General features: G+C 43.4%; 1 protein-coding gene across 1 annotated transcript; it reads left to right on the forward strand.

Annotated features, from left to right (window-relative positions):
* The first annotated feature begins 9,262 nt into the window (after positions 1 to 9,262).
* Positions 9,263 to 113,526, forward strand: SFMBT2 (Scm like with four mbt domains 2). The gene is made up of 20 exons (XM_061989471.1): positions 9,263 to 9,368; positions 15,932 to 16,026; positions 19,506 to 19,746; positions 47,725 to 47,813; positions 50,917 to 51,163; positions 57,408 to 57,505; positions 70,155 to 70,256; positions 70,870 to 71,017; positions 76,000 to 76,082; positions 80,160 to 80,286; positions 86,059 to 86,172; positions 87,466 to 87,508; positions 88,481 to 88,551; positions 89,600 to 89,739; positions 97,049 to 97,158; positions 105,158 to 105,333; positions 107,255 to 107,427; positions 109,928 to 110,176; positions 110,850 to 110,978; positions 113,014 to 113,526. The coding sequence occupies exons 1-20, from the start codon at positions 9,263 to 9,265 to the stop codon at positions 113,152 to 113,154; spliced, it is 2,682 nt and encodes an 893-aa protein (XP_061845455.1). The 3' UTR covers positions 113,155 to 113,526.
* The last annotated feature ends 30,653 nt before the right edge of the window (positions 113,527 to 144,179 follow it).

Here is a 144,179-nt window from a genome sequence, read left to right on the forward strand (position 1 = left end):
TGTGCTATGCCGAGCATGGTGCTGGCCCATGAAATATGTACGTGTGTTTTGAGTCAGTGTTTCTGGTCTTTCACAGCCATGGGGATGATGGCCTGATGTGGCAGCATCAGTGAAAGAACATGGCATTACCTTGCTGAAGGACAGGGCATGGCAGAGAAGGTGCTGTCTTGCTTCTTCAAGGACTTTTTGTTGGTTAAATGCATCATGGTGTGGGTTAAGGGGAGGAATGGAGAGCAGTCAGAGAGGTTTTCAAAGGTGATGGTGGTGGTTGAAAGAGATGACTGGTCCCTGATGGTGTCCAAGTGACAAAGTAAGGAGTTATCCAAAAGCTGGGACAAGTAACCAGAACTTGAAGCAAAGGAGCCAGAGGTGTGTTTCTGAAGGTGTACAGAGGAAATTAATGTGGCAACCACAGGGCCATGTTTTACATGACCTGAAGGTGATGGAGTTGTCAGAGGTGTTTTATGACTGTGAATATTGACACATGCAGAGTATATTAACTAGTGCAACAGGGTCCTCAGTGCTGACAGGGAAATGCTGTCACTTAGTGATGCTATTTGCAAATACCGAGTTTGTTTTATCATTGTAATGTCCTGATCCCTGGGAGCAAGGGGTGTTTTTTGAAATCAGAGTAGCCAATGGTACCTTGTAGGCATTTAAACCCCATCACTTGAAACTGTTGATCTTTGCATGACAGTAATTTCTGATGAAACCAGTGAAACCCATCCTAGGGGTTTTCTGCCAGAAGATTTCTCTTTATTTTCTGTATCTCAAGTGTGACTCCTAAAGTGATTAAAAATGTTTGGGTTGCAAACCAGAGGAATGCAGAAATGTGAACAGAATCTCTGTTGCTGACATTTAAAAAAACCTCTCAAAAAGTTTTATTTTGAGATTGGCCTTTTGCAAGACCTAAACAAAGCATTCTTGAGAGGGCTGGTTTGGCAAATGTGTTCACAGTCACACCATTTTTATGAATCAGAAGCATTTGCTCTAAAATTAAATAGTAATAAAAAGAAAGGAAGAAAAAAAAGCCCCAGTCTCCAAGCAGTTTTTCATAGCTGACTGAGAGATCATTTCTAAGTAGGCTTAAAAAAAGAGATATGCACTGAATCTTTGCTATTTTTATTCTCACTCATGATTTTTACTTTTCTGATTAATTCTCTTCCCATCACTGGATGGCTTGTGCAAGACTCATGTTTTCTTGGGTAAAATCCTGAGGCTCTGTTTGAATAAAAGTTATTGGAAAGGTTTGTGTTTATTTGCTTAGCAAGGAAGATGAATGCCCTCCACTAATGTCCAGGAAGTGACATTTTTCTTGCCCCTGCAGTGTAGGAGATAAGACAAGATGGCCATGGCTGAGAATCCTTAAAGTGTAAGGAGCAACAAGTTAGAATCATAGAATCATTTTGGTTAGAAAAGACCTTTAAAATCATCCAGCCCAACCAGTAACCTCACACTGCCAAGCCCACCACTGCCAATCATGCCTCATGGCCCTCAGCACCTCAGCTCCACGGCTTTGCAGTCTCTCCAGGGATGGGGACTCCCTCACCTCCCTGGGCAGCCTGGGACAGTGTCTAACAACCCTCTCAGGGAAAAGGTTCTTCCCCATCTCCAATATAACACAACTTGAGGCTGTTTCCTCTTGTCCTGTCACTTATTACTTCAGACAACTGACCCTTGCTGAGACTTTTGAGTGGAAAGCAACAGCTTTCCTGAATGCATTAAAAATATCCGTTTAATGAATATGAGAAAGCAATATTAAGTATTTCTGGAAAGGTATTTTAAGCAAGGTCCAGGATGGGAGCTTAGTGGAGGTGTAAGACCAGACTCCATGATGCACTATTTTATGGGTGATGGTGGAGTGTTAAACCTGGACGTCATGGAGCATCTCACATGTTCACCGTAACAATCTCTTAGAGGCCACTTGTGGATTGAAAGGGAATCCAGTTTGTCTTTTATTAGAGAGATGGGGTGGAATTAGCCCTGTAAATGTGATGGAGTTAAAATGTCTTGAGGAATTTGATTCTGGGTAAACCTTGACAGGGGCTTTCTGGCTGCCCTCACATGCCCTTGGCAAAGGGAAGGTTCCTCTTCTTCCCACTGTTGTATGATGGGTGGCAGGAGATGGCTGCAAGGGCTGGATCTTATTTTTGGCAAATCCTGCCAGTCAGTGAAGCTGCTTCTGGATGCAGAGCACTGAAAGGAATGTAAGTGCATGTAGAACTAAGCCCAAATGCTGATCAGCTGTGCTGTTTAAATGAACCAAACGCTGCCAAGACCTAAAATGTCATTTTTCCTAAAAAGTGTTGGAATCAGATGGCAGATGTTTCCTGGATCCTGGTTTGCATCTTGTATTTTTTTTGGAAAATGGCTCTGACTGCTGCAAAGCACCACAACATTGAAGGCAGAACTGATTGCCCCAGGCAGTGGGAGTTTTGGGTGATGAGGAACTTATTGGGCCCTAAATTAAATCCACGAGAACAGTGTTTTTTGTGTTTCCTCCGGTGACTTCTGTTGCTTGGCTGATTGATCCTGTTCAGGGAGTCTGACTGGTGCTTAGTTTTGATCTCCATCTCCATGGCTGGTGTTTTGAGATGATAAGCATCAGGTGAGATGTTTCAGGATTATACATAGCTGTGTGTGTCCAAACTACCCATCTAAAAGGCTTCCTTGATTCAGCTCTGCTTTAAACACAGAGGCAGGAGAAGATGGGACGTTGCAGAATGGTAGGAGTTGGAAGGGACCTCAAGAGCTCCTCCAGCTCAACCCCCTGATAAAGCAAGTAAATGGGTTTTGAAAACCTCCTGAGAAGAAGCCTCCACACCCTCCCTGGGCAGCCTCAGCCAGGGCTCCCTCACCCTTACAGTAAAATAGTTTTATGTCTTTGCTCCAGCACACCTCCACCTCTCTTCCCTCACAGACCTTTGGGTCTGCATGGCCACTTCTCCCTCATCCAACTCATTTCACCACCTCCCAGATAGGAATAACCCTCTTCTTGGGCTTCTCCTTCTTAAAAAGTGATTGTGGAGGTACTCAGTTGGCTCAGCCCCAGAGGTAGGTCTGATTCAGAGCTGGGGAAAGTTTTGGGCAACTTCTTACAGGAGCCACTATTACAACCCCTTCCCCCTTACCAGATACAGCTCCACACTACCCCATGGCAGGCAGCTAAAAGTGGGATTCAGACCTAAGCCTGTGTGCTTGCCTGTCATCTGTTGACTTTTTTTTCCCTATTCTTCATAATGCTTCAGGGCTTTTTGCTGTAAACAACTTAGTTCCTCTAATGAGGTTCATTTTATTTGTTGCTACCTTATCTTACTGCTATTTATGTGTATCCTGGACTCTGGGGTGTGCCAGGTAGGGAGGATGAGAAGATTGCTTTGTAAAGTAGGTTTGTCTCTGTTGACACAAAGAATATGAGGCATTTGGCACCAATTCAAGAAGAGAGAAGAGCAAGGACCTGCTGGGTCACAGTGGGCTGTCACTGCTTCACACAGTCCCTTCTCCGCCATATGTCTTCAGAGAAGTTTGATTCCTGTCCTTGTTCCCCTTCAGGATGGACTGTCCAGACTGTCTCTGCTCTGATGGCTCCTCTGGTTTCCCATTTTTTGTATGTTTTCCCAGCTGACTTGGTAAGTTATTTTCTGTACTGCTGCACAAATGATACTTGTGCTTGACTTGAGCAGAAAGGTCGGCTCTATTGAGTGGCTGCAGCAGGAGGCTTGGAAGGAACCTCTGTAGTCTGTACAGACTATCTCTTACCACAGGACAGAATTAACCATACCAAGATCTATTTCTGGACAGAGCAGCATCCTAACCCTTCCAAAAAGCAAGGCCCTTTCCACAGTCTATCTCACTTCTTCACCAGATTCGGTGTTAGCAATTTATTCTCAAGCCCAAATCAAATGACCCATCTTGCAGTTTAAACTCAAGCCTTCCTCCTGATCCTACCAAGAACACAGAGAACAGGTTATACTCTTTCCCCATTCATCTGTTTTTTGTATATTTGAATATTGCAAACATTCCTAGTTCTCCAGATTAGGTGGGATTTGCTTCTTCCACCCTAGACTACATCTGAACCAACTCAGTCCCGTTCAAAGCACTAATTTACCCCTAGTAAAATCCTGTAGGGTGTTCAATATGAAAGAGAAATTGTCTCTTGACACAATTGACAACATTTGGCAAGAGAAGCTCTCAAATGAATAATTAAAAGAAAAGGACAGGAATTTGGAAGAAGTGATCCTTAAAAGGTTTCCAACTGGTGCTTTGTCTGAGAAGAGAGACAGGCTCTATTTCTAGAAGGTGAAAGCTGTTCCTTGATGTGTTCAATAGCCCTTCCAAATGAGCCTCCATTTGCATTGTGCAAATGCTCAGGGGGTGTAAATGGTGTGGCAGGCTGCCACTAGCAATCCTGCCTCAAGTAAGGTTTTATTTAGGGACTTCTGCCTTGAGGAATCAACTCTCAGCCACCCTGTTTGTCCTGTGTGTCCTCATGTTAAATGTAATGGAGTGATTTGCAGAATTGCCCATGAACTAGCTTTTTGGAGGAGCTGGAGTCTGCATTTATTGCCTTGTGGCTACTGGAAGGACTGATCTCAGTGTTTACTGGGGCTGGAAACCACTGGGACGTGGGTCTGTCCAGGATGACAGGAAGTGAAGGCAACCAGAAGGGCTGCAGAACGGCAGTGTTGGGTCAGAGTCCCAAAGGGGAAGGGAGATGCTCTGGAGAAGAGTGATCTGAGAGTAGACTGATATTTCTTGCCAACTGAGGTGGGTAGGACTGGTGTAGTGCCATTTCATGGGGACTTACTGTGCTGGAAAACCCTAAGGTGAAGTCAGCAGTGGAGTCAGGATCTGGTCTGGTATCACTTGCTTTTGCTCCGTCTGCTCAGGCCTAAGTGCCACCATTTTAGCCGATCTGAAGCCACTTGCCCACCTGGGAGATGGTAGTGGGGACATAATGGTGTATTCTGGAAGAGCAGACAACTGGAGTGACTGTCTTAGCTCTGGGATTGGATTGAGGCAGGGCAAGTCTCAGCACAGGTCCTGCATCCTTGAAAACCTCATCACCAACTGCTGCAGGTTCCTAGTTTTTCATGTAGGTGGATCTGGTCTCATCAAAATTATTTCCTTGATCTCCTTACAGGGGCTTTTTCACTTGTGGTCCTGCAGAAGGCCTGAAGAAGGTAAAAGGGCTGCATGAAATTACACATGGTAGTGCCTGGTTTTGAGGGAGCTGGGTGAAATAAGCAGATACATTCAGGAAGGTCTGCTGGGACCACACTGTGTTCAGCTTCCCTCCAACTTGACTAGAAAAAGAAATGTGGATCCCTTTTATCCCAACATACCTAGGGTTGAACTCTAGAAAAACAGTGAGCCCTTGAGCTGCACATTGGCCCAACCTCCCACCAGCCATGTTCCTGGTAGAGGCTTTTCACCAAGGACAGGGGGTCATGCTGCACTTATCAAATGACTCCTTATCGAGACATAGGACCATCTCCAATCAAGGAATGTTACTGAATTTTGGAGGTAGGGGCCAGATATTGGGAAAGCAGCGGGATTTTGACTTCTCCATCCCTCAGCACTCAGTGGTACGTTGGCACAACTGATGCACTATCCAGACAGGAGGTTTCAAGGATGTAGGATCTTTTTCTTGCATCCTCTGTTCCCATGGCCTGCTTCCCAATTAACCAGCGTACACTGGAGGGAGAAAGGTTTTTCAGGAAGAACTCTAAGGGAAATCTGTAGAGTGCTGGATTTATCTGTATGTATAAGGGACCTCATCCTTCAGGGGCTTACTGCAGAGGGAGGAAAACCAGGATAGAGGCAACAGGAGATGAGAAATGTGAAGTTGTGCAGGGAAGCCGACGCCGGTGCTTGTACAAAGAGCCAATATTGATACAGATGACAAGGCAGCGTGTTTGGGATAATGGTGTGGCTGAGACTGACAGCTGTGGGAAGAAGGCAATAAAAGAGATTCTCTCTCTCTTTTTTTTTTTTTTTTTTTGTATTGACTGGCTTTTTCTGCCCCTGAATTAAAAACCTGGATCTGAATTAAATGCCAGAGGAATGGGAGCTGTGCAGACTTGGTTTGACTTACCACTGAGCAGAAACAATGAACAAGGGATGTGAAACCAGGAGATTACCCCCTCCCTGCTCTTTCAAATGCATTTAATAATATTTTCCTTTGTGTTCCTGCCTGGTGTAGTGTCACTTTAAGTCTTTTTTTTTTGCTGCTGTTTCCCATCACGTTTACAGGCTGGCAGTGTCGCTTGTGATCTTTATTTTGGTTTCCAGTGTGCGTAAGTTTCTTCAGACTGACAGAGAAATCTGAGTACAGCGGTGAGTGCTGCTTGTTCAGCATTGATGGTTGCAGACCAGTCAGTGTACTACTGTTAGCAGCATGGCTGGGGACTCTGTTTGAAGTGTTAATTAGCAGCAATTAATAAGAAGTGAAAAATTAATACCCTATGTCAGCTTTCTTTGCTAGTTAGTTATATCAACATCAGGGCTCAGAGCTATCTTGAAGCTTCTGTTTGCATGAGAGTTTGGTCTTGTTGCCACATAGTATTGGGAAAATACTTAAATGCTCTCCTACTATAAATGGTAAAGTAGTTATTCCCCAAATAAGCAGATAAAGTATATCCTCTGACAGGTATAGTTTTCTTGAGATGGGGATACTGCCAGCATGGCATTTCAAAAACAGCAAGTTACCCATAGCTTAAGAAAAAATATATTAAATTAGAGTTAAGCAAACAAAAATATTGATGAAATCGAGGAACCTGAGGAAAAGATTTTGCATTGCCCCATTTTAATCCAAGTGGGCTCAGGCCCAGCCTCAGTCATGGCTGAAGATGGATCCCAGCAACGTTGCACACACCTGAGGTTCTTATTGGTCTCATCCATTTTCCTTTTCTGATGGGAAATTCCCTGATCCAGGGAAACAGGCTTTCCTCATGGGTCTGGTGGCAGATTTGAGGCTTAACTATGTAAGAAGCAGCAAGTACTGTCATTGTCTGATTGGACACCTTCAGCCTCTCCTCTCCTCTCCTCTCCTCTCCTCTCCTCTCCTCTCCTCTCCTCTCCTCTCCTCTCCTCTCCTCTCCTCTCCTCTCCTCTCCTCTCTTCTCTCCTCTCCTCTCCCATTTAACAAGCTTCATGTGAAATCCTGATACTTAACCAATTTGTTATTAATGATATTTACAGAAGTATTGTCTACCAAAGAAGTAATTTTTGACTTTCAGTAGACTGATTACTTCTAATTTTGTAGTTAATTGAAAGTTAATAGATACTGGGGATGAATGATATATATGTTCTGAGGTTAGCTGCACTCAAAATACTCATATAATACACTTAATTCATTAGCAAGTCTCATGTCAACAAAGAATAAAGATGAAGTGCTGTAGTGACCATTGCATTGGGAAGTGATCATTATTATTTATGGGGTGCTCCAGCTGTACTAAGTGTTTTGCAAAGAGACCAACAAGCACGTTGCTCTGGATTGGTTTAGGATCTCCTTTTTCAAAACAGACTTTTCATTAGCAGATTCCTTTGGGTTGAGGAACACAAATTGCTGATGGGGGTCTAACTTTGCCCAGACAGCCTTCAGTTAGGGGTTGTTATGACCTGCCTTGGTAATTTGCTTCTACCAGTGATGCTTTGTGAAACACCCATGGTATTAGCATGCAGTTGCTGGGATGCTGTTGTGATGACTCCAGCAGACACTCCCACCACGGTTAAGTTAATGGACATCACACTTTACACTTGACATGCTCCTCATCTTTTTCAGTTCCTCCTGTAAGTGCTCACACATGTTTTCTTTCCTTGTAGTTTTCATTGGAACAGCCCTAAAAACTGTGAACAAAAAAATCTGACAGAACACTCTCCCTGTTTCTGTTTTATAGCCACAATATCTGATCTTCCTGAATATGCTTCCTGAGTAGTAAAAGTTGAAGAAAATCCCATAATATTTTTACAGTCTTATTACCTCTTACTTTGCCTGGCTTCTGGCAGTAAACTTTTTTTTCTTACTTTTAGTCATGCTACTCACAGGACATTTGGTGCTGGTGCTGACAGCATAGTCCTCTCTGTCATGCACGTCTTGGATTCATCTGTTCATAAGTGAGACCAGTCCTCCACATTGTATATTCTGGACACACACCTTCCCTACTATCTGTCTTTGCTTTAGCATATCTTGTGTGAATAGCTGGTTCCCTCTGTGCCCATAACCTGAGCTCTTGGTTTCTCTTTTTTAGTCCCCCTTTGACACCTCGTAATTCATCACCATCTTGGAGAGTTTTACTGAAAAGCTCACTTTGGAGTTCTTTTTAATCTGCTCCTAAGGGTGTATCTCTGGGTATTGCTTACCTGGTTGCTTGCTGTAGCTAGGAATATAGTTTACATTTAGCATGGTGTCTGTATTCTCTTTGTCACATGATTTTTCATCTCTGCATGTTTTCATTCCACTTTGTATTTACTATGGTCATTCCTTCTGGAAGAATCTCCTCTGCCAACATTACCCAATCAACACTGGAGTTAATATTTGCTACCCTACTAACTGCTGCAGTTACCTTAGGTCAGTCTTCATTGGAAAAACATCTGCAGCCAGCACTATTTCATTAGGGTATCAGCATTTTACACGCTGAACTGCATTTTATAGAGTTGTTCCAGTCTCTCCCAACTATTCTCCCTTCAGTATTTCCTGTGTTTCGTTATCACAAATATCTCCCTTTGGAAGTTTGAGTATTTATGGAGAGAGAGATATCTGACACAGTGTTAGCCATCAGAAAGTTGGGTGTCAGGAGTGGAAAGATGACTGAGTTGACCTTTCTTAGGTGCCTTTTTTTGTCATGAGTTGTGCCACCTTATAGGCTTGTCTGTCTCTCTCTGTTGATGACAAAGGGAGTTGGACAGCACCTTGAGATTGGAATCCTTCGTGTTGAATACTTTGGATATAGTTTATTACCTCATTATCTTGCATATTGTTATTGTTGTTATTGCTGCTTTGATACTACTGCCAGTAAGGGAAGATATGTATCATTGTGGTTCCTCACTGAACGGTAGCTTCACGTTGGAGGAAAGAGCAGGAACAAAGGGTTACAATCAACATGGGGTAATTTGAAAACCATTGGGAAAGGCTGAGGGAATGGGTTGGTGTGGGGTAAACCAAATTACTCATTGGTTTTCTTTTTTCTGTTTTAGTTTGTTCTCTAGGCACTCTCTGCTGCAGGATGAATTAGGAAGGCAAAGCCTCTTCCTATGAACCATGGAGACAAGGGCGTCTTTCATTGCCACCATCCAAGAGACCCAACATCTCTCTCCAGAGAAGGGTCAGAGCCCAGTTAATGGCAGCATGGAGCAGTTTGATTCAGGTGAGCTCTCCTTTACCTCCCCATGTTTTGTTTTCACTGGTACTGGTCAGGGTGAGGACAGCCATGTCCCCAGGGGAGCACGGGGAATGGTTTTTACAGCTCAAAGGCCTTTATTGGATCTTATGTAATAGATTATGTCTCATGAGTTGGGCAATTTGAGCTTCTTTATCTCTTCTACAATATGTGGCAGCTATTCAAGTTCAAACAAAAAACAAGGGAAAACCTTTCTCAGGCCATGATAGTGTTCTATTTCCCTGTCCTTTTCTTAGAAATGTTGTTGGTGTTTTGTGGTTAAAGAGAGGAAATGAACATTACAGCATTTCTCCCTTGTTTTGACACTTGGCCCTAGTTTCCTCCAGAATTTTTTTGAGTGCTTCAGGTAAGAGGGCTTAGAGCAGATAGTGGAGAGCTGGTTGTGTCTTGTCTTTGTGCTTGTGGTGTGATTGGGTGCTCTCTCATGCTCTGGGATGGGCACCTAAAGGCAAGGAGTGTTAAATTTGGTTGTTGTCATGGTAGGTGCATGAAAGTGATAGTTTCTGAAGATTTCTTCTGGAATTAGGTGCTTTAACTTCCCATATTTAGCCTTAAAAGGAGACTGCATCTTATGGTAAAGCTGCACATTGTGGCTAGGACCATTCTGCTTGCTTTCTGATGCCAAAATGGGAGACTTCTCTTTACACCAACTCTTCTTTTGCACCACCTCTGCTGCCCATCACACCCTGGGCAAGAAAGATATAATCCAGAAAAACCCCAAAAGTCAGTAACTTTCTGCCAGCTTTGTGAGCTGAATTGATTGGCGGGAGAGGAGGGGACAGGGTTTGATTTTGCATTGTGGCACTTGTATCAGTGCTCCTATGCTTGAATGCTTTTCTAGAACTTGCTTGTGTTTCTCTGGGAGCACTTTCTGAGAAAAGGGTCCTAAGATATAAATGGCACGTGAGTCTGTGCTTACAGGTGGCCCTCCCAAAGGGATACCTTAAGTCTGCTTCCATGGAAGTAGTTGACAGTGGTGAGTCACTGATTCACTACTCCTCAAATGCAACAATAGCAGTGTTGGGATGACCACTTTGAAACTCCCTATGCTTTGCCTTCAATGTCTTCTGCATTTTCCCCTCTAGAGGTGCTTTATTACTCAACACTTTGCTATAGCCTCTTGCAAAGTCATATTTGGTCTGCTTTTCACCATTTCTCCCTTCAACACCTTCAAAGTTTGGCCACCCAGCCTTTAGTTTCTTTACTTGTTGTAGTGATTCAGTGATTTTTCTGTTTCACTGGATGATGACCTGTTGGAAGGCTGTGACTGGTCTTTGAATCTTTGCCATGTTCAGTAATGAGTTGAGGAATACACACAGCAATGTGAAACCATCCCAGCTAAACTATGAGCTGTGATCCTTGAGGTTACTCTGTGAGCTTTTTAGGGTGAGGATGAGCTGTCTTGCACAGCCCCTTGTGCAATGCAACCATCTTCTGCAACTCTTACTGTGAAAATAATGAACTATTACTAAGTGGGACATTTGGTCTGTAGGTTACCATTGACCACCTGGAGAAATCTTAGCAGGCTACTGCATTATGCTCGTGCAGCAGAGGTGGAGATGTAGGTTGGCTTTCAAGAGGTCTGTAGGGGTAGGCAAAAATGAGAGGGCTGTCCAACAAAAAGTACAAACTGTCTGTGTTGCACTGCAAATGTGTTTGAAATGTGAAGTTGTCCAGGTGGTCTTGCTATGATGCTTGTAGATTAAACTGATCTCTTTAATTCTGCATGTTAGATGGGACATAGAGAGTTGAAAACTTACTTGTGCTATGGGGTTGTTAGTCCAGCCAAAGTTCTGCAGTTGTTTTTTCCATGGTAGGTGCAGTGCAGTGATTCGGATTGTTTCAGATGACTTCAAAGGCAAATTGGAAATGCTTCTGGAAGAAAGATGCAGTGTATTAACTGCTTAGAAATCAGGTTTGTCTTAAGGAAACCCCTGAACCAGAGATAGCTGGATGATGGTAACTTAACCTGATGGGGAATTGCAGATGATTGTTGCCCTCATGTAATAGATGTCTTTAGACATCCAGGAAGAGACAAAGCACCCAGGACAAGTGCACTGTCTCTGTGTGAAGGGGAGGATGTGTGTGTATGGAGATTGTGGTGAGAAATATGGATTCAACCCACCTAAAGAAAGCAGGACATTCTCATGTTACCTTAGGGAAGAACATAAATATTACTCTGGATTTTCCTACAGATATGAAGGAGAAAGAGCCTCCCTTCTATAGTGCAACTCATAGAGGTGACTACAGAGGTTCATCTAGAGCTAACACCTGAATCTGAGCTGAGATATCTTAAAACATCTTACAGAACCTAGTCATCTACATAGCTCCCTGTAGCACTAGAATTGCCATCTATAGCAGCCTGTTTCTCCCCACTGAGGATGAAGAAAGCTAACCCTGTCTGGAGCAGAGGGGAGCATCTTGATCCTTGTTGCTCATGTGATGCAGACCCCTCTCTGAGAGGGAAGCATCTCAATCCCTGTTCCTCATGTAATGTAGACCCCTCTATGAGGGCTTCAAATTTTCTAGCTCAGACGTTTCCAGAGTAGATACCTGCAGCCTGATCTAGTCACCACTGGATCCATTTATATCTGTGGGAGAGAGGTAGGAGCCTCTAGTATGAGAGTCAGTTGGCCAACCATAGACATCGGTTTTGGAATGAGATGAACTGGCCTGTGGTAGCTAGATTTCTCTTGGGATACAAACTCTCTCAAGGCCATGCCAAAAGTTTGTGATTGATCAAGTGTTATGTCTCACCCCTCACTTTGCCTTGATTGATGTGTTAAGCACTAGAGCGTTTCAGTTTTCTCTTCACTCAAACACTCATGAATGTACCTATGTGCTGTAGTAAGATGTCAGAGCAATTTGCCACAAATACATGATCCTTTAGTGAAGCCTGGAGAAAAAAAAATCTCTTTCTGGAGCCAGAGGTTTTGTGTCTTTTATCCCTTTTATTTCCCATAGTCAAACATCGGGGGAGGCTGCTAACAGCTGGAACAGTTGCATTTTTATAGTGTCAATGCACAAGCACTTTAAAGCCATTGAGAGTCTCACAGATAATGACTTGTTGATTTTATTTGCCATCCTGGGCTTGTTTATACATCACCATATTGTAGGCTAGCCAGCCTTGACTCTTTCATTAAGAAAAAGCACTCGGCCTAAGTACCAATAATTGGAAAGGGAGCTGATACGTAAAATAGGCCTAATGCCAAATTTATCATCTTTCAGGGTGCTCTGTGAAATGTTGGCACCTGTAGTCTTGCAGCTTTCCAGCACAGACAGGACTTTGTTCTTGGAACCCGTGACTTGAGGAGCTACGAACAGATTGGCTTTGTGATAACCGCTTCTCAAGTGGGCACAGTCTCCCCTGTTGTGTATTCAGACACTTTGCATTTCTCTGTCTGCCTTTTAATTGGGGGATCTCCAGGCAAATTGAGAGAGATTGGGAAGAGGTGTTATCTGGTCCTCTGCAGTGGGGCTTTTCTGTTGAATGAGGAAATCTGTGTACAGTCTCATTGTGTGGGTAGAGTTGGGTCCCCTGGGCTGGTCTCATCCCTGAGCTGTCTCTGCTCTGGATACCCCCCTGCCAGATTTCTAGAAGGGAACAAAATCCATTAAAAGAACATTTTGGAAACTTACAGTCCCTTCAAAATCCTTTGTGATACACCGAAGCAAAGTGAACCACTAATGCTGAGATAAATTAGTACTCTGACATGATTTTTACAGACCTTGTAGAAGTAATTTCCTGATTTGAAGGTCCCTTCCAACTCTTAAGGTTCTCTGATTCTGTGATAAAGTCTGCAGATAAAACACAATAGAGAAGTCAGACTTGTGATGTGTCAGAGAGAAATGAACTGACAGGGAGGGAAGGCCTGCAGCTCTCATACTGCCTTCTCCCAGGGTCTTGAAGCTTCTCTGTTTGGGCTTAGAAAGGTGAGATCTGGGTAATATGTTTATAAACAGGTACTTTTATGAGTTTTGTAGAACTACATATGAGTGAACCTGTGGGTGAGGCTGTGGGAACAGTGGGGTCAATGAGTCTCTCTGTGTTGCCATGTGGCAGAATAGGTCACAAGTGATAAGACTATGAAGTACAGGAGGACTTATTACATCCATGACTAGCATCTGTAATGTTAACATCGTTAACATGCCGTTGCTGAATTCTGGAGAAGGTTTTGCCACAGTGGAGACATTGCTCCCTGCAAGGGCTGGAGGTTATATACTGAACTGCCTAAAAATCTCTGCTTCCATTGTGAAATGACTCCTTCTCATAAGATGGCTGAGGAGTGGTGGAGAAAGGGAGATACTTGCCTGGATGCACGCAGCAAGTTAGAGCAAAAAGCAGGAATAAAACCAGAATGTACAGAGAACATCATGGGATAAGGGAAATGCCTCATGCTCTGGAATGGAAGTATCTGAGCAGAAGAGAGCCCAGAGCCAACCTGGAAATGTCCTGTCCACGTCAGATGTCCTGAAGTGAAGATATCTTTGGGCTTTTTGAGGAGCCCATCCCAACACCACAAATGCAGACAGATGCAGAAGCAGAGGGGATGATGAACTGTTAGCTTTTCATGTCACATGCTTCTGACTTTTAGTGGGGTGGGTTGTGCTAAGGGTAAAATGTTGCTTAAGCATTGGAGTAATTTTAAGGCTGAGATGGATAACCATAACTGCCTGTCTGCCTACAGACTCACATACTTTGTTTTAAAGACTCGGCCTTCAAAACTTCTGGATGTAGCTCTTCTCTATAACATTAACTCCACAGGGTTGCAGACATTGAAGCTGAAAAATTTTCCTGATCATTTAAGTTGCCTGTTTACATGATATATGAGTTACATTCTTAGGAGGAGCCTGGTGCAAAAATTGCTTTGTGATTAAACCATGGCTTATTTTTCAGTCAAGAATGATCAGACTCCTAAATTTGGGTCAAATGTCTCAGGTAGACCCAGCTTCTGTGCCTGGAGGTTTTTGCAGTGATTGCAAGAAAGAAAACAAGGCCCTTCTCTTATTTTACATGGAATTTGTCTATTTTCAGGTTGTAATCCTAGAGCTGGGTTATTTCTCGTCTTGCTGAGTTGAAAAGTTGTCTGATAACTACTTCATCACAGGAGTAAATGTTGATTTACATCTTCGTGTTTAAGCAGGTTGAGTTGAAGGCAAGGAATCAGACCTTAGGCTTGATGCAGCAGTGTGCAAAGTGTTTAACAGGCTTGACAGCTCAGTACTCCTCTTTGAACTCCCGGGTGGATCTTTACCCTCCACCAGCGCTGTCTCAAAAACCCTCCTCTGATCCACCTTTTTCCCCTCACCTATATATCTTGGGCTCCATAGGCAGCAAATAAAACCTGTGTCTTCCTCTTTTAATAACAAGAGATTCCCATTGCACAACATAATTTTCTGGTCCTGAAAAATGGAGACCTGTAGCAATAATTGCAATAAATTAACCCCACCGTTTTCTTCATAAAACTGTCTGGGGAGGTTTCTTAATTCAGTTTGTCATGAGTCACTTTAATTACATCATGACCACACTGATGAATGTTTGGGCAGGTAAGGGTCTTGCAGAGTTTGCCTGATAAATGCTTATTGCAAAGAGCTCATTGCTAGACTGTAAATATTTTTGCTCTGGGGGTGAAACTGGGTTTGTGAAATTGCTTGGAAACAAAATGAAAACAATCAGATTTGGCTGATTTCCTGTAAGTGAAAGAAGATTTATTTTTAATTATTGCTCTGTGTGTTTCAGTAGTGGTTTGAGGCCTCAGCTCTGCTCTACTCAGCACAGTTATAAAATAAAATAGAAGAGTAGTGCTGTTGAGTCCTTCACCATGAGGAAGGATCATGTGGGGCAGTGGTGCAGAGCCCCAAATCTGAAATGAGGCAAGTGCAGGGAGCAGGAAGGTAATAGTGGTCTGGGAAAGGGTGCTGAGGGATTTGTGGGAAAGCAGCTATAGTGTCAGGGGAAGAAGGAGACATGGAGGCCTCAGATGAGATTTCTGGGTGGAGGGGTGCTGAGGAAGAAGAGGAAGAGTGGCAGGACTGAACCTGCAGCTCCTTAGCCCCAAGAGCTGGGATATTTGCTCTACACATTGCTTGAACAACAGAAGCATCTTCTAATACCACCAGGGCACTGCTGGGTGACCTGGTTGTGAGGCATGAGCAAGGCCATTGCGCCCTCATGATAGTGAACAGGCAATCAGCTCCCTTGCAACAAGAGAGCCATCAAATACAAAATAAAAGAGCAGCAAGTACCTGTTGGGTATGATGAGTTTATTCTCCCACTGCCATGAAAGCAGAGTCATTTCTGGTTTCAAAGTGTTTGCTGCTGAAGTCCCAAAAGTCTCCTGAAAGTATAGTAAGAGTTAATGGAACTAGATAAGTATAGACCTTTTAAAGTAGCTTTTTGTTTTCCCTTGTGTTGATATTTATACTGGTTGGTATTGTCACTCTGAACTCCTTGATACAACTTTTGCTTTCTTTGGCTGTGTTTTAGGCTGCTTTTCTTTCTTTCTTTTTTTTTTTCCCCTTTTGAACAGATGAGGGCTCCAGTATTGAGGACACAGACTTCAACTGGGATGAGTTCCTGGAGGAAACAGGAGCCAGCGCAGCTCCCCACACCTCCTTCAAACACGTATGTGCTTCGCCTGAGCTTTGCTGGTGTTGGTGCACGTTCTCTCTTCTCGTTTGCAGGGAGTCTCTGGAGAACTGAAGTGGGATCTGACCACTTTGGGTAGAAATTGTACCTCTCTGCATGCAGCAAGCTGTGTAGGAATGGCTTGCAGCTGGTGCTAGGCGAACTTGGTGTGTTTGCATCATGTGCAACCACAACTTGAAGCACTGTCTATGCCTCTGCCTTATCCTCTGCCTTGGGTTCAAACTTTCCATTTTTGAGGGCTTCTGTTACTCTAATTTTGCTTCTAATGCACTGATTTATTTCCTCTTCATCTATTTTGTGTTCTCTATTCATTGCTGTCCATCACAACCTGTAAAGATTCATCTCACAAGAGTGCTTTATGTCTCCAGAGCTGTACTCTTAATGCAGAGTTACTGACTAGCAAGTCTTACTGACTCAGCACTGGAGTCCAACATGGCCTGTAGAAAAACATCTGTCAGCCTCCTGCATGGAGATGCTGTCTCAGGAGCATGAGAACCAAGTACTTGGGTAAACGTGGCTCTCAGAGACAGTCCTGGTAGTTACAAGCATGGTCTTTGGCTCTGATCCATGTTAGCACAAGTAGCATTTGAAGTCTGGACTGATGAAGAAAGTCAGAGAATGCTTTGAAGAAAGGACTCTGTCTCCAAGCAGAGCTCATCAGAGTAAAAAAATGTTGTTTGGATCAACTTCTCAACCCACCACTAGTTGTTTAACCTCTTCTATTCAGCTTCACGTGTGATGTCACATGAAGACACAGGACAGAAATTAAGGTGATGTATGAGTTTTTCATCACAGAAGATTTTTTCCAAGACATCTTTGTCATTCAGCTGAAGACTCTGCTGCCAGAGATGTTGAGGCCTAGTGGGAAAGTGTTGTGGTGTCTTCATCTGAGTAAAGCCAAGACAAGTCATAGTGATTCTCTGTCCTCAACTGCAAAATCCCAGGTGCTGCTCACTTAAACGTCTTCAGCAGGAAGAGAGGGGTTTTAGCTGAGGTGCTCTAGGTTGCCTTACACTGCGTCTGTTTGCTGGCAGAGATGAGCATTGAGAACAGTGTATTTATGCTGCAGTAAGAGGGAAGCTTCTGAAAGAAGTCTCTAATTGAGTAATGTCATCCATGCCATTAAACCACCTTCATCTCCAGTGGTTCCTTGACATGTTTTGAAGGAATAAGGAGTTGCAATGATGAAAAATCTCTCTTCCATCTACATCTGGAAGAAAACATTACAACTCTCTGTCCCTTGTTTTGCTTCAGTTTTAACAACAGTAGACTATTGCAGGACGAAGGACCATAGAGAGAATACCAAAGTTTTATTGTAGAGTTTATAGAATCATAAAATCATTTAGATTGGAAAAGACTTTTAAGATCATTGAGTTTATCCTTGGTCCAGCAGCTGTTTGGAGAGAACATCTTGTTCCAGGTTTCTGGGGCCCTAACCCAATGCCAGGTCCAAGTGAAAGTTCTATGCTTTGTGAAGCCCTTAAAGGTGTCTTTAGGTGCATGGAGATGTCCACCTCATCCTGCTGATCCTACTGCATCACAGGACCTATATCCTGTGACTGTTGATGCTGGAGTGTCAGCTTAGTGCTGAGAACAGCAGAGAACACTGAGAAGTGACTATGCTTCGCAGTCTAAAACTTGATCCTTGAAAAACTCTGGGTTGGCCTGGAACCTGAAAGCCATCAGAGAACATGGTATTATGTGTCTGTTTCTCCTGTTTGGGTGATTTTAAGTCACAAGTCCCTTGTCTTCAGAATACTACTTTGGTCTTTACTTAAGGTGAGCGCAAGGAGCAAAACTAAAATTGAACATGTATCTCAGGTTATTTACGAGGAACCTTAGCATCACAACAGGCAAGATCCTGCTTTACAATTAAGTAGTAAATAGCACAGACCTTCTTCATTCTTAGACTATCTCCAAAAGTATCTTCCAACCTCAGCTGGTCTGAGACTCCAGGCACTGACGGTGAGGAAAGTACCCACACATGGAAAGACATGTGGAATGTTGTTAACTGCAAGTAAGAGTGGCTTTGGCTGTGCAGCATTCATGTCATGAGCTGGAGTGAGATGATTGGGGGAATACTGCTTACATCCCAGAGGAGCAAAGTCCAAGTCTGAGAAGCCCTCAGGTGGCCAAGTAGATCATATTATAATCTTTGTGAACAGAAGACACATTTTATCCTGTCATTTAAGTGAGATATTAGAGGCAGGCCCAAAACAGACTTTACCATCTTTCTGGTTTCAGTAGGACATAAGATACTAAGAAATCTGTAAGAAGCTGCCCTTAAGCATCTCATAGGGAGTAATAACAGGCTATGTTTTGGATGGTCTTCTGAAGACAAAGCTGGCACCAGAACCAGTGGACTGGCATCCACATCTTTATCAACAACAGAGAACAAAATCAACAAAGTTTTGTATGAACTTCTCGCAAAAAGTTCGTCTTAAACTTAAGGGTGAGGGAGCCCTGGCCCAGGCTGCCCTGGGAGGTTGTGGAATCTCCTCTGGAGGTTTTCAAAACCCATCTGGACACATTCCTGTGTGACCCAATCTAGGTGGACCTGCTTTGGCAGGGGGGATGGGCTAGATGATCTCTAGAAGTCCCTTCCAACTCCCACCATTCTGTGATTCTGTGAACAGCTAGAGATTATCCTGCTGCCCTTTTGAAGATCCATTAGGATGTACCTACTGCAGGCCCTAGCGTTTAACAGCAGCCCCTGCAGTGTCGCAGAAGAGATGCACTGGCATCTCCAGTGTCCTAGGGCAAGCTACACGTGACCTGTCACTGGCGAGATAAATGGAAGTGACATTTTGATCAGATGCCAAGACAATGACCCAAACCATTTCTTTCTTTCAGCAACAGGTCATGCCTTCTTGACTGGGCTGCTGAGAGAATGAATGGGTTCAGGCTTGAGCTGCTGGGGATGGATTTAGTGGAAACACTCTTTTTGGTCTGTCTGGTACAACATTCAGCTCTTGACACTTGTCAGGCCTCAAGAAGTGCTTCAGTATTGTTATATGACCAATTATTATAGCTGGACCTAACTCTTAGAGATACTGAGTACCTACTCTTCTACCTTGCATTTGTCCAGTGATTTGTCTGACAGAGCTGTACAGTGGGAAATGCAGCTTTGAGTTATACTGCCTTTTTCCCAGGCATTAGTGAGATTTATGATGCAAGGATGAGTACCAGTCCTCTCTCAGATGTAGTGCACCTGAGGTTACCGCTGCTGGAGGGCCTTGTCAGAGCTTGTGGGACTTTGCATGATGGGGTGTATGTTGGAATGGTCCTGCCCAGACAGATTGTGAAGGAGGTGATTGGATGAAGGAGCACAATCAACTCGTGTCCTATCTCAGAGAGTGGCTTTTCAAGGGCAGCACTGTCTTGCTGAGCTGGGAAGGGGGGAGGTCTTCCTGCAGAGAAGAAAAGGTAACACCATAACTTTCTCCTTTTGTAAGGTTGAAATCAGCCTTCAAAGTAGTTTCCAACCAGGGATGAAATTAGAAGTGGCCAACAAGAGCAATCCAGACACGTATTGGGTGGCTACCATCATTACAACATGTGGACAGCTCTTACTGCTTCGTTACTGTGGCTATGGAGATGACCGCCGGGCAGATTTCTGGTGTGACGTGATGACAGCAGATCTGCACCCTGTTGGATGGTGTACACAGAATAACAAGGTCCTGATGCCTCCAGATGGTGAGTTCATGCTCTGCTATTGGGCTGCTGGTTCATCTCCAGACTTGCAGTCAATCTGTAATGAGTGCTCGAGATCCTCAACTGGTGCTAGGCAATGTGGTCGGGGTCAGGTCCACATGGGTCAATGGGTGATTCAGTTTGCCAGTCAGCCTCTAGAAAAGCTATGTTTGCTCTAGTTGGTAATGACAGAAGGCCTTTCTTTAGGAAGCTGTCTTAACAAGGAAACTTACTGCTCAGTTGCAAAGCCATTATTTCCTGTTAGGGGAGAAAAAAATGTCCTATTCTTATAGGAAAGAGAGATGAAATTCAGAGTGAGAATAAACACAAATAAACAAGATCAGTTTGGGTGCAAACAAAACTAGATGTTGACTGTGCCCTGAAAGTTGAAAACCTTCCACTGACATGTTCTTGCAGCTTTTAATGCCCATAGTAGATACACACCATTAAAAGTAGCAAAATTTGGTCACTGTAGGTTACAGCATGTTCTGGTGATCACCTCTTAGGCCCACAAAAATTGAATGCGAGAGCTGTGGATTACTGAGTGACCTGTGTGGAACAATTTGTTAGTAATACATTTTGGTCCCTATTGTTAAGGAGAATGTGGGGCTTTTTGGCTGCTTACAGCAACAGAACAGCTGTGGATCCTTAGCATTACATAGCTCCAAGCAGAGACATACTTGTTGGTGTTACTCATACGTATTCCTGCCATATATCTCATTTGTTCTGGATCAGGGAAAGAAGAGATGAATATTCAGCCTCTAGCTTGGTGTGTGCATTTAAGAAAAGTCACATGTAGAGATTCTGCTGCTGAAGTGACTCTTTTACCTTCTGTTGTATGTGACAATTGAAAGAAATACCGGTGCCATTTGTGTGCCATATATGATTTCTCCTGGTGTTAAGTGTTGCCTGTTTCTCACTGAAGTGAGTTGTAGACATAGTCTTTGAATCAGAGATGAAGTGAGCTTGTTCCTGCCTTGAGTGTGCTGAACTCTGAGCTAAACTTATCTTTCTGTTCTGGTCTGTGTCGTTTGAGTAAACAGAGGATTGAAGTCTTCAAGGCATATATGCCTGAGAAATCTGTTGGCTTAGCACTAGTAAATCAAACTGATGTGAGAAGGGTTAGGTATTTTATTTTATTGGTCTCTTAAACTACCTTGTATTATGTGGATTGTAATCAGTGTTACCAGAAGGGTGTACAGTGCTGTAAACTAAAACTGAGAATGCCAGGGTCAAGGGGTAAGAGATGTTATCGACTGCTGTAATAGAAAATTATGATTGTTCTGTTACTGGAGGCAACTACTTTTCATGGAAGTGTTGGAATGTGCTCCTTGGGTTGTGGCTACTTCGCGTGAGTTTTCTTACTTGAATGACTGCAAATATGCAGTGCGTCATACCTCCTTTCTCCTCAGGCTGGGTGTTGTAATTGTATACCAGCATCTTCAGTTTGGGTAGCTGCCCTGTTTGGTGGGTTTTGGTTTTGTTTTATTTTTCCTTTCAACCATTCTCAATGAGTAAACTCTATTGAATATGTCTTAGTATAGTTTTCAGAGAGAATAAATTAAATGCGTAGGTTGTAATTTCAAAAGAGGTTCAAGTGTTTAAGAGCTTGAGTTGTATTTTGGAGTGAGACATTTAAAATGCCAAGACGGATTTGAACCTTCAGTACTTGTCTTGCTGGGGAGAGAGCTTCTCTGGGTGTTTGCCTGCACAATTCAAAGATGAGTTTTCAAAAGATCCTAACTCCCATTGGGAAGAAGCTGAATTTTCAAGACTGCCCCTTATCTTCTATAGGGAGAATTGAGCTCTGACCAGCTTTTAAAAGTAACTTGTGAATACTAGTCTTGCTGTACACAGATACCTGGAGTTTGTCCTTAACTGACTTGCCGATCAGTGGTTGGATCTTAATGAGCCAAGCTTCTTTCCAGTGCTGGGAGTTTGAGTGGGTGAAGCCTGCAGGATCAGGCTTTACATTGGTCATAGAAAAGTGATGTTCTGTATGAACTCCCTGGAGGACTTTTTTGCCATTTTACCATTAAACACAATTTTGTTGTCAGACCTTTGGAAGAAGTGAAAGCCAGCTTCAAATTGCATAAACTCATTTTCTGAAGGCCTGATTCTGCACATCTTGGTTACAATGAGGTTATCTGTTGGCAAGACCACTGAAACAGTAGAGCCAGGACCAGTTATCTGTTGTTAGGATCTGATTTTAATCAGGAGATGAAGGCTTTGATTAAAAAGCAGATCTGTCAAGAAGGATGTGTTTAATGGGCAGAATACCAGCACTGGGACAACACTTTGTTTCTGCTTATGAATCAGCTCAGACTGATCGGTGCTTGTCTAATAAATGTGATGCCAGACAAGAATGGTACAGAGTGATAGGATGAAGGATTTCATTAGATGGGATGTGAAAAAGCAGTCCAGTTCAGTTTAGCAAATCAGTAGAGTTTGATTTAATGTTCAGCACACACACAGAGCTTTTAAAGGGCAGCTGCCAAATAGTTTTTGTTTATGATCCCAATAGAAAGAAGTCATTTAATTTACAGACTGTTACGTGGTTATTTATTGGGTGATGTTAGGATTGCATCATGGGGTCTGTGAGTATAATGTCAAGTCATGTTACATCTTCCCATGGCATTATGGTGTGGTACACTACAATAGAATTGCTCAAGCCAAATACTCAAGTTTGCAATTAAATGTATTGGCTTATGAAAGGTTGGTCTGTGTGTGTTTGTGCCCATGAGCTTCACCCTCCACTCCCCCCTTCCCTGCAGCAAATCAAAGGAGTAAAATTGTAGTTACTTCAAGCTCTGCCATTAATTATATTTTTTCTCGTTACAAATCGGTGTGTAATTTGAATTGCAAACTCCACTATCCTGGCAGAATAGATCTGTTTACCATTCAAAGCAAAATGAAAATTATTTAAATTAGTTAATATAGAACTCATTTGAATGAATTGGATGTTTATTCATGAACTAGCTGAGGCAAGTGTGAAGCTGTCCTTATGGTCTGTAGCTTTTGGCACTGCTCAGCTCTAAAGTCACGTCCTGGGACAGAGATTTCTGTTTTATTGCTTATTAACTGTGGTGTAGACCAGTGGACAGCTATTGCCTGATAGAGCTTTGAGTGTGAAATTTTTATCCTTTCTGACAAGGCCCCTCAGCAATTGTAATTCACATGAGGAAGAACAACCTGCTTCAAAGTTCTTTGGCAGCAGTGAGGCTGTAGTGGTGTAATAGGATTTGTTTTCTGTGCTGTAGGAGTAACATAGACTTTCCACTACTTAGTTAAACTTTCCCCATTATGTTAGACTGCATGGAAGCAGAGATGGCCTTTATCCCCTCCCATGTCTTACCCAAGTGCTGTGCTCCTCCTCAGCACAGTTGGCTTTCAACATCCTCCATCCCTTGGGATATTTTACCCGTCGAGCATTAAAAATTAAAGTCTGACTAAACTTTCCCTTTAAATGTGAAAGGAAGAGGTCTCTCGTCTCCTTTAGCCTGTTATTTCCATGTGCTGTTTTCCTTTGTTGATGACAGTTAGGTTCATGAGCACATTTACCATTGAGTAGAAGAGCAGCGTGGAGAACCTGACAAGCCTAGTAGCTAAATTATGCATTGTGAACCACGCAGAGAGCAGGAACATCTTTTGATTGACACTTGGGTGTTTTTGTACAGATTGCAGATTTACAGCTGAGCCAACAGAGCTGAATCTCTCCTGGCACTATCTTAATGCATTCTGGGATGCGCTAAAGACACTGGACGACAAGATTATTGTGTACACTTGTAATTGCCACAGTGGTTCTGCTTTAATGTTATTGACAGATGGAAATTCAAATAGGGCATTTGTGTGTGCAGATCTGTGTGGTAAGCTCAAGCCTGCTTGCCGTGTAAACCGGGAGATGGAGGAGACTGGAGAAGGAAACACAACAGGGACCAAACCAGGTCTGTATTTTGATTTTACACTGAAGCGGTACAGATGGGAAAACCTCTGAACACCGTCTATCCTTGGGTTTAGTGATCAAGATGATCAGTGGTACTGTGATTGTGTGTAGGAAAGCCGCCTTTTCTTCTCTGTTACCCCAGTATAAGGAGGATTAATGCTGAAAAGCCTGATCCTGGGGTGAAGTGAGTCCCTCTTGAGTGGTGCTTAAGTTCATCAAGTGAAATGTAATTAAAACTAGTGGACATAAAACATTTTGCTTTCCCAGACTGTGAAGGAAAACATCACAATTTGGTCACTATTTGAAACCTATTTGAAGTAGGTTTTTGTGTTCTGTTCAGATCAGGGTTTTTTTTAGCCTAGACCCAGGCTAGAGGAACAGTTTTCACTCAACTTCAAAGCACTGAATCTGTTTCTGGGCAGGATATGGATGGGAAAGAAGATAAAACTTTTGCCACAGCAAACTGGATTGTCTGCGAATCCATCTTGTTGTGGTTTGGGGCTTTTTGTTTGGTGTTTTTTATTGCTGTTTTTTAATATCATTATCTGAATCTATCACAGGGCCAAATCCTTCTCTTCAAGGTCTCTGGTGTAAAGGAGGGGAGAAGTGAGTCTGATTGGCCACATCAAAACTTACAGCATCAGAACTTGCCAGATTCTGCATAGTCAAAAGATGGCTGTCTGTGTTGCATGGCCTATTTGTGTGCAAAATGTCAGATAGATTAATAGATAGATGGAAGAAATAGGTCAACTTGGAGTCAGTTTTGCCGTTTTGTCAGTGCTCAAGTGAAATCATCAGTGGATGTAGTAATTAGAATAGGTGTATGGCAAAAAGTAGTGGGACTGACTGAAGATGGGGCACAGGAGATGGGAACAGGAGCAGTAGGAAGGGGATGTTGAGACAGGTGCAAAGAGAAGAGCAAAGCTGTGTGCAGTCACTTTCTGCTCGAGGTGTGGGTTTGGTGTCATTCAAGACTCCCTGGGCACACAGGAGGCTGTTTTGAGGGGCACAGCTGAGGCTAGTAGGGGAGATGCAGCCCATGAACATGCCTTTCAGCATCATTGTTGAAGGTCACTTGTGTCTGCAGAGCTTGTCCCCAGATTCTTCAGAGAATGATACAGATAATGTGTCTGAAAAGAGATAAAATGCTCCAGAGCTTCTCTCTCAGAAAATGCAATCATGGCTTTATTTTTTTTTAACCAAAGCCAACTTTCCCCTGGTAATCTCATTCCAGAGAAAATAAAACTATGCCTGCAGGTCTGTAGTTACAGTGTGGGTACAAGGATCAGATAGGCAGGGTGGACTTCTTTTATCTTTGTGAGGAATTGGCTCACCTCCACTGACTTGAGAGCAGACATGGCCCTAGTTTAGCTCTTTCATGGAAGGCTCACCTGAAATACTACCTGGTAAGAGCTTGAGGCTGGAGAAAATCAGTAGGCATTCACTGAGCTTCTGCTGGTTTACATCAGCTAAGAACTGGGCCCTGGAGCCAAGTAAAATGAAACTCGGAAATCTTCTTTGGCAGGCTCTACTGTCAAAGACTGTGGATATTTCTAAAGTAGTATATAGATTTCTTTTTTAATATATATGTCTTCTTTGCACAATCCTTCTCCTCTTATCCATCAAAACCAGATTTAGACTAACCTAATGTAAATAGATTGCAGGATATCTTTATTTTCAATTCTGCAAATGACTCCCAGTACAGTGTTATATGTGTGCTTTTCAAGGCGACTTTAGCAGAGTATTAACTATGCAGGGGTGACGTTAGCATAAATAACTAGTCAGCAAATAAATGTCAATTAAATATTCTATTAGCATAGTAGGCAGCTTTATGCATTGGCATAGAACATTTAGCAGATTACACTTAATGAGCATATGAAAAATACCGGGTTTTTTTTCTTTGCTTTCCTAATGAGGGGAAGAGAGAAGGGGAGGTAAACATAATGCCAGCTTTGGCTGAAGAGCTGGGGGTGTTTGAACTGAAATTTGACCTAGTAGGGAGCCCTGGCCCGGGCTGCCCAGGGAGGTTGTGGAGGCTCCTTCCTTGGAGATCTTCAAGACTTGCCTGGACACATTCCTGTGTGACCTGATCTAGGTGGACCTGCTTCTGCAAGGGGATTGGACTGGATGATCTCTAAAGGTCCCTTCCAACCCCTTCCATGCTACAATTCTATGATTCTGTGTCTCCTGGGAGCTTACAGCAGCTGGAAATCACTAGAGCATATCATGGCTTGACATCTCCCCACCGGGCCCAAGTGGCCTCTTGTAGATTTGCTCTCAAGAAGGACATATTTTTATTACAGAACCCACTATAGTTTTTCATTCCCTTTCTTGTCATGGCTCAGATTGTTCATTCTGGATTGTGAAGATTCAAGGATTAGCCCATTGCCTGTTCATCATCAGGGTAAAGTCTTGACAAGGAAATGGGTCTTGCTGCTGCTGCATGAAACTGGAAGTCTTTGGCATGTCTTGTTGGCTTTAGTTACTTTCTAAAGACTTAATACTGCCAAATGAAGCCCTTTTGTGGTAACGTGAGAGTAACAGGTCTCCACATACCTTTTGGGAATGTGAGTAATTATTGAGCTACTCAGCACAGCCAGGCCAGTTGGACTGGTCTTGCAAAATGTTTGAGTTGTAGACTTTATCAAGTGCAGAGTTTCTGAGTGTCTCCAGGTCTATTGAGCTTGAGGTGAGCCTTTCCCGTTCTTGTTTTCCTTATAATTTTCCAGATCTAAAGGCATAGTTGCAGAGAGCCTTGTAGGGATGAGCTGCTGACAGGTTTATAAAGTGGACTTGGGAGGAAATGATTTATTCTGATGTTTCTCTTGTGAAACTCAGACAAAGAAACACTGTGTGAGCAGGCAATGTGAGATGTGTGCTGCTCTGGCTTAAGCTGGGCCCTGTGTGAGTAATGGAAGCTTTTGAGGGGAAAAAATCAGTACTTGGTTAAACATAGGTTCTTTTGTTGTCAAGTTTTTTGGGAGGGCAGTGGAGAACATACTTGCCATGAGATGTCTAGCATTGGCTTTGCAGTGACCCTGTGGCTGAGGTAAATGGCAATGGAGTACTGTCTGGCTCTGCTAATGCGAAGGTTTGTCTTGGGATGAAGCCTCATCAGTTGGGGTTACAGCTTCTCTATTGACATTTTGGTGGAACTGACTTAGAAAAGGTGTTTTTCCCCTTTAGAAAAAAACCCATAAATGCAAAGCCTCTGCTTTGTTCTTAACAATATTGTCCTTTGGAAAAAAAAAACAACTCACATTGTTTTTCCTCTCTAAAATGTCAGAACAGTTGTTTCTGGGATTAAACACCCAAAATGTTGTCTTGAGTTTCAGCAGTGCTTTGGGGGATTAATATGTGGATGCTGGTCCCTCTTTGCACTTTTGCCCGGGTTAGACTTTCTCATGAGGGTCTGATCTGTCCTTGGGGAGTCATCCTGAGATGTCTTCTCCTCAATGTCTCACAAGGTGCTCTTGTGCCTGGGGAACACAGCCCGTGCTGAGGATCAGGCATCTGAGAAACCAAAGACATACAGGATATTTTAGGTTTCCAGTAAAAAAGAAAAAGCCCAGAGCTTGCACGTGAAATGGGCTCTGTTTATTAAAAGCAAAAGAAGAAGATACTTTAATCAAAACCTAATTTTCCAGGAAGAAGCCGTTTCAGCAGAAATGTATCCAGCAAGCCTAGTTTCCAGGGACAACAACATCTGTTTATGCCATATTTGTATTTATTTATTCCCACAAATAAATGGAGTAAGGGAAACAGGAGCAGGCCCAACCAGACAGCATGTAGCCCAACAAGGAAGGGATGCACACAGTGGCTGCGGCCACCAAAAACTGTGTGGGGACCTTGCAGTGCACCTAAAGTGCCTGCTCAGCATCTGGTTGGGGGTGCTTTTGTTATTGCTCAGAATTTGTGTTTAGGAGATGAGATTTGGCCCACATCCAGGTTAAGTAGCAGTGCCACTTCTTAGAGAGATGACGGTTTCACTGATGCAGTTGTCCCTGCACAATCTTCCTGCAAATCCTGGATGTTTAGTCACTTGTGAGTAGAAATGCATTTCATTGATAGGTATGATCTGTCCTCATTCCTGAACTGGACTGAGCTGTATAGTCAGTAAAACGGTATTAGGTAGTTTTACAGATAACACTGAGGATAATGTAGCACTGTTTACACTAGTATGTTATTAACCCAGTTTGGAGCATGGGTTTAATCTACAGGTTGGCTGACAGCCAAGGAAGGATTTGAGAAGGGTTTCACTGGTGGAGTGAGGTTTGATAACAAGTGACTCACACTGATAACTAAATGAATGTACTTTCTGACTGTTTTTCCCCTGCTTGGGTGGACTGTCTCTTCTGACTTTCAATGTGTTGCTGCTGATGTGTGATGCCTTCCTCTGTAAATGAATGATGTTGCCATTCCCATAGCAGGAACACTGTAAAGCAGCAGTGTGCTTCACAACACTGCAACAGTCCATTTTGGGTGGTAGAGAGATGGCTGACCTCTTTTAACTACAACTATCCTGTTATGATTAAAGAAGCAGCACCTTATGTACAAGCAATGGTGAAGCTGAGGATCAGGCTTATTGCAATGAAAACTGAAAGCCTAATCCTTTTATAAACAGTCTGTAAGGGGATGGAGGTGGGGGAAAGAAAAGCAGTGATTTTCGTGGACTTTGACAAGTTATAAATATATCCTGAGTGAAACCAATAGTGTGGAGCTTTATGAAAGATTTAATGAATAAATATTTCATGCCCACATGGTGCTTCTTCAGTAACGCATGCTGTCGGTAAAAAGCAATAAACAAAGAACCTCCTTCAGGGTTTGTTTGGGCTTTTAAATTAAACTAATTTAATCAACTTTTTCAGTCAAGCTTGATATTAGTTCATTTCTGTACACAGCACTGTACTCAGATCTGTTTGTTTTCTCCTGATACCTGTTCTCCTGTTTGCAAGATGCTTGAATATCAAAGAATGATTAATTTCATCCTGCCCCTATGGTGTACATCTCTGTTCTTAAGGCACAGAGCACAGTCTGACTTTCTCCTTTCCCTACAGCTTGAGGAGTCAGCCATCCTCTGCCATCACAGCTATAGGTGTTACAAGACCCCATCTGAGGTTTTCCTTATCCAGGACCACTTGAGCATGTTGATCATTACTAAATGTAAGCATGGATCTTTGGTGTTTTGGAAGCCTTCAGCACCCTCTCTGCTGCTGCTTGAAGGACCAGAAGTAGCCCAAAGTGCTCTGGAGTCTGAGCAGACATGAGCAGCGAAGCTGGCACACTTCTACATTGGTTTGCTGGACCAATTTATGAAGGGAGATGGAAATGCTCCTCCAGCTCAAGCTATTGGCAAAGCTGGGGCTTAACTGTGCTCGTGCTGTTGCTTTACAGTTGGCTGTCACAACAAATAGCAAGGAGAAGATTAGGATGTATATTAGCTCCACATCTTTGCAATACTTCAAAAAAGTCCCTAGAGATCTGTTTTTTTTTTCTTTGTGAACAACAGGACTGTAGCCAGTTGTTTCTTTCACAGCTGGACCACGCAAGTTAAGAGCAACCAAGACATGGTAGGGAGGTAAAAGCAAGGGTGGTTGGAGGGGCAGAGCTAACTTTGTTGTGGAGACCAGCAAGCAGGGCTGCTTTGTGAGATGAGGGTCTGCTCAAACTTGGACACAGATGCACCCTTCCATGAGGTGGTGGGGTTGGACAGAGGTGCAGGGAATGGGGTATTTTGCAGCTGTTTTTGACACGAAAGGGAGTCTCTTTCCCCACAACCACTGATCTGGAACCACTTCTTTTTATAATAGGCTGCTTCGGGAACTGAAATTTATCCTTATTGGCTGGATGAACTTATCTTCATAAAGTTTGTGCCACACTTTGACCAAGAAGTGGGATTGTGTTAGAAACTGAGGAAGTTTTGATTGTCCAAACCCACATAGAGCTATATTTCATTTCCTTTTTTAGTATTAAGAGTTAATTGTGAGATTGTGTCTATGTAGATCAAAGCCCAAGCCCTTTGCATGGCAGAAGGGTTCAACTTTGGCAGACTGATGGAGCAAAACTTCTTGCAGTAGTGCTGATCTGCAGTAGTTGACTGATCCAGCCTGAAGTGATGGCAGACCTATTTGTGCTGTGATTCCCCTCCTCCTGAAAGGAAAGCACATTTCAATGAGACTTAAACTCCATTCAGGATGCTTGGAGGGCTTAAGATGAGTGGTTGAGACCCCACGGCTTTGCCTTCTGCTGCTCACAATTCTCATCACAGTCTGCAGGATAACACTGCAGCCTCTGCTGTGACTAAACCATTGGTTTTGGACCTGACATTTAGTACAAGTAGTGCTGGAGGAACAAAGATATGGGAGGAAAAGAGTAATTTCAGTGTGAGGCACAGACTGTGAAGGAGAAGCTGTATTTCCAAGGAAATATTGCAGGAAAGGGCTGTGAGCAGACATCAGACTTCTCTGTGAGCAGATACTTCCTGAGGTTTCCTTGTTCTTTAGCAGCAGGTGAAATGAGGTGAGTTTTTGGAAGGTATCTTTGAGACCATTTAAGTAAAAATCTCCTTTTGACCTTTGTGGCAAAAAACCCTTGCCATCCATAGCACAAAGCAGCAAAATCCTCCTCCCAAGACACTTGAAGTGCTAAAGGATGGAAAGATTTGTTTAGAATTAAACTCTCAATGAGGCTCCTAACAAAAAATGTGATGGAGGAGACAGTGAGCTTTAGAAGTACTGGCCCTGTTGCTCTGTGTTGAGCCACCATCCAACTATTTGGTGCAAACCATATAGTTTCAGAACAAAATGCAGAACAGTTGAGAATATGTTCACTATCAAGCAGAAGACTTGCAGTCCCATTGACTTGGTGACTTGTCATTGGAGAAACTACAACATCGTTATTCAAGCAGATACCCTTGAAGTGTGCATCTCTGTCATGACTGGAGATCCCTACACCTTGAATATCCAGCAGAGTTGTTCTTGCATGCTCACACCACCTCCTGGGACATACTCCTATGCGGCCTTATCTAGGTGACCCTGCTTCTTCAGGGGGGTTGGACTGGATGATCTCTAAAGGTCCCTTCCAGCCCCTACCATTCTATGATTCTCTGAAGCTGTGGAGCTGGAAAGTCCAGATATAATAATAAAATGGGAGGACTGATCCTTAAAGCATAACAGTGGTGCAAACCATTCTTTTTTTGACATGGTCAACATAAGCAATGCCCAGTTGAATGTGTTTTTTGTAAAACATTTTTTAAAAATTACTATTTTGAGAGTTTTTAAGTAGCTATTCTTGGCAATTGCACATAATTTCCCTTCCTGATCTCCTGTAATTTCCCCCAGAGGAGTTTTGGACTTAAGCCTAGGTAGTTAATGTGATGATATAATATATAAAACATTGACAGACTTAAATAATCATCATTGGAGATATCTGTGGAGATGTAAAATACCCCCTACCATTTGTAGTCTTTTAGGCATAGTTTCGGGTCTTTGTATTAGAGAAGGAAGTAATTTCCTGTGCATTGTTGTGGGAGCTGGGAAGGTTGAATAGAATCATAGAATTGTTTTGGTTGGTTGGAGTCCTCCCCTCATACTGCCAAGCCTATCACTAACCCACGTCCCTCAAGCACTTCAGCTACATGGCTTAGCAATAACTCCAGGGATGGGAACTCCCCCACCTCTCTAAACAGCCTGGGACGGGGGATGACAGCCCTCTCAGGGAAAAAGTTCTTCCTCAGCTCCTATTTAACCTCCTCTGGTGCAACTTGAGGCTGTTTCCTCCTGTCCTATCACTTGGGAGAAGAGACTGACCTCCTCCTTGCTACAACCTGAAGTCTGATAACTGTAGAGAATGCTTATGTCTCACCTCAGCCTCTTCTCCAGACTAAATAACCGCAGAAGCCTCCACTGCTTCTCATCAGACTTGTTTTCCAGGCCTTTCACCAGCTTTGTTGCCTGTCTCTGGACATGCTCCAGCCCCTTGATTTTCCTTTTGGAGTGAAAGGCCCAAAACTGAAAGCAGTACTCAAGGTGCCACCTCACCAGTGCTGACTACAGGGGGACAAGTCACTTTCATGGTCCTGCTTAATAGCACAAAGGACTTGATCCAGAGCACGTGGATGTTGATGCACACATTTCATCACTGAGCCTTTTTTTTGATCAGGTTGAAGATTAAATTATGTCCATTAGAGCTGTGTTCTGATTTTCTGTGCTCTTTTAGGCTAAGGATAAGCCAAAGTGTCTAATGTCCTATCTTCAGCAGAGTGTTCCTTCAAATGTACCTCGCGCCACATCAGATTTTGCTCATGAGGAGTATACATATCATAGACACAAGAAACTGCTAGAGACAGATGCAAGCACCAGCATGATCCCGAGCCAGCTGTGACTTGTACTTGCTTTTTCACTCATTATGCATGATAATGTGGGTTTCCAGTCACCGTGGAAGGAGCTTGCTTCCTGAAGCAGACCATATGCTCCTGGAGCCCATGGAGGTAGCTGTTACGCAGTGCAGAGGTTTAAGTGATGCTCCTATAAAGTATTTTCCTGATGACAATTAAAAGTCAGTTCCCCTAAGCCAGATTCCAAATTCTGTCTCTTTTGCATGATATTGTAAGCTTTTGCTCTGAAGTCCCAAAACAATTGTTTGTCTGTGTGTGTGCTCTCGTTTCTGTGGATTTTAGTCACGAAAGGTTGTGGTGTAAAAATGCATCTGCTTCCTGAGCTGCTGGAGTTAATCTAGAAGGTGTATTTAGGGTAAACTGCTAAACTTAGGAAACCATTCTGCTATGTATTATACAAGTTTTACTGAAGAGGCTCTGCCATCATGAGTATAGAGCCTAAAGAGCAGGGAACTCCTTCAATTCTCACACTCTAAGCAACCCAATGAAGGTCACTGACATGTCCATGTGAGGATTTCACTGCAGAAGCTAACCTCTTCCATAGGGTCCTGGCTTTGCTTTGAGCCATCCTGCTGCTGTTCCTGAACTTGTCAGCCTGGACATCAGCAGGTGGCTGCATTTAGAAGGCCTCTTTCCTGTAGAATATCCACAGAATTTATTTGGAAATGAAATCGGAGGGAACATTGTGTGATGCAGGTGAGATTAAGAGCTCACAATCCAGTTGAATGAACCATGGCTTTGCGCTAAGATTTAAGAGCTTTTGATTTAGCAGTGAAGGCAGCTGCATTTGTCAGAGCATCATCATCTCCAGTCACCATGTGCCAGAGTGGTGGAAAAGCTAAAGTTTAGGAGTTCAAAGGAGGTTTGGAGCACTGTGGAAAAACTGCTGTAACACACTGTTACTCTTATTTCAAATGATGCTTTGTGTCATGTTCCATGTTGATCTCCAATTCCGATCTAAACTCTTCAGAGTTTGGGGGATGTTCTTGATCCTGGGATTTATAGTTCAAGCCTTTTTCTGGCCTTTCCTAGTTTGTAGTGAAGAAAACACATGTTTAGCAAGTGCAAAATGAGCCTTGATGGAGTATTTCTTTGATGGTGTTGCCGTGATGATTATGAATTTACATCTTGTGCATAGGATGTTAAGCACCTCATGGGGCCTGGCTGTGGTTAGACTGTACCATTAATTTTGGGAAAGATACATGATGAATGTTCATAAAGCCCTCTAAGTTCTGATTTGTGGTGCTTACATCACACAGTTGAGAGGCTCCAAAGTGATTAAACGGGATTTGATCATTAGAAGCTGGCAATGCAATTACAGAATGCACTGCAAAGTGCAAAATGAGGTTGGGGTGGGTTTTTTTTACACATAGATTTCTGCTTTGTGGGGTGTCAGGAGGTGAAGTCACGGTAAGTGAGTCTTCTTGGCTATTTCCATGATAATTTGGGAGTGTGGTGGCTCACTCATGGGTCGTGGGGGTGGTTAGATTTTCAGTAGTCCCACACTCTGGGTGTGAGCAGTGAGATTTGGGGAAAACTGTGGGTAAATCTTTAAGTTAGACCTTTTGTGTCCTTATTTGCTGTTTATACCTCACAGCACTGCTCCTCACCAGCCTCCTGTCCCAGTGTTTTACCACAAGATATCTCTCAGCCTCTCATCTCAGAGTTGCATCTTTGCCTTTGTGTTGGGATCCAGGCCGAAACTGCTAATGACTTGGTTTTTCTTTCAAATGACTTCTTTCAAAAGAAGACATGATTTGAGACTACCAGTCTGTAGTCATCCAGCCAGAGACATGTTTCACCTGCCATAGCATCTAATAATCTCAGGTAATGTGAGACTAGACACTTACATTTTAGATAGATTATGTAGCCTAAGATGAATTCAATCTTGTACTATCTGTCTAAAGGCAGGGTGAGAAGCAGCAATGGCCTTGCAAGTGCTGTACCAAAACATCCCTGTGTTATCAACATTCTCTTTAGTGAAACTGCAAAATATAGCCCCATGGCAGCTATTGGGAAGAGCATTAACTCTGTACCAGCCAAAACCAGGACAAGGCAGAATGTACTTTTGGTTATTCACTGGATCTCATGCCTATCTGGTGAATTTGTTAATAGAGAAAAATTAGTAGTTCCTCGTCATAAACTATCACTTTACCTTGGACCTTTTTATTTCTTTTTTGGTGTTTCCCAGCACAACTGAGAAAGTTGTTTTAGTTATCCTGCAGTAATGTATTAAACAATGGTAATGCATGAAACGATACAATGCATATAAGAAACTGCAAACATCATCCCCACTTGTTGTCATCTTTCTGTGGAGATCCAGAATTGGTTTCTTGGATGTCAGGTTCCTCTATATGTCTTCTGTGTTTTGGTACTTTTCTTCACAGTGCCTATTTGCTGTTGTCATTGTCAGGGAAAAAAAGGTAATTGTGCAGTGAACTGGTTTATGCTTTATATAAGGACATTGTTGCATTTTACAGAGCTGTCTCTAAAGAATAGGCTTCAGAAGGTAACCACGGGATTTAGGATTGAGAAGAGGCACTTAGTATGTGAGATAATTGGATAGGGTTTGGGGATGTGAGGTCAGAGCCTTGGTCACAATATTTATACTGCAATGACATCTCTTTACAGAATGGCCCATAACTTTTAGATGTTGCTATGCTGCAGAATCCATTCAAGGCTGGCCTATGAGATCCCAAAGAGACTGGACATAAAAGTGCCTCTTGTGTCTGTCTGCAAAGGCGAGCCAAGGGGAGAGTGTTTGGAATAGGATCAGGTAACCTCTAGACCTCCTTTCCTCCATTATCTCCATTTCTAGCATCAGAGAGATCTGGTGCAATGCAGTTTTATGTGAAAGACACCTAAATTAATACTAACAAGTATTGGCATGGCCCCGTGTGTGCCCAACAGTGGTCACAGACACTAATTCAGGTTAGTGAACCAAGCCATATTGCAATAGTTCTGGCTATGAGTATGAATGCTAACATGGATGAATCTTCATGCAGGAGTTATTGCATTTTGCTTTGTAGACATACCTTTTTCTTCTTTCTACAATTGCTCTCTGGATCTAGTACACAGAGGGCATGTGAAGTGCTGTATGTAGGCTTTACCAGAGTGATGATGGGCAAGCAGCACACATCCATCCTCCCCAGTGCTTTCAGAACACTTACATAAGGATTTTACAAAGGGTCTGTGCATCTCTGTTGACCTGCAACAGCAAATCTCTGTACCTGCAAGGACGACTAGAGACCTTCTTGGTTTTCATCCAGAGCAGCTACAGCTTGAAAGAAAATAGCTGGTTCTGGGTTTGTGCCCAGAATCTGGTGTATGTACCTACATCTCGTTTAGGCACACACATAACCTGCAGTCTCACTCTGAGGTCAGGGACCTGAGCTGCTTCTGAGCACTTTGGTGAAGGTGCTATTTCTTGCCTAGAAACCAGAGCTCTTACAATTTTATGTATTTATTTATCTATCTAGTTATTTATTTATTATCTCGATGGGATAAAAACTGATTTAGAAATTACAATCAAAACACCAAGTTCTCCCCCTCCCTAAGTGCTCCCAAACTGAGGCTTTGAAAAGGAGTTCATTAAGACTCCTGGGTCTCAAGATTGGGAGTTTGAGCTCTCATGGCACAACTGGAGGAAAAAATAATCAAGGAACGTACGTGGAGGCTTGGGGTTAAGTGGTGAGAGCAGTGGAGTTTGGATGCTCATTTTCACAGTGAGTCGTCACCCTAATGGACATTGATACTAATGATGGAGGAACCCCTATGGTTATATGGTTTGTTCAGAGCTTTCAAACGTTGGGCATTGCCTGGCTTTCAGAAATACCTTCCAGGAACTCTTGTCTGTGCGTGTACATGTCTGAGACCATTTGTGTCAGCCATTTCTGCTTGATTTCTAATACAGTTGTTGATAACAAGGAAATGTAGTTACCTCGTACCTGGAACTGAATTGGGCAGAGAGCAGTTATTCCTACATATAAAGACTGTGCAATCTCTGTTTAGGTACTTCTCACAGTGAAACAACATGGCCTTTGTAGGTATGCATCATGTTTCATCCTAATTTATCAAATAGTAACCAAGAATACAGCCCTTTTGTACCACATGGGATGCTCTAGAAAAATCAGAAGAATCAGCTTTCATTCATGCCTGCAGAACAGGTAAAAATGACCCAAGTAAAAATGTTTGTGCTGGAGCATCTTCCCAAGTTGCCAGGTGTCTGCTCTCCCCAGTTTCTGGTGGTGTAATGGGGATGTTCTGTTGTTTGGTACCTAGTCTGGATGGCAGGGTTTCAGAATTGTGTTCCAGGTGAAATGAATGTAAAAAGCCCCACCACTTTAAAAATGATATAAATAAATAGGGTTATGCATGGTAAACACTGTAAAAAGTTGAATGCTTCATCCTTGACTAGGACCTTGTTGATGGCCACAAGTGTCTTTGTTCTGCTGGAGGACCAGGTGAGTTGGTTGCATCCCTGCACTGCTGAAGGTGGGAAGAGATGAGTTCCCTTTGCCATCTCCCACCTGCATCTCGCCCCCTCCCTCCTGCCCCATTCCTGTACTCCAAAGGGAGAGCAGTGCTGCGTCTCGATGGTCCCTGGCTGCGTGGTGCCACTTGCATGAAGGGATGTGACAAGTGCAAATAGAGCTGATAAATTTGCTGCTGTTCTTTATCTACACAGTCTGATTGCAGTTGATAGATAATGCCAACAAGATAAAGCAGAGAACCTTCCCATTATCAAAACACTTCTTCTTTTTATACCTTTTTATTTCCAGTTTTGAATAATCCAGTGCAAGTAGAGTATTGACTTTAACTGAAGGGAAGTAATTAATCACAGTACTTATGAGCAGATCATTTACTGCAGCTTGCATGCAGGGTGGGTAGCTGAGGCCCTTGTACTCAGTCAATTAAGGCAGGCTGATAGGGGTTAATGGCACACAGGTCACCACACTGGTGGGATTGATTAGGCAAATTTCTCTTCTGATCTTGGGCAGTTTAACTTGTAGCAGTGGGCTCTCAGGACAAGTGTCTGTTTCCATAACATTGTTTTTGGAGTGAAGGCAAAGGCTTTTCTCCCACAGCATCTCACATCCACATCCTTTCCTTCCTCTACCCATAGTTCCCACAGTGGGTTGGAGATGTAGCACAGGCCAGGGCAAGCTTCAAGAAATGAAAAGCAACTCTCAGACCTCCTGCTGCTTTTGTATTGTTGAGAAGATAACAGTTAATTAAGGACTAGAGAAACCCGAGGGGAATAGAGTTCATATCTGTGAAGGACTCAAAGGATGCTGGAAAGTAAAGTCTCCTGTGGAGAGTGAGGCCATTTTTGCACATGAAGTTGCTTGTTTTGACTGAGAGAATATAAGTGGATCACTTCTGGAAACCCCAAAGAGCAGCAGGAAGGGTAACAGTCGCATTATACTGAAATTCAGTGTAATTGCATAGAAAAGATGATATTTTTTCAAATCAAGGGCTACTCCTGCATGCAGAATTGGGTGTGGAAGGATTAAAGTCTGTGCATTGGCCCTTTCTTAGGTGAAGACTCAAAAAAGGTGACATGGTAGTCTTCTTGTAGGAATGGGTATTTTTGGGTATCCCAAAAAACAAGAGCACAGCAAGTGTTTTGCAGACAATTAAAAAACCATGCATAATAGTCTTATTGTATACAGAAGCTCATGTGGGCTAAACAAATAACATTCATTTTAAGTTTTACACATTTTCACTTTCATTTATTAAACAGTTTTAAGAGCTCATAGGTCAGTCAAAAGTTTAAAGCAGCATCTTCGAACAGTGTACAAGAACTACGTGTTCTTGAAGGTGATGGAGCAGTGGCACAGGCTGCCCAGCGGGGTTGTGGAGTCTCCTTCCTTGGAGGTCTTCAAGACCCACCTGGACATGTTCCTATGTGACCTGATCTAGGTGACCCTACTTCTACAGGGGGGTTAGACTAGATGATCTCTAAGGGTCCCTTCCAACCCTACCATTCTATGGTTCTATGAATCTCCTGCAGGTACCACGCTTCCTTCTCACACCTTTTCACACCTCCTTATTAGTCTGTCATAAATTCATATGAATAGGACCACAATGTACTGCTGACTCCAGAAATGGATTTTAAGCACATGTCTTCTTTGATGGACTGTTGTTTATAACTTCTAGTGTCCATGAAAATCCCTTATATATAGTATTTTCTTTGAAAGCTTTCAATATTTAAGACAGGTGTCTAGAAGGTGATGTCTGAGCTCTGAAGTTGATATCTCATGATAGTCATGGCTACATCGTTAGGAAATCAGTTCAACAGCTTTTGATGCACTTTTTACTTGTCATTTTTTGGTAGAAAATGCCATTAAATCTCTAAGTATCCTTTTTGTTTTGTTCTATTTTCTTTTAGAAATGCCTAATGAAGGATCTGATTTACAGAGTGTTCAGCAAAGGATGTTCCCTGCCCTGAGAGACTAGGGGAGGGTTCAAAAGCATCATAGACACAGCCTGAGTCCTTTACTTAGGGGCACAGGAGCAGGGATAGCACCCACACCCCCATCCTGTTTTCACATCCAGTCTGGTTCACAAGGACTTAAATAGTTCAGCAAGCCAAATGAAAATGTCTGGGTTCAGCCTTTTACTGTCAAAATGCTGTTTCATCAAAATGGAAATATTTTGTGAGAACATGTCAGTTTTGACAAATTGTTGTGATGGGTGAAGTCTAAACAAATTGTTTTAGCGTTCTATGTTATTTTGATATAAAGACATCTCATTTTGACTCCATCATTTAGACCTTTATGGCATACTTGTAACATTTGTATGTGAAGACTTTTATAACACATCAATATTGCATCCAATGTGTGGCAACTTTAAAAGAAAACATAAATATTAGAAGGTTTCTGTGGTTTGCAATATGCCATTTACCTATTGAAAAACTGCATGTTTTAAATATATATATAAATCTATATCTAAACTTTGAACATCCTGAATTCTTGTTTAGATGTTTTTTCCTTTTAAATGAGATCCTAATATTTTAGTTTATTTCATAATGGAGTGACAAGAATTCCCCAGCTGTAATTCCCTGTGTTAACTGTTTTTCTTCAATCCAACCCTAGGAAGGAGTTAAATTTTAAGTAACAAGAATAGTTGCTGCAGCGAGAGTGTTGTCACTTATCTGATTTATCCCAATGATTTTAAATCATTCTGTAAAGCTGTTTAAGATAAGGCTCTTCATCTACCAGAAAATGGAAACTGTTGTTTAGAGGTTGATGTGTTCCAGTGGGAATTCTCCAGCAGAGGTGCCAACAGGTTGCTGGTGATCCTGGGTTATTAAAAAGAAATCCAATACAAAAAGCATTTTACTCTTTTTTTTTTTCTTTTGAATATAGACAAAAATGAGCTTAACTTGATATTACTTGTCTTTGGCCCACTCACTGGTGACAGCAATTCGGTTCCCCTCAGATGAGCTAATGTTGCATTGTCCTTAACGCCTGCAAATGTGTACTCCATGTGCTCAGGTAATAGGTAGATGGGCATTAGATATTCAACTATGCATTATGTATTGTTTTGTGTTATCTGCATTGTTTTGAAGTACTGGCACACCTCTTGCTTGGTGGTCCCTGGTGCCTGGAAACATAGACACAAACACCTTCCATTGTGTTTGTGAAGAGCAAGGGTATCCATGGGGTAGGTAAAGGTGTATCTGAGTAGCTTATTTAGGTGCTGTATGAATTTGTGCTAATGTTTGTTTATTATAAATGAGGGAATCCAAATTCCTGAGTCTTGCTTTTGTCAATCAAGTGAGCAGTTTGGGGAAATACAATCATAAAAAGGGAAAAAAAACCCCTTATGCACATTCTTTGTGTCATCTTCTCAGTCTTCCAGCTTTCAGGGTTTTTCCTGTGCTTTGCAGTGTGCTGTTCTTGGGGAGAGAAAAAAAAAGATAAAAGCAAAGAAAATCAGGATTTTCATAGAAAACTATGACCCTGAGAGAAGTGGCTTTAAGAGCAACTACTAGGAGACTAGATAAAATCCCAAGAGTTGGTAATGTGATAATGGTATCTCATATTCATTGAATGGAGCGCCTATGACTCAGTGCTTTCATGGGACTGTAAATGTTCTTTTAATCTCTTGCCTCTCCAGAGAGGCAGATAAATCTGAAGCCATTATGTGCTGTGGCTGAGGCAGGGCACAGAGATTTACAGGATTGCAGGGGCAGCCCATTGTGCACAGGGAATGAAGCTGCTCATGCTCTCCAGTGTGTGGTTTGTGGGATAATGGGGGATGTGATCATGCAGAGTTCTGGCCTGTTTTGACCACTTCTTGCGTTGCTTTTGTGGTCAGCACACACAGTGCAAGGGGAAAGTGATGGTTTTGAGCAGCTGATGGTGAAAAGTTGGTGCATGGTGAGCGGTGCTAATGGTTATTTTGGACATCAAGGAGGGCTTGCAGCAGCCCCTGGTCCTCAGATGCTGCCGGGATGACCAGATTTGGAGCAGATGGGTCCAACCACAGCCCTGAGTCATGAGATAAACGGGTAAAAGTGAAGAAATGACAGGGAGTTGAAATGGGAGAGAGAAATAGGAGTTGAAGGGGTTGGGGGCAGGGTGAATTGACTAGAGAAAGAAGTGGGAAGAGTTATTATTTGAGGGATACTGGGTATAATCTGTTTTTTGATGGAGTTCAGTTCTGTGGAAGGAAAGCTCAGTTTTATAACCTACACTGTGACTTCTGTGGAAATAAATAGTCTTAATGTGTAAGGGTCTTTTTTCTTTCTAATTTAAGAATCTGCTGGAATATATGGAAGCTGCTGTCTGAAATGAGTATCTTTTATTGAAGAAGGCAGGAGGGCTTTACGTTTCCCTGCATAAGCCTCAAAGGTAGTGTGCTGCAGAGACTACAGCAGAGCAGGGCTACTTGGTTCTTTTGTAAATGTGGATAATTTCACTGAGATCTTTTAGGAGGAGGCAAAACCTGGGCTCAGCCTCTCAACCAGCCCAGCAGTGTGTCTGGGAACTGGTGCGCCACAACTGCCTCTCTGAAACTAGGGAGAGAAATGTGACATCTTTCTGTAATGATGTAGAGCCAGATGGATTTTCCTCTCTGCAGTTGCAGGAGTGCAATCTGGAGCAGAGCTATTGGCTTTGCATGGATACACCTTGGCTCAGCAACATGGAGATCTGGTCTCTGTTTTGGGCTGCTTTGCTCTAAAGCAGGTGGTCCTGTGTCAAGTAAGAAGAGGCTTTAAAGCCTTTGGCCTTGGAGGTGCAGAGGTGTGAAAACAGCCACCCATGCCATCTCTCAGATGAGCTGAACTCGATCCAAAGGGAACGGGCACATCTGCTTACACAAGCTGTAGCTCCAAACAGGGCTGTGGTGCTTTCTGCTAAATCTGGAAAGAAAGGCATTGGTGTTTCGGGAGCATTGCTCTGTGCAATGCCTGCCTTGTGTTTGTGCTGTACAATGTCTAATCTGGTACAAACTCTGACCAATGCTTTTTCCATGTCCTGTCTCCTCTGTGCATTATCTAGTTGTTCAGTTGTTCAGTTCAGCTCACAATCTGGCCTTTGCATCAGTGACATCACTAAACTCAGTCTTTTTTTTCTGCTACCTTATCTCTACTTCTCTTGTATCATTTCCACTTGCTTAGATAAATGTGATGGCAGTTAGCTCCCAGGTTTCCAGACCATTGCACAATCTCACTTCTCTGCACAGCAGACCATGCAGGACCACAGGACTAAGATAGGTCTGTTAGCCATAGTAATAGTGAGACTCTTGACCAATCTGTGTCCTCGTAGAGCATCAAAGCCTCATTCTCTAAAGGACCAATCAGTGTGATTATGTTACTGTTAGTTAGGTCAGGCAAGCCATCTCTGCTTAGGATATGATTTCCAAAGCAGCCTCAGTGTAACTGTAATGTCTCAAATGCTTTCTTGTCATCAGGGCTACTTGGAGCTCCGTTGTGGTGTGGGTGACGGTCCCTTTCCAAGGTGCCACCTTCACAGTTGAGCTGTGCCTGGTGAGGGAGAGATGTATGTGCAAAGAGACCAGTAGCTTTCAGTGCTTATTTTTACTTCAGGAAGATTTTATCCATAGTTAAAAGTCTTCCTCCCACTTTTGCCAGCTTCCTGTATTGTGAAGAATGAGGGATGTTTCCTCCAGGAGAGAAGGGATGTTTCCATCCAGGCAGAAGTATTAGGGACTTTCTTACTGTAAAGATTTCTTACCACCTATTGAGTCTGTGCTGCTCAGTAAGAGCTAGGGTGACATGAATTAGGGTGAGATTAGTTGTGCACTTGTAAATCACTGCTTGTGCCCTTCACACTCCATGATTAGAGAGGATTTGTCACAGTATTCTGGTTTGAAGGATACATCTTGTCCTCTGTGGCTTTTGTCTTTTGTAGAAGGACCTACTTCCCTGGTTCCTTTTGAAAGGATTTATGGGATTTCTTTTGCTTTATTTCTTGTATGTTTTCCCTGCCTCCCACAGCACCGTGGATTTTAGCTGAGATCCTGGAGGTACATTCAGCTTGACAGGTTCTGGATGGGGGCAGTTCACAGAGGTCATCTGGGAGGATGCATACTTTGAAAAGTAGAAGAAATCACAGAATCACAGACTGGTAGGACTTGGAAGGGACCTCTAATGATCATCCAGTCCAACCAACCCCTTACTAAAGCAGGTTCACCTAGATCAGGTCACTCAGGAACGTGTCCAGGCAGGTTTTGAAAACCTCCAGAGAAGGAGCTTCCACACCCTCCCTGGGCAGCCTGGGCCAGGGCTCCCTCACCCTTACAGTAAAGAAGTTTTTCCTTAAGTTTAAGTGGAACTTCTTGTGTTCTAGCTTTTGTCCATTAACTCCAGTCCTACCACTGAACACTACAGAAAAAAGTGTTACTCCATACTCCTGACATACACCTTTTAAATACTTGTAAGTTTTAATGAGGTCCCCCTTCAGTCTCCTCCAGACTAAACAGCCCCAGTTCCCGCAGCCTTTCCTCATAAGGATGATGCTCCAATGTCTCAGTCATCTTAGTGGCCCTGTGTTGGACTCTCTCCAGAAGTTCTCTGTCCCTCTTGAGCTGGGGAGCCCAGAACTGGACACAGTACTCCAGATGAGGACTCTGCAGGGTAGAGTAGAGGGGCAGCAGAACTTCGCTTGACCTGCTGCCCACACTTTCCTTGATGCATCCCAGGATGCCATTGGCCTTCTTGGCCACGAGGGCACATTGCTGGCTCATGTTCAGTTCATTATCAATCAGGACTCCCAGGTCTCTCTCTGCAGAGCTGCTCTCCAGCAGTTCGACCCCCAGCCTGTCCTGGTGCATGGCGTTGTTCCTCCCCAGTTGCTGGACTCTGCACTTGTCCTTGTTGAACCTCATGAGGTTCCTCTCTGCCCAGCTCTCAAGCTGGTTGAGATCCCGCTGAACAGCAGCACAGCCTCTGGGGAATCAGCCCCTGCTCCCAGTTTGGTGTCATCAGCCAACTTGCTGAGGGTACACTCTGTCCCCTCATCCAGGTCATTGACGAAGATGTTGAACAAGACTGGCCCCCGAACCAATCCCTGTGGAACTCCACTGGCCACAGGCCTCCAACTTGATTCTGTGCCACTGATCACCACCCTCTGGGCTCTGTCATTCAGCCAGCTCTCGATCCACCTCACTGTCCATTCATCCAAGCCACACTGCCTGAGCTTTCTGATGAGGATGTTATGGGAGACAGTGTCAAAAGCCTTGCTGAAGTCAAGGTAGATGACATCCGCTGCTCTCCCCTCATCTAGCCAGTCAGTTACACTCTTGTAGAAGGCTATCAGGTTAGCCAAGCTGGATTTCCCCTTGGTGAATCCATGTTGACGACTCCTGATAACCATCTTTTCCTTCATATATTTAGTGACAACATCCAGCATGAGTTATTCCATCACCTTTCCAGGGATGGAGGTGAGGCTGACCAGCCTGTAGTTTCCCAGTTTGCCCTTCTTGCCCTTTTTGAAGACTGGAGTGACATCTGAGCCCTCTGGACCCCTCCCAACTCACTGAAGTTATTTGAGGAAGGAAAAATATTAGTGGAGTTTCAGTCCCTGCGGAACAGGATCCTTTGTCCTCTCCACCTTCCCATCCCAGTGTCTGGCCAGCCAGTTGCAGATGGGCTCTAAAAGCAGAGTTCTTCCAGCCTGTCTGCAGTGTGACAGGTTCAGCTGCATCTTTTCCTGTAGCTAACAAGTGAAAATTTGAATTGAAAATCAGTGCTTCATTTCACAGGTGTTGGGTCTGAAAAGCACCAGCATTTCCTGAGATGGATGCTTAGGTTGGGCACCCGTGCATTACACTGCCAGCTATTCTTATTTACCCAGCGGATTTGCCTTTGTTTGAATATTCTTGTTTAACATTTTGCTTGGCCCTCGAAGGCTTTTGCAGATACCATGATTATTCAGATTCACTTCATCACCACTAAAAATTTATATTTGCATTGCAATGATTTGAACTGTAGAGCTGAGAAGCCTGATTGTGCTACACAAGCACAGGAAAAAAATGTGCAGATCTCTGTTCCTGAAACTTCCAGTGCAATCTGTTCCCTGACACAAGTTTCCAGAGTCTCTATATGTACATCTCTAAAGAAGCATAAAATAAAGCAAAACACCAGATAGTAAATGTGTTGGGGGGAAGATGGCTCTGAAACCACTCAGAAACTGGGAGTAATTTGGTTTTTTATTTCAACTGAGTCTGTTTGGTCTGAAAGCAAAGATCACCGTGGCACTCCTGGGCTTTGCCCAAGCCCATAGTGTGGAGAGGAGCATCATCTTATTTAGGTTTCAAAAAGCTGGGTGGTGCAAGACTTTTAAAAGGACAAGGTGTTTATTTGGAGAGGCATTAGGAGGAGTGACTGACAGCAAGATCTGTGAATTGGGCACCGTTAAGACATCTCAGATGGGACATCTGGAAATGGAGGCCCCTGAAATCTGTTGTCAACTTTGAAAATACTATTTTACACCCCCCCTCACCCCCCCACCCCATTCCTGCCAGCTTTGAAAGTTCGAACCCTGTTCTTTTTGTCACATTTGTCATTCCTTAGTAATGAAGCTCTGGCATTCAGAACTTGGCTGACAACTTTGTGGGTATGAGCCAAAGTGAAGTTCAGCTTGCACCTTTCTCTGATGCACCCAGTGCTGTTTGCAGTGAGAGGCAGAAGTCTGAACTAGAGGGACTCCAGTCTCATTCATAACAGCAATTACTATCTTCTCACTAGTGCCAAAATTAAGTTTCTTTTCTTTATCCTAACGTAGGTGCACAGGAACTGTGCACTGATGAGGTGTACACAAGAATGTTGTGAGAGAAAATGCCATAGATAAACAATTTCTCAGGCTATTCCTTCATTTTAAATAACGTAAGGTAATAAATCTCTTGGAAATCATGCAAAATGATGATCTCTAAAGGTCCCTTCCAACCCATACCATTCTATGATTCTATGAAAATCAGTACTATAAAAGACTTTAAACAGTTCCAGACAAGTTCAAAAAGTATTTTATAGAGGCTCAAGTCGAGCACTTTAAGATTTACTAATTTTTCAATACATTTAAATGCACTTTTAAAATAATTTAGTTCTAGAAACTGAATGTGTAGTTGAATAGGAGTTGTAGTTGTAGGAGAATTGGATTTTGAGGAAGGAGCACAACTCATAAATGAGGTGTGATGTAAGATCTGCTGGATATAGCTTCTGTCTTTGTCTGTGGCCAACTGCATAAGGCATTTAGGATATAAATTGAATATGGGCCAGAGTCCAACTGTGCCAAGCACCCGTGCTGGATGGAAGCCCAACCATGAGCATGTTGTGCCAAGTTTTGTGGCAATGCTGAATAACTGTCCTTGGGCAAATGTGATGCTCCCTTTTTGCATTTCCTCAATTCAGTCTGTGGCAGCAAATGGCTTGAGGATGCATTTTGAGAAGGCTCTGCTTTGGTCTCCTTGGCTGGAAGCAACGGTGGTAATATTTGTGCCCACAGTGCTGTTTGCATTTGCAGTGTGAAGTCCTCCTGCTCTAACCACTGAGATGCCAACTTCTCAGAGGTCCAAAGCCTCAGCTTTGGCATTGTTGGGGCAGTGTGGCAGCTGAACCCCATCACTGGGAAAGGCTGAGAAATCACAGTTATTGTGCTTTTAAACCATTTAAAAATCCCACTCTGACAAGTGTGAAAACACAAAGTGCTTCAGAGTGGATTGCCCTTGGTTGACTAATGTCATATTTCCCCTGAAATGTGGAGCAAAACTCTGCTTCTTTGAGTAAATGGTGAGAGCTGCCATCATTTAATTATTCTGGATCTATACTGCTTAATTACAGCCCTTCCTGGGCTCCCTGTGGGGTAATGGTCTTTAAACCATGTATCCAGTTGTTTGTTCAGCAGAAATGTTTTAATTTTCAAATGCTTGTGATTTTTCTCTAGGTGTTGCTATTTTAGCAACATAATTATATCACTGTTGGTTTTCCCACACATAAGTAAGGTTTTTTTTTTGGGAGATCAAAATGTTTCTGAAATTGACTGAATTGCATTTTGGTGCCCAGCTTTTACTGATTTCAGCAAGAATTGAACCAGAATTTGAATGCCAGAGGCAGACACCTCTGAAGTTTGGACTTTCAGTTTCCAAACTTAAAGTTTGGGCAACTTCTCTTTCTCTGAGACCGTTAGTGAACATATAAAGAGACTTTATAAATCATACCTGAGCCTATTTGATAAGCAAGAAATGAGTTGGTTAACCAAGCAACGGCCAGTTTGGAATGGGAGAGATGGACATGATAAGCCATGATGATGTAAATCACTGACAACTACTACAGTGGAGCAACAAGCAGGCCAGTGGCATCCTGCCTTGTATCAGAAATAGTGTGACCAGCGGGACCAGGACAGTGATTGTACCCCTGTACTCAGCACTGGTGAGGCTACACTTTGTGTTCAGTACAGCTTTGTGTTCAGTTTTGGCCTCCTAACTACAAGAAAGACATTGGTGTACTGGAGCATGTCCTCAAGTGGGCATAAAGTCTAGTGAAAGGGTCTGGAGAACAACTCTGATGAGAAGCAGCTGAGGGACCTGGAGTTCTTTAGTCTGGAGGAGGCTGAGGGGAGACGATCACTCTCTGCAGCTCACTGCCAGGAGGTTGTAGTGAGGTGAGAGTTATCTCTTCTACTGAGCAATGAGCAATAGGACAAGAGGAAATAGGCATCAGGTTGTACTGAGGGAGGTTTAGATTGGAGCTGAGGAAGAACATTTTCCCTGAGAGGGTTGTTAGACACAGTCCCAGGCTGCCCAGGGAGGTGAGGGAGTCCCCATCCCTGGAGAGACTGCAAAGCCGTGGAGCTGAGGTGCTGAGGGCCATGGGTTAGTGATGGGCTTGGCAGTGTTGGGGTAGTAATTAGACTTGATGATCTTAAAGCTGTTTTCCAACCCAAATGATTCTGTGATTCAGTCAACACCTTCTCTTATTTTGGAATGCAACTGTGTGTACGGGCTGCCCAAGGAACTGGAAAACAAACCAGCTTTTCTCCTGTTCTGGACTACAATTGTATCTGAAGCTTCAGAGCTGGGAAACCTCAAGGACATGTCTCTCAAATATGTGTGGCAAGCCCATTGCAGTCTGCTGTTCTAAGCATTTCTTTTCTTTCCTCACCCTCCCCAGCAATCAAAGAGAAATACATGGACTGGACGGAGTTTCTCATCCATGATTTGACCGGCGCCCGGACTGCACCTGCGAATTTACTGGAAGGTGTATGTATTAGATTGCAGTTTCTATCGATACAATGTTGTGGTGTGCATGCTGCAGCAGTGTTTCCCTCCCGCTGTGTAGGGCTGTGTGCTTGCAATGACTGTGTGCCAGCAGTGGCATCTGATCCAGTGCTGGCCAAAAGCGGGTCACAACATCACCTTGACTCTGCTGGCTCTGCTTCTGACCCAGCAATGGGTAGTTTGTTTTGCCTTTAAGCTGGAGGGAGGATGCTTAGAAAGTTGAGTACTCAAAAAAGACTGGGTGGTGCAGGTGAGCATGGAGGGAGACAGTAGGAAGGAGGACACAGCTCTCCAGTACACCACTACATCTCCCAAACTGGTGACCTGAGCTTTCAAGTAAGGAAATGGGTTGGAGAGGGGCTTTAGTAAGTTGATGGGGAGCACTGTCAAGTTTGTGTGTATATGGAAATTGCTCCTTCAAGGAAATTTAGCAGGGAAGTTGTGTGGGGTGGCCTCAATCATCAGTAGTCAGGAGAGAAGAGTCTAGTTTTTTTAGATGAACCCATATGGCCAGGAGTCCAGTGTGTGAAGCATATTCATAGGATGGCTTGCACCTCAGGCAGCCTCATGTTGCCTTGAAGTCTTGGACCAAAATCTTGCACATTCACCTTGAAACCATAGGAACAAAACACCTCCTCCACTGGGACTCACTCTGCTTTCATATGGATGCTGTGTGGGCACTGGGAGAGGAGTCAGACCATCCTAGGGGAGATAATTCTCTCTACCCCTCTGTATTTAGGCTGAAAATGAAGGCATAAAGACAGTTTACCTTTGTGTAAGTGCTCATGTTGCCCTTTTGGAAGCAAGTGTACCTCCAGGCACTTTTTTTGATCATTTTGTTCCTGGTCACTCCTACTAGCCACAGCTGCATTGTTTTTCCACATGCCTATGCAGTATGAGCTGCCTGGCAGGGAGAAGCATAACGGCAAGGATTTTCCCCTCCCCCATCAGTCTGTTGGGCAAATGGCCTATGCATGCCCAAAATAATGCACATCCTCAGGTCTGCTGCATCCCCTTTCCTGGACCACTCTCTGATGGCATATGCAAAAAGCTGGTCGTGTCCAACACCCATCTCTGGTGTACACCAATGCCATTGTGCACTTCTCCATATCCATTCCAGAAGCAAAGAGGCAGCCCCAGGCAGAAGTGCAGAGAGAGAAAACAGTAGGGAAACAGTTTCTGACCCTTTTCTGGTGTTTTATGCAATGTATGTGCTCAGTGCTGCCTGTGTTGTGCGGTGTATGTAACCCCTTGTTGACAGATTTGCTGTTCCTGAGTGCTGCAGATTGTTGTTACACTGTTAAATCAATATGTACTGATACTTATTTGGGTCTGTGTTTTTTTTACATGCTAGCTATGCATATAAAGAGTTCTTGCATTATGGTAAATGTTAAGATTTCGTGCAAGGCAATTATTAATCTTAGCCATTCAGTTCTCAGGGGTAAGTGACAACCCATTGGCTTAAAATTTAGCACACAAATCAGAGAGGCAATATTCGTTTTTATACAGCCAGGGATTTATTATCACAAGTCAAATCATTACCCCATCATTTTATGTTAAAGAATGTTTTGTTGCAAAGAAGCAGTTGTACCACAAGAACAAAAACCCGATTAAAGTCGATTTCTATTATAATATTAAATTCTGACATTGCATTTTGCTGTGAAGTAATATTTGAAGAGATTATGCAGGTGCTTGTGGCTTACATTACAGAGCAGTGGCTTATAATGGCAACTACATTGCTCTGAGAAATACCCATTAATCATAGAGCTGGTTAAAACTGTACATGTGATAAGGTTATAGCTCATTTTAATTGCATTTTTTACCAAATTCTCATTCTGTTGCCTGCGTTGTTTTGGATGTGGAGAGGTGGGGTGAAAATGGGTTGCATTTCAAAATACTGAGTATATCCAAAATTCCCTAGAAAAGAGAACACTTTTGAAAAAGCTTCCTCTGTTCTTTTTTTTCTAGCCATCTCTAGAAAGAATCATCTTGGGCTGACTCTGATTTACAGAATTAATATTTTAAAAAATACTGTGAAAGGTTTATATTGTTTAATTAAGTAAAAGTGGGACAAACACAGAGGAAAAAAATATTTGCTTGTTTTGAATATATTTTGCCTGTTCATAACATCTCCTCTGGGGACCAATGCTCCCAGCAATTGGGGTGGTTTTTTAGCGTTGCTCTTAAAGCCCTGGAATCAAGAAATTGCATAAGAATTGGAGCTTGAAATTAATAAAAAGGAAGAACTTTAACCATTATGTTAGTGGAGAAAAGGTTGACAACACAGAGCAATTGCAAAGCAAAAACACTGAGCCCCAAAGGTATCGTTCTGCAAAGCATCTCATGGTTTTTTAATGCCTGTGGTTGGCAGCCTTGCAGGTGTAAAGTTAAGCACATGTGTAAATGGTTGCAAAACTGAGATCACAAAAAATACTACGTGTAAGCAGATAACCTCAGCCACTGTGATTTGTTGGGCATAGTGGCGTGACCCAACAAATCCCTTGTGCCTTGGGCACTGATGCCAAGACCAGTTAAGCTGGTGGGAACCTGCTTTGGGCTTTGGAGTAACCACCATAGACTCTCGCATCCATGGCTGTGGGGTGTCATCTATGTGCCAGTAGTAATGAGATAAAGATTTGGTGAGAAAGATCAGCACACAGAGGGCAATTTCAGGGTCATGCCCAAAGTACTTGCTTTTTAGGTAAATGCCAGTGTCCAGTCCTTTGATTGGTTCTTACCAGCTGCAGTCAATGAGAATTTGGTTTGAAATCCTCCAGTGTAATTGGGGTTTGAGCTGTTCAGGAGCATCCTGAGTGGATGTGCCTCACGAGCTGTTCCACCTTGCATTATTCTTTTGTTGTTGTTGTTGATGATGTCGGTTGAGAAATTAGCACAACTGTTGTTTTCTGTTTTACTTCTGAATTTGCACTTGGAAGACATTGGGTAAAATAGAAGAAGAACAGACTGTTTGCTGATCGCTTGGATGATGGTGTGAAAAACAAAAATAATCTTCTGCTGTCATCTGTTTCCTTGAGAAGTCTTCAAATAAAGTTTAAAATAAGGAGTTTTGCTTCTATTCAAACAGCCTCTGCGAGGAAAAAACCCTGTAGACCTCATTACAGTTGATTCCTTAATAGAGCTGCAGGATTCCCAGAATCCCTTTCAGTACTGGATAGTTAGTGTGGTTGAAAATGTTGGAGGAAGATTACGCCTTCGCTATGTGGGATTGGAGGAGACTGAATCCTATGACCAGTGGTTGTTTTACTTGGATTGCAGACTTCGACCAGTCGGTTGGTGTCAAGAGAATAAATACAGAATGGACCCACCTGCAGGTAAAGAGTCTCCCAAAAATACAGTCTCCCTTTGTGGCATTTGCTGATGTTTTGAGATACTCATGCAACCTGTTTCTTCTTTGCCAGCATTCACATTGCTTTGACAGTAGTTTCTAGCTATTAAGATAATATGTGAGAACCATCTAATTTGGGTTCAAAGTGGGTCAGGTAAACTGTATTCAATTTATTTAATCAATTCAGTTTGGTTTAGCTCAGCCCTAGAAGGAAGCAGTGTACAATAAAAGCAGTTTCATGTAGTTTTCCACCAAGATGATGGGTTAGTCCAAGGATGTGCCTGCTTGCCCAGCCCTCTTCGGTGGCATTTTAGTGGCCAGATCTTCCTGGCCATACAGTAGGCCTCCTGATGGTGGCCTTACTGGGAAGCAGCCTTCTGCTGTCCAAATCAAGTCCTAGAGGACATCTCTCAGTCTATACTAGACTCCATTAGATTTCCCTTCAACCAGAGACCTCTTGTCTGTCTTTCCATAGCCACACACATTTGTCTTGCATAGCAGTAGACCTCTATGAAATTTCCTGGGGCTAGAGAAAGTGTTTTGAGACTCTCATGGTCCATGTAACACAGGTCTTACATATTCTACTGTAACATTGCTGTACACCTGCCAAGTGAGACCTGGCTTGTGTGTAACCAGTCACAAAGCACAGTGAGGGTGATGGTTTATCTACCTGTCCATGTCATCCTGCCCATGGAGGGGTTATAGGGTGTTTATTGGTAGAAGCTAAGAAAATACTCCTTTGAGCAAGAGTAGATGGGATATTTCAGATTCAAAAGACCAAATATTTTTGTCCTTGCATTTTCTGCAAGGGAGTGAAGTCTTTTCGTCAGACCAGTTTCAACATCAGGAGCTTGCATCTTGAAGGAGCTCTCTAGAGTCAAGTTCAGTGTTCAAATCAGCTTGGACAGAGAGAGATGGGGATTGCAGTTAGTCCAGTCTGGAGTCAGAAGTTGGAAATTACAAATCCAGGGGTAGGAAAGAAGTTCAAGGGACTGAGCTTCCAGGTGTAGGAGTCAGGCACAAGTAGGCTGGGCCAGGAGGCTGGGCAAGAGCATAGTCAGCTGGAATCAGACTCTAAACAGTGGGATTGGCTTTGGTGAAGGGAGCAGGATCAAAAAGGCAGGGAAAGAATGGTTGTGTCTGAGTGTAGGGCAGGACTGAGCATTGCTATGGTTTAGCAAGCAGGATGTGGACCATAGACCACAGCACTCAGGGCTGCCTGAAGCTTCCTGGAGAGACACTTACAGAGACATTCCCTGGCAGGTCTTGGGGCTGGCTTTGGAGATATGCTTCCACCTAGGCTGTACCCCGTTGTGATGGGTGATGAATGTGAGATTAAATTTTCTCCAACACCCAATAAAACTTGTTGAAACTTTGGGAACATTTCTGGGCAGCTGAGTTTCTCACTATTGGAGGTGTTTGGCTGTGTGTTGGTGTGGCTTGAGTTGGCTGAGTCAAGGTGATGGACTTGACTGCTCTTGGAATTAAGGCACTGACTAAAAACGATAGCTTAGACTGTTGCATGCATGGTCTTCTTTGGGGCAGAAAGTGGGCAGTGTCTGTATTTCTCATAAAGCTGTGGCTTATACTTGGGGCCACAAAGCTGTTTGCCAAGTCCTGTGGAGCACAGCCCCCATTTGCTAGCTGTTTACACCTCCAAGCTGGATGCCTCTGGACTACCACATCCCTTGAGAGAGGAGATATTTGCTTGGCTAATGCACAAGTTTTGGCCGAGCAGTCTTATTCCACCTTTTCCCGTGTAGGTGAACAACTTGTCCAGATGTGTGCCTCATTCTGCTTGTGCTGTGGGTGAAGTTTTAGCGTGAGTGATGGCAGAGAGGTAGCTTTCCTTTGGCTAAGGTATTTCTGATGTGGCTTCTGCCCATTGTACCTGCTTCGGAGAGGATACCCTGATCTATGCAGTTGTTACGTTCACAAGTCTGACGGGGTCTTGGGTCTAACTTAGGGTCTCAAATGCTTTTTGGAAGCATGTGTTTTTCTTCACTGATAGGTGGGAATCAATATTCCCCCTCACTTCTAAATTAGATGTGAATGCTGGAAAGCATGACTATCACTCACTCAGTTATTTTACAGAGTGTTTGTGTTACACAGAAACCCTTTTTCATTGACTGCCTTTGACTCCTCTTGGCCTGTATACCTTTGGTGAATCAATACAGAAATGGCCCAAACCAGACTGTGCTTCCTCTTTGTTTATTCCATTGTCTTTCTACTCTGTCGTCCTTTTATCCAGTTTCTTCTCTTAAGGATTCCCCACCCCATTGCCTTTCTTGTTTCAGTTGTCTAGTCTCTAAACTTGTTACTAGACTCTTTGCTGATGTTGTTTATGTTTCTTCTGCCCTTTCCTTCATTTAATTGTTTTTAAAATGTCTTTTCTCCTGCTCTTATCTGTCTTCATCTGGTATCTGTTTCCTCTCCTTGGCATTTCTCTGGTTGTTTGCTCTTTAGTGAACATTATTATTAGTGAATTCAATGCCCAGGTCTTCTTCCTGACTTGCACTGAGTTAAATAGGTAGTGATTACATCTCCTGAAACCAGGTCTCAGAGGAGTTTGATGAGTGAAAACTCTTTGAGTCTGAAACCTTCCATTTTCTCACAAGTCCTCTACGCAACATTACCCTCAAGGGTATAGTTGACTGTGTTGCCTATTTGATGTTCATATTCATAAAGCACAATGGTTGAATAAAGGATTCAAGACATTAACCCAGAGGAAGAAGTGGGGAAAAAACAAGTGTCTGGTCTTAGGGAATCTGTTTCAAATCAAAGTCTGCAAAAGAAATCTTGGAGCAAGCAGGCAGGCAAGCAGTAGTGAGTTGTCAGGGTGAGATGCTGGCAGCATAGAGCTCTAAAGAAACTTAGGGGTGAAGCTATAAAGTGCCACAACTGTCAAAGGATGTGATTTCATAAGGTTCCCAGGCCAAGAGAGTGTGCCAGAGACACATCCTTGCCCACTTACAGCCTTCATAGTGATTTCTATACTAAGTAGGATTTTGACTAGAAAGACCTTTGAGATGTGAAAGACTTAGTGTAGACCTTAAGAAAGAGAGAGATTCTGTGGCAGTATGTTGATTTTTACTCGTCAGGAATTAGATTTGCCTGCCATGGTGTAGGCATTGGAAAGACAGTTCAGCCTGAGCTAGTGCTTTCTTTTTATGAGTGGTGAAGAAAAGGAGATGTCCAAGACACCTCTAATGTAGAGCAGATGAAGTGACATCTTCATAGAGTCATAGAATCACAGAATGGTGGGGGTTGGAAGGGACCTTTAGAGATGATCTAGTCCCCTCCTGCTAAGGCAGGTCCACATAGAACATACCACACAGAAACATGTCCAGGCGGGTTTAGAAACCTCCTGAGAAGGAGCCTCCACACCCTCCCATTGAAAGCAACGAACATAAACCTGGTTGTTTAACTTTCAAAACACCTGAAGCCAGTTAAAGTGGCTCTTTGACTGATGAGAGAAGCAATGTTAGACTGTATGAAAGCTGTTATGAATCTCCTCCAAAGAGTTGTTGAGGTCATGCAGCTCCTGCATGTTCAGTTGCTATCAAATGGGGATGTTCATCAATTCTGCAGGTTGTGTCAGTGCTTTGCCTATCCTTGATTTGGATGCTGCCTATCCACCCTTCAGCTCTGTTTCCCTGTGTGTCTGGGCTGTGATTTTCCTGTGTTGATCCACCTTTGGAACCTGCCAGGTTGGGTTTAACTTGTGCAGCAGTTTCAGGTCAGTTTTTCAAGATATGGAGCATCTCATATGAGGGAGATCCCATGGATCCAAATGTCTGCAATATTTTGGATGGAGAAGTCTCTTTTTCTGAAGCCATCCACATCCTAGCATGCACAAAAATGTGCAAAAGAGTCCTTAGGAAATATCATCCTGTCTTCTCCAAATGGCAACTTTCAGGGACTTTGTATGTGGATGTGGCAGTTCTGGGTTAACGATTGGACTTGATGATTTTAAAGGTCTTTTCGAACCTAAATATTTCTTTGTGATTTTGTGTACTGAGGCAAAGGGATCATAGCTTGTTTTTTTTACCCCAGATATATATCTGAAGTCCAAAGTCAGTCTCTTTGCTAGTGCAGATTGGCACAGGCAAGGCTTGACACTGTAGCACAGGTCTCGCCTTGACTGTTTATGCAGGAAGAGATCATCTAGTTCTGTTTAAAGACAAATTGGCAGTCATTTTAATTGCTCACTCCTTGTTAACCTAAACACAAATTGACACAGTACACTTTGTTCAATTATCTGCAACCCTATCACTTAAACCAAATGCTTTATGCTCTTTTAACTGTGTGATTTAGTGTCCATATACTTGCCAACATAAGCAAGCTGCCCCTGATTAAACATGCATATGATATTGCTTGCTGGCTGTTGTAACCATTGCAGTTATCTCTCAAAGTTTGTTGACACTGCTTAAAGAAGTTGCTGCATGTTTTCATTGATTTTGGACAAAGTCACCCCAAATGCCACTTTTCTTCTTCTTTCCTATATTTCACTGTCGTCATGGTGGAAAAGAAAGGTCTTTTTTCAGCTTGTTTTCTCTGAGGAGAATCCAGCAGGGTGTTCGAAAACTCAGACTTTTTGTTAGTTGAAACAACAGGCTGGCTGCAGCTTGGGGCAAAATCATATCATATTGAGTGTTTCCCTGTTTGGCATCATTTAAACCAAAAAGGAAGAAACAGACTGAATCGTTTCACTCCTTGTACTTCAAGCCGATCAGAGCCCCTGCAAGCAAGGGAGAACCGAGCAACAAGGCTATAAAATAATGAACAATTAGGTAAAGAGTGTACTTCTGAACACCTGTGACTGCTGCACACGCTGTAAACAAAGACTCAAAGTATATACTCCCATTAAGAACCAGGGAGCTAAGGAATTAAAAATACCCCTCTGAAAGGTTAACACTTTGTTTCAAGTGTGTTTAAATTCATATGCATATCCGTGCTGTCTGTTCTGAAGGAGCAAGATTTGATATAGTGGGAGTATAAATACATCCACTTCCAGTGAGTGATTCTGCAAATCCTGTTTTGATAAGGTCTTAAATCTGTTGAGATCAGAGCATAAAATTCTCTTGTACTACCAGTGCTAGGTGAAAGCAGTGCTTGCCAATTCCCCCCTTTTTTTTTAATACATATTTTTTATTTCCTCCTTCAGAATGGTAAGATACAGCAATAAATCTTTGCCAACTAGTAAATATATATGGTTATTAGATGTACAGAATTTAAATGCAAATTGGGCCAAATTGAACTGTGATGTAAGTGTGTGGAGTCAAAAATGACAAAAGAAAAGCTTCACACTATTCACTCCGTATGAAGGTGCAGGTTTATCATTGAGTAAATGTTCATTTCAATTTTAATAATTGTTGCAATCTATCCACCTATCTTGTCTCTTTAAGGCCTTGATATGAATTTTCTGCAATAACTTGTTATGTGCAGGATAACAATATGCTTTCTAGGGCAGAAGTAAATCCAATATAATGTATTTCATCAGAGTATTGTTTCCTACATTGTTTCCTTTTGATGATTCACAGGCATTTCACTGCCCTGAGCCATAAAGGGCTTGTTAACATAATGATTTAATAATATTAAACCTATTTAAAGAAACTCACAGAAAGCAATGGGAATCTGCACAAAGATGTTGGCTCAAAGTATGATGATGAAAATTCATAAGTGTATGTCTTTGAATTGATGTGACACTGTGGTTTGAGTGTGATACCAACATAAGGTTCTGGGTAGAGATCTAGCTGAGTCTCCAAAAACAACCCTGCAATAAGTAAAAAGACTTTCCAATGAACAGCAGCTTTGGTAAAGATATTCCTGGTTTTGTTCAAATATAACTAATATTGTTTGAAGACCTGAGGCTCTTCAAACTGCAGAACATCAAGTGTTTTGAGAACTGAAAATCAAGAGAGAGTTTTTGTTGTTTTCAAGTAATGAGATAGTATAGTTCTCATTTCTCCAGCAGAAAATGAAGGACATTCATTTTTTTCTGGGTTTTACTCCAGGATATAAAGCACAATCTTCCTCAAATATGCCCTTGCAAGTTGCTTTTGTGTTGAATTTACCCATGCTCCACAGCTTGGAATAGACACACTGTTTATTTCACTTGTACTATCCATTTTTGTGACATAGGAACTTAAGTCTTTCAAAAATGTATGATCCCTGAACAGTCAACCTTTTGTTTTGTTGTTTTGTTTTTGTTGCTGTCATCACTTTAGATATCTATTCTCTGAAGACAATATCTGAGTGGAAATGCGCTCTGGAAAAATCCCTTAATGATGCAGCAAATTTTCCTCTTCCAATGGAAGTGTTTAAGGTAAAAGAGACACATTTTTCCTTCACTTACAGAACCCACAATGAATAATGTCATGCAATGTCAGTGGCTTATGTTAAACTTTTACAGCAAAGGCCGTTGCTCTAATACGTCAACACGAAAAGCCACAAGTGAGGTATTTGTATAAAATGCAGGTGTTTTTGCAGACTTCCCATTATTTCATGCAGTCAGTGTTTTCTGGGGACTGGGGGTCATCAGCACTGATTTCTCCAAAGTTATTTTAACGTTTCTTACTCCGTTAGACCAGTGCAAAGGCCTCATATACAACTGTGAAATTGTAGGGCTGTGAATGTGAAAGTTGACATAAGCTGGACAGACGTCTGTGAGTCTTGCACCAAATTTTTCATCTGATCAAAAGCCACAAAGCTGAGAAACCTCCTTCAGGGACCTGTGGTGAAAGTGGGAAATGATATTGCTCCTACATCTCTTTTTTTTTCCTCCTCATTCTGGTTTGTAATAGTTAGAGATGTGCTTTAGCCCTGAGGCACCAGCTTTAATTTCCCATCCAAATCTGCACTGCTTTTAATTGTGATGGCCTCAGATAATCCTGGGCCTGTCTGGTTTCTAAAAGTTACATCCTTGCTGTGATGTCATGGGCAAAGCACTGGTGGGTGTGAAAAGATGCTTGGGGAGGTGTATTCAAGCTCTCTAGCTTCCTTCCCTGCCCTTAAGCAATGTTGTGCTGGGACACCTCAAAACACCCCCACAACTGGTGCAGTTCACATGTAGATATGGCACTTAGGGACATGGTTTAGTGGGGAACTTGGCAGTATTAGGTGTGACTCAGTGGTCTTTTCCAACCTAAATGAGTCTCTAGTTCTGTAATTGGAAAAAAGGCACTCATCACATCCCATCCTGGCTGGCATGCCATGAAACTCCTGTGCCACCTTCACCTTTCTGCGAGGATGTAGAATCATACAATTGTTTGGGTTGGAAAAGACCTCAGCACCTCATCTGCACAGCTTTTAAATATCTCCAGGGATAGGGACTCCACCACCTCCTTGAGCTGCCTGGGACAATGTCTAACAACTCTCTCAGGGAAAAAGTTCTTCGGAATTACCAATCTAAATGTCTCCTGGTGCAATTTGAGGCTGCTTCCTCCTGTCCCCATCAGGAATCCAAGCTCCTTGCCTAGCTGAGAGGCACTTGAATTAGCAACAGGAATTTGGGAAGACTTTGCAAATGGCCCAGACTCATTTGCTTGCAATATGAAAGCTCTACTAGGCTGGGAGAAGTGGGAAGATTTGTGCATTGGCTTTTGGCATGGATGTGGATTTAAGGAGCCTTGTGTTATGATAGGAGTGGTATATGGAGGGTTTTGATTCTCTGCCATTTATTTCACCCAACACTCCAGTCCCTCAACTCCAAAAGTTTCCCTTTTCAGTTTCAAGATCAAAAATACATTGTGTGGGGCAGGGATTAAATCACAAAAGGGAATGCCTAATGTGTCAATTTTATTCCTATCTATGTGAAAGAGTGAAGAATGTTTAAGATGAGCCTCATAAAACATCCTTTTTTTGAAAAACTCTTTATAACTAACAGCTGTTTTACTGCCTTTTCTCAGCATGCCAGGCTTATACCCACTTGTTTTAATTATTACATGAGGATCATACATACAAATTGAGCAAACCCCAGTTGCCATGCTCTGTGGTTGGAGCTTGCAAAGATGTTCCTCTTGGAAGACAATGCAAAACATTGTGATGCTTGAATGAGGCAAGAAGAGGGTTACTTTGGGGCCAGATGGGACAAAAAGGCACAATTAGGTCACTGGGGCTTATTTATATGTAATGGAAAGGCTGAGCACCAGGTGAGCTGAATTCAGTGTCTGGTGCTATGTAGGCCCATGATTCTGGTGCTGGAAAGGTAGGAGAATGAATAAATTATTGGTGTGTGGGCATCATTTTATTCTGCCCATTCATAGTGAATCAACCCCATCTTGTCCCCCTTAATTAAGGAGAAAGATATGAGAGCTCGTCCATGCCTGTGAGCATGTCTTCCTCTAGTAATCACTTAAACATGAATTAAGAAAAGGCTGTAGGAGACTAAATGAGAGTTAACTTGTCTGATTTTACAAGAGAAGCCAATATTATGTGTGGCACCTTCAAAGAGAATCCCAGATCCCAGCAAAAAGTCTTGAATCCAAAGATGTCTTTTTAATTTCTATTTTTCTTTAATTGTTTTAATCTGCAAACCCAGCACAGAAGTAATGTCTCTACATGGTGCCTGGGGCTCTGTGCTACTGTAACTTGTCATGTGTTAGATGAGATATAAAACACAAGGTTTGACAGCTGGCAACTGTGAAAGATCTTCTGGAAAGCTGGGAATGTTTACTTTGGCGGACATGGTAAACTGCACACCCAGCAATTGTATTCTGCATTTTCCACATTTCCCTACAGAAATCCGTCATTGAGGAAGGTGTGTGTGCTTGCTCTACAGACATGAGTGGTCCTTTGGGTGAGCACACACACATATTTGACGAAGTTATGACTTAAATGACTGACTAACGTGACCATCAAACTGATCTGAGGTGGTGGTGCTGGGAAAGTTCCGTGTTTGTCGTGTGAGAAGAGGCTGCTCTTATGGATCTGTGTCATGGGGTTGCTGTAATGGTGGCTCCTGTAAGAAGTTGCTCAAAACTTTCCCATGGCTCTGAGTCAGACCCACCCCTGGGGCTGAGCCAATTGGGCACCTCCACAATCACTTTTTAAGAAGAAGCAGCTGGAAGAGGAGGATTGTTCTTTTCTGGGAGGTAGTGGAAGGAATTGAATGAGAGAGAAGTGGCCATGCAGACCCCAAGGCCAGTGAGGGAAGAGAGGAGGAGGTGTGCTGGAGCCGAGACGCTCCCCTTGTATTCTGTGATGAGGCAGATCTGTCCCTCTGCATCCCATGGAGGTTGATGGTGAAGCGAGATTTGTCAGCAGCTCATGGAGGACCCCATGTCAGGGGTGACTCTGCTTGGAGGGGCTGTGACTGTGTGAGAGCATCCCTGCAGCAGAATGTGCCTGGAGTTCTGCTGCCATGGAGGAGGAAACCTTCAGGGAGGAGTCTATACGGAGGTGTAGCCCTTAGGAAGGACTCACACTGGAGAGGTTTGTTAAGGGCTGTATCCTGTGGGAAGGACCCCACGTTGGAGCAGGGGGAGAATATGAGGAATCCTCTGAGCAGAAAGAAGCAACAGAGGCCATCTGTGATTGACTTACCAAGACCCTCATTTCTTGCCTTCCTGAACCACTGAAGCAGGAGGCAGAGATATGGGGAGCAGAGAACTGAGCTGAGGAAGAAGGGAGGGATGGGGGAAGGAGATCGTAAAGTACTGTTTGTTTTTTTCCTTTTTCATCATCCTGCTCTGGTTTTGCTTTCTGTTTCTTCTGTTTCTAGTTGATAGTAAATTAAATTGTTTTCCTCCTTGAGTAGAGCAGTTCACAGAACCACAGAATGGTAGGGGTTGAAAAGGACCTCTAAAGATCATCTAGTCCAACCCCTCTGCTACAGCAGGTTCACCTAGATCAGGTCACCCAGGAACAAGTCCAAGTGGGCTTTGAATACCTTCAGAGAAGGAGCCTCCATACCCTCCCTGGGCAGCCTGGGCCAGGGCTCCTTCACCCTCACAGTAAGAAAGTTTTCCCTTGTGTTTAAGTGGAACTTTTTGTGTTCCAGTTGAGTCTCTTTTGCCCAGAACCATCATTGACTCTGAGTCCTCCCTGCCTTTGTCTCTGTCCACAAGGCCTTTGGTGATCTTTCCTCCTCCCATCTCGCTGGGGCTTTGCTGTCATACAGAAGATGGGGATGTGTGTGGGATGAGTGAGCAGCTGCATGGTGCTTTGTGGCTTAAACCATGACAGTTGGTCAGCCCGTGGGTGTGGTGGTGGTGATGGTTTTGGTTTAATAGGGTTGGGTTCAGCCTGAGACCGTGTAAGCCATGGATTTGATCCTGAATTATCAGTTCTCAGAAGTGTGTCAGAGCTGAACTTGTGTGTGGTTGTTAGCAGCAGAATCCTTTGCAGTACAGCCCTGATCCCTTCTTGGCACCCAAGGAGAGGGCATCAGCCACCAGATCACACGAGCTGGTTGCAAAAATCAAGGGAGAAAGCTGCAAACAGGTTCTTTTCTTTCTTTTTTTTTTCCTCCTGGTGCTATTTTACACTTTGCCATATGTTGAAAGTGTTTGTAAAATGCTTTAAGATCCTTTGAGAAAAAGAGAGATGTTCAGCTGCCAGAAAATGCTGCTATTATGTAGCTACTAAACGTAGCATTTTGCAAGCTACACATCCTGGAATCAGGTTTTCTTCACAAAAACTCACACACATTAATTTGTCATTCTGTTCTTTTCAGAAAACATGTTAAAGAAAACTACATAGAGACAGGATTTTCAAGGATGTTTGAATGGTTTTGAGCACAAATCCTTCCAAGAGGCCACAACCCAGGGAAATGTGTTCTTTGCTGTTTCTGCTCTGATATCAGGGTGCTGTAGGGATCTCCCATGCTTGTCTAGGTGCTGGTCATAAAGATAGCTTAGGCTTCAGAGGACACCTGAGAAAATGGCCAAAGCTTTGGTTATGAATAAGGATGGTCAAACTGTTACCAGGGCCTGATTTCAGGTTAACCATTTCAGTGGTTTGCTTCAGCGATGGCCTTGCTGGTGCTCTCTAAGAAGCCAGCCTCCAAACAACACCTTCTAGTCCTTATATTTATGAATCAATGCCTTTTTTAGACTTAAAGCCCTGTAGCTTACATAAGATGAATGCTGGACATGGATCATGAGATTTAATTTCCTAGAGAGAGGAAGACAATGCCCTAGGGATCTCTGACATCTCATTATGCTTGCCCTTCTTTCCTGTACCATATCTGTGTGTCCCATGCAGATGCTGTGCATCCTCAGGTGTCTTTCATCTCATCCCAGACACCTCTGTTTAGGCCATTAAGTCCTACCCAGGATTTGGTGTGCTCATCATCTTTCCACTGGTGTTGCATATGCATATCTTATTACCAGTTCCCTCTGATTGCTATAAAGTGGGTCTTGATCTCGAGTTTGGCTGGAGTTGTCACCAGTCACATCTGTAACCCAAACTCAGTTAAACTACTTGGAGAGCACAGATGTTTAGGAGGGTGAGGTGTTATCTAAGACAAGTGGCAATTCCTGATGTACAGCCTTTGGTCCTATTCCTCTTTTCTCTTCCCTTTGGTCCTGCTTTCCTAAAGATGTCACTTTTTTTTTTCCAGCTTGAAGTTGTTAAGACCAAAAAAGCTCTACACTATACCCAGCCCAATGTGCCCATATTTCTAATCAGAGCTTTTGGATGTTTCCTGTAATCATAGAATGGTAGGGTTGGAAGGGACCTTTAGAGATCATCTAGTCCAACTCCCAATTAGTAATAGTATTAATTAATGCTAAGACTAATGCCATGGAAGGAATTAATTGGGATAGATCTCTCTTAAGGAGAGTGATGGAGGGACCAACCGTCACCCAGGGAAGAGCTGGCCCCTTGAAATTCAGGACAGAGTGGTGGTTCTAGTTCTGTACTTCAAAGTATGATGACAAATATTAAAACTCCTTTCCCCACTCTAAAGTATAATTCTTCCATCAGAGAAATGGTTCATTTTGGTTAAAAGAATAAAAGGGACTGTTTTTCCAAGACTTTGATTTTTTTAATGAAGAACAACATCTCTTACTAAACCTTTTGAGTGTTTTCAGGTGGGTTTTTTTTCCCATTATTTGGTATTCTAGAGGAGTTTGTGTAAGAGTTACTTTTTCCTCAGAGACAATCCTAACCTGACTATCTGAATAGATTTGAAGTCCAACAGGATTCTTTTTGTCTTTAGTTCCCCTAATAGATGACCATGGACTGATGCAGTAGCTTAAAATGATCACGCTTTTGGTTTTACTTGGAAGCTGGATCCCAACATAAGCAACCCCCAGCCCCTTCACACCCTGATGGCTTGGCTGGCCCTCGCTGCACACACTGTGCTTTAATAACCTGTGAGTTGCCATGTTGTTTGCAGGCTGCCAGATTATTTAAACTCCATCTGTTCTTCTCAGTCCATAGCACTCGCCAGCCCTTCTCCCTGACTGCTATTTGCCTGGCTGGAAGGTGTGCATGGCATCCCATTCCCTTTCTCCTTCATCTGCCTTTTGACCTACTCCTGTCTTGGCTCGTTAAAGCCATTTATCTTTGTAAGACCTAATACCCATAATTAGATGTATATTGCAAAGGTCTTTACAAATAGAGCTACTTTCACAACTCTTGGGAGCAAGGATGTGTTTGATACCAAAAGTGTTAAGCAGGCAGGATGGAGTCTACTGATCCTTCTGTGCCTCAGGAAGAAGTTTTTACCTCTCCATAGCTCCCTCCTGACCACAGGAGAGCAGTCCAAGGAGGTGAATGAAGCCAAGCCCCATTTGAGATGCCCCAAAGGTTTGTATGGCAGCACTGTCAGGGTTGAAAGAGAAATGGCAGAGACAGTTCAAGCAAAGCAGATGGGCTGGGTGAGAGTCATGTCCCTTGCCCTTCCCCACCCCTCTGGCTGTACTTTCAGCGTATGTGGTTTTCTTTCTCCATTGGATGCCAGGGGTGTCTCAGGATGGTGAGCAGTTAGCAAAAGGGCCTGATCCAGTTTACTTATTGCATCCAGGTTCAGTGGAGTTTGTGTGTGACAATCTGAGCTCTTGTCTCTTGCATCCTTGGGCATGGTGATGTTTTCCACTGTAAGGGGCTAAAGTGCATCTGCAACCAGTCTGCTCCCATACTGGTGATGGGTGATACCTTAAAGTGACCTATCTGATGATTTTTCTCAAAGCAGAAGTCAGCTCTGGTCCATAGCTGTTTTGTAGGATAGTTGCAGCTCCCAGTGTGCATTCAATTTGTTCTGATCCTCTCCCAACAAATTGATGATTTCTCAGTGATTTCTGCTGTGACGTTACTGAGAGCAGACTCAGTCCCCCTTCAGAGCCGAGGTACTTGATTAGGGGGTATGAAAAGAGACACTAATGTTTTCACTTTGAGCACTCAAATAAGTGTTCCCACTGTGTTTTCCTTTCCACTTGACATTCCCACCTGTGAAATGGGACCCATGTGTGTGACACAATCAGGGTTTGTTAGCCAATGCTTATGCATCCACCTGGGCTGGGGAGTTGTTTTGTGTTTGGTTTGGATTTTGTAACATCTTACAGCATTCAGGACTGCCACACCACTCCACAATCTGTCTCTTTTTACCTCTGCTGCCCGTGCTTCCACCACCCAGGCAAATGAAAGCAAGGCACTGCGTAGGAGGGAATCTTTGCCCTAATGCCATCTGCGGCAGGCCGAGCCATACGGAGAAGGTGTATTTGGATTTAGACCGGCTACTCTGCAATGTTGCTGTTTCTATGGTAACTATTTTTTATTCAACACGAGGAGCTTAAAATCTGTAGGGCTAAATTTGATCCTGAGGCAGAAGCATCTGCAGTTTTTAAGGGGCTCTTCAGTAGGTGCAGTTCGTAGCTGGCTCTTGGCTCATTACTTCAGGGTCACGGTATCTCTAAAGCCTCCTTCCCAACACCCTTTCCTCATCATCCCACCCCACATCTCTGCATTTTCGTCTTCCTGTGACTGCACTTGTCAAACTGAGGGACAATTTGCTCGTATTGTGTCTTACCAGGGGATTTTTGTATCCCTGCAGAGAATGTGACTTGAGGGAAATTGCTCTCTGTTTAGTAAAGGAAGCTGGTGAATCGCAAACAAGACTGATTCATCTGCAAATAAACACAGAGGATTGCTGTTAGGTTTTTTTTCCCCTCAAAAAAACAAATGCCAGATTCCTGTAGAGGCAGTTGAACCACTGCTATTACTGTGTTGGTGACTGGTTACCACACATGAGCTTTGTGATTAAATTAGGCTATTAGAAGCAGCCAGTTTCTTGGAGAATTAGTGAAAACACTGGGGGAAGCAATTTCTTTGAAAACAAAAACTGAATCAAATGATATGTTTCCAATCATACCAGATGGGGCCCCACTTCTCCTGTGTCTTTTAGTAGGGTAAACCAGAAGAGATGTCACTGAAGGCAGTACCATTTTACACTGTTACAGTTGGTGAGGATTAAAGGAGGCCCAGGTCAATCATTTATTAACTGCTTGGTGTTTCTAATCAGCCTCTCAACTTCGCAACTTTTCAGTATTCAGGCTTAGTTCTGAATTTTGCATGAAGTTGCAGTCTTATAATTGGTGTGAACCTGGCTATTCTCAGCTGAAAGAACTCTGACTTTCAGAGTATTGGAAAATTAGAGTCACATTCAAGCCTTTTCCTATTACTTAGACACTGCAGAAGGTACTGGGTTTAAAATGAGACAGCTCCAGTGTTCTATCTTGAGCAGAAAGGGCTAAAATTGAGCATTTCACAACCTGGAAGTGATGCCCTTCCTTGGGATTGTGGACACAGCCTGTATTGATAGTACTATGTACTAATAAGCAGCCTGTACTATGGCTTCCCTGAATGTCACAGAGAAAAAGGGCTTAGCCAAGTCTCGCTGCTCTGTCTGCATTACCTAGTGTGCTGTCAAATTGCCTGAGCCCCACTCTGGTGACACCGACAAGTTTGAGTTTATTTACACTTTGCTGGGTAGAAATACTCAGAAGCCAGATTTAGCAAGGTATTTAGGTGTCAGAAAGGACAAATGACTATGATGATTTCGAAGTATGTTTTTGAGTTCAGGACTTCAATCCAGCGTATATCCTTAAAAGTCTGAACACTGTTGTAGATCTGTTTGTGGATCTCTTTTGGAATGACAGTTAGACTCTCAAAGTCATCTTATATTTTTGAAACCTGCACTGCTAATGGCTTGTTAGCTATAAAATAAGAAATTATGTGGCTATCTCAGTAGCTGTAGAAGAGAGTTGGGAATTAGGAGCCTGGTTCTCCTCTCAGCACCATTGCTGACTTATTATTTGACCTTCAGACATTCCAGCTTTCAGCCCTGCAGGTGACGCTGGTTGCAGTGAACTATTGCAAAGCCCATCAGTATTTTTGCAGAAGGGCTGCAGAAACACATACTGTACAAAAGTAGAGATAATGATGTAGATTCGTATCAGATTGGGGTGGCCCAGAGGCTCACAGCCTCTGCACACTGGCAAATGTGCAAATGCATGCTGCTCTCAGACTGTGTGGGGCTGAGTTTAATTGCTTCTTGGGGTTTGTAGTGAGATCTCTGACAGCCCTGGCTTTTGCCAGTGGGTTTGGGCTGTAAGTGGCAGACGGTCGGCGGAGAGTTATGCAGTTCTGCATTCATTACCCGTGAGGGCCCTTGCAGTCTGTAATCCATCATGCTAGAGATTGTGACCCTTTGAATGAGCAACTATGGAGCTCATACCATGTTAATTCATTGTGCTTTCTGTGCCATGATTTTTCACTTTGCTGTAGGGGACTCTTCTGCATCCTTGTTGAGCCAGCATACTTGACTGTTCTCCAGAGGATATTTCCGTCACCCACTCAGGGCTAATGAAACCTGGGGCAGGCAGTCTGCTGGTGTAAATCCGTGTGGTCAGCATTACCTGCCTGTAGGAGTAAAGGTTCACCGTACATGAGGCTATAAAATACTCCAGGTGGTCAAAAATACTCTGCCTGTTTGTCTCCATTTCAAAGCAAACTGAAACTTACTTGAAGGAGTTGCTAGAAAATAGTGGCTGGTGACAGCCTCGTAGGTGGCTTTGAATGCTGTGAAATAGTGGTGAAAGGTCAGAATCTACCACCCATAATCATTTTAGGCATTTCTTTTGCTTGGCTGTGGAGCCTGGTGGGGACCAGGGGAAAGTCTCACACTTCCAGTCCTCTTGTAGCTGCTTTTCTTAACCAGACATCTTGCTTGTCAATGTGAATAAAGGGAGGAGAGAGCAGTTCATTATCTGATATATCACTTTGAGCCTAATACTAATTAAAAGCTTTGCCTTCACTTCTGTGGAACTTATTCTTAGAAATTATGTAAATTAATTGGAGTTTTGAAGAGGAGCATGTGCCAAATCCTAAGTAATTCCCTGCTGGCTGAAGCAACTTAAACACTGGAACCAGAGAATGGCATCAGGATCTTTTTTCCTTTTGTGGCTGCAAAAATCTAAGGCTGCTTCAGTAAATTTTGATGCTTCTCTTTAGTAAATATACAGGAGAGATCAAATAGCCAGACCCTGACTGTTTGCCAGAGAGGCAGGACATAAAGGCTTTTTCTCCATGAAAGCTTTTCCATCTGAAAAATGACATTTAACACAGACAAGCTTTTTACTTCCGCAGCCTTTTCCCAAACAAATGTATATTCCTGCTTCAGAGAAGATTTTGACCCTCAAAAGAGAGATGTACCTGAGATCCTGTGAACTCCCCTTGCGAGTTCACTCTTGCTATTAGTTTAATGGGGAAGATATTTACATGTTACACTGAATGAGAAGGGAGATTTGATCCTAAGGTACATGTTGTATGGAGAAAAGGGGAGATGCTTTTGAAGTAAAAGAGCTTTAAGTGTTATTTGCTTTTATTTTTTTCTCCCTTGCCTTTGAAAAGGGAAAAACAAATACAAGAAGCAAAGGAATGGATTCAAATAAAAATGAGAAGCAGTATGGTTTGGTCTTGGTGTATTTTGGTTTCAATCAACAAATCACTTAATGTTGATGAAACTACTTGCATGTTTAAAGATAAACATGATTAAGTGCTTTGGTGGATCTTGGCTTATTAAGCCCTGAAACTGGATATGAGCGTGAACTGAATTGTGGAACTTTGGATGGGAAGATGCTGCAGTGTAAGCTGCTTCCAGATGTGCATTTTGCGAAGGTGCTGTTTCTTTACAGCTTCACCCTAAGGATTAAGATGCTGGGTGTGGATCCTTACACAGGAGGAGACAGCCCTCCAATCCAGATGCTAATTGTATTCGGAGATTTGAAGTTCAGTGCTGGTGTGGTCTGAGTTTTGCAGCCAAAAGCCTTTTCAGTATTAAAGATGGCAATTTTGATAACTTGTCCCTCCAATGCATCCCTGGTACTATGCAACCTCTATGTACAAGGAGCCTGGTTCTCTTCCCTGGTGCAGACTTTTATTCAGTGAAACGTTCTCTATGTAAAGCTGTTAAAAGTATCCTCGTGTCTCTCTGGGGCTTTAGTGATATGGAAGCCCAGCAAGTGTAAGTATGGCTGATGGTTATTATACACTGCAGGACACTCAGGTTCCTAAATGTTTGCTCTTTCCTCAGCTGTGAGTTCTCTGGGCTTGGAGACATTATTACTAAATCTTCCTCAGTTTCCCCATCAGGATGTGTTTCTCCTGCTGTGAGACTAGACGCATTAAGGTTTTTCCTTTGACTGCTTTTTGGTTCTCACATACAAGCCTCTGTAGCATTGCAGGTCGGTAAGACGAAAACAACAATTCATTTAGCTGTGATCGGAGCTTGTAAAAATCCTTATCTCTAATGGCAGCAGGAATGTAAGATCCCAAAATAGACCTTGTTAAGTCTACAAGTGAAGACAGTTCTTGGGAAGAGAAAAGCACAGTGACATACAATTTCAAATCAATAGAAAGTCATTTTAGAGCAAGAATACAACATGTAGCAGTGAATGTAGATGGGAATGACATTGCTAACCACTTACTAGATGGCAAGCTTTCTGCATGTAGTTTGGAGTCGTCTGTATGTGTGTGTTAGGTATAACATCAGCTCTTTTTATGCTTGTACTGGCCAGTGCACAGATGGTTTGGAAATACTGTAGCACATTTTTGTTGAATGAACACTAAATATGACCACTACCCTGGAATTAGAATGCCAACTTGTACACCTGTACACCATAGATCATGAGGAATGAAGTAATTTGGTAGATGTCAAACACTGAAGTGGTAGTAAAACAGGGGATTGAATCTGGGTTGGTTCTGAGTTTTGGGACTACATCCTGCTGCCATCCTCAAACCTGCTGTGTGGAACCCTCCATGAGTCCAGCCCTTTGGGTGCAGCAGGTACTTCAACACGGTTGCGTGTTTCCCTGCCAACATGTTGTCGTCTTGTCCGTGTTTTGGGTCCAAGTTCATGTCTGGACCTTAGTCCATCTTTAGTCTCCTGACTGGAGAAAAGACCTTTCCGTCTTGCAGTGCATGGAAACAAGGCCAGATCCTTATTTTTATGCCCTGCAGGAGTTGGACATCCATCAGAGCAAGTCAGGGCTATCCTGAGCTGTTTGCATCTATGTTGTGCATTACCCTTGGGGATGCCAGGTTGAGTCCTGACATCTCTGGACCTTTAGTTGTTTTCAGACGATGGCTATTAGAGGTGAAGAGTCTCTGCCCAAGGGAGGTTTTCAAGTAACCATTTCTAAGATAGGTCTGCATTTTTGTGAACACAGTCTCTTTGTTGACCAGATTCAAGTTAGATGCTGCTGCTCAGGTAAATACACATTGTGGTTTAGATATGATGGTTGTGGTCCTGCAGAATTGTCCTCTAGGAGTGAGGCTGTCCCCTTTCTGTGCTGGGGTTCCCATGAAAGGAACATAGGACCAGGAGTGCCTAGTTGAAGCCAGAGCCCAGTCTGGTAATCAGCTAAGTGACGAAATCCACATAGACACATTTCAGATAGATTTTCAACCCCTCCTTGGTGGATGACACTGGCATACCATGTGTTCTTCTTCCCCATCTCTTCCCACAGGACCATGCTGATTTGCGAAACCACTTCTTCACTGTGGGGATGAAGCTGGAGGCGGTGAATATGAGGGAACCGTTTCATATCTGTCCTGCATCAGTGACCAAGGTGAGCTCCTAGAAAGGAGGGACAAAAAGATCCTGATTAAGAACCTCTCGTCTATTTCCAACACAATTAGGAAAACTCAAGAGGGATATTTAATTGGCTGGAGGACACATTAAGAAATATGTTTAAAATCCATGGGTGTTCCTTATTAATGGACTGTTTTATTCCCACAATCATCACTAGCTGACTATATGCACTTAGATCTAGTGGAGAGGTCCATCTACTACGTCCATGCAGACAAAAAGAGATCCCTCTTTTACCTGTGTCTCTCCTCCATGCAAATATGTTCTTCCTGCATGTTTGGTAAACCTTTCATCTGGATAGATACAGTAGCAGGATATTTAAAGCACACTCTCAAAGAAGGAGGAAGGCTGTGGGGTCTCCAGGATCACTTGAGTGACCCTGAACCCCAGGCCTTTCTCTTGCCTCAGTTTACCCATTTAAAAAACTCAGACTTTGATTCTTTAGTAGAAACACTGATGAAAAGCATTAGGTGAGAATGGCTTACTTTTAGAAATACTTTGATTCCAGAGCCTTGTTGTTTCAGCTTTCCACATTATCTAATGCTACAGCAAACATAACTTCTGATTCTATTTTCTTCTTTTTCACCTCTTAGGTTTTTAACAATCATTATTTACAAGTGACCATTGATGACTTGAGACCTGAACCCAGCAAAATCTCAATGCTTTGCCATGCGGATTCCTTAGGGATCTTGCCAATACAGTGGTGCCTTAAAAACGGAGTCAATCTCACACCTCCCAAGGGTTCGTATTCCTTCTCGGGGATTTGCAGGTTTCCTCTGAGGAAAGTTTGCCTGTGATTATTGCCTTTAAAGCCTTGATGTTGTTTACTGCAGAGTATCAGCCTAAGTGTATCGAGCCAGAGCAGCTCTCTTGAGTCACTGGGGCTGTTCTGGCTCATACTAGTCGATGAACATGCAACCGTGTCTTGATGTCTATGTGCTTTGTAGTCTGCAGCAAGCTGTGCCAAAGCCTAGTGGATTCCTGTCAAATGCATCTTAGTGATGCTTCATGTGTGAAAGGGGCATTAAAAGTCATATCATACTGGGGGCAAACCAGGCCCATCCATCTCAGTACAACACCGAGGCCAAGCAAAGCTCCTAAATCTCAATGCCTGAACTAAGCTCACAGGTGCCTGCCCAGGAACGTGTAGGCATTTCCTTAGCTGTCTCAAAAAAATCCCAGGTGAGGGCAAATTGCAAGTGGTGTTCAGGTGAAACAGCCTCCAACCATGCTATTTCCCAACTTCGTAGCAAGGCAGTTAATTACTTGCAATTTCAGACAGCCAGCTGCCGTGCCCTAGCAATATTTCTTTGCTTGCAAAATGTCTTGGTTCTCAGAAATTTTAGTTTTTTCAAGCTGGCTGGGCTGTTGACCCTTTGCCAAAAGTTGATGTTGCTTGAGAGGAAAAGAAATGCCTCAAAAGAAAAAAAATAATCTCAAGTTTTGCACATGCAGATTTGTCTTCACTTTGGAAAAAATATTCTGCTCTGCCAAACCCAGGGAAGCAAAGGGTTATTCCCTACAAGGGAATGTATGTATGTCCATATGTATGCCTTCTCTCTGTATATATATCTTATGTATGTGCAGAGTGTCTCTTCAGCACATGTAATTTGAAATACCCACCAAAGCCCTGCAGTCCCTGGTGTGCAGTTGCATACAGTGCATCCATGATGATTGTGTTTTTTCAGAGCTTCTGCTGAAATAAATGTGCTGTCTGGATGCTTTAGCTCCCTCCTACTTAAATCCAGGTGTAATGATAATGCCCATTTGAGTACTCACTGGTATTGGCCAGAAGAGTTGCTAAAAATGAAAGTAAATGGAATATTTTGCTTTTTCCACCCCAAATTCACACGTAGCTTCCCCCACACCGACTAATTAACTAAAATAGACCATAGGCATTCCTCTTTACAGGATCATGGCCTAATAATTTCCCATCCATGCTGGTACAAAGCCTGTCTGAGATGCTTTTTAAGGGTCAAGTGCATGCAAACTTTCTTTTATGCCAACATTTGTAGAAGTAGCTGTAGCATCTGTCATACAACTGTTTTTCAACTTGGCCAGTAAAGTCTAAGGGATGAGTAGATGTCTGGTGATTGCTGTCCAGCTGGGCTCCTGAGAAAGAGTAGCAAATCTCCTCTTATTCCCCTAATGAAAATAAAGTTTGCTTTCAGCTGTCAGAACAGAAATTCTGGAGGGAGGCTATTGAGAAGGCATAAAGCAAGTGGCAGATAGATGCATGCTGTATATCGCTGTATTTCTTATACTGTGTATGAGACCTGCATGCCCAAACTGCATCTTAGCACCTTTGATATCAAAGATCTTTTGGCAGACACACTCTTTGAGTCACTAAAAATATCAGACAGTGGAATTATTTCTCTTTCAAAAAACAAAAAAAAGGCCAAACAACAAAACCTCACAAACCACCAAAAAAGAAATCAGAGGGAAAGCGAAAAGCATCCAAACCCTCATTGAGGGAGCCAGTCTTCTCTGAGCAGAATAATGCCAACTGTGGATAAAGAAATAACTGGGACTGATATGAAAGGGCTGCAGCACTGTGAAAGTGAGGAAGGCTGTGGTGTGAGCTGGCTGCTAATGAGCAAGTCTACAAAAAGAGGAGAAAAATCTCACCATTTCCACCCAAGTCTCTCGACAGCTCTACCTGTCCTGAGGTGTCCAGAATTTCCTCTTTCTGTTTGACCAGCCTCCTGCTCCCCAAGTGTTCACACCTTCCCAATACCACCACCCTTAATAGAGGATGTGTTGGCAATATTTAGTGTTGCCCAAATAGCAATTGAAGGAGTCCTTTTTGTGGAGAGTTTCTTTACTATATTATATTTATTTGCTTGGCATTTTTGGTTAATTTGTTGTTGACAGTGAGGTTTTCTGATGTATAAATGAGTGTATTTCATCAGCACACTGTGCAAGGTTGAGGTATTTATGTTCATAGTCCTTTACTTGTCTGATACCCATTCTCTTGCCTTTTTACCTATCAGGCCTTTGTTGGAGCCAAACATACAGTAGATGAGTCATGAACAGGAGGTGCAAACATGTGCTGCTAGAAATAGAGAGCAGTATTTTCCTGTAGAGTGCCAAAAATGAATACCCATTTACTACTGCTGTATAAACATTGAACAAGCACTGTTTATATTTATTAAGGCTAGATTTATAGACCACTTCTCTTTAGAATAACAACCATTGTTCCTTTTTTATGAGCTATTAAGAGAGGGGAAAACATTTCAGCAGTGCTCATAGTTGTAAGGCTCGCTAAGGAAATGACACTTCCAAAACCTCCAGTACATTTGTATTGTTAGAGTTGCTTCTCATTAGGTTGCTGTGCTCTTGCATGCTGAGAGCTGAGGTGGCAAACACAATGAGGTTTCACAGGTTTGAGGAGCAAGCAGTTGAATCACACAAGCAAAGCTTTGAACGTTATGAGTTGGGCTGAGCCCTAAAGGATAACAGTATTTGAATGCCATGTAGTAGTGGATGCACTAGGAACATACCATCCTCTGTGCTAAGGGAAGTAGCTTATGGTACTCCATGCAAAGCCCATATACAGGTCCAAGCCTCTTGGAAGCCAGTTCCTGATTACGCTCCTCTTGGAGTCGTCCTTGTTGGGCTACTGAAGTGAGCTATGGCAAACTCTACAAGCGCTCTCACAGGTTTTGTTGCTGCTGAAGTCTCAAGCAACAGATCTTCCAGAGATTTCAGTGGTACAAGGCCAAGCCAACAAGTGGTTGTGCCATGATGACACAGCCAAGTTTTTATACCTGGCTGAAACCTTGTCAGTGTGCCTTTTCCGTCCACTCCTGAGGTTTTTGGGTCCCTGAAGGCAATGTGCTCTAGCAGCTGGGGTAGACATGATGTGATGTAGACAACTATATTTGTGGCTGTCTCAGCCTGAGCCCATCACCTTCGCTTCTTCTGGAGACAATAGAGAGTGAGAGGGACTTTCAGAGGGCAATTCTGCTCCTTCTGCAGGAGCACAGACAGATCACCTCTAGATCTGCCTGTTTCTCTGTTGATTCTGTAGGGAGCCCAGGGTGACAGGGACAGCTATAGCCATCTGAGATCAGATGAGTCCGCTTCTGATGCAAAGAGACGTGCACTTCTCCTGTTTTCCATCTCATTCAGTGAAGCTGAAGAGTATCTGGAGAGAAAAAAGGAGATGGAGAAGAAGCAGGAAGATAATACTGTTTCAGAAATTAATTGTTAAAAAACATTGCAAGAGGATTTTATTTGTATGAAAGATGAACATTCTCTATAACTAATTGCCCTTTTTTACTTCCCTGTGCATGTTTATTTCTAGCTTTCCAATTATTATGCACTTTCATGCCCCACAGAGACAGGCATCCTAGCTCAAGGTTTTATCTCATTAATTTGTTTGTTGTGTGTGCAGTCATTAGGATTAGAAGTTTATCTTATCCTAGATACTTCAGAATCACTGAATCAGACAATGGTAGGGGTTGGAAGGGACCTCTTGCATCTTAACAGCGTGCTTTGGACTTTATCTTCAAAATTATTACCTTCCTTTTTGGATCCAGGTGACTGATAAGTGACTCCATTCAATATTCCAGTCTTTTCCTGCCTACAAAAAATGTCACAATGTTCATTGTCGTAAATGGTTCATTTCCATCCGATTCAGAGTGTCTCTTCTTGGTCATCAATGAAAAAGGCATTAAGGGATGCTTTGTGAAATGAGGCCAGGCTGAGATGCTAGACGGGAGACTGAGGGGAGAATTTGGCCTTTATGTGACTCCTGAAACTTCCCAGTGAGAGTAGTTCTGCAATAATGTTATTAGAGTATCAGCACTACCGTCACAGGGCCCTGAACAGGATTAGCACTCATTGGTTTCGTGTGCTGTAAAAATATAGACTAAGAGGCAGTCAAAAACAAATCCCCCAAAGCAAATAAAAAACCCCCTCACTGTCTCAAGAGTTTATTGCCTAAAGAGCCAGAGAAGTAGAATGGATGATCAGAGGTCGGTTTTGTCTGTGTGATGGGACTGTGTGAGATGCTCATATAAATCAATATTGCTTCCTAGAAGCAGAGGCTGAAGGGATCATCTAGTAGCTGAGACTTTAGTCTGGGAGCTGGGAAATCTCTGTTCATTTTCCTGCTCTGCTCCAGATTTCTGTGCAGCCTTTGATAACCTGCTTACTGTGATGGGATTCAGTTCACATCCACTGAACTACTAAAAAGTCAATTGTGGAGGGTACATCCATATCAATGAGCAGAGAGAAGAATTTGTCTCGTGCTTTGAAAGAGAGGATGGATCAGGTTCTGATTGTGCTAGTCCTCTCCCTGGTCACTGCTGAGGGACTCTCATATCTCCATCTTTTAAATAGCTAAAGGAAGGAGAAAAAAGTCCATGACTAACTCCACCTGGGAACTGGGCACTTCTTGATACTGAGGCATTTATTAAAGCCTCGGAGATACAGGAAAGAAAATAAGGAAAATAAATATATTTTATTACTTTTTAATGAAAACCTGGGATTTTCAAAGTGAAATGCAGAGGATGTGTGAGTAGGGGCAGAAGCAGCCTTGGCATTGGCTCTCGTGGTGTATCAACAGGCATGCAGAGCGCTTGTCTGCTGATACTGCACAGTTCACTGAGGCAGGATGGGATGCTGAAGCACAAATGGTTGTCTGCTTGGGGTCTGTTTCATTCTCTCTCTCTCTGCTGTGGGTTGATGGCACTTTCTGTTTTGCAATCCTGCAGGTTACTCTGGCCAGGACTTTGACTGGGCAGACTACCAGAAGCAGTGTGGAGCAGAGGCAGCTCCTCACCTGTGCTTTCGAAACGTAAGTTCTCTTTAATTTCTGTGTTGGTCCTGTCCATCACTGTGAAACAAAACTGCTTGCACAGAAAAGCTGCAGCAAAGCTTTGGGAGTTTCCTCCACCACGAGTCTGTCTTAAGAAGGAATCTGGAGAAGTGTTTCAGGTCTCCATCTCTAAAAGAGATAAAATGTTCTCTTACTCTTGTCTTGTATCCGATTCAGTATTTGATTCATTTAGCTTTCCTCTCTGATTTTGTACAGCACCTACCACAAGAAGGATCTCAAATAAACATTGTAATTAATTCAAGTGCTATTTAAAAAATAGATAAAACCCCTGCATCATATTCTCTGTCCCTTTTCTCTGGTTCTCAGGGAATCATTTAACCAAATTTGGATACATTTAACCAAACCAAATGCATTTAAAAGCTGAGATTGAACTATTGGGCTGAGAGTGTGAAAAGAGATTAACCTGCACAGATGCTCTGGTCTTTGGGACAGCTCATGTGCTTCCTTGGTAAAACAATAGTGATGTGAGAGTAAGCAGCACATGATTACATGGGAGGCCATCAAGGTTGAGAACTTTGAAAATAGTCTTTTGCTGGCTGTTTTCTGGCAATGACAGTCTGGCATGGCTTGATCCAACAGGTATTTGTCACTTGGTGAAAGGCAGACATGGCCTTCTGTCTTTTCCAATAACCTGGTGCCCTTCATGCTCCTGTTAGCTGATGGAAGTTCAGATCCCATCAGTAACTGAGAATGTGTTGGTACCTAAAATGAGCCCAGAAGGGTTTGCAAATAAAGTGGTGTTGTGAATGGGAGACACAGAGGTTCCTCTCATAGTTACGTACTTCCACTGTACTCCAAAGACACAAGACAGAGTGTTCATCAAAAGCAGAATGGAGACAGTCTCAGAAGACACCAGGCATGTTCTTGCATGGCCTTCCTCATCTCTGGTGGCCCAAGGGCAGCCTGGCTTAGAAGAAACCTTTGATGGTGAATTGGTGAATTTGAACGCTTTCCATTGATGACTTTGTTACCAAAACCTGTAACAAAAAGTCACTCTCCAAACCAGTTTTGTAGTTTAGAGAGCTGACATGAGCTTATTACAGCACTGGGTGCAGTGGGGATTTCTCCTCCTAGCATGCACCCTGAGAAATGAAAGATCACTCCCTATATACGTTAAGGAAATGAACTGTCCACGTACCCATTGTATGTGCAGCACAAGGGGATGTTTGGCATGATTTGGGTGGAGAGTTGAGGAACATAGTCATATATGTTTGGCACGTACCTCTTTTAAAGCTCATTATCATACTTAGGGGTGTTAACATTAATTTAATTTTATGGTTAATGAAACAAAGTTCTTACTCTGTGTTCTTACTCTTACACTGTGGCCTTGCTGGAACTGTTTTGAGGTTGATTGTCTACTCAGTCCTGTGGTTTATAGCCAAAACAGAATTGTCTTCCCACTTTAAGGCTCCCTCCTTGAGCTCCTTCTCGTGCTGATTTTGCAGGCCTCCTGCTCCCAGGTGTCTGCACAACAGATAAGCAGACACTGGTGCTTTTAGCCCTTTGCTTGCATTTCCTTCATCATTCATCACTCAACTCAAAGCCCAAATCTTGCTTGTATGAAATATGTTTTTTAAATGAGGAGGGATCTATGGGAATCTCTAGAGTCTGGAATCAAATGCAGAAACCAGTATCATCAATGGAGTTTGGGCTGGGAATCAAATCTGAGTTAGCATTTCTTTGTCCCATTTACCATGCCATCTAACACAAACCCCTCTGTCTCAAGGGCCTTTAAAGACAGATTCTGAAAGCGCTGAGGGAAGCTGGACAGTGCTGCATCACACTGTTAGAGTAGGACAATTGTTGCATCCCTTCTCTTCTGCAATCACCCCTCCCTTTCCATCTCTTTTTGTTTTGTGAAGTCATGGATCTATGCTCTCAGCATTGGCAGCCTTGAGAATAGTCTCTGCATAATATCCTCCAAAGATTAAATCAGGTCTAAAGCCCTTTTTTCTTTGCTGTTTTGTTTTTTGTTATTCATCAGATGAACACGTATCTGTTATTCTCTCACTCTTTGTAACACAGTTCTCTGCAGAGAGATATGATCTTGCTGTTGTCACTTGTGCAGCCTCCCTGGCAGGTCGGTCCATTTGTTTTGTGGCTGTGAGCACCTCTTTGATAGAAGCTGTATTGCAAACACACTTTCCACCTAGTGCAGCCAGACGTAGTGCTGGAAGTGGATATGCTGTAACTGTTTCCCCAGGAGGGATATTTAACAAGGAGAGGCAGTTATGAAATGGATTGACATGACCAAATGCTTAGTAAAATAAACTCCCAGCTAACTGTTTTGCCATTGATTCTGTATAAATTAGCCTCCAGCACTGAATTGCAATGAAAGGAACCGGTGTGATGATAAATGACGTTTCCTTGTTAGGCAACATAAAAGGCATTTAAACAAACTCACCCTGCTTTTCTGCAGTCCTGGCTGTTGGCAGCTTTTACAAGGTGAAGCTGATCTGTGTGCTGAGCAAGGCTTGCAACAGTCCAAGCAGTGTTTGAGACTAGCAGCAGGTTCTTGGAAGGCGTCTTGATGAAAAAAACCCACAAGACTAAAAAGTTTTTAGTTTCACAAAGATCTCCTGATGCTCGGGGTGGAGTGCCCACAGGGCTTAGGTGCTGGACAAGTTGCAGTGAAGGTTGGATTTGAGTCTGTTACGCAGTTACTGGATGAGAGATTGGTTTCATTGTGAGTCAGCAATATTTGTTACCCATCCCACTTGTTATTAGCCAAAATCTCAGCCAAGAGGGGCAAACTTTTTGTACTGCTGTGTGCAAACAGGCATGTAAGAGAACTCAGATTGCATTAGATGGGACAAAGGGGAGGAAGATGGAAGGAGAAGAAGGCATGGCATGGCCACAGGTATTGCATTAGTGTGTTTCCAGGGATAGTGGTGGTGGGGAAATTGGGAAAGGACAAAAGGTAAGGATGAAAGTAGGTGATGAGTAGATTGTGGGGAAGGTTTTGGAGAGGTTTTTAATGTTTTGGGATCCCTCTGCACTTGGGGTCACCTGCAATGACTACAAACTGGAGTGGTTTGTTATATCAGGGCTGAGTCTTCCTGGCTCTGGCAGGAGCAGGACAGGTCAGCAGCATGCTACTGTCACACAACCAGGCCAGCCTGAGGCTGAAGCAGTTTGCCAAGACATATGTTACTTGAATGATCTGAACTTCCTTCAGGCTCCCAAACTCTTAGTACAATGGGAGATGCTGCATTCTCTCAACTTCATGACCCCACATTTTGGTGCTGTCTTTCTGATTTGGAGTGATGATTATTCATTTGTGGGTCATGGCTGCAATACTTTGCCTTCAGTGGAGAAGAGTGGGAGAGCAGTGAAAGGCTAACCTGTGAAATACTTGTTTCAGTCAACCTGTGAAAGACTTGATTCTTTGTTGCTGTATTAAAATGTACATAGATGCTGCTGTAGCAGCAAACACAATTGACTCCATCTACACCCAGCCTGAATTTATGCAGTTGAAGTCTCCAGAGAAGGACCTTGTACGTCGAGTTTAAAACACTCCATGAAGAAAAGCATACTTGAATAGATTACTCACATTTCTCCAGCATCAGTCAGCCTGGACAATTAAATGTGTGAATAAGTTTCTCAGGTCTCAGGCAAGATGGGTTGTTTGCTTTACAGGGTCTCTCCTAGCAAGGTGTGAGATGCTCAGATGCAACAGAACCATGAACCCTCTGCGTAGTCTCTCGTCACCAACAGTGACTGAGAAATGCATCACTAAAAAACATTCAAATACCCTTGGCACTGGTGTGGAGTAACCTCCTCCCAGATTCTGAGTTAGGGACTGGAGTAAATAATGAAATATATTGCTTCCTGATTTGTTGCCATCATTGTTTTTTTGTATGGTTGTCCAAGGCTGCTCCTATTTTGAATCTGGATGTCTCGTGTTCTTTGGTGTATTGTGCACTTCCAGTGAAAGGCAAACCATGCTAAATTTATGCTTCCCAATGGACAGCCTAATTAAAGTCAAGCAGTGCTTCAGTGCTGTGCTTCAGTGTTGGTCCTTGACTCTTTCAGACATCCTTCAGCCGTGGCTTTACTAAGAACATGAAGCTGGAGGCAGTGAACCCCAGGAACCCTGCAGAGATATGTGTCGCTTCTATCACCTCAGTGAAAGGACGGTTAATGTGGCTTCACCTGGAAGGTATGTGCTGTAAAGGATTCTTGTGTTTGTGTGGTTCACTCCAACACTGTTAACTTTGTCCTTCATCCTCTGCACAATGCTGCTTTCTCCAGCCTTTCCTTTTGATACAAACTGGCTGATAATGTGTTACTAAGAATTATATTCTCCTGTTCTCTCCACAAGAGAACCACAAGACCTTCCACCCTCCCATCCATGTGAGCTCTGTCATCATGGAGTCACTCTGCACCATTGATGGTAGAAACCTCCTCACTGCCATCATCCTAGGGATAGATGTTTGCCTCACTTGTGTGCCTGAGACTTCCACTGTGATTTCCAGCAGGCTCCCATGGGATCTCCTATCTCCCTGCAACTCCCTCCGTCTCTCCTTCCCTCCTCTCTCTCTTTCTGTCTCTCTCGTTTTTTTCCACCTCAGTCCATAGAACTCCAGCAATATATGCTGTCACTTGCTATGGCCATTGAATGCTGACATCACTCTCCCCTGTGGCTGGATAATTTCCTTCTTTGATCTAAAAGAGCTCTTGCAGACAGTAACAGATTTTAGAAAGCCATGATCCCACTGAGAACACCACCACTGAGCAAGCAGTATTAGGAGAGTGCTAAAAAACTAGTAGGGCGTGTATCAAAGTTTCCATTTCTGCCTTTCTTGAGCTATCCCGCAGAGCACAGAATCAAAAGGGAACAGAGCAACTCTTTCCTTTGCTAAAGTGAGGGATACCTGCTTGCTCTGTGTGAGCTCTGTAGAAGGAGGTGGGAGGGAGGAAAGGAGTCCGTCATGTCTTCTCTGGTGGCCTGTGGGTTCAGTGTGGTGGCTCACAGGTATGTTAAGATTGTTTCTGCAAAAACAGTGTGAACTCTCATTCTCAGAGTTTAATGCAAGTTTATTTTGGCCCTTCCAGGGTGAAGCAGCTATCGAGGGGTTAATGGGAGAACAAACCATAGTCAAGTACATGATTTCTGGAAAGGATAAAGGAAAGGGGTCTCAGCAAGGGGTTATTGCAGAGATCTCGGGTTGGATGAAGTCTCAAGTGTGATCTGCACAAAAAGTCACCTTCCCTCATCTGTAAGATGCACAGCTCTCGGTGTTTTGTGGCTGGAAGACAGTGGAAGACAGATTGATGTTAACTGTATTGCTTCGTCATCACCTGGCACATCACCTTCGGCATTGATTATAATAACCCAAGAAGTATTTCAGCAGCTCACAATGTGCAGTGCAATTTGTACAGGAGGAAAAGTTTCTAATCAAAGCCCTTAAAGTTAGTAAGAAACATTGTCAGGTAACTGAAAGTACCTCATCTGTGCAAGCAGATTGCTCTGAAATGTAAGAAAGGCAGGTGTTCTGTGGTGTTTAGCTCCACAAAAGTAGCATTATCACAGAATCATTTTGGTTGTATAAGACCTTTGAGGTCATCAAATCCACCAAGTAACATCACTTTGCCAAGCCCATCACTAATCCATGTCCCTCAGCACCTCATCTGTGCATCTTTTCAATGTCTTCAGGAATGGGGACTCCACCACTTCCGTGGGCAGCCTGGGACAGGAGCTGGCAACCCACTCAGGGAAAAAGTTCTTCCTAATCTCCAAACTAAATCTCCCCTGGCACAACTTGAGGCCATTTCCTCTTATCACTCATTACTTGGGAGAAGAGACCAACCCTGACCTCACTATAACCTCCTGTGAGGCAATTGCAGAGAGTGCTGCTGTCTCCCCTCAGCCTCCTCTGCTCCAGCCTCAACACCCCCATTCCCTCAGCCTCTCCTCACAGCACTTGTGCTCCAGCCCCTTCCCCAGCTCTGTGCCCGGCTCTGGCCACGCTGCAGCCCCTCAGTGTCCCTGTGGCAGTGAGTGAGGGGCCCAGCACTGAGCACAGCCGTGGAGCTGCGGCCTCCCCAGGGCCCAGCACAGGGGACGGTTACTGTCCTGGGCCTGCTGCCACCCCACTGCTGAGCCCAGCCAGGCTGCCACTGGCCTTCTTGCCCCCCTGGGCACGCTGCTGGCTGCTGTTCATTATCTGATAGATGGCGCTTTCTCAAAGCCTCTGTTATAAATCCTATTATCAGATATTTATAACTGAATTTCTACCTAAAGAGAGATTCCTCCTGACCTGTAAAGCTTGGCAGGCCAAATAATTTGTGCTTTTCATGTGTTTGCTCATGTTGTGCTATCTCATGACATGGATGATCCAGCTAAGATGGGGGGAGAGCAGAGCTGCAGGCATGTGCCTGGATGCAGCAGAGGTGAGAGATGTGGGAGAGTTGGCTTGTCATCCTTCTACATCCCCAACACACAGCTGTCATCTCAGGGATGTTTTCTCCTCTGTGGTTATCTTTAATGTGCAGTGCAGATAATGACTGTGCATCCTCAGTTTTGGTAGGGCTGTGTGCAATGATGGGGTTTGTTGTTTTCATCTTTTGTTAAAGAGTTGGAATCGATGTTTGAAATTCAGTTCTCGTTAGGGCTGTTGAATTCACACCCACCTGGTCAAGGGATCTGACCCCTTTTGACAGTTCCACTTCTTAAATGGCCAGGTACCTTTATGTTTATATGAAGATTTTCTGGGATTTGGGAATCATTTTTCCCCCCTGTATAATACTTTCAAAGAGACTCAGCATTCACTAAACTGTTGCCTATTAGAGTGATTAGGAAGTGCTGTTTCTTGGGTCTTTAAAACAATTACTCCTGCAAGACCCTGGATAAAGGCAGGGAGAAGGCCACACACTCCCACCTTACTCCTCTCCCTCATCACTTTCTCCCTGCCTTTTACTCTTTAATTTCTGAAAGGATGTTTTTTACAACTTGTCATAAAAAAACCCCTGTGTGCATCTCCTTGTCTTTGGAGTTCTGATATATAGACGCTTTACGCTTGTTTTATATCTCAACACCAGGAATAGAATGGTCTGTAGTAAAAGGAGAGGATGCAAAAGACTGCAAAAATAAAAAGAAATCTTTGCTGCTGATGAAATACATGACTACAGTGTGCACAGCACTGGGCTAAAACTAGGCATTTAAAAAAAAAAAGAAGACAGCCTTGCTTGCAGAGTTGTAAAATAAATGTGGCTTGAACTGTGGCATGTTTTTTTGACTCCATTAATACACTATTGTTTCTAACTGATTATTTATATTCTGGTAGCAGCAAGACTCCCCAATTACCATGGGAGCCCATCGCTGACGACCTCAGGTCCCACCATTTATCACGAGGGCGTCTGAAGCTTTCATTGTTGCCCTCCCAGTTTCGCTGTTTGACAGCCCAAACTGCAGCCATAAAACAGGACACAGTGGTTAAGCAGCGTCGAGTTAGACATGAGGGAACATTGCTTAATAAATCACACTTTGTACAGTAGCAAAACTCTGTAAACTTCAGGGCGAGCGTTTAATGAGCAGCGGTATAGTTCCCCCGTGGTGGAAAAGAAGCGCGGGGCTGATCTGAGGCTGTGCACATCCCATCACTTTCTGCTACTTTATTACTCATCATCTGCATTGTTAATTTTTACTGGTTCATTTTAGATTTTAAAGCTGTAGCTTTCTGGTGTGGATTTATACAAGTAATAATGTTCACTCTCCGCACAGCATCGGAATTTGCCGAAAATTCTTGTGTTAATACTTCTCCTGAGAGATTTTCCATCATTTCCCCTTTGATAGTTTTTTCAGAGCTGCTGCTGCATTCTGCCCAACCTGTAAGGTTTGTAGCAAGAGATGGAAGTTTTCCTCACCCTGTTTCCAGTCTTCCTTGTTCTTTTCCATTTAACCTCTCAAGTCTCACAGACACTTCTGAGGCTGGGAAAACGGCAGCATAAAATTCAGCAAAGAAAGCTGAATCTCAAACAAGCTGTTTTCCATTTCTGTGAGTGAGGCCAAACGAAGCAGTGAGATGTTGGAAGTGGAAGGCAGGGTTATCGATTGCCAGAGGGAAGAAGCAGTGCCAGGAAGGACAGAGTAGCTGTGAATATGTCTTACCAGAGGAATGGTGGTGGTGCAGAAGAGGCATTGTGGTGCTTTCCTTTCTCATCGGGGTGGCTGCAGCTGCAAACGTCAAACCCAAAATGTTCTTGTCACAGCTGTTACTATTCACAAGCAAGAAAGTGCATTTGATCTGTGTAGTGGGGTAGAATTAACACTGTAGAGTAATGAAAATAGTGGATTTTCCCAGATCTGGTGAAATTTCAGTAAGGATTGTATTGGTCTCTTGTTACGTTTAGGGCTTTATCCATAGCTTGGTCACTTTGTGCATGTCTTGCCACTGACTTCAGGAGTTCTCACATCAGTTCTTTGCCTGGGTTTGTGGCATTAGGTGAAAATGTTTTGCCACTGGAGAATGCAGCTTTCGTCAGGTTCAGACTGAGCAGTGGCCTCTTGGTATTTCCTTGTGGAGAGAAGTGGTTTTGTGGGAATACCAGCTGCTGGGACCTCACATTGAGGCTGCTCCTATGAGCAGGTTCTATCCTCTATCATTTATCTTCATCCCATCCTGTTGCCCATATCCTGGTGAAACAGTATCTTCAATGTATGATCTGTGAGCAGGAGACAGGGCTTGGAGGAGTACCATGAAGGCAACCATGAACATATGCAGTCATCATCATTTCATTTTTAAACTCATTTCTTCCAGCAGCATGTTTTCCTGTGCCTGTTCAGGAAGTTTATTACTGGAGACAAGATTGATCCAAATGCTGCGTTTCAGCCTTAATGCAGTTCCCATCACAAAGTTCAATTACTGTTTCAATTACACTGCAAGCCCTTGATGAACATTCATTAGTGGGTTTGCTGTAGTCATCTAGCTATGCACAGTCAAACAGTGCTGCTAAGCAGGAGGCAAAGATGCTGTAACAGATGCAAAGGCAAGGATATTGCAGGGGAAGCTGCTGATCCTTTGGTCTCTTTTATTGGGAGATCATCTCATACTGTTGCTGGAGGTATAGGTCCTAGGATGGAAGCAGCAGAGGGGGCTGAGTCTTGTGGTCAGGCTGTGCTGACTTGAATTGCAGTAATTAAATGGTGTCTTGACTCAGGACCCAGAGTTGTTTTCAAAAGAACTCAAAGCCAGCAGAACTTTAAAGTTTGCTTCAGTGGGCTTCGAGTGTAACCCACAGATGCCAGGACAGGAAAGTGTCTTTTAAAGGAGACAAAATAATCAAACTGGAAGAGATTTGCTTTAAGCTGAGATTTTCAGTGGGGTTTGGAGTCAGTATTGTGCCAGAGGTCTTAGTGCATGTGTCCCACTTGGAGTTTTTATGCTGCCTCTCCCCTGCTGGGTGATCAGCTCATGTTTCACAGGCAGTGAGGAACCCTAGGAGAATTCGTGGCACTTATAGAAAGAAGAGTGGCCATATCCCACCCTTAATAACAATAACTCAAGAGCAGAACTTAGGGCATAAAGGCCTGTCATATTAACTATCATCTTATTAAAGCCTTCTTATCATGAAGAACAAGCACTCAATGAGTTCTGCTAACTTACTTGTACAATAAAACCCAAGGGTCTATCAGGCCATGTTGTTGGGGAAAGTCCTGCATGTTTAACCTGACTGACTGCTTCACACCACACCTTTAGCGTGCTATTAACATGGATTTGCCCTGGAATCACGTTGCACTGTGACTGCAACAGCCTTATCGTTGCTGCCTGTGCAGAACTGAAGATGAAATGGTGCCTGCTTTTGATGTAGGGGAAGCAGATTTATTTTTACTTGTTCCATCATTTGCTTCCCTTGGCTCATGACAAATGCTCCAATAGCTCTAAGCTTGGTATTCCCGTGTCTAAATTACATTATAAATTTGTGTTTATAGGTTTACAGATGCCCTCTCCAGAGTATGTAGTTGATGTAGAGTCTATGGACATTTTCCCCGTTGGCTGGTGTGAAGCGAATGCTTATAACCTAACTCCACCACACAAAGCTGTTTGTAAGTACATGGAAACCTCAAGCAGCATGGATATTGCATCCACAGATATGTCAGGGAGTTTGTTTTATGTCTGTAATCCTGTTCTTGAAAATACTGACCTAACTAGCAGACTAGTAACCAGGCTGTAAGTGTACTGTGATAAATCCAACTAGTAACCAGTCTCTGCAGCACTGCTGTTATGCAATTGGAACGTGCCTGTGTGAGCAGTCCCTCTAAAAACGGGATTATTTGCACTGGAAAAGACTGTTTCGTGCCTTGGGATTGCACAGTGTGGGTTGTGGGTTTCTAATGGAGGTTGTTGACCTTCGGTTTTGTTGTGCTGAGCCAAGTTCACTCAGGCAGCTGAGTGAATTAGGGACACAGGACCTCAGACTGGAAAAAAAACTCCCATAAAGTGTAGGGGTGAAAGGACATAAAGAGGCCATCCAGGTGCTTCCTCTCCAAAAGAGGAGCTGCTCCATCTAAACTGAGAAATGTTTGCTGCCCTCCTGTGATGGAGTTTCTGCCCCTTGCTAGGGGATCTATCTTGTTCTTTCCCTGCCCTTATCAGCGGAGAGATTTCCGTGGTGTTTAATTTAGATCTCTCCCAGCACAATTAAGCCCATAGTGCTTTGTCCTCCCTCCAGTGCATGTTAAGACAAATTTCTTTCGTTTCTCTTTACATTTAAAGTCAGTAAGCGCTCAGTGGCTTGATGCTGTTTTCCCCTTCCTCACAGAAACTATCCAAACCCCGATCTCAAGCCACCCAGATGAAAAATCAGCCTCTCTGTTTATATTAATTAACATCTGAAAGGCGAATGTTTAAAATGTGTCAACCCTTTTGAAGAGTTAAATATGCTTAAGTTAAAACTCAGGCAGCCAGGGCTTAATTTGGGAGAATAGTGCTATGGCAACATTATGCAGCCTTATTGCAATTTATAGCTAGGGATAAATTATGCTGGAGGTAATCAGGCTTGTAAAATGTAATCTTATCCATATGTGTTTCTGTATGGGAAAATATTTGTGTTGTTCCTTTTAGTTTTTAATTTTTTTTAATATATTGATCCCATAAACCATGATATTAGAAATCCAGGGGAAGGATTAAATGTATTATTACATCTTTAAAGGAGGTTTTAATGATGTAGCGACTTACTTAAAAAACACCAAGAAAAGATGGCGATGGTAATTAAGTACCATTTCATTTTGTAGTTAGTGCATTTGTGCAGCTTTCTGTGCATTGTGGGTATACTTTATAGGACAGAAGAGTACAAAACTCTGTGGGGTTTTTTTTTCTTCCTTGTTTCATTTCTGCAGTGCGAAGGAAGAGAAGAATTGCCGTTGTGCAGCCAGAAAAGCAGTAAGTTTTATTTCAAGGTACTAAGATACTTTTACAGATGATCAAGGGACTCGAACATCTTTCATACAAGGAAAGGCTGTAGGAACTGGGAAAGTTTATTCTGGAGAAGAGGAGATTGAGGGGAGATCTTATTAACGTTTATAAATATCTAAAGGGTGGGTGTCAGGAGGTTGGGACATCCCTCTTTTCTATAGTATCTAGCAACAGGACAAGGGGTGATGGGATGAAGCTGGAACACAAAAAGTTCCACTTAAACATAAGAAAAAACTATTTAACTGTGAGGGTGAGGGAGCCCTGGCACAGGCTGCCCAGAGGGCTTGTGGAATCTCCTTCCTTGGAGGTCTTCAAGACCCGCCTGGACACATTCCTGTGCGACCTGATCTAGGTGGGACCTGCTTCTGCAGAGGAGTTGGACTAAAGGTCCCTTCCAACCCCTACCATTCTATGATTCTATGCATCAGGGCAGATAGTACACAGCAGCTGAGTGACTTTGCGTAACTATTGCCCAGATACTACAGTAGAGTCCTCAAGGTGCTTCCTTTAAATCTAAAATGTTTGTGAGCATCTAAGAAGGTCTTTGCCATAGCAGTGTTTTACTGGCTGGGACTGTGTAGCCACTCCCTGATGGCCAGTAAGGGGTGCTTATGGAAGACAGAGATGTACCAGGAGGGCATTTCCTTATCTGGCCCTTACAGGTTTTAGAAACTATAGTTTGAGGGACTTAAGCATGAATATTTGCAGCCTGAAGTGTTAAAGCTCACAGACCAGAGTATATTTCTGGAAGTGGGGTGGATCTGGCTCCTTCTGCAATATGTTGGCCCTGGGACTATGTGAGAACAGGGTTGCATTTGAGATGTCTCTGTTCCTTGGTCCAGACAAGTGCTGGTGTGTCGTTCAGTGCAGTCTGAAGGCTGGTTCTGCCCCTTAGTCCTGTTTTGATACTACTAAATACATCAAATTGCTGTTTAACAGGTTACCATCCGCAGTGCCTGTTGAGAAAATACCTCATGACCACTGCCCGGTTCCTCAGCCAGACACAACAGGTAAGGCTGTTTGGCACCAGCAGGATCCTTATTTCAAGGGCACATTACCTTTATGGAGGTGAATGACCCCCAAAAAGAGGAGGGAATGTGTCTTAATACACACTGGGAGACAGAACCACATCCTCAGGGGGTGTAAGGCGGCGTTGGCCCACTGACAGTGTAAGGGGTCTCTGATGCAGAGCATGTGAGAGTCTGGTCCTCCACATGTGAACATCGTTTTCTTGCTGGGGTTGAAATCCCCTGCAGCTTGCCCATTTCAGCTAATGATGTTAGGGCCAGGCCAATGAAGTTTGATGGAGATGGATGTGACTTTTTAATTGGCATCAATGAAACCACTTACACCAGGACCTAATGGGTCCCTGTGTTAGCGCCAAGACTGTGTGACATGGCTGCTGCTTCTGCTCAGGATGATTTTTCTCCCCTTTGGCAGTGGCAGGAGGCTCTGAGAGTGCAATATTCATCCAGTTAATTGTGTGGACTCATCAGGAAAATCCACCTGGATGGTGTATCAACTGCGTCTAGAAGTACCCACTTCTCTCCATGGGCTATAATGGAACAGAGAGTATATAGCCCAAAGAAAACTGCTTTGTAGACCCATGTTGGGTTAGGGAAATGGCACTGCAGTGCTTACTGGGTTGGACAGTAGAGCTCTGGTTTGGTTCATAGAGATCTCCACATGAATTTTGTCCCTGAACCATTTCATATCTGTGAGAGGCAGCTAATACATTTCTGTTCTGGCAAGTTGCAACTGAGATCCTCACATCCATCTGTTATGAAAGAACCTTGGGTCACATTATGAATGAAATCCTTCCCCAATTCTCCTTTTGGTAGGTTATACAGCCAAATCAATTGCTATTAAAAGCACTTGCTATTCCCATGTTGGCTAGATTAAAGTAGGAGGGGCTTCTCTACCTTCTATCTCAGGGAATATTCTTTGTGGCTCCTTTACTCTTCTCCCCTCCTTCCCACATCTAGGAGGAAGAAGAAGGGCCCTTGATCTATTGTACAAAAGTGCTACATGCACATCAATGCTACTTTCTCCTTGCAGGCACCATCAATGGGAGATACTGCTGCCCCCAGCTCTACATCAACCACCGCTGCTTCTCAGGTCCATATCTAAACAAAGGCAGAATAGCAGAGCTACCTCAGTCTGTCGGGCCTGGCAAGTGCGTGCTGGTCCTCAAAGAGGTATGGCTCAGCTATCTTTTGGAGGGATTTCAGGGGAAAGCATGGGTCGTGGGTTTCCAGGCCTATAATTTGAAAAGAACGCAGCTAAAATTGTCCTGGAGCTCTGTAGTGGTTTTCGTAAGTCAAAACTGGAAGCTGGGAACAGGGAGTAGGTAAAAGCATTGTGGGGTTTGGTGGGAGAGGTGATGCTTTTGGAACATGAGGAGTTCTGTTGGTTGGGAGCGAGCTTCTTCTAACTGTGTGCAAGAGAAATCCTGTTTTGACTGGAGCTGTCCCCAAAACCTGTTTCTCAGCATCCACAATGCAGTTGGGCCAGCAGGTTCAGTGTGAGTGACACCTTTGTATATGTGGCCATAGTGTGATAGAGCCCAAACCATCAAGATGCAAAGTGACAGGACAGAAAGCCAGGCAGGGGAGTGTGTGATGTGCTGAGTGGAAGCTGTGGTGTGCCCAGCTCTTCCTGGATGTGGATGGGTTAATGCCACACAGCAGGGATGGCACAGCACTGGCTTTGTTGAGCACTTGCTGCTTGGAGAAGCGGTAGCTTGTTTGAAAAACTGCATCAGTATTTCCCCCAAAGGTTACAGTCCATATACAGATGAAAGGAAAGCTGACTGCAGGTGGCGGAAGACAAGAAGGTGGTACTGCTGGATGAGCAGGGTGCCATTGGTGCCTTGGACACTGTTTCTGTTTGACTTGGGTCTTTTGGAAACCCAGATCTTCCAGCTTTTAGGTCTGAACCTATGTGAACCCCGCTCGATGTGGATGCAGGGGCATAGCTGAGCTGCCTCTGCCTTTCTTGATGGAAAAGCATGGGAACCTTTGACTCCAGCGTAAGGCTACCAAGATGCTGAGGGGACTGGAGCATCTCTCATGAGGAAAAGCTGTGGGACCTGGGGCTGTTCAGCCTCGAGAAGAAAGGTGACTGAGAGGGGACCTTATCAATGCTGATCATAAGGGGTGTGTGTCGAGAGGGTGGGGCAACACTTTTTTCTCTGGTGGCCAGTGCCAGGACAAGGGGTAATGAGCACAAGCTGGAACACAGGAAGTTCCACTGGAACAGTAGTTAAAACTTGTTTGATGCCGAGGTGAGGGAGCCCTGACCCAGGCTTCCCAGGGAGGGTGTGGAGGCTCCTTCTCGGGAGGTTTCCAAACCCCCGTGGACACATTTCTGATCAAGGCGAACCTGCTTTTCCAGGGGGTTGGGCTGGATGAGCTCTGGAGGGTCATTTCCAACCCCAACAAGTCTGTGATTCTGTGACTTGTCTTTGCAAGACCCTCAGTTCAGGATGTTTGGAGTTGTATGAAAGTAGATAAAACCCAGCCCTTAAAAGAAGCACCTGAAAGGAGATAATCTTCCCAAATCATCCACACTTTTGAAAATATCTCTGTACTGTAGAGTGATTCATGTGTCCTCATTCACTTCCTCATCACCTGCATGAGTTGCTTTATACACAACAGCACTGCTGCGTATATCACATGGCTGAAAGCTGGGTCATGAAGAGACCTCAGTAATCCTGCTGCATGTACAGGTGGGACACTTGGGTCTCAAAGAAGCAAGTCAAAAATAACCCTTAGCAGAAAGCAGGATAAAGTGATTGCAAAGCAAAAGTTGACAGCTGCTAAATCTGAAAGCAAGTCCATAGTGGCCTGCTGATGGGGTATGTTAGCAATCTGCTGCTACTTGAAAAGCAGGCAATGAAAAAGCAACATGGGAGAAACATGAGGCATGCACAGGCAATATTTATGCTCATGTTTCATCCTCCTTTCCTCCTGGAATTTGGATTTTGAAAACATAAACTATGATTCTATGATTCAAAGCTTCTGCCAGGTCCTCCCTTAGTATCTTAGGGCTTGGCTGCGTAGACTAACACCAGCTGGTTCAAATTCCTCAAGAATGGGACCAATTGCCAACTGTGGAAACCAACCTAAGTTTCCTACAGAAAGCCTTTTTTCACTTGCTGTGCCTCCTTCCAGAATTGCTTCCTGGAGGAGAGAGAATGAGACATGGGCATCTCGCTTCTGGAGAATGGCTTCCCAAAGAGCAGGACAATGGTAATGACCCAGCATTGGTCAGTGTAATTTTACAGATAAATTCAAGCTCATTCTAGCCATGGGGACCAGGGCCATGTTCTGGAAAGGATGAAGACGTTCAGAGTGTTGCTGCTGGGGAGATAAACTTGGTTCCTTTCAGCTGTTTCTGAGAGAGGTGTCAGCAGCTCAGGGAACTGTGGTCAGAGGGCAGGATAGGGGTTAAGGTACCCAGCACACGGAGGAGGCAAGAAGTGGCAAAGATGACATCCCTGCATTCACATGAAGATCTATAACAGCTGCCAGAACACCCACAAAGACTGCACAGCTGAGTGGTGAGAACAGTGCAGGAAGTATCTCCTCCATCCTGAGTCCACAGCCATAAGGTTTTGCACAGCTGAAGAGTTCACAAGAGCTCTCCAAACCCAGTCTTGATGCTGAGCTTGGTGCCCTTTGGCTCACTTTACACCCCCTGATGATTTGGCCCCAAGAATGCAAATTCATTGTAATTATCTCTCTTGCTATATAAGAAGATTGCAGGCCATTGTAAATTATGCATCAGCATAACTTGTCTGGAATAGATAAATTATACATGGGCTTTACTTTGGCAACAGATAGAGAAGGTCAGGAAAGGCAACTCAGAACAACAGCTATGAAGGAAGAGCAGAGTCAGTCACAGTCTGGTGAGGGCTTTTTAAATCACCCTGATCTCCAGCCATAACTCACTGCCTTTAGAGACACTTTGGTTAAGAATCTGTGCCTGTTGCCAGTCAGTTCACAATGGGCAGCAGTCTCCATGACAGAGATGCTGCTGTGTTTGACACTGATGGAGGCCCCAGGCTAAAAACAGCTGAGTAATCAACTTCTGCCCCATTCTCCAGCCTGGATTACCTAAAACAAGAAGAGAGCAGATATCTTCTCCCCACTAGCACCAGGTGATGGGACACCTTGCTCCTGGCTAGTTACTGAGGCAATAGCTCCCTGTCTTTTGCCTCCTCCACATTCAGCCATGAGATTTGTATCAAAAAATGCAGCACAGCTGTAGTTCTTGATGCTTCTCAACCCTCTTTTGCCTCAGTATCTTATCATTCCTTAATGCCATCACTGACACAGGGAAGCACCATCCTGGATCCAACTCCCAACAAACTGGTGGCACTTGTTTACACTCTGATGGTGAGATAGCTGTGGGTCAGTACTGCTTGCTTCTGTATTAAACAAGATTAGGAGATAGTGTGGGGCATCTTCCATTTGAGTCCTGTGGTCTGGTTTCATGTGGGGTGTCAGAAGAGAAGCAGCATAGATAGGTTTGGCAATTTCTGCCAAGTTCTGCATTGTTGCTGCCTCCCTCTGATTACTCTCCAGTTGCTTTGTCCTGGTGTTGAGTTCAGAGGTGCTGAGCTCTGCAGGAAGAAAACTACTAAGATGCCTTCCAGAATGGCAGCCCAGCAAAAGTCTTGAAAGCAATTGAAACTCACTTGGTAGTATGTTTAAAAACATTGGTTTTAATTCTGTTTGGGTTTGAGTGTGTGTATCCTTGCATCCTTGAAAAGCATTAGGTGAGTGACAAGTAGCTCTTGAGCTATCCTAGTGCCAAACTTAGTTTTACAGCCTAGCTGTTCATTATTCTTGGTGCCAGACTAAATTTCTGCTGGGAGCAGCGGTTTATTCTGGTTTCTTTCACCCCAAGAGGCAAGTGAGGTGTTAATGCCTGTTGTTTAACATCAGTTGCAAAGCTTATCTCCTTCCTGAGATGCTTGTTTGGAAAAGTTGAAACTTGGAGCCAAGTACAGTGGAGACATAAATGATTGCCATCCAACAACTGCTTCTGGGCTGAAAAACAGTGATTGTATAGTAGCTGAAATATGTAATAAACACTAACTTGAAGTTAAAATAAAATAAACACAGCTTCAGATTTAGTTTTTGGTTCAGAGTATCCTAAAAGTGCTTCTGAACAGTTGTTCCATCTATGCCAACACCTTATCATAGCAACGTTGTAAACCAAAATGAGGTGTCTTTCTAAGATTTCAGATGATCTACAGCCCACAATATCATAGGGAAATATGCTGTAGAGATTCATTAGCCACAATGCTTACTGGTCTTGCTATTTTGAAGACACTTAGCTCTTTATCTAAAAAGGAAAAGGACTTTAATGGGAGTGTCCAGTTGATGCAAACAGGAGGAATCAGCTAGCATTTGTGAAGGAAGGCTGCTGCAATCTGCAACTTGAATTTTTTGGAGCACAGTATGACTTTGTAGGAGAAATTCTCATAATCAAATCATATTGCTCAGAAAATGACATGGCTTGTAGTGAGCCCCAGCTGTATAACTGAGCTGGGCTCATAGCATTACCATTAGTGATCAAATACGGTTTGGAATGGCAGAAACTTCCATAGTTTGGAAAGATATAAACTATGTTTCTGCAAGAGGGTTCAATAACATCCTCCTCATGACTGCTTCGTGGACTTCAGCTCATCTGTAGTAGCTCTTCCCATTCAGGATCCAGAAATCAAATGTTATGGACTGTCATAAGTGTGGCAATGCTTCAGTGCTCCAACCTTGACTGTGACAAAAGCTCACTTTTAGCTTCTTGATCTAAATGAAAGAACCCCAAAGAGCTCTTTTTTTTTACCTTTCTCTCTGTGTCCCACAGACATGTCATTAGTTCAAGTAAAATAACTGATTGCTGTCGTGCTTGAGGCTAGCCTGGGAGCTAGGATCTTGCCTGTTAGGTAGATGTGGGCTTTTATCTCAGAGGAGGGAAGCGGAGTCTGTCCTCATAAGGATGCTCATCGTCAGGCTCTTGAACAGGAGAAGAGGTGTGATGGCATTTTGAAATGCACCTCGACAGTGATATCTCCTGAGAAAGCTTCATCCAGGGTTGGGACTATGAATGAAGAGGGGTGGAGAGACGGGAAATGTGTGCATACCAAAAAGCTATGGTGGGAAGAGAGGTGCTAAACTGCCCAGTGGCATCAGGCATATTGAGACATGCTCAGAAAAAGGCCCCTGTGCACATGAAAGTCTATGAAGAGGGGAACTCTATAGCTGTCAGGTGCTTATGAGATTGAGTAGAGGTTTGTGTGGTGCTGTGTGATCATGCTCACTGATGTGACTCCAGTCTGCTTGACTCTGAAAATCCAAGGTTCAAAGATATGAAAATAAAAAGGTACAGAAACTACCTGTCCTTTGCATAGCAGCAAAGGCTGGTGTTGTCTAATCCACTCCACTTCTCCAAGGCACCACTGGCTGCACCCAAAGCATTTCTGATGGAGGAGGCTGAAAATAAACCATCAAAATCTCAGTCTGGTCACACTCCAGCCAAAGGGATTTCAGTGAATCGGGTCCAAAATTTGACCAGGCTGGTGTGGATGAAGTAACTTTCCATCTCCAGAGAAAGCTGGACACTGTAAGCTTTGGAACTGATCTATATTTCTTCACTCTTTTGACTTTAATCACAGTTAATTTTTCCACAAGAAAGAGTGTTCTTGTTTCTCTCCAGTGTTTAATAATGTGCAATATGAAGCAGTAATGTTGTTAAAGGTAACACTGTTAACATTGTGATGGGCTTCTGCTGTAGGGGAAAATGCCAAACCCTGTGACTTATTTCAGATACAAGAAGAGTAAAAGCCAGAGGTTTATAAAACTTCTCTTTTTTTCTTCCCTTAAAGGGAAATGATTGTTCTTGCAGAGCACTGGTTTTTTTTTAAACTAAGTTTAGAAGTTTACAGAGTCCTCCTGATGACAAGCCAGCTTTGAGGAGAGTATTGGTATTGTGGGTGTCTTTGCAGGGCTGGATTTGATTAGGTGTTTGGGACAATGCCCAGACATGGCCACACTGTTATTTGCAGGACTGAGTTTTCTTTTTGTGCTCATTTTCCTTACCTTGGGTCTCAGTGTCTGTGTCAGAGGCACATCAGTTTGTCCAGCAAAAGGCAGGCAAGAAAAGATGAGGGTGAGTGACTGGATGGGTTCACTCAGAAGTTTTCATTTGTTCTGTTGGCAGTCAGGATAGCTTCGTAACTAGTGGCTTGTGTGATGAAATGGGAACCAGCTGGAGAGCTGTGTGTATATCTGTGTTGTAGTTTCCTCTATGTGAGTGTGCTCCTGCCCTTCCTCATAGACTGCTCTGAGATGTAGAGATGCTCAGAGCCATGCAAGACCTTGGTGCTGTTATCAGGCATTGCTTCAGGAGTCTCTAATCTCACTGTTTTGAAGAGTGGTTTGAGTAGTGTTTCTAAAAGCCAATGATAAACCAAATTTTGCTCCTAATAAGTCACCTAGCCAAGCAACTCAAACCACTGCCATTCTGCATGGTATTGTGCAGCATTAAGTGACTCCCTCAAGGTTTTCAAAGTGCTAAAACCCTCAAACATAAACGTTGCTCTTTGCAACGTGACCTAGTTAGTTTGTAATTTCTGAAGAACCGTGTTTGGGGTGCTGGGAAAAGCTTGATACCCAGCATACTCAAATCATTTGCAAGTTCCCAAAGAATAGTGTTAGGTAAAGAGCTAAATGATATCCAAATCAATCCAGACTCACTGTGGGGTCATTCATGTGCATACAATGCAGAGCATTCAAATGCACAGTCTGGGGCTGTTAAGAGATTTGTTTTTCTTGTATTCATCTCCTTAGGCCAAGTGTAGACTATTAAAGCTTAGATTCCCTGAACCATAGTAGGAATCGTTTTTATTCTCAGGACTTTGGATTAAATGGATTGGCACATGTGTTTTGTTGTACAGAGTGGACACACACTGTTTCAGTCACACCTCCTGCAAACTCTTTTTGTGTTGGTTTCATTAATATTCTGTTAATACAGTCAAAGCACGCAGCACTCAGACCCTTGAGCGTATTGCTGACCTCAAAGATGTGAATTTCCCCTTTAGTGTTCAATGTATAATGGCACACACAACTTTACCTGCTTGAGCCATCAGAAGTACTTTATGTTTTTTATTAAATTGAGACAGTGTGGATGTAGCAAATGAAATCTGCTTTGGGTGAGAGGGTCTGTCTCAAACTGGTTAGCAGAGGAGGATCTAGGGGTTAGCTAGCATCATCTCCTGCCGTCACCATATCAGGCTGATGTGTTATCTACAGTGTGTTTGGCACGTTGATCCAATCTGGGACCTCTTCTCATTGCACCTAGCACTTAACTTTGCGTAGCCTTGGGCCTGAATTGGCATCTATAAGCTACTACTGCCTTTGCAGCAGCTGGGATCATGTTTAATGTGGTCAAAGACTACTTTTAAACACATCAGTTGTCGGTTTTGTCTCTCAATAGGTTCTCAGCATGGTGATCAATGCAGCTTACAAGCCAGGGAGTGTTTTACGAGAGCTGCAGCTAGTGGAAGACCCTCAGTGGAATTTCCAAGAGGAAACACTTAAAGCAAAGTAAGTCTTCAATGTGTGTTCTTTTATTTGAGAAGCTTTAAAAATGGAACTGGCTAGGGTGGTGGTGGAAAAACAAAGAGAACAAAAGATTTCTTTTCCTATTGTGAGAGTTTTGCTTTTCTAATCATGGTTTTGCTTCATTGAATGATTTGACTCATTCTGTAGCAACTTCAGGAATGAAATACTCACCTGAATGGCTCATTTCTATTGTCTTTCTCCAAGCAGCCATACAGATTTTGATGAAAAATGCCGTGTTGATTCAATGAAGTTCCGAGTGTTATGATAGGCTGTTTCTGTAAGCTTGGCTATTATTGAGTTACTCAATTCCTGACTTTCTAAATACAGGAGTATTACTGCTGTTAATATTGAGCCTGTCACTCTAGTGCAGGAAAACCTGGTGAGGGCACAAAAAGGTGCAAACAAAATATCAGGGACATCTGGAGACATTCCAAACCCAGCTGGGCGAGTTCCTGTGTGACCTACTCTAGGTGGTCCTGCTCTGGGAGGGGGGTTGGACTGGATGGTCTTTTGAGGTCCCTTCCAATCCTTAAGATTCTGTGATTCTGTGACATATTTGTAAGCAGGAGAGTGATTGGGACAAAATACTAAAAGGTCTGTGATTCATATCAAGATCCAGGGCATTTCTACAATATATGATTCCATTCTCTTTTAAACAACACTTAAGAAAACTGCATCTAAAAAAATACTCAAATTCCCTTTCCAATGTCAAAAATTACCCATTTATGTCTGTATGTAGTGGGCACTGCACCTGGGATGTATTTCAACAGCCATTGTCTATCTGAAAGGGGGGCTGTTTTACCTAAGCTCTCTCCAGAGTCCTTCCAAAGAGCAGTTCTTCCCACTTCAAGATGGATGTCAACAAGCAGTTCTCTTAAGACAGTTTTCTCCATTGGCTAATTGGTTGCCTTGACTTTCTGAGTACTGAAGTGAACTGCAGTGAGTCTCACCCTTGGTACTGAATTCTGTCGCTCCTTTTCAAGTGAAAACAATTTTCTCTTGGTTATTGGAAATGGCTGACTGTCAAATACAGCACTATTGATTGCAATTGTATTTGATCTTTGGGCATGCAGATATTTCAGAAAGCTCATGTGTGCTCTGTTTGAGGGAGAGAATTGGGAACCTTTTATTCTGCATACTCTGAAACTACTTTTCTAAAGGCAGACTGCAAATAGAAATGAGAAACGACTAGAAAATCCTTCTTTTAATTTGCTGCTCTCACCCATGTGGAAAGTCATGTTTTTGTGTTTGTCAATGGAAATTTTGTGGATGGAAATCTAAGTCATCCTTGAGCGTGCAGATTTTCATTAAAAACAAGTCACTGTCCTTGACCTGGTTTTCTTTGCTTCCAGGCTCCCATACCTTGTGCTAGCAAACATCAGCTAATGCACTCCTACAGATACTTAGCAGTTGTTAAAATCAAGTTTTAATGCCCCATCTTAATGTCCTGACCTGCAAAGAATTGATCTTAGGGGCAATTTTCCTGTTAGTAGCATCCAAAACTGGACTTTTTGTGCTTTCTCATTTGAGTGTGGGGATCCACCTTGTGCAAAAGCAGCAGGATCTGATTCTTAAGGCTGCTGGAATCCTTATTTCTAACGTAAGACAGCCTGGAAAAGGTTTAACTGGCCATCAGGTGGAGGGATGTCCTGTCCTTGATAGTCAGCTCTGTCCACAGCCCAGTCCACTGCAACCCTAGACACTTTGCTGACTCCAGATACACTTGCACCAGAAAGACAAACTCACCACATGGGCCCCTAGAGATCACCACTCACCCATATGACATCAGGCACTTACCCTCCCTTGCTGCTACCTGATGTGCTAATCATACTTTAATGAACACCTCTGTCCCCATGACTTTCCCTCATGAGGCTTCTACCCACTTGTTCCTGTGTCTCTGTCCACTTCCCATCTATTTGGCAGGGCAGCCAGCCTGCTGGGATATACTTTATACTTCCATAGCCTGCCAGATAGAAATATATCACTCTTTTCAGCAAGGAGCTTTTGTGTGTTATGTTGACCAGCTGGCCACAGGCTGTCCGTGTGTTCCTGTATGATGGCTACCCCAGGAAGCACCAACTTCAGCTCTTCAGTGAGTCAAGCAGCATCTTTCAACTTTTATCAAGACACAGGGTGGATCATTACAAGCTCAGAACTGAGACAGCAAGTTTTGGAGTGACTTTTGAGCAATGTTCTCATTCAGTGTGGCTTTGTCCTCTGGCTCCTGAGGAGACAGGGCTCATAGGGCTGGACAGCATTTCGTTGCTGTCTAGTGTCTGGGACTGGAGCTCTATTCACAGAGCAGTGCTCGGTGGTTGTAGCTTGGGTAGTTTGAGTGCTTTTAAGAGTGAGTGGCAGAGGTTTGATATCACAGGATCACAGAATCTTAAGGGTTGGAAGGGACCTCGAAAGATCATCCAGTCCAACCCCCCTGCCAGAGTGGGACCACCTAGAGTCACACAGGAACTTCTCCAGGTGGGTTTGGAATGTCTCCAGAGAAGGAGACTCCACCTGGGCAGCCCATTCCAGTGCTTCCCTCACCCTCACAGGGAAGAAATTCCTCCTTATATTTCTTTGGAACCTCTTATGTTCCAGCTTATACCCTGAGACTGCCTGGCTACACTAGGACTTGGTTCATTTTCGTTCCTGAGTTTGCTTAAGTTGCTTCCAGCAATCACACTGGCGTTCTAATTGCATTTAGTTGTGCAGAGCACAAAATAAAACACAGTTACAAAGTCAGATGCCCTGGCATGCACAAACAGCACATGACACGTTACATCAGGTGTGACAGTCAGTTGTGCTCCAGAATCTTAAACAGGGCCTGGTAATGAGCAGACGCCTGTCTACACTGACTGACTTCCAGCTACACCGTCGCCAGTGGTGTCTGGCTGCTAATGATGACAGCTCTACAGCTGAGCGTCTGTGCTGTACTGTGACATGTCGTGTCATTGCCTCTCTTCTGATGTAAACTGACAACTCCTTGGATCTTGACAATGTTGTTGTTTGTTAGCAGTGACGATTGCAGTAGGGTAGAGCAAAGGGGAGGGAGGAAGAGGATGAAGAGAAGGCTGTTTTTTCCCACTGGCCCAAATGCCAAATCATGCACTTCCCAGGAATGCATTATCTCCCTCCTAGGGCAACCTGGTGTCGTGAGTGACCAGTGCAGAATGAATTACACTAGCCTTGCAAAGAAGAGAAACAATTGAGATTGTCCGAGGAGATGTGTGCGCAGCGCGTGATGGCAAGTCGCTTCCCATCAGCGCTACTGGCTCTCCGTGAAAACAGTCAAACATGATTTATTGGTCATGATGGGTTAGAAATGTCAGGCCTGGTCCTCTGAATTCCCATGAGGGACAGCCGAAGCTGTAGGCATCCAACCCTTACAGTTTTGGTGCTTTAGATTCAGCACCTACATCTAGTTGTATTCCAACTTTTCAAATGGTGCTTGAGGGACTTGGTGCTTTTTGAGAGTTTTCATTTCTAAGGGCTCTTAGTGGAGCTGTTCCAACTTACCTATTTTTGCAGGACTTTGGACATAAACAGTGTGCACAGAGAGTTGTCTCCTGAGTCAATATTAATGAAGCCCAGTTAATCAAAATAAGAAAGATGGTTATTCTTGTACTCCTTCGTTAAGTGAAATTTTGAGAGCTGCCCTAATCCAGTAGCTTGACTCTAGGAATATTTACCCCTGTCACAGACACTGTTGCTATTTATGCTGCATTTCAAACAAAGTCTTTTTTGCTACAGATGCTTTAGAAGGCTGCTATTTACTTGTAACAGATGAATGCTGAGGTGCTCAAAGTCATCTTTGCCTCAGCCTTTGCTAGCAAGGGTTGCTCTCAGCCCTCCTGGGTCACTGTTACTATTTGAGGAAATGAAGTCCGTAGTAAATGGAAAAGAAGCTATAGACACTGAATGTGCACAAGTGCATGGGACCAGGTGGGATGCAGCCAGCTCTGCTTGAGAGGACCAGCCAGTAGCATTGCAAGGTCACTCACTGTCAAGTTTGAAAGTTGAGCTAATCAGGGAAGTTTTCTGATGTCTGGAGAAAAGCAGACATCACACTCCTCCTCAAGGAGAGCAGGAAAGAGAATCCAGGTAAGTACAGGCTGTTAGCTTAATGTTCCTCTGAGGGCTATTAGGCAAATCCTCCCAGAAGCCATTTTCAAGAACATACAGGACCAGTTGATGACTGGCAAGAACGATCATGGATTTACAAAGGGTAAGTTGTGCCTGATGGGATGAAAAAATTGGTGATTGAAGGGAAAAACTGTTATTTATGTTGATTTTAGCAAGCCTTTTGACACAGTCTCCCATAATATCCTTGTAACCAAGCAGCAGAGATGTGGATTGAACATATTGCTTGAGTGGAAAGTTGACTGGACAACTGAGTTCAAAGGGTTACAATCAATGTTTGCTTCTGTAATTTAAGGAGACATATCCTTACAGCCAGAACAATTCCAGGACACTTTGAGTCCTGTCTTCATGAGTACAGATTGCCACTGGATGATTAAATAGGATAACTCATTATATTTGGCAAACTTTAATCTGGAAATTTCTTGAAAAAGAATAGATATGAGGTTTTGTTTCCCCAAAAGGAAATTGAGGCTTTTAGCCACCAAGTTATTCAAACTATTCACAAGACTCACCAGAACTGTAGGATTTACCCTTATGATGAGACTTGTATTGTCTGTATTCCTGCTGTTTGAAGTGTCATCAGGAAAAGACTTTCTGTGTCATCACACAGTGGTCCCTAACTGGAACTCCTAGAAGACATTCTGTGCTCATGAATCTCTGTTCTATTTTATCACTAAAGGAAGTTTCAACAGAAGAGTGATAATGCCAGCAAAGTGTTATTAGCTTAATATTGTTGCTCATGAACCAGAAAAGATCCCGAGTATATATTACATGGAAATAAGTTTCAGCCAGTTTTGGAGATCTAGGGGCAGAGAAAGGGAGAGAGAAAAAAGAGAGTTCTTAGGCTTTGGATGAAAAATATGTATTTTTAAAAGATCAGTGATTTTTAAGCAAGCTGAAAATGTTATGCTTAACATGGCTGTTTTCCAGTTTCCCAGTACTGCCATGCTGTGCATGCAGGTTACTTACTACTTACAGGTGGTTGCAAAGATAGTAGTCCTAGTATGAAAACATCAACAAGAGCATCGGTAGTTGGTAATTTTTAAGTGATGTTAATGGAAAAGGGGTTTTTTTTATATCCAGAGGAGCTCTTTCCACGTGGCTGTCCTGGAACAGCTCAGGTTTCATTTGGTGGTGGTTGTGTTAAAGCTCTTCAGTGTGTGAGGAATATGGAAAATGTTAGTAGAACCCGGTTTATAGTCAGTTGAAAGAGGTGCTGCCAAGGCCAAAATAATGTAAGAAATATTACTGCAGTCAGTACTAACACCTTGAATTATTGAGACTGATTGCTGCAGTCATGTTGATCTCCATTTTGCCATCCATTCCCTTAATTACTGTGTGTTGCGTTCAAACCAGACTGTGAAATCAGTCAGTTGTTCATTTGCCTAGTTTCATCTTTTTCCTTTCACCAGGCACTTTAGTACAATGGGTCCTTTCTGGGCAGCCAAACACAATAGGAAGCACACAGTTAGAAAAAGTCAGCCATCCTTGAATAATACCCATCAGGCAGCTTTCTTAGCTTATAAGAAAGAAGATCAAGAGGCAATTTGATTACAGTGCTTTTTCAGGGAAGCAAAACCAGATGCAGCCTTTTCATCCTAGTGGTGAAAGTCAGAACAAGGACAAATAAATGTAAGTTAAATCCAGACGCATCCAGACATAAAATGAGGCATAAGCTTATGAGGTATAGGTGCAGTTGCTCCCACTGCCAGGAATCATCTAGTGTGGAGACCCTCGAGGAGAGGCCTGTGCTTTTCTGGAAGCGATGCTTTAGTTCAACTGAAGTTTTTTGGGGTGCAGATGAAGGTAACACAGTGAAATTCTGCAGCCTCAGACTTACTGACCTAATGGTCTAGTCTGTCATTAAATGTATTGGCTGCTGGAGAAGTAGTAAGGGCAGGAACCTTTTCAAACAGATTGAGAAGAAATGTGAAACACTTGTAAGCAGATCTATTTAAATGGCTGTTGAATTTATTCTTTTAATATGAGATATGGCCAAACCCTCTTTAGGCAGCCTGAATGTGCAGCTATTTCATAGACAAGCTGGACTAACAGTGCTCTATACCTGGAAGGAACACTTTTTCCATTTTACATTGTCTGTCTAGGTCTGTCAAGGTGCCTGAACAGTTGTCCAATTAAATAATTAATTAATTAAGAAGGATCAATGAGTCCAGGATTGGCATCATGACCTGGGGTCCTTGATCGGGCACAAAGTGGGGTATCAGAGCCTGGTGCCTTGCAGAAATACTCCTTGAGGTTCTGGAAGAGTTTTGTGGTGAGGTTATATTTTGGATCAAATATTTTGTAATGTGGGCTGTTCTTAGACCAAGGTTTCATTTGGGTACCCCTCTGTAACACTTTGGGTACCTCAGTTTTAAATCCATTTCCCATACCCCAGTGCTTCCATAAAGAGCTTTTGAGAGGCAGAGCAGCAAAATGTGATTTCTCAGCTGTGGGAACTGTGGGTCTTAATGCACTCACAAATGCTTTGTCTCCTTTTTCCTGATCATAGAATCACAGAATGATAGGGGTTTGAAGGAACCTTTAGAGATCATCTAGTTCAACCCCCCTGCTAAAGCAGGTTCACCTAGATCAGGTTGCCCAGGAACGTGTCCAGGTGGGCTTTGAAAACCTCCAGAGAAAGAGCCTCCACACCCTCACTGGGCAGCCTGTGCCAGGGCTCCCTCACCTCAACAGTAAAATAGTTTTCCCTTATCTTTTGCCTTTCATTACCTCCCATCATGTAATCTTTCTTTCACCTTCTCTCCCTCTTTTCCTTCGGTGTTACTTTTCTCTCCTCTAAGTACATTTATAATGCCTTAGCACCAGGTGCTAGCATGATTGTCTCCTGTGTTGCATTCCTCAGGATGTGCAAGGGATGTTTTAAAAACCTTATCTCACTGTTTACAATAGCTTGGTGCTACTGTTTAATAAATTATGGGGATAATTGGTTTTTCAGAGTTCACATCTACAGTGTATTACAGCAGGGGTGTAACTGTATCTTTCTTAGCCATTTATCACTCAGAAACACTTCATACACAACAGAGAAATAAATGTTTTAGTAGCACATGGATAACAAATTTGAGACAAACCTTTCATGGCATCTGCTCTAAGCCTTCCCTGCAGGAATCACAGTTGTTAGGGCCTGTTTTCACAGATGTGTTAAATGACTCAAGAGACTCCTTATCAGTTCCTCGGGTCTTGTACTGCCCACGTCTCATATTGGTGCAGACAATCCCGTTTCACTCAGATACAACCGCAGCTGACACAACAGAACTGTGGGCTTCTTGTGAGCTGGAATGTGATGTGAGAGCTGCCTCAGTAGAGATGGCAAAGCAGAAGACCAAGAAATATGGCAATGGAGAAGACCAAAGGTGCATTAGAGGCTTACAGAGACAATCTCCAGCACAGCCCACATACAGGATGGTGACCTGAAAGCTCTCCAAGGCATATAAGCTTTTTTGTTGCAAATCAGTATATGAAGAGAGATTCAATCCTTCTCCCCAGACTTTTCCATCAGTTTGTAATATGGGCACGCTGTCCTGTGTAATAGCCTTCATCAAGCCATCTCTTGCCTTATCTACAGATATATCCAGTATACATGTACTTCCCTCTCCAAGTCATGTTCAAACCTCTGATTCCAGCATGGTATCTTTCCTCAAGCCCATCTGAAATGCAGCGACTAAACCAAGTAGACCTGTTCTGCCTGCCTTTACCAGAGAGACACTCTCCCAAAAGTTGTTAGAGGTGTATCTTTCTAACAGAGCTGAGAGCCTGGGCTGTAGCATCGAAGGAGAATGAGTGATTGGTGACACAGAGTTTTGTTGTACTCTTCTTTTTCTAGGTACAGAGGGAAGACATACAGGGCGACTGTTAAGATTGTGAGGACGTCAGATCAGGTAGCGGATTTCTGCAGAAGAGTCTGTGCAAAGTTGGAGTGCTGCCCCAACTTGTTCAGTCCTGTTCTGGTGGCTGAAGTCTGCCCAGAGAACTGCTCCATTCATACTAAAACAAAGTACAGTGAGTATTGGCCAGAGCGCTGCTTCTTACTATCTGGGAGTCAGAGCAGTGGGAGAGTAGGCATGACTTGGTGATGAGGAACGGGAGGAATACATTAATACTGACTTAAGACTCATCTCATCTAAGAACAGTGCACTTAGTCATGGTCAGGCTTGCTATTGTGTACAGAGAAACAAGCTTCTCCAGAATACTGTCCATCTCACTCCATTCTAATATATCTGTTTGAAAGTCATTACTTTTCAGAAGTCTTGACTTTTCTTCATATGTGAAGTTAGTATAAGGAGCACATGAAAGGAAACTGTGGTGGCCAAGTGATATTTAAATGGCTACATCTGAGGCAGCTTTGTTAGGTGAGGTGAATCCTGACCTACTCAAGTGGAGAGTTTCTGGCATGCACCTGCACAGCTCAGTCATAGTGCTGAGATGCTGAATGCAGTTTGGTAACACACTGCCTCTCTCTACTTAGTGTGTTTAATATTTAAACATGTTCTTACCTATTCAGGAAGGCTGAAGTTAGGCATATGAACAGCACTTGTCTGATATTATTATCTCTTAAATGGGTTAGGAATGTGGAAGTGAATACTGTTCTCCTACAAAGGTTGCAAGAAACCCAGATGATTGAACTAGATGGCTTCTGTTTGGTGCCAGAGTAGGAGAAATTGTCTCAGTGAGAGATTCAGATCACTGAACATGGAATTCTGTACAAGTTTACACCTGAGTGAGACTCCTAGGTGTCATTGGAGAACTGGAAGAGTACAGCTAGGGGAGCTCCAGCTGAGATTTTCTCATCTCAAAGTTGATGGTTGTATGTGGCTGGATGAATTGTTCGTTGAAACTCCATTATATAAAATGCTCGGTTCAGCTTCAAACTTTGACACAAGTGCCAAGTGACATTTTAGTTGTTCCCCATATATCCTACCTGGTGATGGGCAGAGTATCTGTCAGCCACAGAGGATGATACCAAAACGCATCAACACAAGCCCCTAACATAAGGTCACAGGACTCTCACAGCCTTGAACTTTGGCCATGAAATAGTCAAAGATAATAAAACCCCATTCCTTCATGCACTGAGCAAACACCGAGTTCAGGAAAGCTGGCCCTTTCCAGTCTGCTGAAAATGGAACCAGATAAGTCACAGAATCCCAGAATGGTAGGGGCTGGAAGGGCCCTGCAGAGCTCATCCAGCCCAACCCCCTGCTAAAGCAGGTTCCCCTCAATCAGGGGACACAGGAACATGTCCAGGGGGGTTTGGAAACCTGAGAAGGAGCCTCCACACCCTGCCTGGGCAGCTGGGGACAGGGCTCCCTCACCTCATCACCAAAGGAGTTTCTTCTCATGTTCCAATGGAACTTTCTGTATTCCATCCTGTGCCCCTTACCCCTTGTCCTGTCACTGAAAAAAGACTGGCCCATCCTCTTGACACCTGCCCTTTAGGTATTGATCAGCACTGATAAGGTCCCCTCTCAGCCTTCTCTTCTCCAGGCTGAGCAGCCTCAGGTCTCACAGCTTTTCCTCATCAGAGAGATAGTCCAGTCTCCTCAGCATCTTGGTAGCTCGTCACGGGGGTCTCTCCAGCAGTTCTCTGTCTCGAGCTGGGAAGCTCAAAACTGAATGCAGCACTCCAAATCACTGCTTGGCTTAGTAGAAGCTTTCACTAAGTACATACTGTAAGGTTAAATTCTGAACTCCTCACTCATCCACCAAGAAATGTGTATGTATAAGAGCTGTAACTCCCTGTGCTAGTCCAAGATGACATTTTATATTTACACTGGACTTTTTTTTCCAAATCAATGTGTTTTAGAGTTTCTCATAAAAGTACACCTAGAGTGCATACTGAGTCAGTAGCAAGGAGCATGCCAAAGTTTTCTTCTCTTAGTGGTTAAAGTTTTTAATGGGTATTTTCCTTCATTCCTCCATCCAGCATATTATTATGGGAAGAGGAAAAAAATCATTAAGCCACCACTTGGGGAAAATAACAACATGAAAAGTGGTCACGTCAAGCCAGCCAGACGCAGGAAAAGGCGGAAATCCATGTTTGTACAGAAGAAAAGGAGGTCGTCAGCCGTTGATTTGAACACTGCAGGCTCTGGAGAGGTGCGTGTGTCACTGGGATCCATCAGCAAAAGCCCCTTAGTGCTTTTTTTTTTGTCTTCAGAAGCTCCATTTTGAATCTCTCATTGCTACTTTGTTCTTCTAAGATCAGACTAGTTTTACTGGAATACTTTGGGGACTTGCATTTTTGTCCATTCTAAAGTTAACAGAGCTTTTACTCCCACTTTCATGATAGTCACTTGCTAACATGCTGTCAAATACTACAGCTTTGTTTTCTTTTGCTTCCTTACAAGCCACTAGACAGGCAGATGAGCCTGTATCATGCTTTGCACAGCATCTAGCAAAGTGAAGGAGGTCTGTGATCCATGTCTAAGATCTCACAACTGTTACAATAACTAACAACAGCTCATGGGCCATTGTAGTTTCAAGAGCTTTGTTTTTTTTTTCATTAACCATTTGTAATATTTTTGATTCGTGACATCAAGCAATAGAAGTTCCAGAAACTTTAGAATACAAGCAAATGGTTTGTGTCACAAATCTATGATATTTGAGGCCTCAGTCTTTGCAATATGCTGTGTGATATGACAGGAGCTTCAGCAAAGACTCGTGTCCAAATAAAACGTGGAGCGGTTCTGTGCCGACCATTCACAGGTGATTTTTCCCATGATAGTAATGACAAAGTACATGTGTGGCTTTCTTTCCTCAGCTGTTCCAGTGATTGCTGCTTTGTGCAACGTGAAATAGAAGCGATTTACTTAAATTCCCTCTACTTCAGCTGGAGGAGGATATTTTAGTGAGCTTTCAGTTGATTGCTTGCATTTTCATGCCTTGACTCTCGTTTGGGTGTAGTTCTGCTTCATTTCCTTAGATTATACCTGCTTCAAAAGAATTTAAACTCATGTTAAACCTAAATCAACCATTAGCAAAGTTTCTCAGCCTTTCAGCCAGTTTAACTAACTTTGGCTGAAATTGCTGTTTCACTTAAGACCTGAGCATATGGCTTGGATGCATGCTCACACTTTGATAAGAGCTAAGCTGTTGAAGCCATTTGGGCCACTCTTACATGTATATAAAGTTCAAAATACACAGTTTTCTATCAGCTGATATGTGTTTGCAAGCTCTGTGTGGCAGAAATAACAAGAATCTGGTGTAATACCCTTTAAATGGAAATTTGTGCTTCAGCAGTTAGGTGTTGGGCTGAAGGCAGGGAAATCTGTGTGAAATTCCCTGTCCTGGGTTTTACAAAAATGCAAGCTGAGAAATCAGGTACAAGCATGCACTTGTGCATCTAGACCTTTTTATAATGCACCAGAGTTTCCTTCCTTTTAATTGCAAGCCTAGTTCTGATGTAATTTCATCTCCAGCAACCTGAGTTTCATTTTAGCCTTTCAGTATTTCCCTTTTCCCGTTCTCCTGCCCATCTGCAGTGAGATGTAAGCCCAACAGAGGAACCTTTCATGCCAGATGAGTTATTGCCATTGACCTTTTGCTATGAACACAAAAAGGTTTTGTCCACTGTGTGGAGTTTTTTCTCCTCCTAGATTTTTTTTAACAAATCTAAATCGAGGGCTAATCTACTTAGCACTGTAATGAAAATGAGATAATACAGTTAAAACAAATGTTACCCTGGGCTGGTGTGGGCATGAGGCTACAGTTTGACCCAAGGCCTTTTGATTTGCTCCTGTATTCATCTCTGAGGCCGAATCATAAAATCATAGAATGGTAGGGTTGGAAGGGACCTTTAGAGATCATCCAGTCCAACCCCCTGCAGAAACAGGTTCACCTAAATCAGGTCACACAGGAACGTGTCCAAGTGGGTCTTGAAGACCTCCAAGGAAGGAGCCTCCACACCCTCCCTGGGCAGCCTGTGCCAGGGCTCCCTCACTGAAACACTGAAAGAGTTTTTTCTTATGTTTAAGTGGAACTTTTTGTGTTCCAGCTTCATCCCATCACCGCTTGTCCTGTTGCTATATACCATAGAAAAAAGTGCTGTCCCAACCTCCTGACACCCACCATTTATATGCTTATAAATATTAATGAGCTCCCCCCTCAGTCTCCTCTTCTCCAGACTAAACAGCCCCAGTTCCCACAGCCTTTCCTCGTATGGAAGATATTCCAGTTCCCTGATCATCTTGGTGGCCCTGCACTGGCCTCTCTCCAGAAGTTCTCTGTCCCTCTTTAGCTGGCCCAGTACTCCAGATGAGGCCTCACCAGGGCAGAATAGAGGGCGAGAAGAACCTCCCTTGACCTGCTGGCCACACTCTTCTTGATGCATCCCAGGATGCCATTGGCTTCTTGCCCACTAGGGCACGTTGCTGGCTCATGGTCAGTTTGTTATCAACCAGCACTCCCAGGTGTGTCTCTGCAGAGCTGCTCTCCAGCAGGTCAATCCCCAGCCTGTCCTGGTACATGGGGTTGTTCCTCCCCAGCTGCAGGACTCTGCACTTGTCCTTGTTCCTCATGAGGTTCCTCTCTGCCCAGCTCTCAAGATGGGCACGTTTCTCTGTTTCTGATGCTGTTTCTCTGCTGCTCCCTTGTGCAGGAGAGCGAAGATGACGAGGCAGATGCGCTGGAGGACGAGACAGGAAGTGAGGAAACCAGCTCGGAGCTGCGGGATGACCAGACAGACACCTCTTCTGCCGAGGTGCCCTCAGCCAGGCCGCGGCGGGCGGTCACTTTGAGGAGCAGCACCGAGTCAGAGCGGCCTCCTCCCGCGGAGAGAGCCCGGCGGAGCCGCAGGCCGCAGCCCCACTCCTACGGCGAGGCAGAGAAGTGTGTGCAGGTCAAAGAAGTGAGTATGGCCCATCATCATTCCTGATTCATAGCAGTGTTATTGCTAAATTAACCGTCACTGGCAAGCCTTCCTCATCTGAGCAGGGCATCCCTGCACTGGCTCTCCACACAAAGTAGTATTCTTTATCATAGAATGATAGAATCGTGGGGGTTGAAAATGACCTCTAGAGCTCATCCAGCCCAACTCCCTGCTAAAGCAGGTTCCCCTCGATCAGGGGGCACAGGGATGTGTCCAGGCAGATTGAGAAACCTCTCAGGAAGGAGCTTCCACACCCTCCCTGGGCGGCCTGGGCCAGAGCTTCCTCACCTCAGCATCAAACAAGTTTATCCTCACGTTCCACTGGAACTTTCTGTGTTACAGCCTTTACTCCTTACCCCTTGTCCTGTTTCTGGACACCACAGAAAAAAGCCTGGCCCCATTCTGCTGACATCCACCCTTTAGTTATTGATCAGCATTGATAAGACACCCCTCAGCCTTTTCTTCTCCAGGCTGAACAGCCCCAGGTCTTGCAGCCTTTCCTCATCAGAGAGGTGCTCCAGTCTCCTCAGCATCTTGGTGGCCCTACGCTGGCTTCTCTCCAGCACTTCCCTGTCTCTCATGAGCTGGGGAGCCCAGAACTGGACACAGGACTACAGACGAGTTTGAGAGATTTGAGTATTTTTTTTTGTAGGAAATTAACCAAGAAGAGGAAGAGAAGCTCATCCTGGACAGTAATCCATTGGAGTGGACTGTGACTGATGTCGTGAGGTTTATTAAACTGACCGACTGTGCACCTCTGGCTAAAATATTTCAGGAGCAGGTAGAGTTCTTCATGTAACTTGTCTCTTTGTGTCTGTGGTATTTATTCATATCACAAAAATACCTCAGCAGCACGCACCACCTTGCCAGCTGGGCCCAGGGCTTTGACAAACAGATGTTCATCGGACTTCAGAGGCCCTCAGGCAAAGCTATAGCACAAATTTTGGCAAGGCTTGGAAACCCTTGGAAACTTGAATCAGAGCCTTGCCAGATCCCCAGAGAGACCAGAAACACCCCAGCCAGAGTGCTTAGGAAAAGCAAGAGATTTGGACGTTTCTTGTTCATGCCAAGGCCCATTGCATCATCCTGGAGTCACACAGGCACCTCAGTGTATCTACAGATTAGTTGTTCTTAGATACCTAGCAAGCTAGTCTCTCCTGGCCACATGGGTTCCACCTCGTGTTCAAATATTGTCTTGGGAAGCAGAAATCTGCTGTTGAGCTAACTGTCTGCCTGAATTTTGTCACTGTGCCCAAATGCATAGACACCTACTTCCCATCTACAACCTTTTGAAGAGCTGGCAGTCAGGCCCTTGGAAGGCCTAATTTTAAGAGGTGCCAAGCATCTCCTCGTTAAGGAGATAGGTTTGCAGGAGCAGAAGCCAGTGCTCTTTGTCTCAAATCAGTGTGAATGTGTAAAATTTATATAGAAACAGACATTCCTTGGCTAAGAAGTAACAGCCACTGCTGAAAGTAAAGTGCTAAGAAGTCGTAGTTAGAAAGAAGCAAATGTGGTTAATTAGGCCACAGCCCACGGGAGTCAGTGCTGTGGCCAACTGCACATTGAACTGTCTCTAGTTCTTCACCATGAGTAACTGTGCCTCAGTGCAGCTGCTTTGACTGGGAGAAGTTGGAGTGTGAGTCTGGGGTAAGGCTGAGCTACTCCACAGCCAGATGCTGCAGGCGCTGCGTCTCAGCGTGCTCTGACCGTCTGTTAGTCAGCCTGGAGTAATGCCAGGACTTGAAAGTCAACCGTCTCTCCTCCTTTGCCAGAGAGTTTTATGGGGGCTTAAATCGAATACAGACGACTGGAGCTTTTCCTTGTGATTTGCAAGGTAGCTGTGGTGCAACGGGCCGTGCCATCTGGCTTCAGTGGAGGAAGAACCTGAGCTGTGGACAGTCCTGATCAAAGCTGTGCTTAAGGTGTCCAAATCCTCCTTGTCTTTAGTGCTACCTAATCAGGGCCATCCTGGGGAGTTTATGTGGCCTGAGTTGCGGTGATTTTTCTGCATTTAGACACTGATCCTCCTGAAAGGGTGAAAAAGCAGTTCTGCAGCCTGTTCATCTACTCCTCAGTCCATTAAAGAATAAAGGAAGGGGATCATAATGCCTAATAGAATGGCCTTTTTCTAGGGTGCTAGTTCATGGGATTTGGTAAATAAATATGCTTGAAGGAAGGATTTGACCTCCAGAGGTCCCTTCCAGCCTACACCATCCTGTGACTCTGGGACATTAGAGATTGCAGGTGGTCCAGACCTCTCTGTTGTGGATGATCAGGTGCTGAAGTGGAATAAGGCAAGTCCTGAGTGGACTAGGGGACATGGCATGGAGCAAAGCAGACATAAACCTTTACTGAGCAAACCATGAGCCAAAAGAGGTGGGAAAAGGGTCTGACCTGGCAGCGAGCTCACCATCAGTTTCTCTGTTCTGCATCCCCTTGTGTCTCCTGGTGTGATCTCTGCAGCCTCTCCCTTGCCTCAGTTCCTCAGTCATAAAATGAGACTAATCAAATCTCTGTGGACCCTGCAGTTTCTGTAGGAGGTTATCCACCATTTCTGCAGCTGGGAGGCCTTCCCAAACTGGAGGCAAGGTGAGGGCCCGTGAGGACACACTAGGCAACTTCTGAAAAAGCATGAGGTGTCCCAGAGAAAGGAGACGTAGGAGAAGCATCGAAGTGGGAGAAAAGGGCAGAGGACAAAACTACATTTAGTTTTGGGGGGGAAGTTGCTCTTCTTTCTTCTCCAGACCTGGTTATGCTTTCTGCCCTCTCAAAATCATGAACAAAACCATTTTCCATGTCTTTTTTTTGTTCTCCAGGACATTGATGGCCAAGCCCTTCTTTTGCTGACACTGCCCACGGTGCAGGAATGTATGGAGCTGAAGCTTGGTCCAGCCATCAAACTGTGTCACCAGATTGAGCGAGTAAAAGTTGCTTTCTATGCACAATATGCCAACTGACTGCACTTCTCCGTTTCCTTCTCTTCTCCTTCTTATTCCTTCTCTTTCTTTTTTTAACATTTCAACTCGGCCGAGGGTGTTATTCCTCTGCCCTTTTCCTTTTCCAAGAACACATGGAACTGGAAGCATTGGGAATTAATCTGTAGGGAAGAAAGAAAAGAAAACCAACCTCACAACAGGAAACTGGCAACAAATTGAACTAATTTTTCTGTACTTGTAAAGCACACTGAAGGACTGCTGGCCCTGATCAGATGGCTTCTTGCTGGTTGAAACAAGGCCACCTATGTCAGACACATCCCCAAGGAGAAGGGTTGGACGTTTCCAGATGATGATGGTTTGTCAAGGCCAGTTTCTGGACATGAGCATTTCTTTTAGCCAGCTCTGACACACTTCTTTCATATTGAAATGTAAGTGATCGTCTGTAGCGTTACCTTGGGGTTTACTACAAATTTGGTCTTTGTGATCAATGGGCTTTATTTTTTGACTTCTGCCTCTCCAGTCCTACAAGAGGAAAAAGGATTATACCAGTCCTATGCTATTTGTTATCTCTGAGTGATTTATGGAAGAGGACTCAACCCACGATCCCTGTAAGAGGTATAGCAAGACCTAGTGCACAATAGCACGTCCAGAATGTCTCTGTGTTGGGATTGTACAGCCCTGCATTCTTGTACAGGATCATGCATAGATGCTTTTATAGTCAAGCTCATCCTCTTAAATCCAAGTCACTTGAGAGACCTGACTTTGAAACCCACAGGGTGGAAAAAACCCCCGAAAGTCTATTTGGATATAATGATGAGACTGATGCGGGTTTCATCTGCACCTTAATGAATCTGATTTCTGGTTGAGAATAAAAAGCATCAATCTTTTCAGGCTGCAGTAGTGCTTTAGACCAGCTGAGAATCCGGCCCAGCATAATAGTCCCAGTGCCATCCTGGCTACAGAAACTGAGGGCTTGCTTCATGCCAAGACAGGGTGAAGAAGTGCGTCAGACACCTTGGTTTTGCCTCAGTTATGTTTAAAGTATATTGCGTTTACTTGGCAGGGATATATGGCTCTGTTGGTCTCATGACTATGAATTTGCTGTAACTCAGGAGGGTTTAGTGGCATCACAGTGGTGGAAAATTCTCCTGAACACATGAATGAAACTGGGGCCAGATCTGAATTTTGCTCTGACTTTAAGGTGCAAATGAATCCCTTCCTCAAAAAGTGCATTGGATGCTTCATGATGAGTTTTAGCCTGATTTCATAGGAAACCACTGACTTAGCAGACTTTTGTTCTCAAACCATAAACAGACCCCTGTTCCCTGGACTCAGGGAACTTGGCCTGGAAATTGTGTGCAGCTCTTTTTACAACGCTGCGATGCCAAAGCCCACTCAGTGAAGACCTCTTCAAAGAGAAATACCATCTCTAGCCCTAAATCTGAAGCCAGAGCTTGTGGCCAGATAACCCCCACCTCAAGCACATACCATATGGTCACAGCAAACTTGAGTCAGATAATCCTGTTGACCACTGTGTGCTCAGAAGAACCTACTGAGTAACATCAGGCTATAGCTGAATGCTTTCTCCTCCATCAGTTTCCTTCTTCGATTCTTCAGATTAAAGGGAGAAAGCCTCAGAAATAAATGTTCTGGACTACATCCAAATCTGGTGTTAGGCAAGAGGTATTGACTCCGTATGCCATGCACCACTGGGGAGTTTTGAGTTTGTCTTTCAGTGAGTTTCCTGGTTTTCCTCTGAGGAATGTGACGAGTGCAACTGCTGCAGGCTGGGCTAGATCCTGCCAACTCCTGAGACTTCTTAAAAAATCTTCTTAGGTGGGAGATGAGCAGGATTGGATCTGTTCTTAGCTCTTGTCCTATACTGAAGATCTACTCATTCAAGTTTTATTTGAAAGCAGGAAGTAGTGACCTCTGCATCAAATGGTTTTCTTTTGTCTCTCAGAAATCTGGGAGTAAGGTGCAGATATTCAAAAACTGGGATTTAGGTTGGATTTTCTGCTGACAAAGCAGTGGACTGTGTTCATGCAACTGGTTTGATAGTTACTTTGGATCCCTCTTAGGGTCCTTTGAAAACATTGCTCCTTGTTTTTGTCTCTGAAGGCAAAAGGATTGTGTCCAGCAAAATAAGAGCACAGCTGAGAATAACAAGGAGAGTGCTTCTCCCAGCTCCTCCTGGCTTCACCCCAGTCCCTCCAATGGCTGGTACAACATCTCTCAGCAGGAGATAGCTCCCAAAAGATTGCTGTCAGGAGAACTGGTGTTATGAGGACACTTAAAGAAAGGAAGCAGAATGTCTGTTTGCTTAACAGCATCCCCGCACCGATCCTTTACGTACCACATCCACCATCTCCTGAGCACCCTTTGCTGCTCTGATGTTCTTGGAGCTTCTGGCCACTGGAATTTGTCACAGACATTTAATCCTTCGTGGGACACAGTGCAGAAAGGTTGTTTTCTCCATCAGCCTTGTGACTGTAGATATTTCTATGGCAGCTAACTACTCGTGGAGGCATGGCCGGGAAGCAGGCAACCGCAGGCTCTGAGAGCAGCCGGCTCTGCTTGGGTCAAGCTGGGGATGAGGGAGTGAAGCACTGAACCCAGCTCGTGGGAGTCTTTACTGGTTGTTCAGGGAAGTTAAATCATATTTATAACTCACCTATTAAACAAACAGAAAAAAGGAGTTTTATCTTGCGCCGGCTCTCCTGTTTCCTCAGGTGTCTCCTCAGCATTTGTCTTTCAGTTTATTGTTCTTCATTGTCATCTCATTTATGACTCTCTGTCCTTTCAGAGAAGGATAACCCAAAACCTTTATCCTAAAATTACCGTGGGTGGGAACTGCTTTGTTATTTCTTCCAGTCTGCAGGTTGGGAATAAATAGGGGATTGAGCTACTGGTGTCTGTTGCACTGATTGCCTTCCAGAAAAGCTGAGCTTAGGCAATTTCTTAAGCAAGTGGAACATGGAAGGTGCATACTGGACAGTGTGGTCAAATTGTCACTTACAGCTTGAGCAGAGATCAGAAGGAACTACTTTTACCTGGACTTCAGTTCTGGAAAATGAGCAAGGCTTTGGAGTAATGTGTTTCAAAGGAGATATTGGAAACTCAGTCTTTGTAGGGTAAAACATCGCTTTGCAGTGTAGAAGTATAAGCCACTGGAAGTTTTGGAGTTTTTAGTCCTGCCTTGGTTCTGAATAAAATTCAGGGCTGATGTGACTTCACAGATTTACTGATGGCATTGGTGAAGCCACATCTCCCTTGGCCTGTTCTGCACTTGGCATTCCAAGCCTGAAGTTTGTTGTGTTATTAGCTACCAAAGGACACCACAGTGAAGTGCTGAACTCATGATTATCAAAGAGCATTACCAAGGACTGGGGTGCACCCCTGCCTTTGAGCTGTTGGATGCTGAACTCCAACACATTCACATAGACCTCTTTGTTGCCACAAGAACGATGTGCAGGCACCTGTTTTCGGCCTCTCTTCACACATAGGACCAAGGATGGGCATTTCTGGAGCAAAAGTAGGGGGTTAAAGAATGCGAGGTACCTACCCATCTTCATCTGCACTGGCTTCTTTTGAGCTTGCACTCAGGTTGAAGAGACACATGGGCAGGTCCCTCTTCCCAATACACTGAGCCCTTGTCTTGACAGAATCAGACAATTCTGTCTGCAGACTTAAAGCACCAGTCTCTGGAATTGGATTAAAGAATTGACATAGGGGAATGTCCACTATTGCCTGGCTGGTTGTCCTGTCTCCTTCCTGCTGCCATGGATACTCCTCTCTCACCTTGAAGAAAAATGGTTTCAGAGCTCTTGTCCATTTCCAGCTTGAAAAAACAGCTCCCATCCACACTCCCATGTTTTCCTCAATGCCAGAGTAACCAATCCCTGACTTCTTCTACCTCTCAGGGATGTGATGGCTTCTTGGCTCTGAGAAGGATTTGAGGGTCTCCAGCTGCACCACATTAACCATATGCAATAGCTTTAGGTGTGTGCCCTCAGAAACCACTGAAATCAGGGCAAATGGTTGCACGCCCTGTCCTTGGTGAAGCATCTGACACATGCATGTCCTAGCTGAGATGGCCTGACTCACACTGTCAGTTATTCACGTCTCTGATAGGATTTACAAAGTTTCTCAAGTCAGTTAGACACCTAAAACTCATTAATATTTCACTCTGGGTGAACAGCTGATTTGCCTTAAACTGGAAAATCACCGTTCCTTGGCTTTAACCTTCAACCTTTTGCAGTCCACAGTCATGTGTGCAGAAAACACCACCTCGGCTCTTTGAAGGAAAACCAGACACTGTTGGGCTGCCATTGTCAACATTTGGTCAGCTGAAGAGCCTGCCTTGGTCTTTTCAGGGCACAAAATGGAATTTGGCAGAGCTGCAGTGCCATCTCAGTGTTTCAGAAGCTCAGTACCATCAGGGCACTTCAGATACTTTTTGCTTTTCTGGTGCAGCATGTCTGGAAAGTGATGAGCTCAGACTGTTCCTCCCTTTTCCAAATTCAAGTGCCATAAGAGGAGAACATGCTGCAACTGAACACCATGAAAACCAGCTTTATTACATGTGGATAAATATAGTCTCAAGGGCTCCATTTTGGTGCTGTATGTCACGCTGTATGTTTCATTGCTTGGGATTACAAGGCTGATTCCTTGCTCCAGGAAATACTTTCTGTAATCAGCAACACCTTAACCATTAGGGTTTTTTCAAGGTTTTTATTTCTTGTGGCTGTAGATTTTTTAACTCAAATACACTCAACAAATACATACTCCTCCCCATCACGTGAATTTTGGAGAAGCTTTACACTGTATATGTAAAAAACTCTGTCAAAATGTGGGTGCATGTGTATTTTCCCTTCAGTAATCCTCTTCATTGCATCAGCTGACCCAGAACTAAGGGAATCTGTGCTCAGGATTTGTTGCAGAAGCAGCTGGGGTTAGTGGAAGGTCCCTCACAGATGTGTGGGCTGTGAGATCAAGTCTTCACCAAGTTTTTTCACTTAGAAGTAAAAAGGTATGTAGTTGCTTAACATGAAGTTTTAAACCCTTCCTTTTCCTAGCAGGCAGAAATCCAACTGTGCCAGACTTAACAAGGGCTTCTGTCTTCAGGTGCTCATGAACTCCCCATAAAGGAGTAAAACTCTCATGTATTATTTGGTACAATACTACAAGAAGTGCAAATGACCTTAATGGCTGCATTGTAGAGTATGAGCCGGTTGTCACAGAAGAGTTTACAGCCCAGTAGTCCTTTATATGTCAGCCATCCTCCAGAAGAAGAGGAGTTTTGCAAGGGTTTGGTGCCATGAGCTGGAATTCTCTTGCAGAAGAGGGCACATGAGCTGCACAAAACCAGCATGGCTCATAGTTTTAAATACTCATGGCCATTCTCTTGATTTAATCTTTCATATTAATTCTTACCTTGAAAACAGCTTCATGTTCCTGATTTAAAACTCCAGCCTCTATAGTGGCCCCATGTCACAGCAGACCAGCAAAATGCATTTTTATCCATCACCACACTGGAGATGAGCACAAGTGAGTGTTTTGTTGACATGCAGTTGGGTCAGGTGAGACAAGGAGATCTTGCTTCAACACCTTGTTAAAGGAGTCCTCTGTACAGCTTGAAGGGCAGATGTTCCCCACAGCTCACTGTGGAGAGACAGATGTTTGCAGTGATGCTATTGTTGGAGAAGTCACGTAGCCCAAGTGGCCTATTGAACTAGGTCAGTTGTTGTGTGGCTGCCTGCCCACTGCTACTCCTGGTCTTGATGGCTGCCAAGGATGTGAGACGGGAGACAGGGTTTCAGGGGATGAGAGAGGTTGGAGTTTGAGATGTCTTTGTGGATAGGCACCTCTCACAACAGGGAAGCACAGCTATGGTCCATGAGCATCATTGCTGAAGGCTTCTCTGGGTCTTTTTCACAGCAGAGAGCCCCAGTGGAGTCCAGGTGAGGGAAAGGAAATAAGCTGGCAGTACACTCAGAGCTGCAGTACTGAAAGGGTCGTATTTTGTTTTCCTGGTGGAGATGCAGAGATTTGGCTCAGGTGGCTCTAGGCTCCTCAGTTGGATAGTAGGAAAGAAGTCAGTCTTTCTTCCTTGTACCCAGCTCCTGTGTGTCTTCTGGGTTTGGGAGCTGAAGAGCCTCCTCTTGTACCTTTCAGACCTTTGTGGGACATCTCAGAGGCTAAAACTTGAGCTGTGCCCCACGGAAAAAGGTGATGTTGCCCTGGGTTCAAGTTGTGGGTCTACAAAACACTTTATGTTATGATGTGACAGGATGAATATGATCATTCCCAAGCCCACTACCCTGTTGCTGCTCCACTCTCACTGGAAGTTATGGACCTTATATCTTCTCATAAATGTATGCATTAAATTTCCCAATCCCTATTGTGCCAGACCTGGTCAGGATGTTTTTCCAGCAGCCTTCACCTTCAGGGACCTGCTTGCTAGAAACACTTGCCTGGAGAATGGTTTTGTGACACTTTCATGTACCCAGGCAGGGATGTCAAGTGCAGCCAAGTATTTGCTGTAACATGCTTCAACAGAAGTGAAAGTCTCAAGTGCATGTTTTGAAGGGAGTTGAGTCTTCTCATATACCGTGCAAGGACAAGACAAGCACTTAAACCCTCCTGTCTTTTTAAGGAACAGCAGGAATTAGCTCCACAACCAGCAGTTATGGTCCATTCGTGGTGAGGCATGTTGGAAACCTTTGAATTGTTTAGCATTCCAGTTTGTACTGAAGATTTAATTCAGACTTTGTGTATATGATCCCATTGGTGTGTTACAAATACATATGTGTATATATATATATATGTGTATATATGTGTGTGTGTATGTGTATATATATATATATACATATAAATCAATCAATGCTGGTGTTTTTACCTTTTAAAGTTCACAGGGCAAAGGACATGTTGTGAGTTTGCTGTAAGATTCTATTCTGTATATATGTTCTCATGTAAATAAGTGAAAAATCTATATTCAGAGTTATATTTTAATTTTTATTCAAAAGGAAATAAAACCCCTTTTTACTTGAAACAATTGTAAGCCACGTTGTTAATAAAGTAACAATAAGTCATATCTCTCTCCAGGGTAGTTGTTTGTGTGGCTGGGCAGTGAGGGTTGTGTTTTGGTGTTACTTGTTCCATCTCTGAGGATGTGAGGTAAGACATGTGCTTGGCTTCACTATTGGTACCAATTTATCTCCATCTTGGGTGACCTCAGGCATCTTCTAGAGCAAGCCAGTCGGGATTTGTCCCCTGCAGTTTTGGACACTGACAGAATCATCTTTTTGTCCCTGGAGGGAAGCACTTGCAGTAAGATTTAGGTTGGCCAAATCAAATCAACTGAGGGAACTGCCTCTCTTCAGTGCCTTTGGAGGGTATCTAGAAAAGGTGAGCTCTTCATTTAGGTTAATACTGAGAGAGGATGAACCTGAGCCAGTGGACAGTCCACATGGATGAGCATAGGTAGACATCCCTAGTTCAAGTGTGATAGAGAACTGGAGAGAGTCCAGTGCACTGCTACCAAGATGCTGAGGAGACTGAAGCATCTCTCTGAGGAGGAAAGGCTGTGGGACCTGAGGCTGTTCAGCCTGGAGAAGAGAAGCCTGAGGGAAGCTTTATCAATGCTGATCAGTATCTAAAGGGCAGGTGCTGAGAGGATTGGGCCAGTCTTTTTTCTGTGGTGGCCAGTGACAGGACAAGGGGTAATGGGCACAGGCTGGAATACAAAAAGTTCCACTTAAACACAATGAGAAACTGCTTTGGTGCTGAGGTGAGGGAGCCCTGGCCCAGGCTGCCCAGGGAGGGTGTGGAGGCTCCTTCTTGGGGGGTTTCCAAACCCACCTGGACATGTTCCTGTGCCCCCTGATTGAGGGGAACCTGCTTTAGCAGGGAGTTGGGCTGGAGCAGCTCCACAGGTCCCTTCCAACCCCCACCATTGTGTGATTCTGTGATTAGCTGTGGTTCTGTCCATTGGAGCATAATGGACACACAATAGTGTGAACTTCCAGGTTCCCATCCAAGCAAAGGTGTGTTTCCACATCTATGTGTTCTTCACCCCAACCCTGATGAGTGTACCCAAGCTACCTGGACCATGGTCTGAGACTCTCAATCTCTAGGGATGTGTAAAACACCTTCCCTGTCTCAACCCTCTGTAGATGCCAAGCTGAAGCGTTTGGGTTTATGTACCTGTGAATTCCTTCCAGCAGCAGGATGGCAGAACTTGAAACAAGAAATGTGGGTGGGTGAGAAGACATGAGGACCTTTTGGGAGAGTGACAGGGAGAAGAGTGTAAGTCAGGAATGACGGTAATGTAAATGAACAGCAGGCAAAGAAGGATGTAGTGAGAGGAACTAATGGTGGTAGGACTGGAGTTACAGCATGTGGTGTAGACACACAGAGAACAAAACTTCCTGAGGTGCACAGCAGTCATTGAACATGGGAGAAGCCATCCTGCACTATGGCAAAGAGCTGTTTCTGTAGTCCAGAAGGTGGGCTGCAGAGATGATGACATGCTTTGCAAACGAAAACCTTGTATTTCTGACGTTTCATGGAACATTTTCTGTGCAGTTACAGGCCGCGTTGGGGAGCATTAAATTCCACCTTTGCAAGTGAATCATGTCTCAGACCTCTCAATGGCATTCTGAGCCCTGCCCAGAAAGTCTCAATTTGTTGGGCTAGCTTGGCCCCCAGGAGTTTGCTGTTGATCTCATCACCCATCACCTCTGCCCCATGCAAGTAGTGGACACCCCGAGGCAACAGTGCTGCATTGATGTATGAGTGGGAGAGGGTGAGCAGAGTCTACAGAATTACCTGTGAAGAACTCAGGGGTGATGGGATGAAGCTGGGACACAAAAGGTTCCACTTAAATATAAGAAAAAACCTCTTTCAGTGTGAGGTGAGGGAGCCCTGGCCCAGGCTGCCCAGAGGAGTTGTGGAGGCTCCTTCCTTGGAGGTCTTCAAGACCCGCCTGGACATGTTCCTATGTGACCTGATCTAGGTGAACCTGCTTCTGCAGGGAGGTTGGACTGGATGATCTCTAGAGGTCCCTTCCAACCCCTACCATTCTGTGATTCTATGACCCCCATTTTGGTTTTCCTCCATCAATCCCATTCAGATGTCTCTTGTGTATACAGCAAAAGGAGAGAAACAAAGCTGCTCCTTCTGTGGCCCTTGGTTTCCCTTAGTTCATCAAGACTCATGATTCCTTAGCCGGCAAAAAAATACAACCACAGGCAAGCAAGTGGGTTTAGGGAGATTTACAAATGGATCAAACCACTGGAAAGATGATTTTTACAGTGTCAAGGAAGTCTTGGGGTGGAAATCCTCCTGTGTTACTCATTATGACACTGTAACTCCAGTCCATGTTGTGGGAAGGACAAAAGAGCAGATAATCAGAGAAGTGACCTGCCCAAATAGCCTTAAAGCAAGCATCAGGCCAATGGGTAGTGATGTGAGTTGATGTATGTCTTGTTAGACCACAGAAGTCCTCACTGAAAGCTGGTGTAGAGAATGGGGAGGATTTATGCAAGGAAATAATTCTGAGCTAAGCCTGATGGCCACATAAAACTAAAAGAGCAAAAGCTAGAATGTTTTATGATATTCTTTAGAATCCAGAGGTGAAAATAAATCTATGTATCTCCCTCCAGCTCATTACATAGTCGTTTAAAAGTAATGCAAAGGTCAGACACTGGTTTTTAGATTTCTGCCCGGGCTCAGGGAAGAACATGCTCAGAGCTCTGAAACAAGCTCATTTTTGAAGTGTGTCATGCAAAGTGATTTTAGCAAAACACTGGCAAGATATTCCAGCTGAGCTCCTCGAAATTAATGACCAACACATGACATACAGCTGCCATATATAATTTTCTTAGGGAGAAAAGACCTACCAGCCTCGCTTCTGAAACCACAGGACAAGACTGAAATCGGCTCCATTTTTAGTGCTGCAGTTTTTCATGCAGCACAAGTCATTTGGGAAAGATTTCTAGACACGTCATCTGATTTGTGGGTACAATCAAGCACTCATGTAAGCAGCAAGACAAATACCAACCCCTCTACTCTGGCCTGCTGAGGCCTCATCTGGAGTCCTGTGTCCAGTTCTGGGCTCCTCAGCTCAAGAGGGACAGGGAACTGCTGGAGAGAGGCCAGCACAGGGCCACCAAGATGATCAGGGGACTGGAGCATCTTCCTTATGAGGAAAGGCTGTGGGACCTGGGGCTGTTTAGTCTGGAGAAGAGGAGACTGAGGGGGGATCTCGTTAATATTTACAAATATCTGAATGATGGATGTCAGGAGATTGGGGCATCCCCTTTTTTCATTGGTATCTAGCAATAGGACAAGGGGTGATGGGATGAAACTGGAACACAAAAAGTTCCATTTAAACATAGTCAACTACCCCATAAAAAACCCCCACACCTACAAAAGTAAAGCTGGATTTTTAGGTCTCTGAGGAAAATAACCTTTTTCTTCTGCATACAGAAACAACAAAAAGCCAAAGTCAGTGGCTCTGTTTGATTCCTGGGGTTTTTGAACAGACTTTCAAGACAAATAATTATTGTTTTTAATAACCACATTGTTGCTGTTACTGCTACTTCTTCTTGGCATTGTTATTGCTTTTTTAATTTCAGAATTCATGCCTTTCAGTGAAATGTAATGATTCTTAACATCCCTCTACTGGTACAATATTTACCTAAGAATGATACACCTCTTCCCATAGCGTCTGTAAGTTGATTTTATAACTGCATTCTGAGCTGAAGTTGTAATTACACTGTCTTCTTTAATAAGTCATAACAATCTTAAAACCAGAGAAAAATAGTGCTGCAGGATACCTTCAGGTGTCAGCTTGACTGTATCCCCTCTACAAGGCACAACCAATTAGACAAATCGTATTCCTGTTTGGCATTTGTTTAGCCTGACCTTCAGATGGGTGTCAAAGACAGACCTCCAGCAACAAGCAATTCCCCAGCACGTTAAAAAACAGTGATGGCATTTGGATGATGAAGCAGGCAAAGCCACTGAGGTGATGTTGCTGTTGAATGGCCATTTCATTTTGAAAAGCTGGATGTGACTAGTGATTAATGTAGTAATTGATAACAGCAAAAGCAGAAAATTCCCAGTTAAAATGGATTTGGTTTCAAGGAAGCGTTTCTTTAGTAGATCTTTTTATCAGTGATCTGGATGAGGGGACTGAGTACACCTCTTTCCAGAGGGAAAGCCCTGTTGTCCTCTCTTAGCATATTAACCACTGAGGCAGACCATGTTGCTGCAAAAGGCATAGCATGGCAGTGAAATTTGGAGGACTTCCCCTCCATTCTCCCTGCTCCAGGGCCTCCAACAGACCTCAAAAGCCAATGTAAAACCTTCCCTTTACTTCAAGTGTCCCTAAGAAGGCACTTGGGATGGTACCTTGGTCATTTCTGGGTGAAGTCTGAATTCCTGTGAGAGGACACTATGGCTGTGAGAGAGGAGGACAGAAAGAAACCAATCCAACCCCAAATATTTATTGGCAATAGGGTGGATGGAGGGAAAGACTGTGCCCACAGATCTTAAAGAAGGTTCTCACCAAGAGGTACACATGCAGCGATGACCAAAGCTTTGGGTGCGTATGCTGGAGGGTGGATGTCAGGAGGATGCAGTAACACTTTTTTTCTGTTGTCTCCAATGACAAGACAAGGGGTAATGGGCAAAAGCTGGAACACAAGAAGTTCCACTTAAACATAAGGAAAAAGTACTCTACTGTAAGGGTGAGGGAGCCCTGGCCCAGGCTGCCCAGGGAGGGTGTGGAGGCTCCTTCTCTTGAGGTTTCCAAACCCACCTGGACACGTTCCTGTGCTCCCTGATCAAGGTGGACCTGATTTAGCAGGGAGTTGGGCTGGGTGATCTCTAGAGATCCCTTCCAATCCCTGTGATTCTGTGAGGAGTCTGGTCCCTATCTAGTGAAGACAGTCTTTCCTTTGACTTAATTGAAGCTGGGAGCCAGGATGCAGAATGTCTGGTGCAGTAGGTGACAGGACAGGAAGGAGAGATGATGCAAAATAGAGCAGAGGCTGAAAATGTAACTGCAGACCGCTGAATCATGCACCCATTGTTAAGGGATATTGTTTTCTGCCATGTTTCCTCTGAAACCCAATACATGCTCAGAAATGTGTTTCAAGGTTTGATTTCTCTTCTGGGAATAGAGCTGCTATTGCACAGGCATTTTGGAGTTGCTTTAGGGGAGCTTTTTGTTTCCTTTTTTCTTTTTTGCCTTTTAAATTCCCTTAATAAGGAACAGCTTTCCCTTTCCATTTGCCATTGCTAAGCTGCAGTATCTATGTCTGTGCGTGCATCTCTGTGTGTGAGAGCCCCCTCAGCCCATTGTGAAACACAAACCAGAATATCAAGTCTTTGCATTTCCTTAGATCGTGGGGGTTTTTTTATCTGATATTGAATTAAGTAAAGGGCTTAATGTTCAAAGTGGTGTTTGGGGAGTTACCCACACAAATTCAGTTATTGCTGTTAATGGGATTTGTGCAGATTGCTTTGAAGATGATTCCCTTAATGGAGAATAGGGAAGGATGTTCTGAATTGTAACTTATTTCAGACAAATCTGTCTTTACTTTTTACTGACAGAGCATTAGAGGCATGAGGCAAAGAAGCATTTGCTCCATTTTTTCGTCTTTGGTATTGTTGACAGGTGTGTGAAGAGAGTTTTGGTTCATATAATCCAGTGGTGGGTACTTTGCTGATTTTTTAGAAGTGGAAAGCAAGGGACTTTACATTTTGAAATAGTGATGAGATTTGGTCAGATTCCAGACAATAGAGAGCTGGAAAGAAACGGTCATACAACATTTCCTGTCATCTTACAGACTCAATACCAATGGAAATCTTAGTTGGTAAAGTGGGCATCTCAGCCTGCAGCTCAGTAGAACCTCCCTTAGTTACTGCACTAAGTGATGAGCAGCCTGGTTTTAAGATCTATCTAGGGGCAGAAAAGAGGAAGCAAAGGGGAGTATGGCTGATGATGAGGATCCAGCATCATACATTTTCTTGAGAAACTCCAGAGTAGAGTCAGATCAAGTTTGTCTTATATGAGCTGAGAACAGCAAAGTCTGGGCCAACCAGGCAACCTGTGGGCTGAGGCTTACAGCCACTAAGGACAGAGCAGGGCAGCTCTAGGATGTGTTATTTCATTTTGAGATGCCTGGGCAGACAGCATCTGATCTGAATCCAGCCAAGGCTGGGCCCCAGGGTATCCAAGACATGAATGGGATGGCAAATCCAAGGAAAAGTCACACTTTCTTGGAGCAGCAGCTAGAAATGGTATTCTGGAGCCTCTCAGAGAATGGTAGACACCTATGTTGAGTCAACTAGTTCAAGTCCCACCTGGATCTATGCTAGTAAGGCTCTACTGCCTGTACCAGCTGCAATTACAGGCACTGACATCCTTGCAAACACCCACATGTAGGCTTCATTAGCCTTAGTGGGACAACCAAGGTCCGCATCTCGTCTGTTGTTTGGTCTCTGGAGGAATGCATGGGGTGATAACTACAGTGGTCCAGGCAGCTCTGTTAAGATTGATGAGCAATTTAGTGGCAGCTTTCTCACTGCTGAGCCTGCAGTGAAGATTTGTGGGCTGCTTCCTCCTCAGCTGCGTGCAACCCCGATCTTTTATCCTCTCATCTGGATGACAAAGTTGACAGAAGCTATATAAATTATAGTCTTTGGAGTATTAATTGCCTGTTTGTAAAAGATTAATTACAGAACATCTCTTATATTCACAGATCAGTATTAGTGAGACACTCTGTATTATTCAACAGTGTCTTCTTGAGTCACCCAGTCTGCTCTGGGTGTAAACAGGTTGGTAGTTTTTGAGCACAGAGATGTAAAGGAGTTATAGGAGAGAAGGAGTTTGTATGAACTTTTGTACTTTATCTGTTTGTCATAACTGCCTATATACAGGTTTGTAGTCCATGGTAAACATGGAATAATTTAATGCACTGAACACACAAGCCAAGGTTACACTGTCACCTTAGAGGCAGCACGCTTTCAGCTTCAGTGAGTGGTCCCATCCTCTCCCTGGGTTGTTTCTGCTCTCTCACTTGTGCTGGCATCAGTATTCTGGCAGTGGGGAAATTCATCTTGCTAAAGACTAACCCACATTAAAAAGCCATCTTATCTCTCAGCTGGCTCCTTTATCTATCCATCTAACTATCTATCTGCCTGGATGAGCTCCATCATTATTTTGAGAATGGTAGGAACAAGCACTTGAGAAGGAAAGGAGGAAAAAGATCATCTATTTCAATTGTACACAGATTTACACTGAAATCCAGTATGAGAGTTGCTGTAGTCCTAGAAACAGGGGCACACATGTCTTCATACCAAGCACAGAGCAGGAGAATTGTGTCTCAGCTCACTTTGAACTCAAGTGTCCATAAGCTGAGCTGAGTGCCAGCAGACCAAACCCAGAAGATCTCCATCTAACAGATTTCCCCACATATTTGAAAGCCACACCTCAGACACAAAGAAGCAATGCAAAGGAGCCATGTGGAGATGATGAACTGAAAACCTGATCTAATGGATTCTCACCATAGAAATTTGTTCCTGAGACCTAAACAAGTTACTCTATGGTTGACCATGTTTGTTTAGATCTCTCCAACCTGAGGCTTTCTGCTGATATGCCCACATTTCCTTCATAAAAGCTAAGCAGTCTGTCTCTACTGACTTCAGTTTTGTCACCAGTTATCCATACTTTTCAGTTGGATAAAAACTTGATTTACTCTATTTTTCTCTATGAAAAAAACTCTATGATTTTTAAAATGCCATTTCTCCCTCCCCAAAAAACCCATCAGGAGGTTCACCAGCACAAGTCTGTAACCATTCAGTCACATAAAGACATTGTTTAATTTCAGCACCCAAATAGTTTTGAACTCTGAAGGTTTGGGAGGAGTTTTGAGATGTTTCCTGCAGGGTGGTAGGAAAGGCTTTCAGATGTATCTGATATTACTAATTGTGTTAAAGGGCTCTTTTATTAGTAACAGCTGTTTCTGGTGATGTATTTTGTAAATACTTCCAAAATTGCCACTTGAAATGTAACCATTCTTACTCAGTTCTAAATCTTTAGAACCTTGAGATGTTGTTTTCTTTGCTAATTAATATGCTACTCCCCCCCTGCCCCCCTTACAGGTATCTCATTTCCTCCCGTCGTGGTCTATCAACATCACTTCATTTTAGCTTGTCAGGCATATGCACCACATCTAAATTCCTTCCATAGCCAGGGAAGGAGGCAAACACCTCCAGAGAGCAGTTTATCTCATCTATTTAAGACCATTACCTAGGACAGGATGAATTGTCTGTTGCAGCAAAGGGAGTCAGATGTCTCCAGAGGACAACAAACAGTCAATGTATCTAAATTTTGGAAGCCTGAAGTCAGAGAAATCTCACCACAAGGTTGCTTTGGGGATAAAAATTGATTTAGTTGACTTTGGAGTCCTACTATTTTTCCCCCACTTCCATTCCAAGTTGTTTTTATGTAACTGATATAAAGAAACCCTGGGCCCTCTGGAATCAAGAATCTTCATTGCAGACCAGTTCTGCTGTACCTTTCTGATTAACAGAAATTGAATCAATTTAATGCAGACTTGGTTTTGCCACAAGTTTTCTAAAATTTGCTCTTCACTCATAGACAGCCTCATCACTTTCTGCCCAGGTGACCAAAGATGCTTGGGACTAGCTGTTAAAAGGAACATGTTGTCTCTCAGTTTGCAGCTAGGATGTTAAAGTCTCTCATGTTAATACCATCCTGGGGGATGTTTTTTTTCTCTTAACAAGAGCTTCTGCCCACATTCAAATCCAGACATGGAGATTCATCACAGTGTCAGCACCATCTCTAGAGATTTGTCCTACCACCCAAAACAAAATGACTTCAATTCCTATTGGTTCTCTGCCAGTCATGATATAGTCTCTGAATTCTTCCTCTTATATCCTAAACATGTAACTTCTCCACTGAATTAGTTCTTGGACAGCTGTGAAGTTCTCTGTCCACATCACAGATTTATGCCTAGCAGAAACAGAATTCCTTTATTGTCCCATCTATTGCTCTTTTTTACCCATTTGCTTTCTTAGACTCCTTATGTTAACCTCTACCACTCATTTTCTCAGCTCACATCTGTATGATCAAGATTCATAGGCAGATCTGTCCTAGATCTTTAGCAGGAGCTGCACAGACAAGAAGAGTTTCAGGGGAGTACTCACCCACCCTCAGAAGGCTTGCTGGATGGTGGGGGTCATCTCCCAGAGCAGTACCTTGCTCTAACACTGATAGACAGCTTGAGGAACAGAGCCACATCCCAGACATGCAACTGGGAGCTCCAACTGTAAAAGACTGAATGGACTTAACTGTTTTGGGTGGGGTTTTTTTTGTGGTAAAGTTCACAAATTAAATCTCTTCCTTTTTTCTTTGACACCATTTTCTTTTCCCTTAATCTATTGCTGTGTCCTGGTTTCTCAGTTCTTTCTTATCTCGTGCATCAAGACCAACTATTTACACAATTATATACAGAGAAAAGCACCTTGTGAGTTTTCATTTGAGGCAATGCTCAGCTATATCTTCAAGCATCTCTAAAAACCTGCCCCTAAGGCAGTAACTATTTACTACAAGCAAAAGCAGGTACTTTGCTAAATAAAATCATTCCCTGATATTGTAATTCCCAAGGTAGAGAGGGAGGAGAACAGGGACAGGATAAGAGACTTTAATTGTCTCCTTTTTCCAGCAGGAAGCAAGCAGAAGGAATAATTGTTAATTGCTGTTAATTGTTAATTGCTGCCTCCTCCATCTGCAAAGCTTTCATTAGGAACTAATGAAAACTTAAAAGAGCTTGAATGGGTATATTGTTCTCTGGCTTTACAGCTTCTTTTCCTCTATAGCAGGAAAGGAATAAGTTTTCCATTGACATTTGTTTAGAAGGATGCTCAGAGCCTCCAGCCCTGCCACGTGGTCCATGCCAGAGGAGCACATCACTGGGAAGGATTTGATGGTTTCCAACACATGATGAGTATTTTGCTGTTATATTGTCTCTTATCCACACTGCTTATCTCATGAGAGGGACATTTGTCCTGTAGGAATGGGGGTTTTTGATGAAAAGTCTTTGGCAGCAGCACTAGAGAGAGACTCAAGAAAAGTATCTCAAGACCCATTTCTTCTACATCCCTCCCAGAAAGACCCTACTCTCAGGAGAGTGGCTTTTTCAGATTACCTGGGGATCACCTCACCTGCAGAAAGCCTCTGCACTTTGTACAGTAGATAATGACAGTGATTGCTTTTGTTATCCCATGCTGAGATCCATCTCAGCACAGAGCAGTGGAACAGGCTGCCCAGGGAGGGTGTGGAGTCTCCTTCCTTGGAGGTCTTCAAGACCCACCTGGACATGTTCCTGTGAGACCTGATCTAGGTTGACCTGCTTCTGCAAGGGGGTTGGACTGGATGATCTCTAAAAGTCCCTTCCAACCCCTACCATTCTATGATCTCAGTTTTGTAAAGAACTGGAGGGTGATGGCCAAGGGGCAGAACCTGCCATAACAGTTGCTCAGGATGCCCATTGCTGCTGTCCTGTCCCCATAATAGCATGACCTTGTGTAAATAAATCTAAGAGCATTTCATTTGGAGCGAATATTAACACTGAGGCTTGAAAGGAGAACTGACAAGTCCATTTTTAACTCCTACTGTTACTGATTGTGGAGGAATATTCACCTGTGTCTCTCTGTAGACAAGCTTTGCATCTCCTCTTATCAAGCCATTTACCTCATGCAGACTTATTAATTCATTCAGATTGTAATCAGAATCTGGAGGCACTGGGCTGTATGTGGGCTAAGAAGATGGCAGAGCAGTACCAAAAGCCTTACATCCTAGCAAACCACTGCACCTATTTTGTGTATCTTTCCATTTCCCTATCAGTAAAATGTGTGAAGCACTGCTTACTGCACTTCAAAAATCCCTTGAGTTCCTTAGCTGTGGCTAACTAAATATTATGACATATAAAAGCACAGGGTATAGATATATCGTAGACTTCACACTTGCATTTCACACTCTCTGTTAATGTGGCACTCCATGATATTTACCAAAGACTTCCTGGGAGCAGATTTGAAACTTATTTATTCTGTTTTTTCAAGGCTGAAACCTGTTAAGCTCAGTGTTTATCTGCAATGGCAAGGGAAGGTGCTCAATGAACGGTAATGATAGGTTTCTAGTCATAAAAATAGCCTTTCCTATGCTGAGGAAAGCAGAAAGAAAATGCCTTATGAGATTTTTTTTTCCAGGCATTATGGCAGTTAAATTGTCTTTTTAAAATAGTGTAGAAATTGTTAGATCATAAAAAACAGAACAATCATTGGAGAGTGTAGGGTAATCTGGCAATATGGAAATTGCAAAGTTCAGTGTTTCCCCCCGAGTCAATGAAATATGCAAAGGAACAACTGCATAATACAGCAGGCTCTGTGTAATCCCTTGGTAGCTAGAGTTAGCAAAGATCCTCTGTCCCAGTGGGTTTTTTTTCTTGGTTGATATAAAATCCACCAAATTACTTCATGTGGTGAAGGACAGAAAAATCGTCTCTGAAGTTCGATGGTTGCACAAAGCTGCTCCATCAAATACCAAACTTAATGATGCTCTGGTAGTTTCTGATCTTGCTGAATCCTTATTGCAAACTAAAAAGTCAATTGGTTTAAATTTCTGCAGCTGCCATCAGCATTCATTTGCTGTAATGGATGTTCTTGGTGATCTATCAAGCCCAGTTTCTTTCTCCAGCAGGAAACACCTGAAACAGTGTGGGTATCTGTTCCCTGAACTGTGCTCACCTGCTTGTGCCTGGTTTCCTTTCGAAATCAAAATGGTTTTATTGCAAATTTGGAGGAAAACTGGCTGTCAGAGTCAGGATTCTTCTCTCTTTGGTAATAAAACTGCAGGGTAGAAGATTAATCCCTCCTTTAAAGAGTGCAAAATATTCTGTTAACTAACATGGGTCACGAAATGATAATGTTGGTGTGTTCCTGTGGCATGCAAACCTTTGCTGGACAAACAGCAGCCTCACACTCACCAAGCAGACAGCTGCCTGTGAAGTGTGACTGACTGAGCTGTGCCTTTTGCTTAAAAGCTTCTTTTTTCCAAGAGGTTTTGATTAGTTTCAGTACTTGTTTTGCAGCGCTTTCAAAATACAGCAGAAAACTCAGCTCGAGCTTGCTCAGGTTCCTGGTTCAGAAGAGCACTTAAGCATGTGCTTAATTTAAGCATATACTTAAGGGTCTGAAGGACTGAACAACACACTTATGCCCCTCTAATTAGAGATTACTCAAATTATGCTGCCATATAGACCAGCGATAGAGGATGACTCAACTCATCTTTCCCCAATGAGGGGCCAGATGCAACTCCAAGGGGTAGAAAATCTACTTTTAACAAAGAACAAGGGATTTGTCTATGCTTAGAGTTGCACAGGCATCTTCTGGGCTAGACAAGACAGGGAGGCACTGTCCAGAGAGTCCTGAATGAAGAATTAATGCTGAATTCAGACAAAGGCCATTTTATTCAATCCCTCTCTGGTTAGCATGGAAGGAATCTGCACTGGGAAATGATGCTTACATTGCCTGGAGAGATGATGTTGACAGCTCAAGGCTGACCCACCTGAAATTAAAATGGCTCCAAACATGAGTGAAGGATTTTACAGTGTGCTGGGGCTCGAGGTGAGTACAACACATCAGTTACTGCAGAGGGGAAAGCAAGATCCAGACAACAGCATGGGCAGATGGGGTCAGACTGCAGCTAGTTGAGCTCTGATGAGGTTTTCCACAGGAGGACCTGATCCTTTTAGCTCTGACCTAGGTTTGCCAGGTTCAAGGCAGCCTGCAATGAGGCTTGGTATTGTGCTAGTCCTGGACAGACAGTTCTTGTTGGAAGGAGGATTTGAGCTCGCCCATCAGATTTTGTCATGCAAAGTTTCCACTGAAATCTTTCCCATTTCCAACAGTTCTGGCTGTAATTCTTCCAAATACAGGTGCTCAGGTAGAAAATCCTCCTCACACATCTTCCCTTTTAACAGTGAAACCAACCTGGCTTGCACTGCTTGGGCTTGTAACATTGCACTAATGGCTTTGAAGAAAGCTTATCATCTTCCTTCCCTCTCTCCACAAGCTACACTTTCTCATTAAATGTGAGAGTTACCCCTGCATCAACAAGCTAGAACACATATAATCCCCCAGTAACAAGAGGAGCAGCCCTCTCTTTTGGGGGGGGAGCAATCAAACCCTTCCAGCAGCACGTGCCTAATGGATCTGTCTCTTTCATTAGCTCTGGGCTCCTAATAACCGCTGTCTTTGCCAAATGAGGGATGTGTTATGTCAGCCTCCTCTCCCATCTTCTCCTCCCTTCCCTGCCTTGTCAGCAGCATGTTAATTTATGTAATCAATTCATAGTACTGCTTAATGAATAGCTTTGAAGTCATTAGATTCATCTGCTGGTAAAGGGGCTGATTGGTCAGCCTCTGAATCGTTTCCATTTTCTGAAGCTTGACAGTGTCAGCCAACATAATTGCTTTAGAAGCACCCTTGGGAGACACTTGGGAAGGAGCTGTACAATCCTCCTTTATATTTAAGTGGAAGACAAAGTGGAACAATAATAACACTTAGCATTTTTTCCACAATTTGTGTCATTAAAATGCTCCCCAAACATTAACTAATTTTGCAGTGTGCTCAAAAGGTGTATCGTTGCTTCACTGATACAGAGGAGAGCCAGCAGTAGACAGTAGGTCCCAAATTCCTTGGATGCTGCAGCTGATGGGCATCTTTGTGCTTAGGAAGGCTAGTGGTAAACCCACACTCACAATGTCCCTTCAGCATCCAGCTCCTGTGGAAATCCCCAGGGAATGTGAGCTCCAGGATTTTAAACTAAACAAGAGGCAGAAATCACTGTTGGCTTGTAAATACTGGGGACACATTCAAAGTCTTAGGAGCTTTTCCTTCTTGGGAGTGAGGTCCTGCTGGAGACACACTGACAGCCCTGACTAGTTGCAATGACTATGCTTTGGGGAAACAAAGCATTTGATATTGGTTAACAGCTCTGTGGATGCCTCACTTCTCACCTTCACATCTGAGTCCCGACCTCCTGATGATGGACACCGTGGTGTACAGCTGCACTCAGCTCTCCTGTGTGATGAACAACTGGCACGAGGAAAGGAACTGCTGGATTTCCACTCCAAAGCCAAATATGGATCCTAGCACTGTGCTCCAAGGGGACCTTGTGTGGATGCAGTTCAATGCTTTGTTCAGATACTCAAATGGGTGCAGAGCCAACCCTACCAAAGCCTGCATAGGTGCAGGCTGGGACAACAACCACAGCACAATGATTTAGCTGGGAGATAGCAGAAGGTTGAGTTTTCCTTTCAGCTTGGCTGTCTGCTACCAACAACGCTGAGAACTGCTTTCATTACTCAAAAACTTTCAGAATCAAACAGTTTTGCTGTGCTTTATAATGCTCATTCAAGGATTTCAGACTGCAGTGAACTGTGATGCAGGGTGCCCTCTGGCCACACCATTTCAGTAATGACTTTGGCATTTCTGACAGAGACAAATAGCAGAAATTGTTATCAACGTTCTTAGCAAAATACTGCAAGCTGGAAATTGGATTTCTTCCCCCTTCTGCATCCTTCTTCACTCGTTAATGAGCTACTTCTTCAAGGTGCCAATGGTAAAGCTGTAAAGTGAGAAGGGTGATTTATTTTCTGGGCTTGAGACCTTTAGACACAGAAACATATAGTTATTTATTTTAATGCATCCTCCACATGAAATTGCAGGATGCTTTACAGGCGTATCAGGAAGACAAGGTTCCTTGTCCTGGGGACCTGTAAGTTGAGATATTGATGAGATGCTAGAGCAAGGCAAACATGGGATGAAGGAATATCACACTCCAGATGCAGGTGAGGGTGATGAGAACTGTTTTTGCCATATATTACCTCTTAGACTTCAAGAAGTTGAGAGTGGACAGAGTGGCTCTTTCTTGACAGGGTTTTTTGAACTCATCTAACAGCACTGGAGAGATGCAATAGAATGATTTCCAACAGAACACTTTATCCTACTCTTGTTCCAATGTTTAATATCAGTGACATGAATAATGCTCTACTTCCAGTTCCCCATTTCCCATGGTATCAACTGTGTGTGGCTTGCTCAAGTACAGCCAGAGATGTGCCCTCATGGGCAAGAAGCCAGTGACATTCTGGTGCATCAAGAAGAGTGTGGGCAGCAGGTCGAGAGAGATTCTGCTCCCCCTCTACTCTGCCCTGGTGAGGCCTCATCTGGAGTCCTGTGTCCAGTTCTGGGCTCCTCAGCTCAAGTGGGACAGAGAACTGCTGGAGAGAGGCCGGTGCAGGGCCACCAAGATGATCAGGGGACTGGATCATCTTCCTGATGAGGAAAGGCTGTGGAACCTGGGGCTGTTTAGTCTGGAGAAGAGGAGACTGAGGGGGGAGCTCATTAATATTTACAAATATCTAAATGATGGATGTCAGGAGGCTGGGGCTTCACTTTTTTCTATTGTATCCAGTGACAGGACAAGGGGTGATGGGATGAAGCTGGAACACAAAAAGTTCCACTTAAACATAAGAAAAACTATTTCACTGTTCAATGAGGGAGCCCTGGCCCAGGCTGCCCAGGGAGGGTGTGGAGACTCCATCCTTGGAGGTCTTTAAAACCCACCTGGGCATGTTCCTGTGTGACCTGATCTAGATGAACCTGCTTCTGCAGGGAGGTTGGACTGGATGATCTCTAGAGATCCCTTCCCCACCATTCTGTGATTCTATGACTGTCCACTGGTGCAAAGTACATTAAGGTGGTGAAGTTGCATCTTGGATGATTAGCTCCAGCTCTACTATTTCCACCTATAGTTGTAGACATTTCTGAGCTGCTGTAGCCTGTAGAAGAGAATTACTTTCCTCCACACTTTCCTCTGTTTCCAGTGCCCCTTAATTTTCTGTCATTGTTTTTCAGTTTGTAGAGACACAAGTTATCTCAGATTGGATGGATACACTTTGCTCTTTGTCTCTGGCAACTCAGGCATTCAGGCATGCATCATCTGCAAGAAGCTATTTTTTCTGCATATTAATATTTTTATTAAGATAGGAATGTATCAATATTTTACTGGAATGTTAATATTTTATTAATATATTCAGGAAAACATATAAAACAGTTATTCAGGCATGTGCCAATCACTATCAGTCATGCCCCACTGTGTCTTGCCCAGCATCTGACTATTGCTCCAAAAGGGAACCTCTGCCATCTCTGCTGTTCCACATTAGCACCAAGTCATTTCAGGTGTCCTAGGAGGGCTCCTACAGTACTAGAGGTCGATGTATTGTGCCTCAACTGAGTGGTAGAGCACAGCAAAGAGAAGCAGACACTTGAGGTAAGTAAGGAGTTGGGACAGGTTAACCAAGAGGATTGATAGAGGATGAGCCTAGCCAGAGGTTATGAAGTGCCTGGCAAAGCAGGCATTGATGTTTAAAAGGAAACACACTTGGAAGCAGTTACCCTAATCTGCTGGATACTGCACATTGATGGATGATATCACTGAAAGTCTGGGACAAGGTCTTGATTCTTTATGTAGTCAGGGATGGAGGCAAATATGTCCCAGAGTGGGGACAACTGAGACTCAGGCTTTCATCAGGCAGGAGCAATGATCCCTCATGGCTTTTTTTCTCTTTTTCTCTACTACTTTTCTTTCAGTGTTTTCCTTTACTGAGAAGCCACAACGCTGATCTCCCCATTTTTGCTTCCAGGAGAACAGAGGCAAAAAGAGATGTGACCTTCCATGGTACCTCCATACATGTCCTCTGCAAGTAGATCAAGTGAACAATAACTGTTTTTTCAGAGAAAGGTTGCAATACCAGCCCACAGGTAGGGAATGCACCTTCTCTCAGAGACCTTCAACGTATGAATATCCCAAGAGAAACTTGTGCAAGTCACACAAGAGGATGGGCAAGTGTCACACTCACTGCAGCAGGGACAGCCTGTGTTGATCCTCACCATCACTTTGTTCCTTTTACCCTCATGTGAGTCAAACCTCACTTGTGATCTCCAGCCAATGCTACCACGGGCACTCAATATGTTGACATTTTGCCACCTCTTCTGTATTGTACATCCAGCCCTGGCTTTAATCTTCAGAGAAATCTGAAGAAGAAAAACACCACCAGCAACCAAAAGGCTCTGCCTTTACCATGAAAGTGTTTTAATTTCTTGATGGAATACCAAAGCATTGTCTTCACCTGCAGTATCTCATGTAATTACTGACAGCATTGAGAAGTAAAGCCTTGTGTTGACTTCTTTTCTTTGCTGCTCAAGAATGTCCAAGGGACCCTAGTGCACTATTACTACTTTGCAAGAAACTCCTTTTGTCCGTGGTTTATTAGATTTGATTTATAAAGGGAACCAGCAAGGCAGCTGTCATCTCTCCTTCTCATGCAGGCATCACATCTGAGCAGACCCAAGAGGTGAGCGGAGCTCAGTGATAGGTTATGGCCAAGGCTGAGATATAGGGCCTTTTTGTTTTATTCTCCATCTGAATTAGTTACTGCAAAGAGATTTCCCTGGTGGAAGATTAGTTTCAATATTTATTTCCTACCAGACACTTTATTATTCTTTTATTGAGTGGAACACGTGCTTTCTCTTTCAGAGCAGGTTTTCATGCAGAACTCTCTAACCTGCCTCTACTGTTTTGGTTTATAAACTCATGCCAGGTGCCTGTTACTGTTGTCTGTGCAGAATGAATAACTGTTTGGGGACTGACCCCTTGTCCACACCCACAGATAATGCAAACATTCAGTTCAACTTGACTCGAGATGGAAATAAATCCTTATTTCTCTCATAGCCAAAACCAAAAGAAGGGTTGGGAAGCACCTAACACAACATTCCCATGCATGGTCAGAAATACTTCATTCAGAGTGTTCTGTTCATAAATTGTTGAGCTAGACTGAGGTGTCTTTCATGTACCTGGGAAGGGAGCAGTGCAGTGTAAATATGCTCAGGATCTGGAGACTATGAGATCTCAACTGCTGTCTACTCTCTCTCTCTGCCTGGGAGGATGTAATTCATGTTCTGCAATGTTTTGTATGTGCTTTTTTTCCCCAATCTTTCTTGCTTATATCTCTCTGCATTGTATGAAATGTTCAAACATGCATTGGAATGAGGCTGGAAACATGTCTTTGAGGACAATAACTCCTGAGAACCAAGGGACAATATGTTCTTCAGCAGCTCACTCTCACCTTTGCTTGGTAGGAGCATGCACGTATTACTGAAGCACAAGACTTGCTTTGTAAGTGGTGGCCCAGTGGGGGTTTAGATTGGAGATGAGGAAGAATTTTTTCCCTGAGTGGGTTGTTAGACACTGGCATAAGCTGCCCAGGGAAGTGGCGGAGTCGCCATCCCTGGAGATATTGCAAAGCCACGTAGCTGAGATGCTGAGGGGACATGGGTTAGTGGTGGGCTTGGCAGTGTTGGGTTAGTGGATGGACTTGGTGGTCTTCAAGGTCTTTTCTAACCAAAATGATTCAATGATTCTATATGCATACTATACCCCAAGAGGAGAGGGCAAACACCCTTCCCTGTGCTACTTGTCAGCCTTTCCATTCAGAGTGGATGAATGTGGCTTCGACTGTTGTATGCCAAGCAAATTGAATCCAGTCTATCACATCGCTAGTGGTTATAAGGAAACAGGTGTTGGCTTTGCAAAGAACTGTAGAGTGAAACCACGTTTAAGCTGAAGTGTTTCAACAGTTTCTCATCCAGACCAATGTCGTTTCCATCTCATACCTTGCTTTGCTCCTCCTGCAGCCTTTGGAGGTTCCTATAAGCAATGCAAGCAATAAGCAATGGAGCCAGCCAGGCTCAAACTACCACAGCTTCTCTCCAGGTGAAAAGCACAATGTACTTCAGGAGATGTGTTGTCTGCCTCTGCCACTGTCTAGTTTAAGGCAAGTAAAATCATACTTACATGTTCACTTTTCTTACTTTCCAGTAGTTAAAGTGTTAATGTCTTCATAGAATACTCGAAAATCAAAGTAAGAAAGGTGAGACTGTAGTGCTACAGCCTCACTGTTAGGACTTAAGTAGTTTAAATATCACATGGTAAGCCCAAAGCACTCCATCTTCCTAGTGCTGTGAGTTTATCAGTTCCTTTGAATTTCAGTAACTCAACTACCTCTGGGCTTCCCTTTATTAAAACGTGGTGAGCACTTAAAGTCACTTCTCAAGTGTGATGGAGAATGAAGGACTCTTATGGTACTTCTCCTCAAAATGTATCAAAGTATTAACCAGATATACAGAGTTCCAAGTACATTTCAGGTATTTATAGGGTTATAGTAGGAAAGATTTAGCAAGAGAACTTTTATAATCAAGATTTCTCACAAAATGGCTATATGCAGGACAACATATTATTACAGAGCATATCATAGAGGCTTTTATGTTAAGAATGTAATCTATTTTCATAATGGAAACACAAGAGCTTCTGACGACGTTTTGGAGACTGAAATGTGTTTTCCTCCTCTCTGAGCTGATTATTTTTTCTCACTTTGGCATCTTATTCGTATCGTTTCTTGTGCAATTTCATTGTGACATCTGGCTGCAAAATGAAAATGTAGCCTACAGGAAAACTTAGAATTGTGTTCCCTACAGTGCATCAGTCAGACAATAAAAGAGCCATGACTAGAAAAGTGTGTTTACAAAAGCTATTATTTGTAAACAGAAAGATCTCTTCGGGCTTTACAACCAAAGGAATGAACGGGGGCAACTTTTCAGAAGGTGTAAGATGGCTTCAGGATGACTCTCCCAATTTTTGCATGCTAGACAACTGTTTAGGTCTCCTTTCAATCACTTGTTCTGAGAGCATCTAAAAATGTGCCTCTATTGGATGTGTACAGAGTTGAGGGGTTTTTGGTTGGTGAGTTTTCATATGTGTGTGTGAGGGTCATCTTTCATTGTGTTCATCCCGCTGTTCCTTCTCATCCTGTGATCTTCTCATCCACTGACCGTCTCATGTATTTCTCAGTGATGTGTCTGTCCAGATTCAGGCAACCATTTCTGAAAATAATAGTGATTTGGACTTAATATCCTCCTTAGAAAGAGGTCAGTGGGAGCCAACATTGGATTAGAAGCAATTCCAAGTTTACTATCACAAGGTGTTAACACACCTACTGTAGGCTTAGGGAAATAATGAAAGCAGCATGCTTACCTTCTTACAAATTGATGACATTCATCCAAACACTGCAGAACAAAATGAAGGCAGATGGAAGCAGAATTTTGACAACAGACTACCTAAACAAGTTATTTTAGCCACTCGTCATGAGGCAAAAAAAGGAAAGGCTTGGCTGGAGGCCACATTGCATGAAGATCTTGCAGAACAGAGGAACTGGTCTGAAAAGAGGTTGTTTGGAGTTGGTAACCCTCTTCTATTCATCTGAGGGAGCTAGAAATGTCATAGTGTTGCCATGCACTGGAATAGAACATGAATACACAGATACAATGGCATCTACCTCCAAGCTTGCCATTATGGTCAGTGGAATGTATGGCCTATTTGGAATAGTCAGTTTAGGATGAAATGAGATGTGTATAAGATCTGTTTGCCTTCACTCAGAAGAGGGGATAGGTGACCAGTCCAGATGGAGATACCTCCATTATCATTCTCTCAGTGGAAGTGAATCTAGCCATGATTTCAGGAATAGCAGAGACTGACCATTTTCAAGGAGAACTGGCTAGGTAAGAACAACCCCTAAATCTGTAGTTTAACTTCCATATTCTTCTGCTAAAAGTAAAGAGAGAAAGTGTCAGTCCAGCTCAGTTACTTTAGCAATATAGAAGTTGGATGCCTTAAAGGCTATTGAATGGGGTCAGCTTTGAATTCCTACACACAGGGTGATTTAAGCACTGCTGTCAGGTACTGTCTGAGATGTTGTAGGATGTAAGCATGGGTATGCCATAGATGAGCTGAGATTAGAGGGGACCTATTCCCTTTCAAAGTAGTAACCAGTGATTGGGCTCAAGTGGCACTTGGTACTACTACTTAGAGAACTGTGTTGAGTCCTTAACTTTAACTAGGAATATTGCTTATCTATTTCGCCAAACAGCAGTGTTAATCTTGCTGCTGACGTTCATCAGCCGACTCTGACGTATATAACAAGAACTTCTGTACACAGCTCAACATGTCATTAGCTGCATTACAGTGTTTGCATCCTGTCCCTGCACCTCACAGGGCAAATGTGATTGCTGGGACAGTGACTTCTGTGCTCTATACTGCTTGGGGAGAGCATTGGAAGCTGGGTAGAACAAATATGACGTAACCTAACACATATTTTGATATTACTCAGAAAGGTGAAAAGAGACCAAGAAGCTTCATGGGCTCATGATACTTACAGTGACTTTGAGGGCTCCATAAAGAAGCTGCAGATACTCTGCAGTGTGAGATCTGGGAAGAAGATAATTCCAAGCTATTTTTTCAGTAGGCATCTGCAGCCCAACCCAATTAATCTTGTCAAGACTATGTGTTTTTTTCTAAATCATATCCCATAGTAATGTTCATTATGACCACAACTCAAATAAATCCTTGTAATTAAATTTTCTGCCAGTAATTATCTACTCATCTGATTCTGATTGTGTATATCAGAGCAATTGCACTAATGTCATCAGAGTTACAGAAGCTTAATCAGAGTATCTCTTGATCTGAGATAATCCACAGAACATGTGTTTCTTGACCTCTTTTACTCCGTTCACCCTTACACAGAATGAAGATAATGGATTAACACTACTGGGTTGAATGCAAGTAAACAGACCTAAAAGGCCCTTTCCTTCCTAACTCATTGTCTTCTTGAAGGTTTTAGTCAGGGACAATTTGTGTCTTCAGAGTGAAACATGACTGCAGGGGCCAAGAAACACTTCATCTAGAAAGAGGAACAGGAGGCAAGATGTAGGGATGGCAGGGGCAAAAAGGATAAATTATTCTGGAGATATCACATTGGGGAGTGATGCAGAAGACCTGCATGGCTTCTCCTAAGGTCTCAAGGCTGTTGCCTGCATATAAGTAGGTCATGTCAATTGAGAGGCCTGAAGATACCTTTACCTCCAGCTAATGTTACAGAAGGGCACAGATAGCAGTTGCTAGCCCCTTTTACCTGTCTCTATTAACCAGAGGCTTAGGCAATTGTGTCTGGCAATTGAACAAAACCTTTAGTGTCTGGAAAATCTAATGCTTCTTGGAGTCATGATACTCAGCTACTGAGAAGCTGAGAACCTTCTTAACAGACTTGACATGGTTTCATTCAGTCTAGCAGTGAAGATTTCACCAAAGATATCAGCTCTTTGGGGTAGGCGTTTCATTGTGCCAATTTTGTCACAACACTTCTAGTTACCTCAGGTTCTTATAATATTCCAGTAACTGCCATGAGTTCAGGCTAGTGACATTTCTTTCATCAGGGGACCTACAGGTAGGGAAATAGATACTTCATCAAGTTATCAACCAGTAAACTATGCTCTAAAACTGTGAACAAACACAAAAAGACTTGAAAATGTGGGCTACTACAGACACTGATGTGTTGCTTTCACTGGTTTCAGTGGGTTTTATCTTCATGGCCTGTACAGGAAACAAACTTGGAACCCCATGTTACTCAGAAAACACTGCTAATAAAACATAACTAAAACATAGCTAGCAACCTGCAAAGACAGGTGTTTTATTAGCTATTTGTATCTCTGCAGATGGGGAATTGATCTAACCACAGAAAATCTTAACTAGTGACAAATAAATAGGTTTGTGGTTACTTCTTTCAGCCATCCAGCTTCATCAGCTTGCCCAGGTTGCACTTTGATGTCTTTTTGGTTTTCAGTCTCTGGAGATGGTATAGGTTTGAACTTATCTGATTAAATATAGAAGCCATGAGTGTTAGATGAATTCCACCTATACCTGGGACTGCTTAACATTTGAGCTGTTTCAGCTCCCATTTAGGTCAATGTAGACAAACAGACATTTTTAGAACAGAATTCACGTGACTGATTTTAGACAATTATTTTACAATGAGATGAATCATATTCTAAAAGTGTTTCTTTTCTCCTCTGACTATAAAGTAGCTTAGACAACTACTTTGGTTATAGATCCTGGGAGGATCTTGATTGAGACAGATGTGTCCACTTCAGCCTGATTGCATATTCAATCTCACCTGCAAACCTTTCCAGATCAAAGAACTCATTTAAATGGTGTTACAAAGGTGTAAATCAATACTGGATGATTTATAAAGTTTTGAGAGTACAGATTCTGATCAAATACTTGTGTTTTTTAACTTTACAAAGTGTTTGAGTGTACACTGCCAGCTTTTCAGCACCAAGAATTGTGGTGGATGCAGGATGAAGTCTAGTTTCTGCAGGATGAAGTGTAGCTTAACACAGCAGACTGAGCTAGTCCAGAGGTAACAGTGTAAGAAATTATATATACCTAAAGGTAAATACATACCTATGTGTATATTTGTATATGATGCAACCTTGCTTTTTCTACAGTGCAGTCATAGCGTTGAATTCAAAGGTTAACACCAAAGGAAAAATCTTTTCCCCGTGAGTTAAACTAACACTGTGTAATTTAATTAACCAATTGATATAAATATAGAGCAGAGTAGTCTCAGACTGCGGAATTTTTGATGCTAGAAGAAATACACTGTGGATTTTTCAGTGTCATATTTGCTGACATTTTTCTTAATAAGCTTATTGAGTGAAGCTCATTGAAACACACAATCTCTGGAGACTTTCCCGTTTAGCTTTAGTGTGGATTTGGATTTTTCCATTTAAGGCCATTTGAAATCCCAAATGGTCCCCATCAAAGCGACTTTCACTTAGAAGTAAGTTGCTGCAGCTTCCTGAGCTCCCTCAGAAACCAACTTATCCAAATCACAGCCTTAAGTGGGGCAACAGTATTTAATTTCAGGCAGTCGGGAAATTGACTGTTACACATCTTTGGTGGTACAAAGCTGGCTGGCAATTTCTAATTTTAA

The sequence above is a fragment of the Colius striatus genome, chromosome 1 (genome assembly GCF_028858725.1).
Source record: "Colius striatus isolate bColStr4 chromosome 1, bColStr4.1.hap1, whole genome shotgun sequence".
Taxonomy (NCBI): Eukaryota; Metazoa; Chordata; class Aves; order Coliiformes; family Coliidae; genus Colius; species Colius striatus.

Bases quoted from the DNA above. Each gene is read 5' to 3' on its own strand.
- SFMBT2 (XM_061989471.1), top strand. From the start codon at position 9,263: ATGGAGACAAGGGCGTCTTTCATTGCCACCATCCAAGAGACCCAACAT. The intron at 70,257-70,869 runs GTGAGCTCCTAG...TTCACCTCTTAG, and splicing joins GTCCTGCATCAGTGACCAAG to GTTTTTAACAATCATTATTT. The intron at 88,552-89,599 runs GTAAGGCTGTTT...TTCTCCTTGCAG, and splicing joins TCCTCAGCCAGACACAACAG to GCACCATCAATGGGAGATAC.